General features: G+C 37.6%; 1 protein-coding gene across 5 annotated transcripts; it reads left to right on the top strand.

Annotated features, from left to right (window-relative positions):
* Positions 1 to 13,885: 13,885 nt before the first annotated feature.
* GLB1 (galactosidase beta 1) lies at positions 13,886 to 116,076 on the top strand. Of its 5 annotated transcripts, XM_026678460.2 has the most exons (16): positions 13,973 to 14,135; positions 41,386 to 41,555; positions 70,785 to 70,935; positions 71,743 to 71,803; positions 72,557 to 72,651; positions 79,503 to 79,683; positions 86,866 to 86,924; positions 90,030 to 90,151; positions 90,236 to 90,276; positions 92,178 to 92,290; positions 93,104 to 93,178; positions 93,823 to 93,912; positions 97,871 to 97,978; positions 100,760 to 100,891; positions 107,136 to 107,360; positions 114,726 to 116,076. In XM_026678460.2, exons 1-16 carry the CDS (start codon positions 14,013 to 14,015, stop codon positions 114,981 to 114,983), a joined length of 2,004 nt encoding a protein of 667 aa, XP_026534245.1. In that variant the 5' UTR covers positions 13,973 to 14,012; the 3' UTR covers positions 114,984 to 116,076. The 5 variants fall into 5 exon arrangements, with proteins under 5 accessions (XP_087804416.1, XP_087804414.1, XP_087804413.1 ...); XM_087948288.1 differs by lacking the exon at positions 107,136 to 107,360 and having other exon boundaries at positions 13,904 to 14,135; XM_087948287.1 differs by lacking the exon at positions 97,871 to 97,978 and having other exon boundaries at positions 13,918 to 14,135.
* Positions 116,077 to 117,446: the final 1,370 nt, after the last annotated feature.

Genomic DNA, 117,446 nt, shown 5'->3' with positions numbered 1-117,446 from the left:
TGTGAAAAATGGTCATAAGTCACTTTTTTCAGTGCCATAACTTTGTTCATTAAATGAACTGTTGTAAGTCAAGGACTACCTGTATTTATTTTCTGTTTATATCATTCACTTAAACCAGTATTTCTCAGCATCAGCAAATTTAAGATTTCAACTCTTTAAGTTTGAAATACACTGAATTAAATTATTACCAAGTACTTCTGACGCTCTGAAGTAGAAGCTGATTCCTAAAGGCTTATATCTCCTCTAATGCTCTCCAGATCTATTGGACCACCATTGCCAGAATTCCCACTAGCCATGCTAAATAGGAAATCCTATTCATTCATCTAGTGGACATGCAATATTTGGAAAAATTCAGATGTATGTTAAGTAGAAAATCTTGCCTAGGATCTCCTTCTAGTGTCCCAAAGGTGCCTTTTCCAAAAGGCAAGTGGAATTTTTGGTGTTTTTTTATTTGAAAATGTTATGTTTCTCCTTAAGAAGCTTCTTCAGTTCTAATTGGTGGGGAATGGAAGGTGTGGAAACTTCTTGATTAAGCTGAAAGGAGTTAGCAGTTTCAAGAATGTTTAACATTCATTTGCATTGTGATTCAGGTGACTCTTGAGGATACAGATAAACTTCCAAGTGGCCTCAGTGAATCTGTGAAAGCTAATGACTGACCTTCAGAGTGCTCATGAGCAGATGATTACAAAGAATATAAAACATTCCAATCCCCACCAATTAGAACTGCAGGAGTTTCTTGAATGAGAAGTGAAAACATTTTCAAGAAAAAAAAAAAAACCAAGAAAGTCCAGTAGCCATGGTAGTCCACTCTCGGGACTACCATGATCTTAATCATCAGGCTGATTAAGAATTTCCATAGACATCTGTTTCCATTGTCCTATTTTTGTTAAGAAAGTGTAGTTGATAACCTTATATGCAGGGATGGGATTCTACCAGTTCGCACCTATTTGCTAGAACTGGTTGTTAACATTCTAAGCAGTTCGGACCGGTTGTTAGAAGAAATTACTGGCCTAATCCTGTAAGGAAGGCAGGAAGGAAACATTCTGGTGTTGCTTACAGAAACTGCCTCTCTGTTAACCCTTATTATATTCTTGGCAGGACTAGACTTCCTGTCAGGAACTTCTCTGGAGTTTTTTTTCCCTCCTTTGCTGGTACTTTCCTTGTGACCATTTAAAGTTACAATGGCACTGAAAAAAGTGACTTATGACCATTTTTCACACTTACGACTGTTGCAGCATCCCCACAGTCATGAGAGGCCATGCGAGGAGATGCGTGCCTCGATGTGAGTGATGTTGAGTTGGCCACACCCAACCAGTCACATGACCACCAAGCCATGCCCACCAACTGAGCCACGCACACAGAACCGGTTGTTAAAAAATTTGAATCCCACCCCTGCTTATATGTACAAAGTGATTCCTGATAAACTTTTTCACTGTAGGAATGTGTTAATGGATTGGCAGTTTCTATTAGCACATTATGTGGTAGTTTAACTAAGCTATCTTATTGTTCTCTGAGCAATAATTTTTACAATAAGTTATAATTAGTAAAATTATTGATAGAATTGTTAGAGAAAGTGACAATTGTATGAACCTCAACACTTTAAAACTCAAATTACAAAGCGTACTACTGGAATATCAGTTTTCTATAAACAGATATTAAAGATTTTATTATAATTATTCATTGATATTGAAGCAGTACAGGTTGTCTACAATTTACAACAATTCATTTAATGAGCCATTCAAAGTTATAACCTCCTTGAAAAAAGGACTTGCTTTTTACGCACTTACATTTTACCCAATTACAAATGTTACAGCATTCCTATGGTCATGTGATCAAAATTCAGATGCTTGGCAACTGACTCAAAATTTATGATCGTTGTAGTGTCCTGGGGCCAAGTGATCACATTTTGCAAACTTCTGACAAGCAAACTCAACAGGGAAACCAGATTCAGTTAAGAACTGTGGCAAGAAATGTCATAAAATGAGGCAAATTCACTTAACTGTCACACTTAGCAAAAGAAAGTTTGGGCTCCATTGTGGTTGTAACTTGAGAATTACCTGTATTAGTGCGATGACTCCCTCAGACACTTCCCCAGATACCTCTCCAGATGTCAGCTTGGAGGAAGATGAACCAGTTCCGGGCTGATGATAAATTGATCGGTGAAGGAAATAAGCTACAAGTCATATTGTAATGTCTCCCATGGATGCTTCCCCAGTTACCTCTCTAGATGTCAATTTGGAGGAAGATGAACCAGTCCCAGGCACATGGGGGGAGTAGTTGGTCAATGGATCCAAGCAGCTGTCTGAGTGATTTGGCTGAAGTATAGCTATAGCAGGACAGCTGAGGCTTCAGATGGGGAAAGCATGCAGCTGCAGCCAGTCAGTGATGAAGAACTGTCTTCTGCACCTGATCCAACACATAGGGCAAAGAAAAGGCAGGGGCAATGAAAGTTAACTAGATTACTCATGAGGGGGCGTCTTCCCTCGCTTGATGGGCTGCACAGGAAGCTGGATATTTAGCACAGCAGACAGTGGGGGATGATGCTGTGAATAATGTATTTGTTTTTTTCCTGTGCTTGCCTTGGATTGTGTTTTTTCAGCTGTTTGCCTTTGCATGTGTACTGGCCTCTATCTTGGAACTTGCCTTTGCCTAGTGGACTGGGACTCACCTTTCTCTGTGTTGGTTTCATTTGAGTAGCCTGTGGTTTGAGCTGGTGGTGGCTCAGGGAATTGCTATGGAATACCAATTCTGGCCAGAAGCCTTAGTAAAAACTCCTTACACCCATAGTGTGTATGCATGCATGAGTGGGACGGCATTCTGATTATCCAGAGTTTTTCTTTTAAAAAGACAAACCTCACAAAATCTAAAACAGTTTTCATTCAATAGATAGAGAGGCAAAGCCATAATCTTTAATTGGAAGGCCAGACATGTTGCCAAAAGTCATTACACTTAATCACAAAAAGAAACAGAAAAAGACTAAGAATAACAAACGGGGAAGCCCTGGAAAACTGCTAGAGGCTATCACTAGAAATAGCAAAACATAGATTCCAGATAATACAGAAAGCAAACATTTACTCACAATAACCTATACAAACTTCCTTCCCTCCTTTTGACAATATTAACCCTAGGACAGGAAAAAAGCAGAATGCCAAGCAAGATTACACCAAAAGACAGGAAAACCTGACAATCACCGTAACTAAAGAAACACATATAATCCTTAAACTGCACAAAAACTTCAAAGGAATAATATGTATAAAAATAAGAACCGGTACATGTACAATTGGTCTGCAACTCAGGAACTCTTGAGCTGTGTCTCCACTTTTCTTGCCTTCCTGAATTAAAGATCCCTGCTTTCAGCAGGGATCACTTCTGTGTAATTCTTTCTCCAAACGTTGATGACAGCTCCCAGTCAGGAAGCAAACTGGGGAATTCCTTCCAACAATATAAAAACAATGGCTTTCAGAATTGAAAGAATATGCAGAAACTATGAAAAATGTTTATTACACACAGTCCTCGACTGTGCCTTAGGGGCACAATTGAGCCAGAATTTTAATTATTGAGATAAATTTCATCCCATTTTAAGACCTTTCTTGCCACAGCTGTTAAGTGAATCATTGCACTGTTAGTAACACAGTTGTTCTGTGACTTTGCTTATCAGGTCACAAAAGATGATCACATGATCCTGGGACATTGCAACTGTCATAAATGTGAACCAGTAGTCAAGAATCTGAATTTTTTAAAAATAAATATTTTATTGAACAAAACAATTAAAAACATTGAACATAGTGAAGTTGGTTTGACATAACTTTTGGTCAGTATCGCATATATATATATTTTCCTTATATACAATTATTCAAATATATATACATATATACATTTGTTTGCTCATGTATTATATTCCCAACATCATTAGTCCTCTTTTCATCTCATCCAATCATTTACCCTCTCAGCAACTCCTTTCCCAACTTAAGACCTTCCTCTCTGCTCCCACCAGTGATAGAATCTATCCCAAATTGCATAATATGCCAACTCATCTTTGTTTTTCATTTCTAATGTTAGCTTGTGCATTTCAGCACATATCAATATTTTGTTTATTACTTCGTCTTTACTTGGTATGTCTGTCTCTTTCCAGTTCTGGCAAATACTATCTTTGCCACAATAATAATATGTATAATCAAATATGTATAGTGTGGTGTAGGGTAAATGGAACCTGGTGATGTTTAACTGTGAAGAGGAACCAGTGTTAGACAGAGGGTAGTGAGGGACATATTTTGAGGTGACACAGTATGAAGGAACCAGAAAGGAGGAGTTAAGAAAAATAAAGCAGTTTGTGTGCAGAGAACTCACATGTTAGGAGTATTATTACAAAATACGACATGGTGTCAGAAGTTCTGTAACACGGTAACTGAACAACGAGGTCTACCCAAAAGAGGAAAATGATCAGCAGTGGGGATGAGCAGAATGAAGAAGGAGTTAGCAGAATGGCTAGCACACCCAGCGCTACTTTTAACATCCAACCACCGGAGCCCTTTGATTTTTCCAAACCAAATGAGTGGACAAAATGGATACAGCGATTCGAGAGATTTAGGCAAGCAAGCAATCTCGCAATATGTTCCGAAGAAAATCAGGTGAACACTTTGATTTACTGACAAAGCAGATGATGTTCTGCATGGCCTGAAACTCAGTGAAGCTGATCAGTGTCAGTATACTAAAGTAAGAGATGGCTTTCAGTCATTCTTTGTAGTAAAAAACATTGTGTATGAGAATGCAAGATTTAATATGCACAAACAAGAAGCAAATGAGACAGTTGATGCATTTGTCACAGCCCTGTATGCATTAGCAGAACACTGTAACTATGGAGCACTACATGACGAGCTCATCAGAGACAGGATTGTAGTAGGCTTGGTCGATACACGGCTATCAGAACGCATGAAAATAGAAAAAGACCTAGACCTGGATAAAGCTATTAATATGGCAAGACAATCAGAGGAGATTAAAAAACAGCAAACCACATTGAGAAGTGATGCTAGTGTTGTAAACCTAAAGGATGTGAACTCTTTGGACAGACTGTTTAAAGGCAGGCATCAGAAAGAAAAGCAAAAATTCAGCAGAGCAAAGAATGATGGAGCAAAGCCTCAAAGCAGGCAGAACAAAAACACTAAAGACCCTCAGTGTCACAAATGCGGTGGCATGCTTCACCCTAGACAGGAATGTCCTGCTAAGGATGCTAAATGCCATACATGTGGGGAAAAGGGTCACTATCAACGTGTATGTTTTGCAAGCAAGGCTGTGCATGGCATTGAGGAAGAGGAGAGAAGGAAGGAAAACATACTTAGTTGTGATAGACTATTTCTCCAGATATGTCGAGATTGCACTGCTATCGAACACTAAGTCAACTGATGTCATTGTCCATCTGAAGTCAATCTTTGCCTGGCATGGGATTCCAGAGGAGTTGATGTCAGACAATGGACCACAATTTTCTGGCCAAGATTTCTCTCATTTTGCATCCACATATGGGTTCAAACACGTTACCAGCAGTCCAAAGTTTCCACAAAGTAACGGAGAAACTGAACGTGCAGTTCAGACAGTGAAAAGTCTCTTGAAAAAGGCGAGTGACCCTTATCTGGCATGTATGGGTCACTGATACAAAAGAATCTGGGACTGTGCTACAGAATCACACGAGTCCAAGGTCATATCTGGTGGATGTACCTAAAGGTGTGGTGAGATGCAATTGTCAGCACTTGATACCCTTACACACACATGCAAGTGAAGGAGGAGCGGTGGAGCAGCAGGAGTTGCCAGAGACAAACAGTGAACAAGTTTCTACATCACCTGGGAAAATACTTAAAAACTTTCCTAGTGTGACAGCTACCCCAAGGACAAGGTCTGGAAGAGCTGTAGTTACACCAGAGAGATTGAATCTGTGAACTGAGAAAGTGAAAAAGAGTTAATGTTGATGTGTAGTTCAGTAAGAAATCTGAGATGCAGAATAGTTTAAATACAGTTAGGTGTATTGGATTAGTGAATAGTTATATGATAACATTTTCTTCCCTACAGGATTTAGATAGGAACAGACCTTCAACAAAAGAAGCAGAATAATCCTCTAAGGTCTGGTGAGACAAAGGTAGTCTACCCTTTGTTCTCTAGAAAAGGGAGATGTGGTGTAGGGTAAATGGAGCCTGTTGGTGTTTAACTGTGAAGAGGAACCAATGTTAGACAGAGAGTAGTGAGGGACATATTTTGAGATGATCCAGTATGAAGAAAAATAAAGCAGTGTGTGTGCAGAGAACTCACGTGTTAAGAGTATTATTACAAAATACGACATATAGCTCATTTTTATTGTATTTTTTTGACATAATTCCTAATAGAAAGCATTCTGGTACATGATCTAATTTAAAATCTAACATTTCCTCCATTCACTTCCCCATCCTGAGCCAAAATTCTTGCAGTTTTTTGCTGCTCCAACACGCATGGTAACACGATCCCTGTTCCATTGAGCATTTCCAACAATTTGGGGGCTGGCTTTTATAAATCTTAGCTAATCTGGTTGGTGGAAGATGTCATCGCTAAAATATTTTGAGCAAATTTTCCTTATATGCAGTGGCCATGGTAATTTTTTTATTTCTTTCCCATATTGTTTGCCATTGATCCAAATTAATACTGTACCTGAAATTTCTGGCCCATACCACAATAGTCTCCTTTACCTGTTCTTCCTCTAATTTATTGGCTAAAAGAAATTTGTAAATTTATCCTCTGGTCTGAACAGAGTTTAATCTAAAACTCTTTCTTGCATATTAATTCCCCATTCTTTTTATCCTTTTTATACTTGCTTGTAACTGTAAATATTCCCACCACTCTAAATCCATCCCATGCTGCTTCAGGTCCTGTCTAGTTTTTAACTCACCGTCTCTGTTTAAGACATCTTTGTAAGTGATAACTTTCCCTTGTTTCAATAGGTTTGGATATGTTACTGCCTCCAATATTGATATCCAATTTGGCATTTTTATATATATATCTGTTTTCTAGTTTTATTCCAGATCTTAAATAGTGCTTGCGTAATTCTATGTTGTTGAATATAAGCCTGGCCTGTCAGGCCATAGGAATGCATGCCATCCTTGTTGCAGGTCATGACCTTCTAACTGCAGGATTCTTCTATTTTCTAGTAATATCCAATCTCTAACCCTGCTTGATGATAGATTTCCCAATCTGGAAAGCCAAAACCTCCCATTTCTGTCGCTTCTTGTAATAATTTAAGTTGAATCCTCCATTTTTCCCCCTTGCAAACAGAGGTTGTCTTGTTTAGTTCTTTAAAGAAGTTTAGTTCTATAAAGAAGCTTTATAGGTATATTTTGGAATAAAAATAACAATTTTGGGATCACATTCATTTTAACTATCAAAATCCTTCCTGATAATGATAGTCTTAGGTTACTCCATCTTGCCAGATCTACTTTAATTTATTGGTATAATTTATCATAATTATCTTCTTTAAGTGTGGTGCATCTTGACAAAATAATTCCTAAATATTTAACTTTTTTTTACTATCTGTATTTCCATTTTTTTGGCCAGATTCTCTTTTTGCTTCTCTGTCATGTTTTTAGTTAGTATTTTTGTTTTATCCTTATTAATTTTTAGCCTTACAACTTTGCCATATTCTTCTAATATCTCAAGTTTTGGTCCTGATTTTTTTGGATCCTCCCAAATGAATACCAAAACATCCGTAAATGCTTGTAATTTAAATGTCTCTTTTTAAATCTCTAGACCTTTTATCTGTGTTTCCTTTCTAACAATTCTGGTCAGTACTTCCAGGATAAGTATAAAAAGTAATGGCGATAATGGGCAGTCCTGTCTAGTTCCTTTTTGGATCTGAAAATTCTTTGTTACTTCTTCATTTACAATTATTTTAGCCTTCTGTTTTGAATAAATCATACTGTTAGGTATAACATTGATACCAAATATGGTTTGGGTGAATAAATATATAAAACTTAGATATCATGGTTTAAGTGCTTATCACTTTAAGCACAATGCAGCAGGCAATTAGCCGATTAAGGGTGCGGTTAGAAGTTACAATATAAGGAAGCATTAGAAGCTGGAAAGCTTACTCTGTCTGTTACTGTAACTGTGAGCTGGCTGTAACTGTCTGTAATTGTGTGCTGCTGCGACTAACTGTGATTACTGACTGTGAGTGCCTGTGACTGAACTGTTATTGTTTGCTACTGTTTGCTGAATATCCAGCGTTTGTTTCTCTGGAGAGTGAAACCGGAGGAGGAGAAGATATCTTTATCGGCTGATAAAGATATTGCAAGGACTCTTAACTTGGACTATACTAGTGAGTCATACTGGATGGAAATACTGTGAATGAATTAATGGACTGAATGACAATGCTTAAACTCTAACTGGATTAAAAACTATTTAAACTACAAACAGTGTTTGTGTTCAGTGTGTGTATACTCTGGGGCCCTTCCGCTCTTCTTTGGCTGCCTGGCTTGACTACTGCTGCAATACTCTTCTAGGGGTTAATCCTCAATCCCTAACACATACTAATAATATTAAAGAATTTCTCGCCAAAATCCATATGTTTAATTTGTTGTAAAAGGAATGACCATTTAATGTTGTGGAAAGCCTTTTGTGCGTCGAGGAAGAGTAATGCCATTTGTTGACCGCTATAAATCTCATAATACTCTAAAACGTCCAATATAGTATCTCATATTCTGTTTTATTTGCCGATTGGGTAGAAAGCCATTTTGTTCTTTATGGATAAATTTGTTTAAGAATTTTTTAAAGTCTATCTCCTACTATTGTTCCTCAAACATTCTGATCTGAGGAAATGACAATAGAACAGATCGAATTCGAACCAGAATTCTTTCTATTAGGGATCTTTAATAATATACAATATTAGTATACAATAGTACATATTTTGACAGCAGCCAGATTGGCTTTTGCACAATGTTGGAAACAACCTCATGTTCCATCAGAGGAAATGATTATTCAAAAAATATCAAGTTGTGCAGAATTGGACAAATTAACTTTGGCATTAAAAGATAAAGAAACATCAATGTATTACAACAGCAGGAACTGCTGGTACGAATGGATAGACCAAAGATAGATTACACAATAAAGGGCAAAAGAAGATATGTTATAATTGTAGTAGTGATTATAACTTTCAAGGATGACATTGTTTTCTGATTTTTTCTTTCTACTCTTTTTTTCTTTGTTTCCTTTTCCTTTCTCACAACTCATGTTGTTTGTCTATTTTAATTGTAAAATTAATAAAGTTTATTTTTAAAAAATTCTGGTCGCTTCATTGAGCATCGTTTTTGTCTCCTCCGGAATTCTTGACAGTTCTGCCTTTTTTAGCAATTCCATTATGTTTCGTTCTAGGTATTTGTCACTCTCTTTATATATAGTCTCGTAGAACTCCTGGGCTATGTTTCTTTTTTCCTCTTCCTGATAACATATTTTCCCAAACTCATTCTGTAGTTTGCTAATCTGTCTCTTTTCTTTTTGTTTTCTCAATTTGTGTGCTGGCCACCTCCCCGGTTTATTTGCATTTTAGAAAAAGCTCTGCTTTGTTTGTTTTAACTGTTGTGCCAATTCTTCTTTTTCTAGCAATTACAATTTGTGTTTAACTTGGTTCATTTGTTTGAGATTTTTCAATTGCAGATTTTTCTGTATCATTATTTCTAGTCGTTTATACCCCTCCTCTAGTTTTTTCTGTTGATATTTTTTCTCTTTATTTTTCTTCGCCATATATGCTATCACCACCCGTCTCATATATGCTTTAGCCGTATCCCAGAGATTCTGTACTGATGTCTCTTCTATTTTCACCAAGAAAGCGGCCCAATTCCTTTTCCATTCTTGATCTAAATTCCTTCTCTTTTAAAATTATGCATTGCATTGTCCATCTTGCTATTTTCTTGTGTCCTCTCCAGCTATATTTAATGGGGTTGTGATCGGCCCAAAGACTCAGTTTGATATCGACTTGTTTAGCGTCTGTATTGATTCCTCTTGACATCCACACCATGTCGATTCTTGAGTATGATTCATGTCTATTTGAATAATGAGTAAATTGTCCTACCTCCCGGTTCCTTTCTCTCCATATGTCTTGTAGGTCTAGATCCTTAACCATTTCAAAAAATGTTCTGGGTAATGTTCTTCTATTTCCTTTCTTAATTTCATTACTTTTATAGTCTAGTTCTTTATTTACTATGGGACTGAAATCCCCAATTACACATATTTCTTCATATTCTATGTCACAAATTATGTAGATTTTTAAAAAATTGTTCCTGACTACCATTTGGGGCATAAATCACAGCTATAATTATTTTCTTATCATTCATTTCCACCTCTATATTTAGAATTCTTCCTTTGTTATCTTTGAAAATTTGTTTGGCTGAAAATCTATCTTTAACATATATTACTACTCTTTTTTTTTTTTTTTGGTGTGGACTAGAGAAGAAAACAATTTACCTAACTTCGGTTGTTCTAACAAATGTTTTTGGCTTTCTTTAATATGAACTTCTTGCAAAACTACTATGTCCAAATTTTGTTTTTTCAATTTATTATATATTTTCTGTCTTTTTACCAGTGAATTTAACCCATTAATGTTGGTTGACCAGACTGCACATTCTATTTCCATATTTTCACTTATTCCTGGATCTTGTGCTTCTAATTAGTCTAAGTTTTTTTGGTTCTTCATAACTTCTTTCATAATTATCCCATCTTTCCTCTCCTTCTTTCTCTTTCCCACTAATTCTGAGTACTTCTTTTTCCATGGTCAATGTTCTTACCTCTCTTTCATCCCTTGTATCTCTTTCTCCTTCTGAGTCTCCTTTATCTTCATTACCAAAATGTTGTCTGTAAAAATCCTCTGCCTTGTCTATCATGTCCAATCTGTGTCTCCTGTCCTGCCATGTGACCATAATCCCCTCCGGTGTCAGCCACCTAAAGTTCACATTATGCTTATTCAGTCTCGAGGTCAGAAATTGATAGTGCTTTCTGAGGTCTCTCATTCTGTTAGGTACCTGTTTTAGGACTGGTATCTGTTTTCCACAGTACTGTAGCAGCTCATCCTGCATTCTATGGAGAATTTCATCATGGATCGATTTTTTAACGAATTTAATATGTATTTCCTTAGGTAGATTGTGCCTTCTTCCATAGTTGGTTTGTACCTGATAAATTTCATCCATTTCTGATATCATTTCTTCCATTTCCATACCCAATGCTTTTGCTATCAATTCTGCCATAGTATTGGGAAGATCTTCTCCTTTTTCCTCTTTAATATTTTGGAAGCAGATACCGGGCCGCTTTTTCTGCTTCTAGGAAATGACAGAAGTTTCTAATTCCTTGTTAGCTTGCATTAGTCTTTCATTAATTTCATCTACTTTTGTTTCTTCCTGGTTTATTCTTTCTTCCATTTGCTCCAATTTCTGTTCATTTTTGTTTACTCGTTGTAAACAATACTCTTTTTCAGTTCTTCATGATTCTTTATCGTTAGTTCCTGCATACTTTGTAACATCACTTGTAAATCTTTATTAGGAGTCACTCACTCTTTTTGTACCATATCTTCAATGGATTTCTGGGTCAAAGGGCTGTACGCCATCATCGAAGCCTGTGATATCATTTTTTTCCCAAGTCCAATCTTCGTCAAATTCGTGTTGTTTGTCATGTTCCACAATTTTTTCAAAAAGTCACCTTTCAACCAAAATTCCCACCTTCTTTTCACCACTCTCTTTCCTTCCACTATTTTTCCTTGTATTATTATTATTATCTTTTCTTTCCTGTATCCAGTGAGTTAAATCATACCAAATAAATCTTGAGTCCTAAGTTCACAACAATTGCAATAATTAATTTAAGGTTATATAGTACTTATCCTAAGTCTTAATCACAATTGATAACAATTATTGATCTTACTAAGTAGCAATAAATAAACATTAATTGATTACAAAATATGAACTTAATTACAATACCAGTAAGATAGCAAATAGTACTTCTTATAGAAATGGAAATATATTATAAATATATGGGATTGGTCCAGTAGTATCAAATTTCTGCCCATCAAATTTAATTATTTAATTATTTCACTACTAGATTAGGTAAATTTATATAACACTAATTCATTAATAGTATAAGTTAAGTAATAATATATAATGAACAATGAACCATTCTTTAAGAAAAAGCCCCCCACCTTTTTTCAATTATTCCATAACTTTTAATTTTTCTAGATGAAATTCATCAGAACAAAAAGAAATATTTTCCTTAGGCAAATTCCTCCCCCCCCCCAATTATTCCACAATCATGTTTAACTTTTTTTTGTTCAAGTTCATCAAAACAAAAAATTACTTTCCAACACCACGGTCACTGATCTTCTTGTTCCTCTGTAACCAGTAGGTGTCTCACTCCTTAATGCTGTCCAAAAGTGCTCCTCACTTATAACAACTCCATTTTAGTTTGGTACTTTGTCCTCTTCTCAAAAAGTTATTAAATGGCAACAGCAAGTTCAAATTTCTTCTTATAAGCTATAAAACAAACTCTCCTCTCTTCACCACAGCTCTCAAATTAACAAATCACACTTAGCACTGTCCAGATTTACCGTTATCTTCACTTCGGCTTACTGTCCGGCATTTCCTGCTGGTCTTTCTGCCACCATTGATCTCTCGCTGCTTCTCCTCTGATCTGTCTGGACTTTCTCTTTTGCCAGAACTCACTCCACAAATCATAAAAAAGTCTCTCCCTTTCACTTCCTCATTTGTAGATGATGCCTCAGGAATAATTTGGTCAAAAGCCACTCCACCGTTGTTCTGCTGGCTCATTGCTAGCCTCGTCCAGGCTGTTCAGTTGGCCATTGCTGACTATCTACCTCCTGGTCCACTCAATCAGTTCTTGTCAGGTTTCTGACCATGTTCCACCACAAGCCGCCATTTGAAAGTGTTCCACAGGATGCCCACTCTTCTGGCTATCTTTCCAGGATCTCCTTGACTCCAATGAGTCCCGTGAACACGGAAAAAGTGGATTAACAAAGTGGAAATCTCTGCACTTCCACGCTCTTTGACAGCTGGCTGCACCTCTCCAAGAATCTGAATTTTGATCACATAACTTATGACCATTTTGCAGAAAATCATTGCAGCCTCTCCATGTGAAAAATAAGGCACTTTTTTCAGTGTTATTGTAACTTTGAAGAGTCACTAAATGAATGGTTGTAAGTTGAAGACTATCTGTAATTGAAGCATGTTAATGTTTTGACATTATTACAATGTTGATCACACATACTTGATTCTTTTATTAAAACATTTCATTTTTATGCTAAAAATAAAGTACCAGTATAATCAAAACAAAATCAAGAATAAATTAAAAAGTGGTATAGATCCCCAAGAGTTATTAAAAAGTCTTAAAGCTTGTGTTTTCTGGCTTATAGCAATAGCACATCTACCCTTCCTGGCTTGATTTCAAAGTTTTGTTTCCTTTAAATCCCTCCCAAAAATGCAGAGAGCACATACTGCACTGGGAATACAGAACACCCTATAAAGATAATACTAACTGGGAGAATTCATAGCTCTTTTTTAAAAAATGAGGGGCAATGGAATCAACACATCTGGTATAGATGGAATTTAAAGCAGAGATCAGCAAGAGAAGCAGTATATTAAAAAAAAAAAAAAAAAGCTAAGAGGAACCATTTTGGAAAAAGACCTAATTTCTTCTCTTCGCTTCCTTTGGCTTTTCAAGGTGTTTTTATCAGATGTCAATTCAATATTGCAACCCTGGGAAGTCTGCCCAAGAATATTATATCCCACTCAAGCGTAGCAGGAGTCGGAAGAAGACAAGCGAGCAGAAACAGAAACGCGAACTCCCACATTCTGAACGAAAAAAAGTTGAGAATAGCTGAAACTCGGCGGGCAACAAATGAACAACGATTATTCACACCACTCCTCTCAATGAAATCTAGCTTTGCTTGCACTTTACCGCTGCAAACCGACACGCGCGACCGCTCGGGCGGAAGTGATCAGCTGACTCGAGTCATGCGGTCGGTGGGTCTGCCTGCGTCAGATGCTGATGTATTTTCTTCTATTTCTTTGCCCTGCTGCTTTAACATGCTTGCTTTGGTTTTGCTTCATTTCCTAGCAGCAGGATTTGGATCACCGGTAAGCATAGCCCTTTCTCGTAATCTCTCACAGGAAGATAGCTTGTATGAGGGAAGACTTTTATTGGGCGCGAGTGCAGAAGGGAGCCCCCCCCCCCGCCAAGGAGCAGAAGGCAGAGCTGAGTTGATTGTTTTTCGAACTTGCAATTTACAGATGAGTGGGTTTTTATTCCAGAATTCAAGTTACCCATTTTAAAGTTGTCAGAGTTGGGAATCACTGCCATAGATTGATAATGGAGAGCTCAGTTTGCTTCCCGAACATATTTGAAGCCACATCTTGTAGTGCCAATAGTCTTACAAATATTCAAATATGACCAGGAAGAAATCTGAGGTCCCACCACTAATCTACAGCAGTGTTTCTCAGATAATTTTAAGATGTTGGATTTTTGGCCGGGAAATTCTGGGAGTTGAAGTCCACACATCTTAAAGTTGCCAAATTTGAAAAACGCCTATGGAACTGCATGTAGTGCCCAGCCTTTGCAAATAAGCTATTTTGCAAATAATAAGCCTTTGCAAATAAACTAGGAAGTGGGGAAAACAAGTTTAGTTGGCAGACATATTGCTGTATTCTTGAGGCCTGCAGAAACTTAGAAGCATTTAACTGAATTTGGCCAACATCAGATAGGAGACAAACTATTTTATTTATTTATTTGATTTGTCAATCGCTTACAAGATAATAGGTATAAGTATAAACATGAGTAAGAATACAGGAAATAGGTATGAATAAATGTGGACAATAGGACAGGGATGGTAGGCACGATGGTGCACTTATGCACACCCCTTACAGACTAGGAGACCCAAGGACTTAGTCTAAAAGAGGAAGTGAAAAATGTCCACATAAGGCAGTTTTCCTGTCATTGCTTATTGCTGCAACTCTGTAGTCCAGACGGAATAGCTACCTTATCTAGAAAAGCACCCAAACTGCAGAAGCAGATGCTTTTCTCTGTTTGAAAATGTTTGGTTAATTGAGGTTGCAAACACGTGTGGTTAAACAGAATGGGATTATTAAATTAATGATTTATGATCCTTTGTACTACTGTAACAAATTTACTACTAAATCAATACCCGTGCTTCACTACAAAAGTATGTGGTCGTGCTTAGTTTTTGGGGAGGAAAATAAGGGGAAAAATATTCTGCCTCTGTTTACCAGCATCCATCTATTCGTCTGGCTAGTGTCCTGTCAGTGTGTGAGAGAGTTGAGGGCTGTTTGAAAAGTGAAACAGTATTTGTTGTGTGAGCAAGAAGGAGACAGCAAGGAGCCTGGGCATGGCTTAGCTCTAATGTTCTATACTAAAGCTGCTTGGTGCTGTGAAACTAAAAATGAAAATGAAACTCTGCTTGTGTTTTGCATTTGGAGCAGATTTCTTTTCAGGTGGGGAGAGGGAGTAGAACTCCTTAGCATCAGAGCGTGTTAATAATAATATATGAAATACTAATGCTCTGGTGGTCATTTCAAAAAATCTTTTCTTAATGAGCACCTAGAAGCCAAGAGGAACATATGTGCCAACTTTCAAGTTTGTAGGTTTTACGGTTCTGGAGATTTTGTGATGATGCGTGAGTGGTATTTTGCTTTTATATAGAGAGATTAAAACTTGTGTTTGTAACTTCAAGTGCATTATACTGCAACAGTTTTAAAGTGTCTAATAAATCCACTGATTTAAAGAATATATAAAAAATCCTATAACCATTACTCCTCTGGAATTGAAATTTACACAATGTTCAAACCAGTTTTAGTTGCAAAATTATTGCCAGTTACTTGCCAAAGTTTTCCCTGCAGTTACCTGGTCGTGATTTCTGACAGTTCTGCCAACATCCCCCAATAAAGACAATGGGGAAGCTGCCAGAAAGTTGAAAATCGTTTCCACTCCCAGTTTTCCCCCCCACGTATGTTGATTGCAATATCTTCAGGAAAATTTAATGTTCATTCTGGTCACAAAACTGCATTATCTCTCAAACTAGGGTTGTCTGGTATAATTTATTCCCCTTCAAAATAAAAAAATGTCTATCTGAAAAATCTGCTAGGTAGTGGAAAGCTTTCTCCTTTTTTTAAGCCTAGTGAGAAAAATTGATATAATGTAATTTGGAATATAATTCCTGGGACTCTTAAAAGGAAGTCTTTACACAGGCGAATCTTGCATGAGAAAATCATACTGTGCGGACAGGTCATCAGCAAGCTATTATATAATTATTTTCTTAGAAGATAATAGTTGCTACATTGCTACATTTGTGAGTGGAGAGATAATGATTGCATTATCTATGTATCTATTGTCTATTATCATTATCTATTATCAATGTAGCAACTACAATAGTTGCTACATTGCTACATTTGTGAGTGGAGAGATAATGATTGCATTATCTATGTATCTATTGTCTATTATCATTATCTATTATCAATGTAGCAACTACAATAGTTGCTACATTGCTACATTTGTGAGTGGAGAGATAATGATTGCATAGCATAGGTAGCACAATGATCAGATGTATAATAATGTATAATTATGTTCATGTTTTTAAATAATTGGAAATAGAAGATAGATAGATAGATTAGATAGATGATAGATAGATAGATAGATAGATAGATAGATAGATAGATAGATAGATAGATAGATATCGAAGAAGAAGAATAGAACAGAGCTGAAAGGGACCTTGGAGGTCTTCTAGTTCAGTTCCCTGCTCAAGCAGGAGAACTTATACTATTTCAGATAAGTGACAGCCAATATATATATATATTAGCCTAGTATAGGCTATATCAACATATAGGTTCAAACACATATTACCAATAAAATTCCAAACAAACAATTTAAAATGAGAATAAGGTAAAATACAATAGTTTTAGGACAAAATACAATAATTTAATACATAAATATGTAAAATAGAATAAAATGACATAAAATTATATTTCTGTATCACCTCTGCAATCTACTCCAATCAGACCCACATAAGCTGATCTCATTCGGACCATTTTAGTCAGAAATTATGCTGTATTAAATGTGGTTTTCAGATTCTGACCACACATAAAGTATGTTTTTTTAATATGGGCCTCCCACTGGGCCATACATTCAATATGTGTATGCTGTCCAGCCAGTATATGGGAATTGGGATAGTTAGGAATTGGGAGCTATCCCCTTAAGGGAATGCATCATGGTAAAGTGTAGTTAAGGTATCCTGGGAAATGTAGTTCATATCATGTGGCCACATCTGTAATCCTGATTGGTCACTAGGTTGACCCTTGGTGGGTTGGGGGAGGTTTCTTCACTCTTGCTCGGACCCTAGCTTCATACTAGCACTTCTCCTTTGGCTCTACTACCATGGGATGAAATAGGGGAAAGATTACTATCATTTTACACTATGATTTCAACTATGCAAAGAATTGGACATTAGATGCATCTTGACATAACTGTGAGTTACCTTGAGGATACCTAATATAATCCAATAAAAGAAACTTTGTATGGAAGAATTTGTAGAGTTATCTGTCTTTATATTCAACAATTGAATCAAAGGACAGAATAGTAAAATGATAAGTAGATTTGAATTCCTGCAATCCCTCAGTAAGAAAATGATGGAAATTTAAATCTAGACTCCCAAGTCAAAGCACAAGGTTAATCTGAGTCTCCAAAGCAGAGATATAACTAGTCAGATTGCCCGAATTTTCTCTGTCTCTCTCTGTCTCTGTCTCTGTGTCTGTCTCTGTCTCTCTCTCTGTCTCTCTCTGCAATGGAAGTTTTACAAGCTTTTTGGATGGTTGGGAGGGGCTAAGAATCCCCCATTTCGCAAGAGGCAAACAAGTGGTCAAGTACTGAATTTAGCAGAAGTTCCTACGTTCAGCTACCTGCCTGCAGCGCACCCTAGTGGAAAAAAGGGAATTGCATGGAAAACCACTAAATTTTCCAAAATTCACCTTTTGCTAATTTGAACCATGACAACTTCTTCTGCTATGACTGATGTACCAGAGGACTTGAACCCTCCACCCTCCCTCAACACTACTTGAGCTCACAGGTACAACAAGATAACCGTGGCCGGCCTACATAGCAACGTGAAGCTCCACCATCATCTATGGAATGGCCGGACAACCTCAGTAAGCACTGGGAACAAGACTACGACCCATCGTTGAGATACAACCAGGACCTACTCTACGAGAATCCAAGGGGAGACACTTCTGCGTCAATGCCCCTCACCCACAACCCATACTCCACCTCAGCAGATGATTCCGAATACTGGAGAGAGTTGGCAATAAGGAGAGGAAAGCTAGATTTAGCCGCCAATGGTGTATACAAATTCTCTGACAAACCAGGCAGAGGATATCTGGAAGAGAATTTTCATGTGGAACATTCAGGCAGCACGCCTGAAGCCCGATGAAGTACTCATACACATGATAGCATGGCTGGGGCCATGGTCTGCCAGAAAAGCGAAGGAACTTTATGCATCCTGTTAGGAATGTAAGTCACCTAACAGCTATTTGGGTTGGACAATGTATAAACCAGGATAGACATTTTAATACTGTCTCTTTAAGAGAATCCTAAAAGTGTAATTTGGTGTGGTTTCTCAAACAGCCATAAGATGGAGCCAGAAACCTGCGTTGTTTAGTCTTAGTCTTAGTCTCAGAAGAGAATGTGAGTCAGTCTCTTTTTCCTTCTGTTGGAGAACATTGCCGTTCCTTCTATTGACTGTTTTTCATGGATTTGATGTAAGTCTGATACTGAACTGTTTTTGACACTGGACTTTGTTATTGGATTATCCCTGGACTGAAAACTGACTAATTTAACCATGAATGACTTTGGACTGCTTATTTTGAACTTTGCTTAAAAGTTTCTGGAAGTAAAAACCTACATTTACTGTACAGTGTATCTGTGTGCTGTGTGTGTATTATTCAAACATTCCTTTCAATACGTCTCCCTGTTTGTGCTCATTCTCCTAACGGGGAATTACCTCAACACATTCCACTTAGACGACCCAGACGCTGCCCTTCGGTTGACATGGAAAAGACTTGATGAAGAGTACAGCACTCCTATAGAGGTAGAATCATTGCTCTTGGATCACCTCAACAACTTTCCTAAAATTCCTATCACTAAGCCTCATCTGGTCAGAGACCTCTCTAATATACTTATACAGCTGAGAGCGGCACAACGGGATCCCGAGTTACCGGGACTCACCTGTCTTGACCACTTCGAAATGCAAAGCAAAATCATTCAAAAACTACCGCAGATGCTAATTGAACAGTGGATCCAGTTGTCTGAGGCCTTCATGGCCAAGGGTCACCACAAAGGTACACCCTTTACCCTTCTCAAAAAAATCGTGGCCCACCAGGCAACATTGTGCTACAACCCCCAGACCCACAGACTCAGAGCTGTTAGTCCTCCAACTGAAAAAAGATCCACCAGCAACTATGTGCCGTCCACAGGCCCTATGCCTTCTGCAAAGGGAAAACCCTTCATGGTTGTCCATAAGACTGAGGTTGACTCCTCAACCATAAAGAGTTCAGCCGCTAACTTATCGGACACAACCCAAGTTACATCTCCAACTACAAAGAGAGTTGAGTTTTGTCCTTTGCACAACTCTCGACAATCACTGAACAGGTGCCAAGCGTTTGCACGGAAACCTCTGCATCAAAGGAAGGATTTGTTATGGGAGTTCAGATTCTGCTACAAATGTTGCAAATCTTCTAAGCACGTGCCCAAAGACTGCACAGCGAAAGTGCAATGTCATCTATGCAACAGCAACGAGCACCCAGCCGCTCTGCATCCACACTCCGAGCCACCACAGCAGACAACACATAATCCTCCTCCGTCCAAGGAGCCTTAACATGCTACACAAGCACACCCGGAGCCAGTGGTGAGTGTCAATTGCACGGCAGTGTACGATAACACACCAGCCCCTCGCTCGTGTCATCAGATCTACTTAGCCAACGTCTACCCCAAGTGACGCCCAGAAGAAGTAGTGAAGATTTATGTATTACTGGATCCTCAGAGCGATCACTCGCTGGCCAGGTCTGCATTCTTCAACCTCTTTGATGTTCAGAAGGAAGAGGTGCACTTCACGATATCAACGTGCACCGCACCATGAAGCACGGCGGGGAGGAGAGTTACTGGACTCTGCATAGAGTCATTAGATGGGAGTTCTCAATTCCCACTGCCACCTGTGTTAGAATGGGATGGGATATCAGACGACCGCAGCAAGATTGCAACACCAGAGGTAGCAAGCAGCATACCTCACCTGCAGCACATGGCCTATCACATTCCCACTTTAGATCCTGAAGCCAAGATTTTGCTTTTGTTAGGAGTAGATGCCCCTCGACGCTTTAGCTTGCACTGAAGTAGTCAGAGAGGCACCCCTTTTGCCTTCAAGGAATAGTCTGTGTTGATCGGATGCAGGTCCCAACCCAGGCAAATTCCTTCACACCATCCATTCCAACAGCCTTCCGACGCCCTTTGGCACCATCAGAAACAAGAATACCGGTCCACCCTAAAAGACCACCAGCTACCAATAGACTTTCACTAAGAAGCCCTAAAAGGCTGCCAGCGACCAACAACTTTCACTAAGATGCTCTACACAGGCAGATGTCTTCGCAACATCCATTTCAACCACTTGTCAACACCCCTTAGAACCGTTGGAAGCAAGAGTACCTGTCCAACCTAAACAGCCGCCAGAAGCAACCAGCAGACTTTCACCAAGAAGCTCTACACCAGACCGGTCACCAACCTAGTGTTGCTGCGGAGAAAGGCTGAACTTGAAGATTGAACCTCAAGCTTTGCATGCTTTGCCTTGTTTGATGCTTTCTTAATGTTTACTGATTATCTTAGTTATACAGTTACTTGCTCTTTAGTTAATAGTGGAATTTATAATTCCAGGCGGGGAGTGTGCTCAGCCAGTATATGAGAATTTGGATAATTAGTTAGGAATTGGGAGCTGTCCCCTTAAGGGAATGCATCATGGTAAATGTAGTTAAGGTATCCTGGGAAATGTAGTTCATGTCATGTGGCCACATCTGTAATCCTGATTGGTCACTGGGTTGACCCTTGGTGGGTTGGGGGAGGTTTCTTCATTCTTGCTCGGACCCTAGCTTCATGCTAGCACTTCTCCTTTGGCTCTACTACCATGGGATGAAATAGGGGAAAGATTACTATCATTTTACACTACAATTTCAATTATGCAAAGAATTGGACATTAGATGAATCTCAACATAACTGTGAGTTACCTTGAGGATACCTAATATAATCCAATAAAATAAACTTTATATGGAAGAATTTGTAGAGTAATCTATCTGTCTTTATGTCCAACAATTGAATCAAAGGACAGAATAATGTGGATCAAGGTACTTATCTCTCACCCCCTTATACAAACAGCAATTGAATAAGATATGAATAAGATCTTCAATATATAATAGCGAAGATTAATGACTGTCTAATCTCTTCTTAAAATCTCCAGTGATGGAGCACCCACGATTTCTGAAGCTAAGCTGTTCAACTGGTTAATTGTCCTCACTGTTAGGAAGTTTCTCCTTAATTCCAGGTTGCCTCTCTCTTTGATTAGTTTCTAACCATTGTTTCTTGTCCTGCCCTCTAGTGCTTTGTAGAATAATTTGACCCTCTTATTTGTGGCAGGCCCTCAAATACTGGAATACTCGTATCTCCTTGATCCTGGTATAGTTGAGCTCTGAGCGAAGCTTGCGGACACGGGCATGTTGCAGTATGGATAGGTTGGGCCATGAACAAAGTTTCCTGTGGTTTGTGCAGCTTCCAGTGAGTGTGTCTATTGTGGAAATAAATTTGTGTTTGCTGGATTCACTCTTACAAACTGCACAAGCATGGGGGCACTGAGCTGTCACTGTTCTTGAACTCACGGCCATCACAGGAAACATCTATGATTTCATCAGGAGAGATGGTTGATGCCTGGAAGTTGCTGATGAAGTCTTGAACCTTTGCATTTGTCATTTGATTCGTTGGTGTCCTTGTGTCCAAATTGTTGGGCTCCAGTTGCTTTCTGACCTGTTTGGAGCCCGACACATCAATGGGGCACAAGGGGTTGCCAACAGCAGGCTGCAGCTGTCCAGGAGACCGGGGCTAAGCATCAATTACCTGGTGAACCAGGCTTGTCGATCTGGCATGGAATCCATCAGAGCTGCTGTGAAATGGAAGGGTGCGTGTGCACACACACACACACACACACATACACACAGATCCAGGCTGGACTAATGAAGGTGGCTGCGAGGAGTGCAGGGGTTGGAATGCGCGGGGAAGCACGGAGGTAACAGGATAGCATAGGAGAGAGATAGCATGGAATAGGAAGTAAGATGGGCTATAGGAATGGTGGTGTGGTAAGAGAGGCAGGATGGTGGGTGGATATTAGGAGGGTGTGGCTTTAACCATTCCGGGCGGATGCTGGATAACCTAATGATGGATTACTGAAGAGGTATTTAAAGCGCTGAGAGAATCTAGCTCTCAGCGCTGGCTTTTCACAGATTGTCCGTTCTTGCTGCTATTAATTCTGAGTTCTCAAAATAAAGCAGAAACATGACTGCATCAAAGTGTTAGTACTGTTTGCTTTGTGAATAACTGCTCAGGAGTTCAGAGGCAGCTGAGAGAAAGCTAATGGTGATTGATCTATGTATGTATTGAGGGAAGTGGTGAAGGATGGCAGAAGGAAAGGATCCAAGCTGGAAGAAGAAGTTGAAGCAGATGCAGCTGTGGAGGTATTGGAAGATGGCTGGGAGCGACGCAGCAGGTGGTCCGTCCAAAGGCTTCAAGAGCTCGCAAAGAAGTACGACTTAGTGAACCGTTTATCCAAACTGGCCCTGGATCAGGACCAGGACAGTTGAAAGATTGGTGGGTGCGCAGGTGGCCTGAATGGGAGGAAAGTGGCTGGGCGGTGCTTGGTAGTGAAATTCTTGATATGCTCCAACTGCAATTTGGGGAAGTGAACCTCCTTTATCTTCAACAAAGTGGACAGAATGCAGACAAAGTGTAGCACCCTCAGTAATCACTAGAGGTCCGTTAACTAGCTCTAGCCCGAAGGTGGAAGTCAGTAGAGGGTTGGACCGATATGATTTGCAGTCTAGATGGGCCCATGCTATGATGGGTTCTTTGACACCACCGTCTAGGGCTGAGGGGAACCCTGGTAGGCGAGACTTTGGCAGAATCTTGGAACAGGGCCTCGTGGGGCCACAACCAGGGAAGTGGGGTCCTTCTCCCCTTTCATGCCTCCTTTGATGGGGACCCTGATAGGGTAGCAGTATTCCTAGCCCAGATCATATAGCAGTATTCCTAGCCCTAGACTATATAGACTTGTATGGAAGGTATTACCCCTCCCAATGGGCTAAGGTGGTAGCTGTTACGGAGGTGTTAGATGGAGTGGCTGGAGAGTGGGCTGCGGATTTATACTGAGAACAGTCCCCCGAATTACACTAGTTGACATTAGTCTCTTCTTGTCGGCCTTACGGTCCCAGTTTGAAGATAACTCGAAGGGACAACAGGCTGAAGAGGACTTGTTGGCTTTAAGGCAACAGGTCTGGCCGGCAAGGGACTATGTCAGTGAGTTTTGTCAGGTGGCTGTCTGGTTTCATGCCTGGCTGGAAAAACTGTTGATACATCTGTTTAAAGGAGGCCTGGACCATGAATTGAGCCAAGCCTGTTTGTACAGGGGTCTACCACAGAGACTGCAAGACTGGTACCAGACAGCTATTGATCTGGATTCTGGTCTAAGGCGGTTACGAGCTTGAGGAGATGGTGGGTCAGGGATTAGGCGGGAATCTACCAGCCAGACAATCCCTCTGAGTATCTCTAGCGCCCATCTAGTGGCCCACAAGATCGCGTCTCATTTAGGTGCTTTCAATGCAATAAACAGGGACATAGAGAGGTGGACTGTCCTATTCTGCCATTGGGACCGGGACCACGTCTAGCAAAAACCACCACTCCAAGACCTATTCGAGGTCTTGGCCGAACGAGCAGAGGTGCCTGGCAGGCAGTAGAAAGATCAAGTGGTGCAAGTCAATTACACACTAACACCACTATGGACAAACGAATAGAGGAAGATCCCACATTACCCAGATGTTCTGGGCTGCCAAAGGGTGACATTCGGGAAGAAGGATCCGAGGACGATCCGATGGTAAGTATGGCCATCTGCCCATTTATCATACCAGTCTTATTATACAATAGGTGGACAAATCAGGTGGAGGAACTTGGGGCGTTCATTGATTCAGGATGCCTTTAGAAGCCATATTCCACTCTGCCACATAGCCTGAGAAAGTGGAAGGGGGTGATTTCAATTAAGTAGCTCTAAGTAGACAAAATTCTTTTGTTCAAGGTAATTTAGTATGGCGCAGGATGAAATAATGATCTTTCTTTTGGATGGATCATGATTGGGCCATGTGATGTGATGACGAACAAGGGGGGATGAATTTGTAATTTGGAGAATTGTGGAAAGCTCGAAAACGTAGATTCAGGATTCCACAGATGTGCCAGGTGCTCTTCTAATAAAGGTACTTTTGAGATATGTTTGTCTTGGAGTTACTGATTGGAATGGAGGTTTGTTGGAATGCTGATATTATCCCGAATCTCTAACAAACTCCAGCACCCCAAAAGAGGCCCAGCACTGATTCCAAAGATGGAGCAGTGCGAAGACTCAGCAAAGATGAAAGAAGATACAGAAGGGGCTGGACACCAGAGGACTAACTGAAGCCCCCAGCTCCTCTTCTGAAGAGGTGATGCAGGCATTAGAAGTTGCAGAGGAGAGACGGAGGTTAGGAGCCTGGCCCAAGGAGACTGACTCATGGAGAAGCTGCCAGATGGAGCTGAATCCAGGAATGAGACCAGAGGAGAAGCTGCCTGAACGCCTCTCTTTCTCAAGCGCTCTATGGGCAGCTCATGAAACAGAGTGGAGAAGCGGAGGGGACATTGGGATTGCAACTTGTGGCCTCCATCCTGAAGTCAGTCATTGGCAGGAATCCCAGAACAACTCCAACAAGTTAAGATAGAAAGTTATGTCTCACAGCCACAATCTCTCCAGATGAGCTGGATCCTAATGCAACCCACCTTTACTTTCCCTAGTCCGAGAAGTGGAGGGGGAATCACTGTGGCATCGGTTGGAGGGGGTCTATGAAGCAGCCCAGCCGGGCTGGCTCGAGTTTCAAGGGAGAGATGGCAGATGCAGCCAACATTGGGTACGTTACAAACCCCAAGCTCTCCCCCTCCACAACCAGACAGGAGATTATCCCCTGCACATTACCCCCCCCCCTCCAGGGTGGGGATTTTATCCTGGTCAAGGGTGGGTCCAATGCCGGTGGATGCCAGCATCTGTTGCATCACCTGGTCCGGGAGCACCCCGGCCCTAAAGAGAATCAGTGATTCCTTCTCAGCAAAGGGATCTGCACAGACAGCAGGCAGCAGCCAACCTCCCTCTTCCCATCATGGGGAAGAATGCAACAAACGGCCTCTTCAAGGCAGGTGCCAAATCAACCACCCTTGGAGCAACCCTGCAAAGGCCCTTCTTCCAGAGAGCCCCAACACAGCCGGCCCACGGAGTACCCCTGCAAGGTTCATATGTTCCTTGTCAGGCTGCATTCATTCCAGCTCAACCCACAGTTGCCATGATGATCCCACCCACCCCCCTCAGACCAGACGGCTTTTAAAGCAACATTTGATGGACAACATGAACATTTTGCTTATTTCCTCACTCGGATCTGGTCCCACATAGATCACTTTGGAGCCCAATATGCAACAGATCATGACCTGGTCACTGCAATCACAGATGGATGAATGAGGGGGATGCTTCCGATTGGGTGGCTCAACTGAACTATGAACAAGCCCCAGAACTACAGGATGTCAATGCCTTCATTAAACTCCTTAGGTTTAGGTTCAAGAATCCTGACAGAGTTGGAGAAAATGAGGACAAGTTAATGGTAATGAAACAAGGCAAGCAACCCTTACAAGACTTTGTATAGGACTTTAGAAGGGTCTCAAGCCACCTCATAGACTGGCCTGAAAGAATTATGTTGCACTATTTCAAGAACACTATTGACCCAGAAGTAAAAAAAGGCCTGTAACATTAGAGAATACCCGAGACTCTGCAGAATTGCTATGCAATGACCCTAGGCTAGACAGGGAAATCAACCCACAAAAAAAACAACCCACCTATCTGAAGGCCCTCCTAGGAGAGCTGTGGCCAGACGGCCTCTAACCAGACTGGCTGAAGCTGCTCCTACCTGACCCACAAAAATGGTAAAGTGCTATTGTTGTGGCCAGGATGGCCATAGAGCAGCCGACTGTCTGTTTCCTGCACCTGTTCCACAAGCTCCACAACCAAGGTCTAGTACAGCCACCAGGGGTCGAAGAAATCCAAGGAAGCCTCCAGACACTAGCTGGTTTGCTAGACACACTGTAGAAGGTCCCCTCCACACAGAAGGGAGCAATGAACTTCCGGCCCGAGAAATTCTCCCCAGAGAAGCTGATGAAGAAGACGACCCAATGGTAAGTGCTGCCATCACACCTTTTATCGTCAAAGTGAAGTTGGTGGTGCCTGACATGGGGGAGGCGGGGGAGATAGAAGCCATAATAGATCAAACTAGAGATGGGCAGACACCGTGAACTCATATTTTGTAGTGGCTCCAAAGATGTTAGAATCTGTCATATTGGGACTTGCTTGGCTGGATAAATGGGCCCCTACCATCAAGTGGGAGGATGGATACCAAGAAATCATAATAGGGGTTGGCCCACTGCCCTCTTTCCTCCCACGAATAAACTGCCACCCAACCTGAAGTAACAGTCACTGCTTCAGACTCTCCTCCAGGTGTGCCCCAAGTCCCCAAACAATACAGGGACTTGGCTGAGGTGTTCAGTGAACAAGAATGCAATGTTTTACCTCCCCATCGAGCCACTGATTGTGCCATAGAATTAGAATCTGGGACAAAACTGCCCAAACCAAAGGTGTATTCCATGACACCAGCTGAAATGACTGAGTTGAGAAAATACATCGATAACAATTTGGACAGAGGTTTCATTGAACCTGCCAAATCTAGGTTGGCTGCCACAGTGCTGTTCAAAGAAAAAAAAAGATGGCAGCTTAAGATTAAGTGTGGATTTTAGGAGCATGAATGCAGTATGCATAAAAACATGTACCCTCTCCCCCTCATGAAGGACTTATTAAATCACCTGTCTAAAGGCAAGGTCTTAACCAAACTAGATCTGAGAGAAGCTTACTACAGAGTCGGCATAAAGGAGGGAGACGAATGGAAAACTGCTTTCAACTGCCCACTGGATAATTTCCAATTCCAAGTCATGCCTTTTGGACTCCAAGGGACCCCCACAGTATTTATGCAACTCATCAATGAAGTCTTACATCCACACCTATACAAAGGGGTCCTTGTCTACCTGAATGACATTCTTATATTCAGCGAAACCATCGAAGGACATGTCAAATTGGTCAAGTGCTGAAAAATCTTTTAGCTGTCAAGTTTATATGTAAAGCTGTCAAAATGCGAATTCCACAGAGTCACTGGATTATCTAGGCTACTGAGTGTCCAACCAGGGAATTGAGATGGACCCTGAAAAAGTAAGAATGGTGCTAGACTGGCAACCTTTAGCATGAAATATATCCCAGGAGGGAAAAACATACTGGTGGATGCCCTGTCGAGAAAACTCCAATTTGACAGTTGTCAAGAGGAAGAAGTGCAAACTATGATATCAGAAGCCCAACCTGCAGGCCAAGTAACCACCCAAGGCCAAGCGAATCACAGCCCCAGACACCTAGAAAATAAACTGATGACTGAGTTGAAAGCAGCCCTTTTGACCAACCGCTGGTTTATTGAACATCAAACTGATTTGACAATGAACGAAGGATTGGCTTGGAAAGGGACAAAAAATTATGTACCCAATACGCTAATGGTACTGAAGCGTAGCCATGACTCGCGGTTGGGGGTACACTTTAGGTTCTTAAAAAACCTGCATTTAGTCAGGAGACAGTTCTGGTGGCCAAAAATGAAACCTGATGTCAAGGACTATGTGAAAAGCTTGCTCAATTTGTCCCATGATGAAACACAGAAAAACCCCTGGCCTCCTTCAACAAGTTGAACCAACGAAGCCGTGGGAAAAAACCATTATGGACTTTATCGTAGAGTTACCTGAGAGTGGAGGAAATACTGTGATTTGGACTGTTATTGACTTATTCTTTAAGCAAGCCCACTTCACAGCCTGTAACAGATACCTTAGGCTAAAAAACTTGCGAAACTGTTCGTGAAGCATATCTATAGGCTCCATGGAGTACCTTGTAGAGTAATCTCAGACGGAGGTGTACAATTTACTGCTAAGTTGTGGAGGGAGTTTTTGAAGTCCATTGAGTCATCCCAAGGGCTTTCCTCAGTGTTCCATCCTGCATGCAGGAGGGCAGCAGAGAGGGTGAATGCCATGGTGGAACAACATATTAGATGCTATGTAAATTATCAACAGCACTGGCTTTTCACGGATTGTCCATTCTTGCTGCTGTTAATTCTGAGTTCTCAAAATAAAGCAGAAACATGACTGCACCAAAGTGTGAGTACTGTTTGCTTTGCTCAGGAGTTCAGAGGCAGCTGAGACAAATAAGATAGCATTGGGATGCTTCTGTTCACGTTCAATCACATCTTTAACAATGATGGGAATGTTACAGGGTTAGCGGTTTCTTGCGGCTGGGGTAGGGATAGGAATTCAGGATGTTGGTGCTTTGCTTTTCTGAGTAATTTCTTTTCCTTCAAGGGATGCTAGTCACGCTTCTGTGGTGTTGACCCGTTTGAGTAGGACAGCAAATTTGTCCAGTCTGGCCAGTTTGCAGGGCTTCGGCGGCAGGCAGGAATCCGCGATTGTGCACGGTTTCTGCCTGGGCTTGCTGCTGGAGCGCCCTGAGCCAGCTGGCTTCGGGGCTAAGCCACCCCGTAGAGGTGGTGAAGAGGGGGGAGATCGCCAGCAGGGTCGAGGGGAGCTGCATCTCTCCTCCTCAGCTGGCCAAACTCCCTTTCCTGAAGGCGGTAGGAGCGGTGGTCAGAAATGGCCACCTCAAAGAAGCACTCAACCAGAAAAGAAAGTGCAAGAGGAAGATAAGAAGTGACAGTTTTGGCTGACCGGGATAAAAAGCAACAACTAAGGTACCCTGGAATTTAAATTTTATAAAAGATAACAACGCTCCCAAAGAAGACTCAGAAGCAGCAAAAGAAAGTGAAAAGGGAAAGTTTTTTTTCCTTCACTCTCCTTCCTCACATTGACAACGAAGAGAGCTGAATAAGAAATTGGAAAAATCCACTTTGGCACTAATAGGTAATTAAGCTGAAAATATAATTAAATGCCAAAGGGACAATAAAGATTTCTGGACACTAAAAAATCCTTTTTTTCTATAAGGAGGAAGGGAGAGGAAAAGAATAAGGGCAGGATTTGGAAGGAGGAGACTGCCTGGACTTCAAAAGAATCTAAAGTCAAATTTCAATAAGACTTCTAAAAGATACATTTTAACTGGAACTTTGGAACTAAATAGTAACCCCAGGAAGAGAAAGTGAAGAAAGAAGAAAGTGTAAAAAGAAACAGCTTGTGTGTATTTGGATTGCTTGGTGACTGGGATTTTTGGATATTATATTTGAATGATTAAAAACAATTGGGTGGCTGTTTAAAAAAATTCTACAATGGCATCACTTATGGATGAACTGAAAATGGAATTTAAAAAATATAAAGAAGAGACACAAGAAGGGAAGGGCTTCTTTGGCTCCATTTTTCAATTCTTAGAAATGGCGATCTGCATCTACGAGATGGGGGAAAGAGAATGGAGAATTTAAAACTTAAAAAAACAGCCAAAAAAGGGGGAAATAATTTGAAAAGTGGATATAAAGTTGGAAAGCAACAGAAAAGGGGAATACAGAAGAGAGAAATGGAGGTGGAGAGACGGGGGTAAAAAGGGGAGAGAGAAGAAGAAAGGGAAGAAGGAAAGGAAGAGAAGTTACAAAGGTTTGGAGCAAGATGTAAAGAAACAGGACATTCAGAGATAATGGGTGAAAATTTAACTGAAAAAGGGATTCTGTGAAGGTACATAAGATTGTATTGTTATATTTGTAATAGAAATAATGTTAGAAAATTGGAAACAACGTATGATTAAAAAGTGGGATAAAATAGTCAGTGTAATTTAGTGAAACTTTTGTGAACAAAATAAATGAAATAAAATAAATGAGAGAATTGAATTAGGAAGGAACGGGAACATTTTAATTACTCAATGTTTTATAAAATATAAGTGAAGTGGGGGGGAATTAACTATGGAAAGTTTATAAGTGTTCCCATAGAAGTATGATACTTATCTGAAAAGTAATGTGTAAAATGTTAAGATTTAAATGAATATTAATATTAATGATAGAATTGAATTGGTATGGATTGTTGTTTTAATTATATTATACATTTATAATTTTTTCTTTTTTTAAAATACAGTGTGTAGTTTTAGAATGTACCAAGCAGAATCCGAACGGAAGTTATGTATTATATTAAGTGTTATAATTGTAGGGGAAAGATATAAAGGCGTCATACTCCAATCAGTGATTACAGGAGAAATTTTGTTCAATGAGAAAAGATAGTAGACAGTTGAAACAGGACAGACAAAGAATATAAGTACAATGATTTGAATTGAGATGAAATAAATAAAATAAAATTAAGAAAGTTAAAAGAGGGGAGAAGCTATATAGAAAATGTAGAATAGTAATAAGATATGGAATGGAATATAAAAATGAGCATGAACTTGAATTTGTGTCTGTACGAAGAGATGTAACCTGGGATTATGCTGCTTTCAAAAAAGATGTTTTATGTTTTATGTTTTGTTTGTTTGTTTGTTTCTAAAAATCAATAAAATTTTCAAAAAAAAAAAACATGATCTGGGAGGCTTTAACTGAACTGCTTGAAGGAACTGGGCAATGCCTTTGGTTAGCCCCAAGCACTTGTGGTGAGCATACATGTTGCATAGAGATCACTTCATGGTACTCTCATCCTCCTTAAGTGCTTCTGTACAGATGAAGCACACGCAGGGGTCGTGTGGCTCATCAGTACGATCTCCTTCTTTTGGGGTGGGGGTTCGGCAGTAGAGTATTTTCCTGGCATAGTAGGGCTGCTGTGGGAGTTTCCTGCAGGTTAACTTCATAGGTTTACTTTGTTCACTCCCTGCTGTCCCCAGCTTAGCTACTTTTTTGCAACTGTTGGTTAGCCATGTTGCTATTTTTAAAAAAATATTTTTACTATTTCCCCCCCCTATTTTTGTATGTATGTATGTATGTATGTATGTATGTATGTATGTATGTTGTTATGGGGGCTCCCCAGCTTACCAGGCTTTCCTTATTAAGTGCTTCCAGTGTGGAAATTGTAATCTGTCTATTAGCTTTGCAAATAGACCTCCTGGTTCAGCATCCCTATGTATTTGCCTCCAGTGGGGATTGCTGGCCGGCTATTTCCCGCTGGGTTTGGAAGCTCCGTTTGGGCCTCCGCAATCCTCACTTAGCATGTTGCGAGCCGAAATGGACCTTCTGAGGGGTGGACCCACTCCTCTGATGCTCTATTCAGGCATCCAGAGGCTTTGCCCAGCATGTTGCCAGCCAAAATGGAACTTCTCCATTTCGGCTGGCAACAAGCAGGATGAATGTTGCAAAGCCTCTGCGGTAGTTTGTAAGGGTGAACAAGCCCCATGGTGCTGCAAGATTCATTGTTTTGGGACTTGTTCATAAACACTAGATGGTGCTTATCATATAACTGAACATTTTGCTAAGGGAACATTCATAACCTGGGGATTTCCTATATTAGTTTTTTTGGCTGTTGCTGCTGCCCACTGCTGGTTCATATTCAAGTAATCATCCACCAGGATTCCAACATTCCTTTCACAGTTACTGTTTTTGAGCCAGGTCTCGCCCAATCTGTACTTATACCTTTGATTTTTTTCCTGCCTAAATGTAAAACTTTGCTTTTCTCCATGCTAGAATTCATTTTATTGAATAGGGCCCATTGTTCCAAATGTGTCAAGATCTTTTTGGATCCTGAGCTTATCTTCAGGGGTGTTGGCTATTCCTGCCAGTTTAGTGTCATCTGCAAATTTCTATTCCCTCATCTAAGCCATTTATGAAGATATTGAAGAGTACTGGGCCTAAGATGGAGTCTTGTGGTGCCCCACTGCTTATTTCTCTCCATGTAGATGTAATACCTTTAGGGTCTACTTGTTGAATATGGTTTGTCAGCCAGCTACAGATCCATCTGGTGGTATTTTGACTATTCCACATTTTTCTAGTTTACCAAGAAGTAGGTTGTGGTCTACTCTGTCAAATGCCTTACTGAAATCTAAGTATACTATGTCCACAGCATTTTGCTGGTCTACTAATTTAGTCACTTTATCAAAGAATAAAGTAAGATTGGTTTGCCATGATCTGTTTTTAACAAACACATGCTGGCTACTAATTACAACTTCATTTGCTTCTAATTGTTCGCAGATCTTTTTTTAAAAAAGTTTTTATTGGTTTTTAAGACAAACATAGACAAACAAAACATAAAAACATCAAGCCATCTTCCATGTATATACATACAGTGTGTCGGTTGGTTTACAAATTGTTTTGTGCTTCCATTTCGTAGTCTTCAATTACAATTACATTGTGTATATTCTCATATTTTCAATCAAATATTAAATACATTAATATCATTGTTAATCAGTCATTTGACTATACTTTTATTCATTCATGTTTTACGAAATAATCCATATTTTACTTAATTTGTTAATTTAATTTGTTTTATGACAGTTCATATTGTCATCTCAAATCTATCCTACAATCATTTTATAGATATAATAAGAAAAGAATACATCTTTATATATTTATTATTTTCTAAGAATCTACATATTTCATTACCATGTTTTATTTTCTAACCATTGATAGAATAGATCCCAAATTTTATAAAATTGTTTATCATCTTGTTCTCTGATTTCAAATGTCAATCTACTCATTTCAGCACATTCCAATATTTTCTTAATGATTTCCTCCTGTAATGGTATTTTCTCATTTTTCCAGTTTTTGGCAAATACAATCCTAGCCGCTGTTAATACATTTACAATCAGGTATTTCAATTATTTACTATATATTTCAGGTAAAATTCCCAATAAAAATTGTTAGGGATAACATTGTTTACCCTAACTGTTTTGGGTAAAAATAATAAATATGGTATCATGGTTTGTTAGTTAAAGTGTGTGTAACTTTAACAGCAAGAATGTAATTAAGGGTGTGGTTGTATAAGCACTATATAAGAAGCGAGGCAATTGCAGCTCGCTCTCTCTGGCTTACTGATCCCTAATTACTTGATGGATTGATGACTGCGTTCTTGCTGGAACGGGGAGAGAAGAAGGAGTCTTTATTTTTCTCAACGGAGAGAAAATAAAGATTGGACTGATTTATTGTAAGTGAACTGACATTGGCTATTCAACACGGACTTTGCAAATAGAGTATCCCCGACAAGACTTGACTGAAATTGATATATGACTAATGGACCGTTTATATGACTATGCTATAATTCTTAAATGGAATAAACTATATTTTTGATAGCACAAGCGTATCTGTATTTTTACTGCGTGTTAACTAGAAAACTTATCTCACACATTTACCTGTCTTCCTATCTGACTTCGCTGCACATTCTGTTTAGTTTGTTTTCCTTAACACCCGTTGGGGAATCCAGGCTTAACAAAAATATCTTTGGTTTCAAGTCTATACGCTTTTTTGTCATTTTTTCCAACCACGTGTGGATTTTAGTCCAATATTTTTTAGCATCCGCACAAGTCCACCACATATGGTAATATGAGCCAGGTGTCTGACATTTCCAACATTTTTCAGATTTGTTCTTGAACATTCTTGCTATTCTTGTTGTGGGAAAATGCCACCTGTAAAACATCTTATACAAATTTTCTTTATATGCTGTTGACATTCTCATTTTACAATTTTGAGACCACAATTTTTGCCATTCCAAAATCCCATATCCAAAATTCTTCCCCCAAGCAATCATTGTTTCTTTAACTTCTTGTTCTTCTAGTTTAATTTCTAGTAAATATCCATACAATTTTTTAATCACCTTTTCATCAGTACCTGTCAAAATCTTATCTAAATCAGTCAGTTTATTATAAAAACCTTCTGTTTTAGAATCTTTATCATACCTTGAATGTATTTGCGCATATGAAAACCAATTCATCTTTATACCTTGTTCCTCTAATTTTTGCATAGATTTATGTTCACCCTTTTCATTCAATATTTCACCATATCTAACTGTTTGTTCCTTTTTGTATATTATAGGATAAGAAAATGCTTCAATAGTCGATAGCCAGACTGAAATTTTCAAATAACATTGTCTTTTAGTCTTCTCCCAGTTTAACCACAGAGACTCCCATATATAATGTCTTCTAAAATACCCCTGTGTTTTAGTTCCTTTATACCATAGAAAAGAATGCCACCCCAACAACAGATGTCCTTCTAATGTCAGCAGTCTAGTATTCTTAATGTTATCCATTCCTTAACCCACATCAAATTTGTAGCTTGGTAATACAACTCCCAATTAGGCAAACCAAATCCTCCTCTTATTCTGGCATCTTGCAAAAGCTTTAACTTTATTCTCGCTTTTTTACCTTGCCATATACAACACAATTTTATTTAAATCTTCAAAATAATCTTTTCCAAGCCTAACTGGAATTGTTTGGAACAAATATAAAATTTTGGGTAATATATTCATCTTGATTGTTGATATTCTCCCTATTAATGACAGTCGTGAATTTTCCCATTATTTATTAATTTTACAATTAAAAACAGATCTACAATACATACACAAAAAAACAAGGCTTTGACAAGGCCGAGAAAGGGAAGAAAAAGAGAGATGTAAAAAGGAAGAAAAAGGGGGGAAATAAGAGAGAGAAATGGAAAAGAAACATTTAAAAAAGACAATATCCTTTTTGACAGTCTGTAAGATCTATTCTTCTTAAATTGTATCGTATGCGCACATCTTATTGGTATCTATACTTGAATTACCCTCAACTAAGTTTCTCTTATAAACGGTCTATCTCTGAATTAACCAGTTATACCAGGGGTTCCAGTTATTGTAATATATTGAGGACTCTTTGTTTTTTAAGGCTAGAGTTAATTTGTCCATTTCTGCGCACTCTAATATTTTCTGGATAACCATCTGTTCTGTGGGTGTGTAAGGTAATTTCCAGCACTGAGCAAACACTAGCCTGGCCGTAGTTAAAATGTGAATTGTTACATATTTCATCTTTTTGGATAATTGTTTGTCGAAAATCCCTAGTAGGAAGAACTCTGGTTTGTATTCAATTTGTTCTTTGGTTATCTCCTCCAACCATTTTCTAATTTTTTGCCAAAATTTCTGGGTTTCCTTACATGACCACCACATGTAGAAAAAGGTTCCTTCTATGCTTTTACATTTCCAGCATTTTGGACTCGTGTTGGGGTGCATTTTCGCCAACCTCGAATGGGGCAGGTGCCATCTGTAAAACATTTTGTATGCATTTTCTTTATAAGCTGCTGATTTTGTGATCTTGATATTTCTGTTCCAAATCCTTTCCCATTCTGATAGTGTAATACTTCGTCTAACATTCCTGCTCCAGGCTATCATATTTCCTTTGACTATCTCTTGTTCTAGTTCTACTTCCAGTAAGTATTTGTAGAATTTAGATATATTCTTTTTATTTGGTCCTAATAAAATTTTGTCTAAGTACTTTGTTATAAATTCCAAAGTCTTTGTTGTCTTGTTTATATCTACTGTGGATTTGAATATATAACCACTGATCAATTTTAAATCCTCGTTCTTGTAATTCTTGTCGTGTTTTCAGTTTTCCTTGTGGGTCTAATAAATCTTTGTATTTGATCATTTTTGTTATATCCAGGTTATTTGGATGTACCATTGCCTCCATTGTTGATAGCCAAATCGGTATTTTTAGATAATGTTTTTTGCGTACTTTTTTCCAGTTAGTTAATAGTGAGTCCCTAATAAGATGTCTATGAAAGTAAGACTGCTTGGGTTTCCCCACTTCCCATAAAAAGGCGTGCTACCCTCTCTGGAGATTGTGCCCTTCTAATAATAGAGTTCTTTTATTAAGTGGGTTCACCCAATCTTTTAACCATAGTAAGGTGGCTGCCAAATAATATAATTCCCAATTTGGAAGAGCTAGTCCCCCTCTACTCTTCGAAGTCTTGTAATGCCTTTACATTAATCCTGGCTTTTTTCCCCTGCCAAATAAATTTGAGTGTTATCTTATTTAGTTCTTCAAATAATTTTTTATGTAACTTGATTGGAATTGTCTGAAATAGGTATAGAAATTTTGGTAGTATGTTCATTTTAATCGAAGCAATCCTGCCCAATAAAGAAAGCTGCAACTTGCTCCAGGTTTCTAAATCTTTCTTTGTTTGTTGGAGTAATTTATCATAATTGTTCTCTTTAAGTGATTTACCTTGTGGTGTTAACCATATTCCTAGATATTTGACTCTTTTTGTTACCTGTATCCCCATCATTACTTCTAATTCTTTCTTCTGATTTTCTGTTAAGTTTTTGGTCATTAATTTTGTCTTTTTTCTGTTAATTTTTAGTCCTGCAACTGCGCCAAATCGTTCTAATTCTTTTATTAGGTTGTATCCTTTATAGGTTCCTCCAAAAAGAAAACCATGTCGTCAGCAAACGCTTGTAATTTATATTCTTCTGATTTGATCCTCACTCCTTTAATTTCAGAATTTTGCCTAATGCGTATTAATAGTGATTCTAGGGCAAATATGAAGAGAAGAGGTGAGAGGGGGCAGCCCTGTCTAACACCTTTTTCTATATTTATTGGACCTGTTTGTTCCCCATTAATTAATATATTAGCCTGTTGTGTGTTGTAAATTGTTGTTATAATATTTTCAAATTTAGTGCCAAGACTCATATTGTAAATTTTTTGAATTAGAAAATGCCAATTTAGATTATCAAATGCTTTTTCTGCATCTAAGAACATAAGTGCGAATTGTTTCTCTGGATGGGCTTCATAAAATTCTAAGACATCAATAACTGTTCTTAGGTTGTTCTTTATTTGTCGGGATGGAAGGAATCCATTTTGGTCTTTGTGAATGTGTGGGTTTAAAACTTGTTTTAATCTATTAGCTATAATGGAGGTATATAATTTGTAATCAGCGTTTAGAAGTGAGATCGGTCTGTAATTATTAATATATCTGTGGTCTGCATCCTCCTTCGGGATTAGCGAGATCAACGCTCCCCTCCACGAGTCTGGCATCCTAGCTGCTAGAAGTACCTCATTAAACACTTCCAACATCAGTGGTCCAACTAATTCCATTATTGCTTTGTATAATTCTGCCGGAATCCCATCTGGTCCTGGAGATTTGTTATTACTTTGATTCTCTATTGCTGACTTCAATTCAGACCATATAATATCTTTATTTAGTAATTCTAACCATTCCTCTCCAATTACTTTATCATTCGTTTCCTCTAAATAGTTTCTTATTTTATCTTCGTTAACTACTTCCTTTTTATATAATCTTTGAAAGTAATTGTGAGTGATATCTTTTTTCTTCTCTATCTCGTGTTGTAAGTTGCCCTTCTCATCCATTAGTTGATGTATCAATCTCTTTTCTTTCCCTTTTTTAAGTTTGTGAGATAACCACCTTCCTGGTTTATTTGCATACTCAAAATAAGTTTGTTTGGTCATTTTCAAGTTTGCTTCCATTTTTTCTTGTTCGAATAGGTTCAATTTGTGTTTAGTTGTTATTAACTGATTTTGTATTCTTTGGTTTTTAGGAGTTTTTTGTAATTGGATTTCTAATTCCTTAATTTGTTGTTGTAATTTGTTTTATTGGGCATGTATTCTTTTATTTCTTATAGCATTATAAGAGATTGTTATTCCTCTTATGATTGCCTTCATTGTATCCCAAATATTTTGTTTCGAGATTGCTTCATTGTTATTTTCTTTTAGGAAAAAAATTAATTCCTCTTTCAGCTTACTAATGTACTCTTCTTCACTTATTAAATGAGTGTTTAGTGTCCATCTTTTTTTTTATTTTTCTCCTACCTCTCCAAATTAATTGAATTGGGTTGTGGTCGGCCCATTCGTTTGGTAAAATTTTGATTTCTTTTATTTCATTTGCCAATTCCCATTCATCCGGGCCATGTCCATTCTTGTTCATATTTTATGCAGATTGGAATAATATGTAAACTGTTTCTCTTCTGGGTTTAGTTTTCTCCATAAATCTGCTAAGTTTAGTTCTTTCATCATATCCTTACAGGGCTTAGAGAATTCTCTTTTCCCTTTCTTGTTCTTATTCGCATTACTATGGTCTTTTTGATGGTCAGCAATAGAGTTAAAGTCGCCTATCATGCAAATGTTCCTTTTTTCAAAACCTATTATTTTTTGGTGGAGATCTTTAAAAATTTTTCCTTGTTCTTCATTTGGAGCATAGATTGCTACCAATAAAAATGTAATAGAATTAATCAAGATTTGTACAACCAGAGTTCTTCCTTCCAGGTCTGACCAAATTAGATCTGCTTTTACATCATCTTTCTCATATATTGCAATTCCTTTCTTTTTATGTTTGTCTGCTGGTGCCATGAATAGCTTTCCAAGTTTCGGGCAAATTAAATATCTTTCATCATTTTTCCTAATATGTGTTTCTTGTAGACATATTATATCGGTGTTTTGTCTAGTTAGTTTGGTTAATATCCTTTTTCTTTTAGATGTTAGGTTTAAACCATTTATATTAATAGAAAGGAGTTTCTTTCCTTCCTCCATTTACCTAGGTCTGTTTAGTTTTTTGTCTTGTGATAATTCGGTTTTCTTCTTGCGGTTGTTGTGGGATTAGTTCTTCTCTCTCTGGTTGTGGTTTGTCGTTCCCTTGGTTTTGAAGAGGTCCTTCTTTTTTGTTTCTGTAGCGATTACGGTCTTCCTGCAGATTCCTTTTGGTTTCCTCCTTAGTGTATTGGTCATCCGTGCCTGTTAACTGTTCATGGAAGTCTTGTGCCTGTTCTATAGAGTCTATTTTAATTTTTCTCTCTTTCCATGTTATTAGCATCCCTTCCGGGATTAACCATTTAAATGGAATTCCTTTTTTATTTAAATAATTAGCTAGAAATTTATAATCTTGTCTTATGACCCTCACTTTTCTTGGGATTTGTTTAAGGATCATTTTCTGTGGCATTTTCTGTAGCTCTTTTTCAAATCCTTTATACTCATCCTCTAATGCCTTAGAGGCTAGTCTTTTCATGGTATTTCTTTTCCTTGTATAGTCTATTATCAAGCCTCTGGCATATGCCTTCATTGTATCCCATACGTTCTGGATTGATGTATCTTCTTTTTTGTTTTCTCTAAAGAAGAAAGCCAGTTCTTTCTCCATCCACTGTGTGAAGTCTTTTTTCTTTAATATAGTATTATTTAACGTCCATCTAGATCTTTTTCTTTGTCCTTTCCATTTAATTGTCATTGGATTGTGATCTGCCCAAGTACTTGTTTCAATATTTATTTCTTGAATATTAGCTAACAATTCTGTTGACATCCATATCATATCTATTCTGGACCAGATAAATGTCTATTTGAATAAAAGGTGCATTGTTTAGTCTTAGCATTTCTTTCTCATCATGTATCTTTAAAATTTATTTCATCTATCATTTAAAAAAAAGATTTAGGGAGAGTCTTTCTGTTTTGCTTTGTTGTTTTCTGTAGTCCAGATTATTATCTACAATTCCATTAAAATCTCCCATCATAACTATATTAGCATAGTCCAGTTCAATTATTTTCATATGTAATTTTTTTATAAAATTCTTCTTGATTGTCATTCAGGGCATAGATTGCAATCAGGAGTGTTTTCATATTATTGTCCATTATTTCCACCATTAGTATTCTTCCATCGTCATTGGTATAGATCAATTTCACTGGGATAATATCTTTAATGTATAAAACCATTCTTCTTTTCTTGCATTGTGTCAAAGAAGTAAATATTTTTCTTAGTTTGGGCTGTATGAGCAATTGCTCATGTTGCTTTTTGATATGTACTTCTTATAGGCAGATTATATCAAATTTTAGTTTCTCTAATTTATGGAAAGTTTTCCTTCTTTTAACAGCTGAGTTAAGTCCATTTATATTAATTGTAATCAGTTTTTTCTCTTCCATGGTTATATTTTGTAGTTAGGTTTAGCAGCTCTTGTAGATCTTGATTCACGTTGTTCTTTGACTTCCGCCTTTCCACCTACTGCACCTTCTTCTTTTTCGGTTGCCATTTGGCAGTCCTCTTGGAACTCAATAAGTGACATTTCTTTTTCTACCTCCTCCTCTTTCCCTCCAAAATATTCTGTGTAAAATAATTCAGCTTTCTCAATTGAATCAATTCTATGTCTCTGTTCTTGCCATGTGAACATGGGGAAGAAAGGAAGGAAAGTAAAATTAAGAGGGGGAAGGAAGGAAGGTGAAATCAGAGGAGAGGGAAGGATGGAATAAAGACATGAAAGGGGGGTTCATGTTACTAGGTGGGAGTGCGTGATGCTGGGTTGGCCACACCCACCCAGGTTGTGTGGTTCCTGGTGTTTTTTTCCTGTGGAAAATGGGTCCAAATGGCTCTTTGAGTGTTTACAGTTGCTGACCCCTGTGTTAATTTGCCATTTATATAACCTACTTTTGTATTGGGCTGAGGTGGCGCAGTGATTAGAGTGCAGTACTGCAGGCTACTTCTGCTGACTGCTGATTGCCATCAGTTCAGTAGTTCAGGTCCCACCGACTCAAAGTTGATTCAGCCTTCCATCCTTCCGAGGTCGGTAAAAGGAGGACCCAGATTGTTGGGGGCAATATGCCTACTCTGTAAACCGCTTAGAGAGGGCTGTAAAAGCACCATGAAGTGTAATATGACTGTAAATGCTATTGCTATTGTCAAATATTAACATATATTTTTGATAATTTACTATAAATTGTTCTTTTAAGCAAAAGAAAACCCAAGGATCACAATCCAATTTTTGTACAAGCATTGAATTTATATTAGTAATGACAGGTTACATTTTACATTAAATTGCCAAATTTAAATACAGTCAAACTGGGGTCTGCTGTGATAGAATTAATGAACACAAGTCATCCTGGAGCTGAATGGATTATATTGAATATTAAGGTTAAGGTTAAAAGTGACACAATTTATATTTGACAAGGGCAATTTTTACACACACAATTTTTAAATTATATATTGCCTTCCATTGTTGGCAAATTAAAGTTTTTATCTAAATAATTTTCTTTCATAGGCTACATCCCAGAGAAGCTTTGAAATTGATTATGCTCGCAACTGTTTCCTTAAGGATGGGAAACCATTCCGCTACATCTCAGGCAGCATCCATTATGCCCGGATTCCCCGTTTCTACTGGAAAGACCGTCTCTTGAAGATGAAAATGGCAGGCCTTGATGCTATTCAAACGTAGGTAACACTGAAACTCTCAGACCCCTGAAGACATCTGAGATTTATAGTTGCAGTCATTGAAAATGTAGCCTCATAAGATGCTGATCAGAAATATCAAATGTTTGCAGTTCAGGTAACAATTATTTTCTTCAATAAAGAATACTCAAAGGATAATAATAAACTTTATTACGGTCACAGACCAGCAATAGACAAAATTATTACTGTTTACAATAGTGTTAAAAGATATCAATAATAATAATAATAATAATAATAATAATAATAATAATAATAATAATAATAATAATAATAATAATAATAATAATAATAATTAATATACATGGTATCAAACAATATAGCTCTTATACTTGGTTATATGTGTAAATATAGATTCTCTAAAAATTGTTAGAGATATCTACAAGACATTGGTGCAGTAAACATTTTTAATTCTGTAATTGGTCGTTGTAGCTACACAGAATGTTGTCACTGCACATGTGATAACCGGGTTTGAATCCCGGAGGAGATAGTCTACATAAAAATTGTATGTCTTCCCTGGTAATCTTTCTAATAAGGGGAGAATATGCAATAACCTAAAAATTCTGTATAACTCATAGTGCAATAAAACGTGTGATATCTTTGACTTCACCTTTTCAACATATACATACTCATTCTGCTATTGGGGTCTTGTTATACCTGCCTTGGAGGAATGCTGAGGGGAGGATGTTAAATCTAACTCTCAAGAATGCTATTCTATGTTTTGGGAAGATCAGGTCCTCTAAATATTTTTTATTTGCACCATCAATATCCTCCCTTCTTCATCTGTAAAAATTAGTTTAGCTTTTATTGTATTCTTAATATATAAGACTACTCTTTTATTTTGTTGTGACAATGAAGCACATAAGTTCCCAGTTCTAGGATAATCCAGAATTTGAACATATTGTTTTTTAATATGTACTTCTTGTAGACAGATTATATCTGGTTTTAATTTTTCTAATTTATGAAAAGTCTTTTTTCTTTAGATGGCCGAATTCAATTCATTTATATTTATTGATATTAGCTTCTTTTCTTCATCCATTGTTTACACGTTATATATAGGGTTTATTGCTCTCATTGTTCTTTCTTCTCTTTTCTCTTTATCCCTTTCTTCAGCTATCTCCTCTTGAAATTTGATTATTTCCTCCTCTCTTATTCTTTCCTTTTCCTCTAAAATATCCATCATAGAATAGCTCTGCTTTGTCTATTGAGTCCAATCTGTGTCTTTGTTCTTGCCAGGTAAACATCAAGCCTGCTGGAATCAACCATCTATAATTCACTCCTTTCTTAATTAGAATTTTTGTCAGGAATTGATACTCTCTTCTCAAGTCCCTCACTCTTCTCAGCACTTACTTTAAGACTGTGATCATCTTCCCTTTCTATTTCAATGGGTCATCTCTTGCTTTATGTAATATTTCTGTTTTAATTGCTTTCTTGGTAAATCTCACATGTACTTCTCTTGGTAGCTTATTTCTCATAGCTATCTAGTATACACTCGGAATACTTCATCAATTCCATCCATCATTCTTTCTTTTGGTATCTCAATAGCTTCTGCCAGCATTATTGTCATTATTTCTGCAAGGTTTTCTCCTTTTTCTTCCTCAACATTTTGAAATCTTAGATAAAAACCAGCTCTGTCCATCTCTAGAGCAATCATTCCCTTTCCCTTGTCTTGTTCCACTACTGTTAATCTGTTATGTATTTTTCCAACTTTTTTCTCTGTCCGATCTTCCCTTTCTTCCATCTTTTGCATTCTTTCTTCATTCTTCATCATCATCTGTTGTATATTTTCAATTTTCTCTTCAACACAGTTCCCCCCTCCTTTTTTTTTTTGCTTGCATCATTATTTTTAGCTCCTGAATTGAAAACTTTTTTCTTTTCCTTTTCCTTTTCCTGTTGTAACAGCTTGTATTGATCACTGACCAGCTGGGCTTAGGGAGGAGGAGGTAGGGATCAAAGATGCTGTTGCTACTGTCTTCCTCATTTCAAAATAGTTATAATCCCAAGCAAAAGTATCTGCCAGTTAATCCAAGTTCTGCTTTCTTCAGTCTGCAGTCAAAAACAATTTTCTCACCAGTTCAGTCCTTTGATCTCTCCAACTTTTCTGTAACCTCTAGGTGGCACTATTACTTTGCTTTCACTTCTTTGTTATGTTGTATCCCAAAAAGCTTCCCCAAAAAAGTTTCATTTTTAAAATTTATAAGTTAATAGATATCAAGCAAAAAGGGAAAAATATTTAAAAATTTAAAGTTAAAATTAAAATTAAAAATTTATGTTTTCCAAATTGTTAGTCTAGTTAAAAAATTGATCTTTTGTTAAAAATGTAATAAAATATTCATAATTAGATTTGACAGAAGCATGCTCTGTTGCTGCTAACTTCTCTCTTCTGTCTTCTATTTCTCAAAATTCTTTTCCCCTTAAGGTGCTCTTTCATTCTTAATGAAGTAAAATTTAAAAAAAAATCTCACCCAGTTCCGACACACGTTCCTTCTGTCTTCTCTTCTGCTCTGGAGCTGTCCCAACCTTCCAGAAATCTTGATGGCCGCTTTCCTCTGCAGCTGCTTTGAGAAGTTTCCCTTGGATCAACCAGGGACTTTGCAGTGTCAACAGGATGTGCTCCCTTCTCTCTGGGACGGTTTAGGTCCAAATGGACTGTCCAGCTGCAGGGGTATCGATGGCTTTTCAGGAGCTCCTGAATCACCCATCATCCCACTGCGACATCAGCTCCGCCCTCCCCATATCTTGTCCTCTAAATATCTTAATGGTTCCCACACCTGCTAGTTAATTCTGTCCTACTATGGAGAGCAACCTATTTATTTCTGAATGGAACTCCATGTCTTTTATTCTATTAATGACTGCTTGCTTAGCTTGGTCAAAGCTTAGGGATATTAAAATTGCCAGGGACAGCCCATAAGAGCCCGGTTTATGGTTTATTGCCTGTTTCCAGGAGGAGGGGAAGTTATCTGTCAATACTAAAGGAGTCGGTCCCTCTGGGAAGAAATATATTTTTAGTCAATAAATAATGATGAGCTTCAAGGGTCTTACCTGAATCTGTCTCAATCTTTAACTGGGCATTTGGTGTACCTTTGGGTGCAGCTAAAATGGCTTGCAGGAATTTTGTTTGCATGATTTCTAGTGAGTCTTTACGTGCCCCATAAAAAATTTGCACCAATGTTTTGGCCTCGAAGAGTTTTGAGGAAGCAGGGATTAATCATCCTCCCCCTGTGAAGAAGAAATATTTATGGCATGTGAAAATCTGAGGGCTGATTGCAATGTAAAATCCAGATGAACCTTCCATGGACCTTGTGAGAGGAAAACCACCCCAAGGTATTTAAATATCCTAACTTGTTCTAAATTGTGGAGTATTGAATTGGTCTTTTAGAGAAAACTAAAATTTTCGATTTGTCAAAATTAAGGACCAACTTATTCTGTCTTCAGTATCGTATTGTTGCTGTGATTGCTCTCTTCAGTCCAATGGGCATTTGTGACATAATAGCATCATCGGCATATACTGTAAGAGGATCAGGATTTTATGTTGTGCCAAGTTAGGAGAGTGTAAGTCAGGGTTCTGCAAAAGATCAATCAAGGGATTGATGTAAAAGTTACAGAGGGAGGAGGATAAAATGCAACCCTGTCATACTCCTTTTTGTACCTTTACTAGGCTGGATAAAGTCCCTCGAGAGTTACACTTCACTTTCAAGGTGGAATTAGCATACAATTTTTATATGAGGCAGAGGAGGTATTTATCAATAGTAGTGAGTTTTAATTTCTCCCAGATGGTATTTCTAAATATTGAGCCGAAGGCCTGTTTAAAATCAAGGAAGGCCACACAAAAAAAATGATTTTTTTAAATATGTGTATTTTTGAACCAGATGGTGTAATACCAAGATATGATCCATTGTTGATCTTCCTTCTCTAAATCCAACTTGTTCATCTTTGATTATTCCCCCCTGAAATTAGCCAATCCTGAAGTTTATAATTTAGGTGTTTGGCATGCAATTTTCTAACAACACTCAGAAGAATAATGGGCCTATAATTGCCTGGGTCATTTCTGTTATCCTTTTTGTGGACTGGTATAATAATTTCTAATCCCCAATCTATTGGCATACGGTCCATTTTATCTATATTTGTAAAAAGAGATGCTGATAGAGGTGCCCACCAACTGGTGTTCTTTTTAATTATTTCTGGCAGAACATTGTCAGCCCCTGGTGCCTTATTAACCTTAAGGGATTTGATCAGCTGGGAGACCTCTTCCGGTTGATGGGGCCAGTAAGAATTTGGTCCAAACTGATTTGGCTCTCATTGGATTCATAGTTGGGGTCTGTAGCTCTCTAAAATGTTCTTCCCAGGCATAAATTATTACCTGATTAGATGGATGTAAGGGGGATTTTCCCAATCCTCTAGTGCAGGGGTGTCAAATTCCAGGCCCGCAAGTCAGTGGGGTGCTTAAATCTGAGCCGTGGGATTAGCATGGAACTATCAAAAGACCGTTCGTGGTGCCTCTGGTGGCTTAAATGGGCTGCATACAGCCCCCCGTGCCTTGCTTTTTATGCTAGTTCTTTATTATTTCCAACTTGTGCTTTGTTAAATTCATTTTTGTTTTGTATATCCTTTTTTGCAGGTTCTTTTGAAGTTTCTTCTCCAACTTTTTATATTCTTCTAATATGTTTTGTGCCTGTCTTTTCTTTCTGTTTCTCTTTCCCATGTTATTGTTAGTGCTCTTATATAAGCTTTTGCTGTATCCTATACGTTTTGTAACGAAGTTTCCTCTTTTCTATTTTTCTCAAAGAAGAATTTCAATTCTTTTTCCGTATGTTTAATATACTCCTTTTCTCTTAATATTAAATTGTTCATTGTCCATCTTGACATCTTCTTTTGTCTCTTCCATGTTACTTTAATTGGATTGTGATCTGCCCAAGTGCTTGTTTCAATACTTATTTCTTGTATGTTAGTAATTAACTCCATTGTTGCCCACATCATATCTATTCTGGACTAAGACAGATGCCTGTTCAAGTAAAATGTGTATTGTTTATTTTTTGGATATATTTCTCTCCATGCATCTTGAAATGCTAATTCATCTGCCATTTTGAAGAAAGATTTTGGTAATGTTTTTCTGTTCTTTTTGTTTATCTTTTGTGTTTTATAGTCCATTTCTGCATCTGCTATTGCATTAAAATCTCCTGTAATACAAATATTTTCATATTCCAGTTCCATTATTTTCTTATGTAATTTATCATAGAACTCTTCTTGGCTTTCATTTGGTACATAAATTGCCACCCATATTGTTTGTTTACAGTTCATCAATATTTCCACCATTAACACTCTCCCGTCATTGTCATGATAGATTGGTTTCGCTTTTATAGTGACTTTTATATATAATGCTATTCCTCTTTTGCTTTATTATGCCAGGGAGGTATATAATTTCCCATTCTTAGGATAGTCTAATATTTTCTCATGTTGTCTTTTAATATGCACTTCTTGTAAACAAATTATATCCAATTATAGTTTCTCTAATTTATTGAAAATCCTTTTCCTTTTTATTGCCGAATTTAGTCCATTTATGTTAATTGTCATTAATTTTATTTCTTCTTCCATATCTTTATTTATAATATGATTTTGTTGCTTGTCACTCTTGTCTCCCTTGGTTCCTTCGGTTTTTCTTCTTCTCTGATTGTTCTCTGTTCCTGTTTTCTCTCCTCTTTGTCGTCTTTCACTCCCTCCTGCAGCTTCTTTTCTCTGTTTTATTTCTTCAGTTTCCCTCCTTTTTTCTCCTCTTGTTCTCTAAAATGATGGTCATAGAATTGCTCTGCTTTCTCAGTTGTATCTAATCTGTGTCTCTGTTCATGCCATGTCACCATTATTCCCTCCAGTATCAGCTATCTAATCTCTTTTAATTAAGCATTTTGTCAGAAATTGATATTCCCTCAGAGGAGATATTCTGTGTCTGAATCAGAGGTCCCCAACCCCCAGTCTGTGGATCAGCACCAGACTATGGCATGCCAGCAGCTGGGCTGCACAAGTAAATGAAGCCCCATCCATGGGATGCAGGCAGCACACAAAACCTCACCCCCTCTGGTCCTTGGAAAAACCTTTCTCCATGGAACTGGTCCCTAGTGCTCGAAAGGTTGGAGTCACTAGTCTATATTTATTTTATTTTATTTTATTCAGGAGCATGCTTTTGGTAACCCAAAGTCAGTTGAATAAGATAGGTATTTTAGAAACTGAAAAAAGGGCATATATTGTAGGTAAGAGGGGCCAATGATGTGAATTTCTAATATCATGCTATAATTAGCACAAAAATATAGTTACATTATTTGCATGAAGATCTCCTGATTGATTAGTTTTTTTGATATGGGATTTGTATAGAGGCTTATGAATAGTAGATTGTTTTACAAAAAGAGTTAGGAATATATAGTGCTTTAAGATAAATTGAACGTTCCTACAAGATAATTGAGATTCTTCAGCAAAAGAAAAATAAATGCAGCAGTGTAAATTTAGTGTGTAACAAATTATCTGGATAGATTTTACTTCTGCTACTTATAGGTGAAATTGAAATAATTATGAAGGTTATTTGTGCTCAGCTTTTATTTTGGTACACAATTTCATGAAACATTGTCTTTGACTGGTGCCTTTCCCACTTTGAGAATTAAAACGTGCTTTGCAATCTCTCAGGATGCTGGTTTTTACATCTACTAGGTTTTCTTGGGGACATCATATTTTTATTTATGCAGGATTTATCTCAGCATAATAATATTTACATGTATCCATCTAACACTGCATATCTATTTATTAAATTTATATGCAACCCATATCGCGTTGAGAGTGACTCTGAGTGATTTGTTTCAGTCTCATGTGAAAATAACTGATAGTTTATTATTGTAAGGCAGTCTTGGTGTTCTGTGGGAAATTGTGATTGAAAATAAGTAAACATTTTTAAATTTTTGTGTTAGCTCTCACAAGGATGGGAATTTTTACATGTCACAGTTCATCTGTTGGCCTACTGGCATGCTGTTGTTGTGAATGCAACAACAGCAGCAAGGGCAACACAGCAAAGCAGATCATGAGAGGAACGTGGAAAGCAATGGGAGAGCGTCGGTATAACTGGAGGTTGCCGGTGTTGGTGGAACATTTCAGCAAAGAAGATCAGTGAACCAGTGACTGAGAACAGCAACAGAGCAGCATGGGAGACCAACAAGAGAAGGGGGAGGGGGGAATGCCATGAACTGAGAAAAGCAGGGAGAACTGAATACCCATTAGTGGCAGGAGAAAAGCAAGTAAGAAGAGAGGATAAAAAGACAACACAGGACACAAGGCTAAAAAATGAAAGGCAAGTAGACAATAGCAAACAAGGAATATACAAAGGCAGAAAAGAAAGAGATAAATTAAGCCCACCAGAAGGCAGGGAGGGAAAGGATCAGAAGAAGGAAGAGGGAGCAAAGGGACAATCCTGTAACATTCCAGTACAGGCTAAGAATGAACTTAAGCCCACTCAACACTGAAAATTTTAAAATTGCACAAACTAAATGATCTACTAGAACTTCAAATTTATAAACTAGACAATTTTGAACTATAGGACTTTAAATCCTTAAACTAGACATTCTTTAACTGCTAGAACCTTAAACTTTTAGCTACACTCCCCCAAAAAAAATTGGAACTTAAATTATCTGTTAGAATATATATATATTTCAAATTGGACATTTTCCCTTCAAAAATCTATGGTAAAACCTTCTATACTTCCACTTTCAATTTTTAAAAATCCACTCATGGAAGAAGAAACTGATACTATTGTGATCTGCAGAACATGTTCCATGTATGCACTTATGCCCATAGAATACCCAAACTATATATGTACCAAATGTAAACTAATCAAGTTACTAGAAGAAAAAGTAAAGGATCTAGAGGAAACTCTAACCACTTTGAAACTCAACCCATAAAATGAGAAACCCCAAACCTTACAAAAAGAATATGCCCAAATTGAACATAATAATGATCAAACAACTTCTAAAAGAATTGACCCCTTAGAGCAGGGGTAGTCAACCTTTTTATACCTACCGCCCACTTTTGTATCTCTGTTAGTAGTAACATTTTCTCTAACCGCCCACTGGTTCCACAGTAATGGTGATTTATAAAGTAGGGGACAAAACATGTCACCCATAGAAAAAAACATAAATCTAGTACAAAACCCCTATCCAAACCAACCCACTCTAATGCAGCCCCACTGCTGCTAAGCAATAGATATCATGGAGTTTTACTAGAAGAAAACATGCAGACACATATAAAAGAAGCACCATCAAATGTCCCCAAAAAGGTAACACCATCAAATGCTTCTGTGACAGATAGAAAAACACCCCAAACCTCCCTAGGAAAAAAAAGGTGAGTGCTGGTGATTGGAGATTCAATTCTCAAGGAAATAGAACCTGCCATCTGTAGACCAGACAGTCTATCCAGAGAAGTATGTTGTCTCCCTGGAGCTAAAATAAAAAATGTGGCTGAGAACCTAATCAAAATATAATAAAACCCACAGACTGCTATCTCTTTCTACTACTACATGTAGGGATGAATGACACAAAAAAGGACTTGAAAAAAAATTGAATGATTATGAGCAGCGAGGCAAGAAAGTCAGGGACTTAGGTATACAAGTAGTTTTTTCATCTGTACTGCCAACAAAAGGATAACATCCAGTAGGAGAACAAAGAATTATAGAAATGAGGAGAAGAAAAAAATTATACAAGATTATTGAAAGAAGGCGGAGCCTCCTCGCCGACGGGCGGTAGATCGCAACTCTCTGCGGCTATCGTTCGTGCTCTTTCGTCGGAGAGCCCCAATCATCCTGATTAGGGGCTGAAACTGCCTTGGAGGGGCAGCGGAGTAAGAGGAAGCAACAAGCCTGTTTGTGGGGAGCCGCATCTCCCCCGGGATTGTTGTTTTTTCCTCCCGAAGACGACTGCAGCGATGGTCTAAAATGGCCATCCCGAAAGAGGATGACTCAGCTTGACTAAGATTTGTGCAGGAGGGAAGAAAGAGGTGGATAACATCTGAACCGGGACAACTGGGCAACATAACCAAATAAAAGTACCCGGGATTAAGGTAACATAGAACTTTTAAGAAAAGAAACGTGAGCGGCGAAATTACAAAGAGACAGAGAAAAAAAGGAAAATATTTTTGTCAGCTAAATGGGGCTTGAACCGGGAAAGGAAGAAGCTGGAATTAAAGATTTTATGAAATTGGACTAAAATAATTTGGGAATAATCAAGTATAAAATTAAAGCTGGACTTAAGATTGTCAAAGAATAATAATAATAAAGTTTACAAATTGGAGACTGGATTGTGTTGGAATATTGAGGTTCGAAAAACCTTAAATAAAAATACAGGGGGGAAAAAGTGAAGACTTCGTATAATGGAGAGTGTCACCTTTTGATAAAAATTTAGTTCAAATAAAAAGGAAAACATTTTGTTTTTGAATGAACTGATATGGATATAACATTACAGAAATATTGAAACAAAGTAAGAATTTTGGAAAGTGAAAGCAGAACCAGAATAAAGGAAAAAGCAAGGAAGGAAAGATTGTTTGTGGGACTGATTGATGTTTTTGGTTTAGACCCTGGACTGGAATAGCTGAGAACTTTAAAAAATTGAAAGAAGAAAGAAGGAAAGTAAAAGTGGTTTCTTTTTGTGGACTTTAAGGATCATAAAATATAAGAATGATGATATCTCTCTGGGATTTAAAAATGGAACTTAAAAATATGAGAGAATTACCACAGGAAAGAGGTGAATCACTTTGCTCTGTGCTAGAAAAAATGGAAATGGCGATTGAAGAACAAGAAGAAAGATTCTCAGAGGAGCAGGAATTGACTCAAGGAGAAGACATTTTGAATGGACAATTAACACAAAGAACGTTACAAAGAAGTGGGGAAAGAAGGAAGGTTAAAAAGTTGAATTTCAGGAAAGCAATTAAAAGGGGGAATAATTGTGAAGTTAGGAGACGAGGAAGATTCAGCAGAAAAGGGGAAGGGAAGATATTAAGGAGATAAATTGGAATGAGAAAAGTTATGGGGAAAAGAGAGGAGGAGAAGCAGTAAGAAACACGCATGTGAAGGGGAGAAACACAGAACTGGTAAAATGTGGAAAGGAAATTGTTTCTTTACAATTAAAAGAAGGAATACTTGTGAAGTCAGGAAATGCAGAAAGAATGAGAAAAGACATGGGCAAGAGAGGGGAGGAGAAGCAGTGGGAAACACGCGTGTGAAAGAGAGAAACACAGAACTAGTAAAATGTTGAAAAGAAATTGCCTTTTCAGAGATAATGGTTGATGAATTAAGGGGGATTCTGCAGGGTGACAAGGGGTAATAAGAATATTTCTGCAATTAAAAATATTTAGAAAATAGGGTAATATAGATACTGATAACTCTTATTAAAGGGGGAAATATGCTGTGGAATCCAATTGAGAAGATGTAATGACTAATGGTTTATTGGGAATTAAGATGAGGGAATAAAGGTATATTCTAATCATTAAGGTGGAACACTTAAAATAGTAAAAGGGGAAACTTATACTTGTTCTTTTTCTTTTGTGTGGGTGTGTTAAGATCTGTATTAATTTAGAATTTATAAAAAAAAAGTGTAATGGAAAGGGAATGTGACAGACTAAAGAACCAGCTAAATTAATAAGCTTAATAAGTTTAATATAGATTATTAAAAGCAAGGAGAGACATTGAACTTCATTATTACCATTATTAGGCAAATATATATTGTTTATTTTTATTTTTAAAATAAATATTAAGGATTATACTTGAAATAATTGAAATGAAATTTAAAAATGTTTAGATTGGGATTAATGAAAGAATTTAGAATTAAACCTTATTATTATTTATTAGGCAAATATATATTGTTTATCTTTACGTTTAAAAATAAATATTAAAGGATTATATTTGAAATAATTGAAATGAAACAAAATTGATTGAAATTAATGAAAGAGGCTAGAATTAATGTGTTTGTTTCTCTCCTTACTGAAAATTTGGAATGGAAAAGGTAATAATAGAATTAAGTATGCATATATCAATGTATAATTTCTGTCATATTTGTATGTAAAGATGATGACCCGGAAATATGTTGTCCACTAAAAAGAGATTTTTGTTTTTAATGTGAAAACTGAATAAAGTCTGTTTTAAAAAAAAAAATTATACAAGATTATTATGGAAAACTGTACTATCAAGAGAATATTCAAGAAGAAAAAATTAAGCAATATCTACAGAAAGCAAAATTACTCCAGATACCCAAAGACATTGAAACAATGTTAGAAGGGAACATAATGATGATGGAATTAACCGAAGCTTTAAAAAAAAAAACAATGCTGGAAAAGCACCAGGTCCAGATGGATTGCCAGCAGAATTTTACAAGACTTTTCAGGAAATACTGAATCTTCAGCTATTAGAAGTCATCAAGTCAAAGAAGAGAATACCCAAAACATGGTCAGAATCATATATTGTACTTGTACTGAAGGAAGACACAGACCCGCAGCAAGTTTAAAACTACAGACCTATATCCCTATTAAATTCAGTCTATAAAATTTTTGCTTCAATCTTGGCAGAAAGACTGAAAAGGCACTTAAATAATTTTATCCATGCTGATCAAAATGGATTTCTGCCAAAGAGACAAATCAAAGACAATGTGAGAATTATTTTGGATACTCTGGAATATTATGAAGCACACCCTGAGAAGCAAATGGCCTTGATGTTTTTAGATGCACAAAAAGCCTTTGATAATGTGAGTTGGCAATTTATATTGTTGCAACTGGTACAAATGGGCTTTGGTAAAAAAAATTATTCAAGCCATTGAAACGATATATCATAAACAACTGCAAAGGTTATGATAAATGGAGAATTAACAGTCTATAGATATAAGAAAAGGGAATAGGCAAGGTTGCCCACTGTTGCCTCTGCTGTTTGTGTTAACACTGGAAGTGTTGAATAGGAATATTAGAGAAGAAAAAGAAATAAAAGGAATGAAAATTAAACAGGAAGAGTATAAATTGCAAGCCTTTGCAGATGACCTGGTATATATATTAGAGGATCCATTGGAAACAACACCTAAATTAATAGAAAAGATAGAAGAGTAAGGAAAAGTAGCAGGTTTGAAAATAAATAAAGATAAAACAAAGATATTAGCAAAGAACTTGTTAGCAAGACAAAAGAAAGAGTTGGAGGAAGCCTTAGAAATACAGGTCACAAATAAGGTCAAGTATTTAGGGGTATATATTACACCAAGATGTAGTACATTGAAGGAGGATAACTATTTTAAACTCAAACAGCAGATTGCGACAGACTTGACAAAATGGGAAAATTTCAACTACCATTGATTGGGAGAATATCTACAATTAAGATGAATGTATTGCCTAGAATTTTATTTCTATTCCAGACAATTCCAATTCGATTAGGGAAAGAGTTTTTTGAAGACTTAAATAAAACTGTGCTGAAATACATCTGGCAGGGTAAGAAAGGGAGAATAAAACTCAGACTGTTACAAGATGCAAGAATAAGAGGAGGCTTTGCCTTGCCCAACTGGGAATTATATTATCAGGTGACAAATTTGATGTGGGTAAAGGAATGGATAACATTAAGGAACAGTAGATTATTGACCTTAGAAGGACATGACTTGCTGTTGGGATGGCATACCTTCCTCTGGTATAAGGGAACTAAAACACAGGGGTATTTTAAAAGACATTATATTCGAGAGGCATTGTTTTTAAATTGGAAGAAGATAAAAAGATAATATTACTTAAAAATCCCATTATGGATATCTACTATTGAAGCTTTTTCTTATCCAATAATATATAAAAAGGAACAAACAGATATGATGAGATATTGAATGAAAAGGGTGAACTGAAATCTATGCAAGAGTTGGAAGAACAAGGTATAAAAATGAATGGGTTTTCATATTTTCAAATACAGTCTAGATTTGATTAAGATCTTAAAACAGAAGGTGTCTATGATAAGTTGACTGATTTGGATAAAATTTTGATGGGTACTGATGAAAAGGTAATTAAAAAACTATGGACACTTATTAGAATTTAAATTAGAGGAAAAACAAGTTAAAGAAACAATGATTGCTTGGGGAAATTTTTTTGGATATGGGGTTGATTTAGAGAAATGGCAAAAATTGTGGTCTCAAAATTATAAAATGACAATGTCAATTGCTTATAAAGAAAATTTGTATAAGATGTTTTACAGGTGGCATCTACCCCCGATGAGAATTGCGAGAATGTTTAAGAACAAATTGGATAAATGTTGGAAATGTCATCAGATACCTGGTTCATATTACCATATGTGGTGGACATGTCTCGACGCAAAAAGATATTGGACTAAAATCCACACATGGTTGGAAAAAATGATAAAACAACACATAGACTTTACACCAGAGATATTTTTACTGGGAATTATACTGGAAATATACAATAAAGAATTGAAATATTTGATTGTAAATGTTTTAACAGCGGCTAGAATTGTATTTGCTAAGAATTGGAAAAATGAAAAAATACCTATGCCAGGAGGAAGTTATTAAGAAAATTATGCACTGTGCTGAAGTGAGTAAATTGACCTTTGAAATTAGAGAACAAGAAGATAAACAATTTTATATGATATGGGATTTGTTTTATCAATGGTTGGATAAAAAGACATGGTAATGTAATAGACTAGAAAAGTTTGTAATAGAAGTTTAATAGATTGATATAAAATATAATATAGATATATATAAACATTGGATGAAAATACAATATAAATTTCATAATAAAATATAGAATATCTCATGTAAAATGATGGAATAAATAGTTCAGTCATGAATGATTAATAATGGATAAATATATAAATATGTCAGTTTGACAATGTGAGAATTTATATAAACTGTGAGTAATGACTATGAAAAGATAGCACAAAAGATTTGTAATCAACTGACACATTGTATGTATATAACTGGAAGATGTCTTTATGTTTTTATGTTTTGTTTGTATATGTTTGTCCTAAAAAATAAAAACTTTTATATATATATATTAAAAAAAATGGCAGATACACAGATCTGACATCATGTAAGGACCACTATATTGCTACAGAAATACATGAAACCAAGAAGAAAACCTTCTAGAATGTATATAAGTCAATATAAAAGAAAAAAAGAATGACATGGCCATAGGTGACCATAGGCCACCCAATCAAACAGAAAAAATATGTGTCCTTTTGTCAACCAACTAACAAATATATGTAGGAAACACACACTACAATAGTAATGGGGGACTTCAATTACCCTGATATCAATTGGAAAACTAATTCTGCACCAAGTGAGAAATCAAATAGGTTCCTAATCAACCTAGCTGATAACTTTGTTGTCCAAAAAGTAGAGGAGGGAACTAGAGGGACAGCCATACTGGACTTAATATTTACAAACAGAGAAGACATTATAGAGGGAGTTGAAACTGCAGGAACGTTGGGTGAGAGTGACCATGTCATACTAGAATTCAATATAACACAAACACAAGCAATTAGAACATAATGACACCAGAATGTTAGATTTTAAAAGAGCTGATTTCAATGAACTCAGAGAGAACTCGGGAAAGATTCCTTGGATGAAAATCCTAAAGGGGAAAACGACTCAAGAATCTTGGGAAACTCTGAAAAGTACTATCATAGAAGCCCAGACCAGCACAATACCACTGAGAAAGAAAAACAAGAAATCCAAGAAGAAACAGCATGGCTGCACAAAGATCTCTCTGACAAATTGAAAGACAAAAAGGACAAGTACAAAAAATGGAAAGAGGGACCACACAACTAAGGCAGAATATCAGCAGATAGCCAGAATCTGCAAAAATGAAGCCAGGAAAGCAAAGGCTCAGAATGAACAAAAACTTGCAACAAAAGTCAAAGATAATAAAAAAAAGTTTCTTCCAACATATAAATAACAAGAAAAAAAATCAAGGAAACAATTGGTTCACTAAAGAGAAGATGGCCAGGAAATAACAGGCAACACAGAGAAAGCAGAGCTGCTTAACTCATTCTTTGCATCGATCTTCACGCAAAAAAACCTGTAGCCCAACCTACCAAAAACATAACTAAAAGACAGACTAGAAATAAAAGTTAAAATAAGCAAAAAATATATATTAAGAGAACACCTGTTTGATTTCCATGAACACAAATCATTGGGATCTGATGGATTACACACCCAGGGTTCTAAAGGAGCAGGGGTCATCTTAGAACCACTGCACCACATCTTTCAAAAACCCTGGAGCACCGGGGAACTACCAGAGGACTGGAAAAGAGCTGATGTGGTTCCCATCTTCAAAAAAGGGAAATAAAATAGACCCAGGAAACTACAGATTAATCAGCCTAACATCAATATCCTGGAAGATACTGGAAAAGATAGTTAAAAAAAACCCCAGATCTTCCAATATCCAGATCTTCCAAGTAAAGTAATAGCTAGCAGTCAGCATGGGTTTGTTAAAAAGAGATCATGCCAAACCAATCTTATTTCATCTTCAACATAGTGACTAAATTAGTAGACCAGTGAAATACCGTGGACATAATATACTTAGATTTCAGCAAGGCATTTGACAAAATAGACATCAAACTTATTCTTGGTAAGCTACAAAATCGTGAGATAGATAGCATCACCACTAGATGGATTTGTAACAAACCATACTCAACAAGTAGTCCTTAATGGGTCTATGTCTATATGGAGGGAAGTAAGCAGTGAGGTGCCACAAGGTTCCATCTTAGGCCCAGTACTCTTCAATATCTTCATAAATGACTTAGACAAGGGAATAGAAAGGGAACTTACCAAATTTGCAGATACAGATACAGATACAGATAATCAGAGTTGGAAGGGACCTTGTAGGTCATCTAGTCCAACCCCCCGGCCAAGCGGGAGACCCTACACCATTTCTGACAAATGGCAGTCCAATCTTCTCTGTAAGAATTAAGTCCAGTATGGCTGTCCCTCTAGTTTCACCCTCTACCTTTTGGACAACAAAGTTGTCAGGTTGGTAAGGAACTCATTTTATTTCTCACTTGGTGCAGAATTAGTTTTCCAATTGATATCAGGATAATTGAAGTCTCCCATTACTATTGTTGTGTGTTTCCTGCATATGTTTGTTAGTTGGCTGGCAAAAAGAACACCTATTTTTTCTGCTTGATTGGGTGGCCTATAATACACGCCTTTGGCCATGATGATACTAAGCTGGCAGGAATAGCTAACACTCTAGAATGAATCTTGACAGACTTGAACACTGGGCCCCTATCTAACAGAACAGAATAGAATAGAATTCTTTATTGGCGAAGTGTGATTGGACACACAAGGAATTTGTCTTGGTGCATATGCTCTCAGTGTACATAAAAGAAAAGATACATTCATCAAGAATCATTAAGGTACTACCCTTTATAATAGTCATAGGGTACAATAAGCAATCAAATCATACTAGGAAACAAATGAAATTGAAATTCAATGTAGAGAAAAGTAAAGTCCTACACTTAGGCAAAAAAACAACAACACCAAAAAGACATATATAGGTTGGGTGAAACCTGGCTTAATAGCAGTTAATTATGAGAGAGATCTTGGAGTCTTAGTGAACAACCAGCTAAATATGAGCCAGCAATGTGCAGCGGCAGCCAAAAAAGCCAATGCAATCCTAAGTTACATTAATAGAGGGATACAATCAAGATCAAGTGAGGTACTAATACCACTCTATAGAGCCTTAGTAAGACCTCACCTAGAGTACTGCATCCAGTTTTGGTCACCACATTGTATAAAAGATATTGAGACTCTAGAAAGAGTGCAGAGAAGTGCAACTATTATGATTAGGGAACTGGAGACAAACATATGAAGAACAGTTACAGGAACTGGGCTTGGCTAGTCTAGTGAAGAGAAGGACCAAGGGAGACATGAAAGCAGTGTTCCAATATTTGAGGGGCTACCACAGAGAGGAAAGGGTCAAGCTATTTTCTAAAGCACTTGTAGGCCAGAAAGGAATAATGGATAGAAGCTGAACAAGGAGAGACTTAACCTGGAAATAAGGAGAGATTTTCTGACAGAACTATCAACCAATGGAACAGCTTGCCTTTAGAAATAGTGGAAGCTTCATCACTTGAGACGTTCAAGAAGAGATTGGACTGCCATTTGTCAGAAATCCTGTAGGGCAGTGGCCCCCAACCTTTTTTGTGCCACGGCCCGGTACCGGCATCACAAAATGATCCGCGGCCCGGTACCGGCATCAGCACGCAGGGCAAGGCGAGTCGAGCGACCGGCCAGCCAGCTGTCCCCCACTTCTCCCCGCCACCTTCACCTCCTCCTTTGTACCTTTGTCGATGGGCTTCAGGACGGCTTCGGAACGGTCGCTCGGCTCGCCTTGCCTTGGGTGCTGAAAGAATCCTCGCGCCTTAGTTTTGTTCGAAGCCGATGAAACTAAGGCACGAGGATTCCTTCAGGACCCAAACGCCGCTTTCCAACCGGAAAAGCTCACCGGAAGCACTTTCTCATCAAAACAAGATGGCGGCGCCCAGCAAACCGGCGGCCCGGTAGAAAATGTTCCACGGCCCGGTACCGGTCCGGGGCCCGGTGGTTGGGGACCCCTGCTGTAGGGTCTCCTGCTTGGGCGGGGGGTTGGACTAGATGACCCTACAAGGTCTCTTCCAACTCAGTTAATCTGTTAAAAAATGCTGTAAAATACAGATTGTATTATACAGATAGTCCTTATTTAGCAACTGCCTCATTTAGTGATAATTGAGTTACGAAGGTGAAAAAAAGTAACTTTACAATCAGTCCTTGTATTTATAATTGTCACAGGTGTCTAAAGAAAAAGAAAGCTGAAGAAAGCACAATCGGGTTCTCATTACCAAGATGGCGCCGACGACGGCTGCCTCAGTGAAATGCTCTCTAATGGTTTCTTTATTCCTTATTATTATCTGCAATTCACTACGGATTTCATACTCACAAGATCGTCTGCTAAGAATTAGGCAATGTTTCCTTAAGGAGCAGCTTTCTGATTCCCCACCCCCACCTGTCTTTGCAAATGTGGAGGAGATTCTAACCAATTCCCCGGTGCTATGGATTACAACAAAGAAAGCAAAGAAGTGATCGCGCTGGAAGAGGAGACGAGGTAAATGAGCAGGAATTTTAAACAGACTAAGGAATAAGGGGAAAAAACTCCTCTCCCTTCAATCTTTCTGATGAATTTATGCTCACTGGCTAACAAGATGGATGAAATTCATCTCTTAAATAGATGGAATTCTGATTTTCATAATTCAGCTGTTCTTTGTTTTACTGAAACTTGGCTTAATCCACAAATTCATGGGGACAACACCATATACATCCCAGGATTTCAGACATTTAGATCAGACAGAATTGAAGAGACATCAGGTAAAACAAAGGGTGGAGGATTATGTTTATATATCAACAACAGCTGGTCTCAGGATATAACTATAATATACTGTATAAGTTTTATGATGAAAACTTAGAGTCTTTACACATCAACTGCAAGTCATTTTACTCTCCTAATAGCTGTGTATATTCCTCCACAAGCCTGTGTAAACAAGGCATTACGAACTCTTGCTGATCAAATTATGGAGGCTGAAGCCAAACACCCAGGTTTCCCATCAATTCTCATCAATTTAGGAGGTTTCAATCAAGCAAATTTAAGGAAAGAGCTCCCAAAATATTTCCAGCATGTAAATTGTCCCACCAGAGGCAAAAACACTTTAGACCACTGCTACACAATAATAAAAGAAGCTTATAGGTCTTTACCATGAGCAGCTGTGGGACACTCTGACCACTGCATGATTCACCTTGTACCTGCCTACAGACAAAGACTTAAAACCATTAAACCAACAATTAAATCAGTGAAGAGTTGGTTGGATGAGGCAAAGTTGAAACTCCAGGCCTGCCTTGATTGCACTGATTGGAATGTTTTTGAAGATGCCTCTGCAGACCTAGATGAGCTCATGGATACTGTAACATAATATGTTAGCTTCTTCTTTGTAGACTTCAGTTCAGCATTCAATACCATCATTCCAGACACTCTTCTAAGTAAATTAAACCAACTAGCTTGTAAGTGGATCATAAGTTTCCTAACAGACAAGAAGCAGCAGGTGAAGCTAGGCAGAATCACATCCGATACCTGTACAATCAACACAGGGGCCCCCCAAGGTTGTGTGCTATCTCCTCTTCTCCCTGTATACCAATGACTGCATCTCAAATGATCCATCTGTTAAAATACTGAAGTTTGCTGATGACATGACAGTGATTGGTCTCATTCGAGACAATGATGAATCTGCATACAGACAGGAGGTTATACAACTTGCCTCATGGTGTAACCGGAACAATCTGGAACTGAACACACTCAAAACCGTAGAAATGGTGGTAGACTTTAGAAGAAACCCTCTCATACTACCACCTCTTACAATACTAGACAACACAGTATCAACAGTAGAGACCTTCAAATTTCTAGGTTCTATCATATCACAAAACCTAAAATGGACACCTAGCATCAAAAACATCATCAAAAAAGCACGATAAAGAATGTTCGTTCTGCACCAACTCAGAAAGCTCAAACTGCCGAAGAAGCTGCTTATACAGTTTTATAGAGGAATTATTGAGTCTGTCATCTGCACCTCTATAACTGTCTGGTTTGATTCTGCAACCCAAAAGGACAGACACAGTCTTCAGAGGATAATTAGGACTGCAGAAAAAAACAATTACTACCCACCTGCCTTCAACTGAGCTGTATATTGCAGGAGTCAAAAAGTGGCCTGTGAAAACATCCCGGACATAAACTGTTTCAACTCCTTCCCTCAAAACGATGCTATAGAGCACTGCACACCAGAACAACTAGACACAAGAACATTTTTTTCCTGAAAACCATCACTCTGCTGAACAAATAATTCCCTCAACACTGTTCAACTATTTACAAAGTGTACACTACGATTACTGTTAATCTTCTCTCCACTCCTTCTCACCTATCCCCTCCCACTTGACTGTTTCCTAGTATGATTTGATTGTTGATTGTACCCTATGACTATCATTAAGTGTTGTACGTTATGATTCTTGATTCTTGATTCTTAATTAATGTACCTTTTCTTTATGTATATTGAGAGTATTTAAACCAAGACAAATTCCTTGTGTGTCCAATCACACTTGGCCAATAAAGTATTCTATTCTATTTAGCAACTGCTTCACTTAATGACTGAATCACTGGCCTAATTGTGGTTGCTAAGTAAGGATTATCTATATTGAGACTCTTTAATATTTATTATGACTTCTATGTGAGAATTCCTTGAGACCTGAATATTGTTTCAAAGGTTCCTCCATGGTAAAAAGATTGAAAAAGTCTACTGTAATGAACTGTGCCACTCATCCTATTTCTAAAAGCCACTAGAGGGGGATAAATTCATATAATCTATCATGATAGCACGAATAAAAATTAAAGAAACAACCAGTTGCTACACTGTGTATGCAAAACAAATTTGACTCAGAACATCTCAGGAGAGAGAATATAAAAGTGTACAAAAGCTGTGTCTGTACTACAGAACTTTCCAGGTAATTAATGACACTTAGGTTGATTTCTAGCTTTATAAGATTTTCATGGGATCCATGGGATCACAAATGTAAGCTTATGTCCACAAAATTGAAATGAAATATGTCTTGAAATGTTAGAAAATAGAAATGTTATGAATATATTTTTGCTATCTAAGATGTCTTATCTACCATACCAGGTATGACTACACTCTTGAAAAATCATCTTGCTAACAATAGACAGACAGACAGACGGGTGGGTAGAGTTCTGAACCCCTTAATATATTTTTTCTAACATTCCATGGAGTTAGAAAGTATTTAAAAAGGTACAGTAATACCAGACTTTCAGAGATATTTATTAAATCCAATTTATTTTTGGTCAAATCATGTCATATCCTAGGCAATTCCACCAGCTTTTTTTCAATGAATTAACACAGAGGGATGCTGGGGTTTTGTTTCCTTGGTCATATTGGTCTGTTACAGGGTAAAATTCTATGAATTATCAGTTTTTCTGAGTCTCTTAAGCTGGTTATTGTGTCAAGGCATCCACTATTCCTATCTCTCTGGTACAATCTGTACAAGAGTGGAACACAGAAGTTGTAAATTTCAATCTCTGAAGCTTTTAAATTAGACTGGGCAATCACTTCTCATGGATTGCTTTTCCTCATCCTTCTCCTCCATCATCATCATCATCATCATCATCATCATCATCATCATCATCATCATCATCATCATCATCCATATCTTTATTTTTTAAATGTATATGTTGCCCAACTGACATTACTGAGGATTGGACCAAATGTTTCTCGCAATTCTGTAATTATGTGATTTCTATTTCATATTTGCCTCAATAGCGTCCTCTACTAAATGTTAAGGAGTATGCTTTGTGTACAGTTCTTTACATCATTTGAAGTCCTCCAAAGTTGGCATGCTGAGATTTTTTTTCTCCTGCTGACATACAACTGATTTTGCCACCAAAGCTGGCTCTTTGGCAGCATGTTCAGGGATGGGATTCTACCGATTCTCACCTATTCGCTAGAACCTGTTGTTAACTTTCTAAGCAGTTTGGAGAATCAGTTGTTGGAAGAAATCTCTTTTTGTTTTTTTCCACTTTACAGGGCTAATCCTGTGAGGAAGGCAGGAAACATTCTGGTGTTGTTTCTAGCCTAATCTTTATTGCTCTGCTTACAGAAACTGCCTCTCTGTTAACCCTTATTACATTCATGGCAGTATGCCTAAACTTTCTGTCACCCGAGCTTCTCCTGAGTTTTTTTTTCTTTGCTGGTACTGTGCTGGAGCTTGACTTTCTTAAAGGGGAAGGGTTGTCTTAAAATTTTTACACTGCTGTTGGGAGGAAATACTCACCTCTTGGAGTTCTTCCAGCCAGGATGCAACAATCAGCACTTTGAAGAAATAATTGAACAATGAAGCAGAATTGCTGGAAAGAAGCTTTTAATGACAAGGAACCAAGATGAGTGACATTCAGCAAGGCTTCTTGGCTAGCTAGAAAGATTGACATTCAAACGTGGGTTTACATATCCTTTCTGAGTGTTGGTCTAAAACTGGTTTTTGGTGAAGTTTGATTCTGTGCTTGATGACGTTTAATCCTGTGTTAATTGATGGGATAATTTTCCCTGTTCAGCTTTGTTTGGAAGGAAAAGGGTTAATCTCTGTTCCTGAAAAGAAACTGGGTTGAGAAATCTGGCTAGTTCCTGTGTCTGTTTGGTCTGGTAATTGGCTTAACAAGCAACAGCTACTGTTGTGATTTAATTACTTGTATTGTGCTTCTCCTGGGCGTGCTCTTTCTGGAGAACTTAAATGACCTCTCTGCTAAAGGGTTTCACTTTATGAGAAAGAGTTGGCTGCTGATAGTTGTCATTGCATTATAACTATTTTAATTCCTTAAGGTGCTCTGGTACTCTGCCTGATTTGTAACTCCGGCTTGCAAGTATTTTTAATCTAATGATTGGTATTTAGAGCAGCTTTTTGCAAGCAAAGAAGCTTTTTGTATTTTTGTACAGGTAATCCTTGACTTACAACAGTTCATTTAGTGACCATTCAAAATTACATTGGTACTGAAAAAAGTGATTTATGACCGTTTTTCACACTTACAATCATTGCAGCATCCCCACTGTCATGAGAGGCCAGGAGAAGCGCCCCTTGACATGAGTGACATCGAGTTGGCCATATCCACCCACTCACATGACCATACAGCCACACCTACGTAGCTGGTCATTAGGGCAGAGAACCAGTTGTTAAATTATTTGAATCCCACCACTGATTATGCTCCCAGATTTGAACAGGAGCAACCAAAGACAATCCTCAGACAATCATGGACATATCTGAAAAGAAAAATCTTGATCATTGCAATTTTCGATAGCAACAGCCAGAGGGTTGGGGGTCCACTTTTTCCTTTAAATATTTATTTGTTTTAAGCAAATCTCTATTTTAAGCACACCTCAATTTTAATTTGTCATTTTGACATTTCCTTTTTTAGTTTGATTTTTACTTTTAAATGTTAATTGATAGTTTGAATGCTGATTTATTTGAAAACCTTATACTGGATTTCAAACTGATTTTTTGTGTTTTCTTTTATTGCTTTATTATGCCCACTTTTGCTTTCTCTGTATGAAGTTGGCAGAGATTACCTGAATAGTAAAAGTGATCTGATGTGATTTATATTTATAATTACAATTTATATTTGTATTGGATTTTCAATACATGGATTTTGCATATTATTAATTTTTTAAAAGCTCTGGTCTATTTTTTTTTCCTTGATGGAACTTTACCTTCCCCTCCACACTTATTTTTATTGGGGAAAGATTATCTCAACATTCTCGGAGGCTATTTTGTTTTGATCAGTGGTAGGATTCAAACTTTTTACTACTGGTTCTGTGGGCCTGGCTTATTTGGTGGGTGTGTCTTGGTCATGTGACTGGGTGGGTGTGGCTTGGTGGTCATATGACTGGGTGGGCATGCTTGGTGGTCATGTGACTGGATGGGCGTGCTTGGTGGTCATGTGACCAGGTGGTCATGGCTTGGTGGTCATGTGACTGGGTGGGTGTGGCCAACTTGACATCACTCACGTCAAGGGGTGCCTTGCCTGGCCTCATAGAGGTACAATTTGCCTTTCTATTTATTTACTATTACTGAACATCCAAAATACACTATTTCATCCTATGTATATATCAGAGGTGGTATTCAGTAGATTCTGACCAGTTCTGGAGAACCGGTAGCAGAAATTTTGAGTAGTTCGGAGAACCGGCAAATACCATCTCTGACTGAAGATTTTACAGTATTCTTCCCCTGCCACGCCCACCAAGCCATGCCCACAGAACCGGTAGTAAAAATAATTGAATCCCATCACTGATATATATGCCATATGTGTACATACATATTACATAGTATAGTGTGTGTAAAGGCACACAAAAAGATACATTATCTACTATATATACTGTATGTGTTTCAAACCTGGCTTTTATCCTCTTGAGGAAGGGGGACTTATCCTCTTAAGTCTTGCAGCCTTACTCCTGAGTCGCCTGTGCTGCTGTAATTGTTCTTTCTTCTGAGTAAGCCTTCTTGCATGTGCACTTGGCACAGGCTCCTTGGGAACCCCATCATCTCTACTGCCAGCCCCCACAATCTCTGAAGGCAGCAGTCCACTCCCTAATGGTCCTGGCCCCTCATTAGAGTCATCGCTCTCCTCAGCCATCTGTACCTGCTGCTGGCTAACCACAACACTATCCCTCACCACAAGGCCCTTCCCCGGGTCTGACGGTCTGGATGTGGCTGAGATGGGAATTGCATGTGAAACGTGTCCACCAAATCCGGAGCATGGACGAAAGTCTCATCCTCCCAAGTGAACGCCTCTGGTCCGTACCCTCTCTATTCAATCAGGTACTGAAATTGCCCTTTCAACCACCGAGAGTCTCGAATACTGGTGACCTCGTACTCTGATGGACTATCTCCATCATGTGGTGCTGGCGAGAAAGGGTCAGGTTGGTGGAGCAGACAGGCTGGCCATTCGGGAACCAGAAGGGAGTGATGGAACACCGGATGGACCCGTAGTGAGCGAGGCAACTTCAGATGGTAGGTGACTGGGTTAATCACTACTTCTACAGGAAATGGGCCAAGGTACCGATGGTCAAGTTTTCTCACTGGCCTGTCTAATGGAAGATGCCGAGTAGAAAACCACACCTGATCCCCCACAGCCAATGACGGTGTCGCTCTCCGAGAGCGGTCCGCAACTTGCTTATAGTCTTCCTTAGCCTTTTCCAAATACCATCACACCAATTGGTGAACGGCCTGTAACTCCAACAAGAAATCCTTCGCCTCTGGAACCGGCAAGTCGAGTGGCATCAAGGGGAAGAACCGAGGATGGTAACCCACATTGACGAACGGGGCGGTTTATGTGGAGGTATGCAGAGAGTTATTGAACGCAAACTGCAACCGCTAAGTAGTCCGCCCAATTATCCTGTTGCTGATTGACAAAGCAGCGCAGTTACTGCTCCAGGATTCCTATCACTTTCTCCGTCCCACCGTTGTTTTCCGGATGGTGAGAAGATGACAAACAGATTTTAACTTCCAAAGCCGTCATCAGCCCTTTCCAAAATTGGGCGGTAAACTGCATCCCTTGGTCCAACACCACCCGATCTGGGAAGCCATGTAGCCAGAAGATGTGCTGGATAAACATGCGAGCTGTAGTGCGAGCTGTGCGTAAGCCCTGACATGGCATGAAGTGCGCCATTTTGATCAGCATGTCAACCACCACGTAGACTGTGGTGAATCCCGATGAGGGGGGCGTATCTGTCAAGAAGTCCATCAACAGGGCACCCCAAGGTCTCTCCGGTGTAGGCAAAGGCTGGAGTAATCCCGGGGGAGCCCCTGCCGCTGACTTGGCCTGCTGGTATCGCACGCAAGACATCACATAGGACTGCATGGCATATTGTAATCGGGGCCACCAGAAAGTCAGAGACACAAGGTGCAATATCTTGAACAGGCCAAAGTGCCCCACTGCAGGGTTGTCGTGGCACTGCGACAAGATAAGTCCCTGGAGTGGTCCTGCTGGGACATAGAGTTTGTTGCGGTAGCGCAAGAGTTCCTCCTCAAATGACCACGGTGATTTGGGTCGCACTTGCCTCTGCTGATCTGCCCAAGCATTGTGTCGCTGTGCCTCCCGTATCTGCGCTCGTAAATCCACTGGCTCCTGCACAGCTGAGAATGACTCTATGGGCAGCACCGTCTGGAGCGGGTGTTAATCTTCTGGACACAGGTACTCGGGCTTCCGGGAGAGTGCGTCTGCCCGTTGGTTGTGACCACTTGGGAACGTAGGTGACACGAAAATTAAAGTGGCCAAAAAAAGGATCTGGCACTGATTTAATTTCCAGGCAGTTTTTAAATGTTCCAAATTCTTATGGTCTGTCTAGACTTCTACTTGATAGTGCGCCCCCTCCAAGTGGTGCTTCCAGGCCTCAAATGCCATCTTAATGGCCAGTAACTCCTTCTCCCAGATGGTATAGTTATGCTCAGCAGGATTGAGCTTCCTGGAAAAATAAACGCAAGGGAAAAGGGTACCACCAGAGGCGTGAGGAGCACTGCACCAACCGCCACATCTGACGCATCCGCTTCCACCATGAACGGACGGTGTGGATTGGCGTGCTTCAAGATTGGCTCTGTCATAAAGGCCTGCCTCAAAGCCTGGAATGCCTGCTGCTCAGTAACACCCCACTGGAACGGAACCTTTTTCTGGAGGAGCCGAGTGAGAGGCGCAGTCAGGGAAGTGAAGCTGGGGATGAAGGTCTGATAATAGTTGGCAAACCTGAGGAGTCTCTGGACATCCTTCACTCGCCGGGGAGATTGCCAACTAAGCAACGACTCAACCTTACTCAGCTCCATGGAAATGCCTTCCGGAGAGATGCAGTGTCCCAGGAACTCGATTTTGGACTGGAAGAACTGGCTCTTCTCCAACTTGGCATACAAGCAGTTCTCCCGTTTTTTTTTTCTTTTATGCATATTTATTTTCTTTTTTTTTAAACAAATTTTATTAATTTTAAAGACAAACAAACCATCATTAACTATTAATACATGAACCTCTTTCCATTATAAATTTTACAAGTCAAATAAAACATTATTTTATACAATATAATTCTATTTTAGACCATTTCCATATGAGCATACAAATATCTCTTATCCAATTTCTCTTTATTACTCTTTACTCTTATCCAATTTCACTATTATTATTTTTCTCTATATTTATCCAATTTATAATTATCATCTATTTCTCTCTGACTTGGTTACCATTATTCTCATTCTATATTCCTGCAAGGTTTTATTAATTCTCCCACATACATAAACACACAAAACACAAAAATATAAAAGATCTTTTAGGAAAGTAACTTGGCCCCAGAAACCTCTCTCTACATGGACTTCAATTATATTCATGCTCATCTTACATGCCATTACCTATTTTATTTACCATTCTATATCTTCTAAATTAGCTTCTCCACACATTTCACTCTTCTTAATTCTATCTTATTTAATTCATTTTAATTTAAGTCATTATATTTGTATCTTTTGTCCATTCTTTATTATCCATTTGTCTCATTCCCTATAGTAAAAAGAAAAAAAGAGTTTCTCCTGAAATCACTAATCAGAGTATGATGCCTTTCTATCATCCCCCTAAATTAACATTTAAAATAACACCTAATACCCAATCTGATTCTGCTTGGTACATTCTATCTACTAATTTTTAAAAAGAAAAATAATAAATCCAAAATGATTAAATACATTATTAAACATTTCAATATTTTAATCTCTTATTAACTCTTAAACCATTCTAATTTTCTATTTCTAATACAAATGCTACAGTATCATCTTATGTACCTTGCAGAATCTTTTTTTAAAACAAATTATACATTACCCTTTGTCCCTAAAAAAATTCCTCTTTTCCCATCTAGTTTCAAAGCTTTGTGGCTTTTCTCCACCTTTTCCCTTTCTTTCTTCTCCCACCAGGCCTTTCTACCCCCCTTCTCCTAGCCTCTGCCTTGTTAGCTTCCCTTCTCTGTTGTGTTCCTTTTTTTCTTTTGTATTCTAGCATTATATTGATTTTGCATCTTATTTTTCTCTTTCTTGGGTGTTTTTTTAAATCTTAAGTCCTTCATTTTCCTTCCTCTCTTTCTCCTCTCTTTCTTAATTAAATTTTGAGATTCATCAAAGATGGCTTCTTCTTCTTCTTCTTCTTCTTCTTCTTCTTCTTCTTCTTTTTCTTTTTCTTTTTCTTTTTCTTTTTCTTTTTCTTCTGCTGCTGCCTCCATCTGTTGTTGTGTTTGTTGATAAATAGCAAGCGCCATTTCTAAAAAGAGAAAAGCTTTCTTTACAGCGTCCTTGCCCTCTCTTTTTGTTTGTTCCTATTCTTTTCTCAGTTCCTCAATGGAAAAAGCCATTATAAATGGAAAAAGCCATTATAAATCTTTTCTTTTCTTTTTTTCCTCTTTCTTCTTACAACAACCAAGATGTTTCAAAAGTTAGAACAGTCCCAAAATCCCAAAGTCACCACTCAGTCCAAGCCATCACTTTCTCTTCCTGGGGTAATATCAATCAATATATATATATATTGTCCACTTATCACAAAAAGCAAGTTTTAACTTTCTATAAAAAGACAAGTTTCTCAATATCCATTTGTTGATTCCATAGGGAAGGAGAGTAAACTTTCCTTTCAGCACCTCAAAATTGCCGCTTATAGTTCTCTTCTGGAAAGTATCATTCAGAAAGCCATAATTTTCAGGATGTTAAATATGTCTTAAAGTCCTGGGTCAGCCAAGAAAAACTTTCACTTAAAAAAACTTTCTGCCTTCCTCCTGCACATTCTTACCCAGCTGCCGGCTTCTTTGTGGCGGCCATTACGGACCGCCGCTGCACGTCTTGAGAAAGGGGGTTTTGCCGGCCGGGAGGGGGTCTGCAACACCCCAAACCCCTCCGGATCCCCCTGTCTTCAGCCGCCCCTGCAGGGCAGCCTTAGCCTCCAAACCCGTCTGGATCGGAGGCACCAAAACGGCTAGCGCCGCAGGGATCGCGCAGTATCGCGAGTCCCTGCCGCTAGCGAAGCCGACCGCATATTTATTTTCTTTTTTGTCTTCTCCAGTTTTGCTTTATTTTTGTATTTGTTTTTCATTTCTTGGAGTTTGTATTTTAACATTCTGAATAAAAATAAATTATTTAAAACATAATCATCTTTACATTATATGTAGTTAATAAGAGCAATATTCAGTATGTATGAAAGACTGTGTGGTGGGATGGTTAAGTTACCCAAACCTTAAGTAGGAAGAAACATGGGTGACTTTAGGCCAATCAGTCTCAGGTCAAATCAGCATTAGTTCTGTGATGAACCAATTGAAGAACAAACCCCTTGTGTCATGCATTGATACCATAGCTTTGCTTATGTGAACTAAGCAACACAATGCAAAACACATGGGCCTGTAACAGTTTTATATGTAAAAGAAATTCTCCAAAAAAGCCTGATATATTTTCAGAATAGTCATTCTTTCTGTGTTTGTTTGCACAAAAAAGAATATAGGTAGTAATTGAAATAATTTTAAATGCAATTCTATTGCTGTTAAACTAGTGAGCTTTTTGTAAATTGCAATTAAAATCATGATAGTAACATATGGGGTATTTACAGGTATGTTCCATGGAACTTTCATGAACCTGAGCCAGGAGTTTACAACTTCAGAGATGACAGAGATCTGGAGTATTTCCTGAAACTTGCTGATGAGATTGGCTTGTTGGTCATATTGAGAGCAGGGCCTTACATATGTGCAGAATGGGACATGGTAAATATTTTCCTGCTTATTCATGTTGACTTGCCCTTACATGGTGAAGACTGAAAAAATAATTTCTAAATCACAAAAAAATCATGTGGAATGTAAAAAAAATTCAAAATCAGTATTAGGGAAAAATCCTAATTACACCAAATCATTGGTCATAAAATATGTGATTTTCAGTTTTGTCTAATTGAAATATTGAACCTTAAAAAGAAATTTGGAATACAATTTTATGTGTTTATGAATTAGACTTATGTAGGTGTGTTCTTCATAGTCAGACTCACTTAGATGTATGTATGTAATACAGTATGTATGCATTTAACAGATTTATGTGCAGCACAACTCATACACAATAATTGTGATTATTGAGTGGCTGGATAGAGATATATAGTTATTTATTTAAAAATCATAAGCAATAATAATATCGACATTTTCTTTTCTAAGGAAGACATTGCAATAATTATTTACTTGAGGCAAATTAAGACATGAACTAAAACTATTTTGTACCCTTTGGTTCTAGTTGAGATGGGAAGTATATTTTAGATCTGCATATTTTTTAAAATTTTGACAAGAACCACATAATGTTAATCCAGGCCAACTTTTTTGCTCAGTTGTAATTTTCATATTATTTTGTATATTTGGAATGAGGGACGGACCTAAAAAACTCAATATATGCTTATTCAATTCTTCCAAAATTAAGAGAAACATTTAATAACATATTCTGCTCAATATGAGAGGTACTTATGAGGACAGTGCTTATATTTATATTTATATATATATTTATATATATATATATATATTATTCTGACTTTATAGGGTGGTCTGCCTGCCTGGTTATTAGAAAAAGAATCAATTGTTCTTAGATCTTCTGATTCAGGTAAGAACATAAAAAATGTATTATGATATCTGTAGTTATATGTGATGAAAATAAAATTAGGTCCTGGAAATTTGTGTTTGTGATCCCACAAGTTCCCACAAGTTTGTGATCCTACCATTCAGATCAATATAATACAGGTAGTCCTCAACTTACAACTGCAAACTAGAATTGGAGTTTCCATCACCGAGCAATGACGTTATGAAGTGAGTTGTGTCTCATTTTACAAACTTTTTTGCTATTATTAAGCAAAGAATATAGTTGTTAAGTGAATCTAGCTTTCCCCATTGCTGCTTGTTGCTGGTTGTAAGTGTGAGGGCTGATCAAAGGTCACTTTTTTCAGTGCTGCCACAATGGTACTTCCAAGAATTTTGGTTTACTTGCATTCTGAACCTTCTCTGGAATACTCTTTCCCCTGAGATTTGATTTAATGAATTTTAAATAAATGTTTTAATGAATATGGTCTTTTAAATTATGAATGGATTACTTATAATATTTTATAATCAAATGAAACAAACAAAATGTTAAAAATTATGATATTTATGTAGTTACTTACCAAGCACATCTAAATTATATCAAAGTAACCACAATATGTTTACAATTCCCAAGGCATGTCACAACTTTTGAGCACCCCCAATGTTTGGAAATTGAAAGTTGAAAAATTTGACATGCCTAAAAATTGCTTTGAGAGATAAATAGACAACAAAATTGAAACATACAAATACTATATTCTAACTGTCTGTTATATTTTTTCAGACTATTTAGCAGCTGTAAGAAGATGGATGGGGGTCTTATTACCAAAGATGAAGCCTCACCTTTATCAGAACGGGGGGCCCATTATTACGGTGCAGGTAGAATTTTGTTGAATAGGGATAAGTTCTACAACTTTCAAACTTAATCTTTTATTTTTTTTTAAAGAAAGATACTGAATAAGATTAGTGTATTTATTTGGAAATGTAATTCCTAAAACAGTCTTTTAGAGTTTTGGATTTCAATCCTATAAAAAGTTGGACAGACCCATCTGATAAGCATCAAGTTAGTAAATATTGCACTAAAATTTTTATCATTTTAATTGATAAAATGATGGCAATTGATGTCATACTTTTGATCACATACTCATTTATATAATTAAGATACAATCTTAATGCTGAAGGGCTATTTAGAAATCTTTTAGACTTATGAAATGGTTTTTGTTTAAGCAGCTAGTGCTACAAAATACCAGATCCATTAGTGTTGTATCTGCAAATTCATACCAATTCATTTCATTTTTTATTTTCTAGATTTTATTCAGATATTAATTCAGGGTGCTAAATTATTAGGTCTCATTCCAGTGAAATAGTGGGTCTAATTTCTACAATCTCTTTCACTGCTATTTTTTATTCTCAATATTAAAGCTTATAAATGAGGTTGGCATCTGAAAATTCATATTGTCTGACAGATGAACTTTGATAATGTCTGCAGCTATGATGTAGAAATTCTGAGGAAGATGTCTTCAGATCTGCTTCTGACTAACAAAACCTGAGTAACAAAACCTGAATATAGTATTGACCTCATAACAAGAGAGCATTTCATGAGTATTCAAACTTAGCAGCTTTTGCAATAAGATCAGATCTGTGATACATCCTCACATATTTCAGCTGACCTTGAATATACTTACAAAGCAATAAGTACCATTAAGGATTAATTAGACATACTTTTGAATAGATATGCTCATCAGAATTCAAAAGAAAGGAGAAATAGAAACTTGAACGTGTTATGTAAAAATGAAAATTATGAAGAATGTGTTATGTTCATACTTTGAAAATGGCTATTTTTTCACTATTTCATTGGTCACTTACCTATCCAATTTGATTCATGAATAATTTCATTGTTATAAAACTTTCATTGTCAAACTCAAGGCCCATGGGCCACATCTGATCCACGTGGTGCTTAGATCTGGCTCATGGGGCTGTCCTGGAAACAGGGAACGACTGGCCTGCGGTGCCTTTATTAGTGAAAACAGAGCTCAGGAGGACCACACATGGCTCTCCCAGGCTTTGTTTTTGGCCATGATGGCCTCCTGCACCCTCTGCCAATGAAAACGGAGTTTGGAGGGGCCACATGCAGCCCCTCATAGCTCCATTTTCACTGGCAGATGGTGGCAGGAGGCTGTCACACCGAAAACGGGGCTCAGGAGCCTGTTTTCACTGGCAGAGCACTTGGGCCACCACAGATGCCTCCAACACAAGTGATGTCAAGCTGGCCATGCCCACTCTGATCAGGCCCATCCTGGCCCTTCCAAGGTTAAACACAATCCTGATGCAGACCTCAATGAAATCAAGTTGGACACCCCTGTTATAAAATAACAACATAAGCTTTAATAATAAGGTTAGGTTGTAATGTTAATTAGATGTCCTTAGCTTTGAATCTAATCTTCTAAAATATGGCCAGTTTATTCCTTTAGAAAAAGCAGCAATGACTAAAAATTACTCTGAAATCTGTTAGAAATAAGAATAATGCACATAATTCTATTTAAACGAAAACATTTATGTTTTATCTTCAACTTAGCATATGTCACCTCTCTTAAGAAAATAAAATTGAAATACTAAAGTGGACAAGAGATGATGGTTAGAAAAGAAATGCTGTTTAATACAAGATTGATTTTATTGAGAGCTAGAATCAAGATTAAGGAGGATTATTATACATATTTTTATATAATATACTAAAAGTAATGGCTAGATGTAAATATTAGATGTAGAAAGATGGTATTACTATGTAATAATATTGTGATTGTTATTAGAATGGCATACAAAAACACTGAACAACTAAACAATGAAGGTACACACTCTAATACAAATATGTCTAATACCATAATTATATAAGTATGATTAATGTAACAAATATTTTGAATTTGAATTTGAATTCTTTATTGTCATTGTATGTATATACACAGTACACATACAATGAAATTCATATAACACTCAGAGACCAGACCCAACACACACACACATGACAATCCCCCAACCCCCCATGCCCAAAATTCCCTGCCTCCTAAAAACACAAGCATCCACACAACAGACCAAGTAATATTGTCCAACACTCACTGATGGTGGTCCTTAAGTTCATTGTTAAGTGCAGTTATACCTCTGGGATAAAAACTCTTCAGGAAATGTGTGGTCCACATTTTAATTGTTCTGTATCTTCTGCCAGAGGGCAACAGTTCACAAAGATGTAAGTTGAATGGGAAGAGTCTCTCAGAACGTTGTGCAACTTCCTCAAACAGCGAGATGCAAAGATGTTGTCCAGGGTTGGTAGCTGGAGCCCGATGATATTCTGGGCAGTTTTAATGATTCTCTGTAGAGCTTTTTTGTCAGCTACAGAGCTGCTCCCATACCATACAAGAATGCCGTGTGTCAGGACATTCTCAATGGTGCTGCAGTAGTAGGACAGAAGTAGATGCTGAGATTTATCTTCCTGAACATTCTCAGGAAGTATAGCCTCTTCTGGGCCTTCTTCACAAGCATGTTAGCATTCATAGTCCATGAGAGGTCCCCCGAGATATAAGTGCCCAGAAATTTAAAACTACCAACCCTCTCCACCTCTTTGCCATTTATGTACAGGTGAAACTCGAAAAATTAGAATATCGTGCAAAAGTTCATTTATTTCAGTAATGCAACTTAAAAGGTGGAACTAATATATGAGATAGACTCATTACATGCAAAGCAAGATAGTTCAAGCCGTGATTTGTCATAATTGTAATGATTATGGCTTACAGCTCATGAAAAACCCAAATCCACAATCTCAGAAAATTAGAATATTACATGCAATCAATAAAACAAGGATTGTACATAGAACAATATCGGACCTCTGAAAAGTATAAGCATGCATATGTACTCAGTACTTGGTTTGGGCCCTTTTGCAGCAATTACTGCCTCAATGCAGCATGGCATGGAAGCTATCAGCCTGTGGCGCTGCTGAGGTGTTATGGAAGACCAGGATGCTTCAATAGCGCCTTCAGCTCTTCTGCATTGTTCGGTCTCATGTCTCTCATCTTTCTCTTGGCAATGCCATAGATTCTCTTTGGGGTTTAGGTCAGGCGAGTTTGCTGGCCAATCAAGCACAGTAATCCCACGGTCATTAAACCAGGTTTTGGTGCTTTTGGCAGTGTGGGCAGGTGCCAAGTCCTGCTGGAAAATGAAGTCAGCATCCCCATAAAGCTCATCTGCAGAAGGAAGCATGAAGTGCTCCAAAATCTCCTGCTAGACGGCTGCGTTGACCCTGGACTTAATGAAGCACAGTGGACCAACACCAGCAGATGACATGGCTCCCCAAATCAACACAGACTGTGGAAACTTCACACTGGACTTCAAGCATCTTGCAGTATGTGCCTCTCCATTCTTCCTCCAGACTCTGAGTCCTTGGTTTCCAAATGAGATGCAAAAGTTGATCTCATCAGAAAAGAGGACTTTGGACCACTGAGCAACAGACCAGTTCTGTTTTTCAATAGCCCAGGTAAGACGCTTCTGACGTTTGTTGTTCAGGAGCGGCTTGACAAGAGGAATACCACATTGGAAGCCCATGTCCAGGATCCGTCTGTGTGTGGTGGCTCTTGATGCACTGACTCCAGCCTCAGTCCACTCCTTGTGAAAGTCCCCAACACTTTTGAATGGCCTTTTCCTGACAATCCTCTCCAGACTGCAGTCATCCCTGCTGCTTGTGCACTTTTTTCTTCCACACTTTTCCTTTCCACATAACTTTCTATTAATGTGCTTTGATACAGCACTTTGGGAACATCCAACTTCTTTTGCAATTACCTTTTGAGGCTTTCCCTCCTTATGGAGGGTGTCAGTGATGGTTTTCTGCACAACTGTCAGGTCAGCAGTCTTTCCCATGATTGTGATTCCTACTGAACCAGACTGAGAGACCATTTAAAGGCTCAGGAACCCTTTGCGGGTGTTATGGCTTAATTAACTGATTAGAGTGGGACACTTTGAGCCTAAAATATTGAACCTTTTCACAATATTCTAATTTTCTGAGATTGTGGATTTGGGGTTTTCATGAGCTATAAGCCATAATCATCTTAATTATGACAAATCATGGCTTGAACTATCTTGCTTTGCATGTTATGAGTCTACCTCATATATTAGTTTCACCTTTTAAGTTGCATTACTGAAATAAATGAACTTTTGCACGATATTCTAATTTTTCGAGTTTCACCTGTACATAAATGTACATCTCTCTTCCTCCTGAAGTCAATTATGAGTTCTTTAATTTTTTGGATGTTAAGTATAAAATTATTTTCTTTACACCACAGTGTCAGCCCTTGTACTTCCTTTCTATAAGCAGACTCATTGTTCTTATTAATGAGCCCCACCACTGTCGTGTCATCTGCAAATTTAATAATTGCATTGGTGTTATACAATGGGGTGCAGTCATGTCATGTCTGTACAAAGAATAAAGAAAGGGGCTTAGCACACAACCCTGGGGGGCTCCTGTAGAAGAATGGTGAGACCCCATCCTTATTACTGTGGCCTATCTGTCAGGAACTCTTTTATCCACAAATAAATCTTCTGATTTATACCCAAATTGGACATTTTAAGAAACAATCTTTTGGGTATAATGGTGTTAAAGGCAGAACTATAATCCACAAATAACAGCCTTGTGTAAGTTCTCTGTTGTTCTAAATCATTCAATACAGTATGGACAACAATAAAATATTATTAATATTACTATTATTATTTGTATTTAAATGAATGATACCCAGATACCTCACTGCTCATATAATGATTTTGATGTATATCCAATAAAATAAAATAAAATAAATAAATAAAATAAAATCCCACAGTAGGCTAAAAACTAAATAAATAAATGTAATCTGACATTTATTTTCCATTTGATGTTTTTCAGTTATACTTAATAGAGAACTGGGGGTTGGTGGGTGGATTTTGAATTTCAAGTTATATTAAGGTTTGACCTTGAATGTTTGAGTTGATCTAATCTCATTCCCTAACTCAGGACTTTTTCCCCATTTTTTCCGATAAATAAGAAAAAAAACACATGTCCGTGCAGGTGTATAATTAAAACAGCCACATTTTGAATGTTACAGGAATGCATACTGGAAAATTTATTTGTTTAGGTTAAGTAAATATTGATTTATCATTGAACTTAGTTTGCCATGACAATTATTTTTCTATCTATAATACTCTTTTAGAAAGTCCAGAATTGGGATAAAACAATATGTCCGGCCTAACTTTAATGTTCATTTTGTTCACATCAGACTGCACTACTTTTCTCTCAAGGGATAACCCAACTGGTCACAGGATTATCTTAATATCATTAAACTTCACAGTTGTTTAGTATTTCTATGATTCTGCATTACTATCTACCATATTTTTCGGAGTATAAAGCACTCCGAAGTATAAGATGCACCTAGCTTTTGGGGAGGAAAAAAAAGGGGGGGAGAAATCTGCCTCTTCCTCCCAGCAATTTGCCTCCTTGTAGCAAACAGCAAAGCTTCAGCTTCAGCACAGCCTGATTAGCACAAGCAGCTGATTGTCAGTAGGATTGACCTCCCAGTGACGAGCAGTTTCAGGCTGCAGGGATTGCCATCACCTATTGCTGCCTCTGTGCACCCCATTTTCAGCCTCCGCGTTCCATTTTCAGCCTCCACACACTCTATTTTCTGCCCGTTCCAGGCGGCAGGCATCAAATGGGACACACAGAGGCTGAAAAGGGGCACGCGGAGGATGAAAATGGCATGCGGAGGCCAAAAATGGGCCACTTGGAAGCAGCAATAGGTGATGGCAATCCCTGCAGCCTGAAACAGTTGATCATCAGGAGGCCGATCCTATCGACAATCAGCTGCTTGAGCTAATCAGGTTGTGCTGAAGCTGAAACAGGCTCTTTGTTGTTTGCTACAAGGAGGCAAATTGCTGGGAGGCAGAGGCCCAAGGGTGGGGGCTAGTGGGTGGGCGGGACTTTGGCAACATTCGCTGTATAAGACGCACAGACATTTCCCTCCACTTTTGGGGGTGGAAAAAGTGTGTCTTATACTCCGAAAAATGTGGTAATAGGCAGTAATAATCCAAGTCACTATAACTAAATTGCAGATAGTAGTATATAGAGACTGATGGAAAGGCCTCTTTACTATTCTTATAAATTAGCAAATATGATTGTCTGTGGTTTTGGTATAATTATAAATTAGTACTATCTGCTACTTTTGTCCTATAATTAATGTTACTTTTTTTGACCAGAGTACAGGTAGTCCTTGACTTACGATATATGTTGCTAAGTGAGATTTGTTAAGTGAATTTTGCCCCATTTTATGACTTTATTGCCACATTTGTTAAGTGAATCACTGCCGTTATTAAGTCAGTAACACAGTTGTTAAGTGAATCTGGCTTCCACATTGACTTTACTGCTCAGAAGTGTGCAAAAGGGGACCACATGATCCTGAGACACTGCAACCATAATAAATATGAACCAGATGTCAAGGATCAAAATGTAAATCAGATGATGGAGATGGTCATAAGTATGAAAAATGGTCTTAGGTCATTTTTAGTGCTGTTGTAAGTTTGAATGGTCACTAAGTGAACTGTTGTGAGGACTACCTATAATTTTTTTTCTTTCATTTGAAGTTTCATATTATTTTGTGGTCTCCATCTTTTCTTACTGAACTTACTGAACTTGTCTTACTGTCTATATGTGGGTGTTTTTTAATTAGGTTGAAAATGAATATGGAAGTTATTTCGCATGTGATTTTCATTATCTCCGTTACCTGAAGAATCTTTTTCGCCAGTACCTTGGGAATGAAGTAGTCCTGTTTACAACAGATGGTGCAACAAAGATGTTTTTGCGCTGTGGAACTCTTCAAGGCCTTTATTCAACTGTGGATTTTGGACCACGTGAGTGGCAATTGAAGTTACATTTTATATTGAGAATAGAAGACTTTTAGATAATTTATTAGTAAACATAGGAAGCTGCCTTAAATTGATTAAGGTTTTTGTTCAGCTTATCTCTACGTTGACTGGTTATTTCCCAGCTAAAAATCTGGAAGTTAAATTTGGAGCCACAGAGTGTCTACATTGTGTTGTTTAGCTTTTATTAGTATAAAGTCTTTAGACTCCTTTTACTAACCTGGAATATAATATAGAATAGAATAGAGACTAGTATAGAACCTATATAGAATAAACTAACTCCTTACAAAACCTAGTTTTTCATTTCATGACATCAGATGGTAAATTCATGTCAAGGTTTTATAATTACCAGAAGCATACTGATCCCAAGGAATTAGGCAAGTCCCCAGATCTGTAAGTAAAGCTCTCTATGTATTATATCCATACCCTTTCCTATTAAGGCTTTCTATGAGGTGATACATGTTTGGAACCAGGCAATGATAACCGCACTCTTGAGGGAAGGATCATTAAAGAAATGGTTGTCTGTTTACCCCTTAAAAACGTTATTCGGATCTAGTGATACAATTTTTGTTCCATCTTCCTTTTTCAGGAAAGGTTGTTGAGAAGGAGGTCACTTTGCAGTTTCAGAGTGTACTGCAAGAAACAGGTTGTCAGGACCCTTTTCATCCAGTTTCAGACCAGGTTAAAATCTGGAACTGGTTCTGGAGGAAGTAGGAGAACCATTGCAACATCTTTACTGCAGTCAATGTTAGTAGGAAGGGAGAGTTCTAGCCAGAGAGTTTGATGAGGCCGTTTGAAATGGTTGCAAATTGAATAACTGTGATTAGTCTTAAATTATAGATTGTGTTCCTTTTTGCTTTGCTTTGTTTCTAGTTTTAATTAAATGTGATCCACTCAGACTTTCTATTTGCAAGGTGACAACTATATAAATTATTTAAATAAATAGGCTACTAGATATTTATCAACTTATTTAATGGAAAGAACTCATTGGACAATATTTCTTAATGTTTTAGTATACCATCAACATTGAATGTCCGGTTGCAATAGAATGCAGTTCTTGCTGTTTCTTTTCCCAAGGGCAGAGCTGGCATTGCGGTGGTACGACGTGTGATCTTGAAGCTCCAAGATCACCGCTGATATCTCTGCTGCTGGACGGTCCTATTGGACCTAAACCGTCCCGTAGAGACGGTGATAGAGAAGGGCACATCCTGTCAATCCCAGGGACACCGCAAAGTCCCTGGTAGATCCAGGAGAAGCCCTTTTTTCTGGGCGGTGGAGAGGCAGCTATTCAAGCTGCTGAAGCTGGGACAGCTCTGGAACAGAAGAAAAGCTGGAAAAAAAGTGTGTCAGTTTGGTGAGATAAATTTCTACTTACTATTTTTTGGAGAAAACACCCTAACAGACTTAAAGTGTAATTAAAAGTGAAGATAAAAGAGGTTAAGCGGTGAGATTAAGCTTAAATTAAACTGAAGATTTTTTTTCCTTTTTATTGGAACCTGGAATTTGGTAAAAGCTTCTCAACTTTAAACTGGACTGATCTTTTTCTCTAATTTTTCATTTTTTAAATAACCTCTTTGAAAGTCTCTTTTGATTAGGATTTTTTTTTTTTTAGTTTTTTCATTTGAGGTCTACTTTTTTCTTTTTCTCTTACGACTACTTTTTTTTATCTATTCCTGGCTTTGGATATATGAGGGGAAGTGAAAGTGAAGGGAAATAAGTAACACTGCCATCTAGAGGCTTGGATACATTGTTTTTTTTTTTTTGCTTGTTTATACATTGGAGTTACATTCAAGGACTCTGAGCTTTTTACAAGATAGTGGGATGAGCATGGCAGATTGTTTATACAGGTGCTCCTCTGCGAAACTATTGATAGTTGGAGTTTGGAGTTGAAATTGAAAGAAAGATTGAAATGACCTTGAAAAGAGAACTGGAAATTCTGTTTTGATTCATTAAAGAGCCTTGGACATTTAGTGGCATTGGTTTGCTTTCTGACAGAAGTGTTAGTTATCCTCTTTGTTTTTTACTTCCCCTCCAGCTGGATTTTTATGTTTAGACTTTAGCCTTTTGGCTCAGGAATTAGAGTATATTTTTCCTCACTCCTCTTCTTTTGTTTTACTTTTTTTTATTAAGGGAAATACATAGATTTCTATTTTTTAAATTTCTTTTTAATTTTTTTATTTATTTTCCACCCTTTCTTCTCTTTGTATTTTTTTCTTTTCTTTTTATATAATTTGAATGAATTGGATTAAGGTATACAAGTGCCTGAAGATTTTTTCCCCTTCCCTTTTTTCTTTTTTTTTCTTTTTAATTTTTATTGGCATGGCAGTTGTCTGCTCGTTTCTTCTTTTTTTTTCTCTTTTTTATCAAGCACTACAAGATGAATAGAAAGATAGCAGCCTCAGCCTCCTCAATACCAATTTCTTCCTCTTCACCATCTGGAGCAGGGGTCGCCAACCTTTTGGACCTCAGGGACCACCAAACTCATAATTCTAGATCCCAGGGACCACTAACCAATTCTGTGGGTGTGGCCTAATTTGTGGGTGTGGCTTGGTGGTCATGTCTTGTATGTAAATATAAATATTTATATAAATATTGAATTTTTTATTTAAAAAGCCAGTTGCGAGTCCATCTAGTGGTGGTGCTATCTATTCCACTTTTTTCTTGCTTACTAAGAAATAGGTTGTGGTCTACTTTATCGAATGCCTTGCTGAAATCTAAATATATTATGTCCACAATATTTTGCTGGTCTACTAATTTAGTCACTGTGTTGAAGAATGAAATAAGATTGGTGTGGCATGATCTGTTTTTAACAAACCCAAATTTTATGTGACAGACTGAACTAGCCAATTGCTTACAAGCAAACTCATAAAATTTGCTAGCAAGTAAACTCACAAAATTAACTCACAGCACACCATGCATGTAAACATTGATTTTTTTTATTAAAAAAGAGCAACTTTTACCCAAAATCAGGCAAAGCAGGCAGATTGAGTTGCTCACAGAATCATTCAGTGATCTATCTATCTGCCACCGGCTAGCTCAGTCTCTCAAATTTACTTGCCGTGAGTCTGCACTGAATTTGCTTGCAAGCAAACCTTCAGTCCTAAGGGAGGTTCGGCTGAGCCGAAGATCTAAAGACTAGCTAGAAAGCAAGAAATCCAACCATTTCCTGCTTCCTAGCTAATCTAAATCTCCTGGCACAGCAGAACAGATGATGGTCGGAAAAAAGGAAAAATAGCAATTTAGCAGGCAAGTTTACTGAGTAAGGAGTGAGTGGGTGGGGAGGGTTCCCGCGGGCCATGTGGGCAGACATATAGACATACCGTTTTTTGTTTTTTTTTCCTAAGTGTAGGACTTAACTTTTCTCTACATTGAATTTCAATTTCATTTGTTTCCTAGTATGATTTGATTGCTTATTGTACCCTATGACTATTATAAAGGGTAGTACCTTAATGATTCTTGATGAATGTATCTTTTCTTTTATGTACACTGAGAGCATATGCACCAAGACAAATTCCTTGTGTGTCCAATCACACTTCACCAATAAAGAATTCTATTCTATTCTGTTCTGTTAGGTAGGGGCCCAGTGTTCAAGTCTGTCAAGATTCATTCTAGAGTGTTAGCTATTCCTGCCAGCTTAGTATCATCATGGCCAAAGGCGTGTATTATAGGCCACCCAATCAAGCAGAAAAAATAGGTGTCCTTTTTGCCAGCCAACTAACAAACATATGCAGGAAACACACAACAATAGTAATGGGAGACTTCAATTATCCTGATATCAATTGGAAAACTAATTCTGCACCAAGTGAGAAATCAAATGTGTTACTTACCAACCTAGCTGACAACTTTGTTGTCCAAAAGGTAGAGGGTGAAACTAGAGGGACAGCCATACTGGACTTAATTCTTACAAACAGAGAAGAAGTGATAGGGGGAGTTGAAACTGCAGGAACCTTGGGTGAGAGTGACCTTGTCATACTAGAATTCAACATAACACAAACACAAGCAACAGAACATAATGACCCCAGAGTCTTGGATTTTAAAAGAGCTGATTTCAATAAACTCAGAGAGAACTTGGGAAAGATTCCATGGATGAAAATCCTAAAGGGGAAAACAACTCAAGAATCTTGGGAAACTCTAAAAAATATGATCATAGAAGCCCAGACCAGCACAATACCACTGAGAAAGAAAAACAAGAAATCCAAGAAGAACCCAGCATGGCTACACAAAGATCTCTTTGGCAAATTGAAAGAAAAAAAGGACAAGTACAAAAAATGGAAAGAAGGACATACAACTAAGGCAGAATATCAGCAGATAGCCAGAATCTGCAAAGATGAAGTCAGGATAGCAAAGGCTCAGAACGAACAAAGACTTGCAACAAAAGTCAAAGATAATAAAAAAAGTTTCTTCCAATATATAAATAACAAGAAAAAAATCAAGGAAACAGTTGGTCCACGAAAGAGAGAAGATGGCAAGGAAGTAACAGGCAACAGAGAGAAAGCAGAACTGCTTAACTCATTCTTTGCATCCGTCTTCACACAAAAAGAAACTATAGCTCAACCCACCTAACATCAATACCTGGGAAGATACTGGAAAAGATAATAAAAAAACAAATCTGCCAACATCTAGAAACAAGTAAAGTAATAACTAGCAGTCAGCACGGGTTTGTTAAAAACAGATCATGCCAAACCAATCTTATTTCATTCTTCAACACAGTGACTAAATTAGTAGACCAGCAAAATATTGTGGACATAATATATTTAGATTTCAGCAAGGCATTCGATAAAGTAGACCACAACCTATTTCTTAGTAAGCAAGAAAAAAGTGGAATAGATAGCACCACCACTAGATGGACTCGCAACTGGCTGGTAAACCATACTCAACGAGTAGTCCTTAATGGGTCTAAGTCTACATGGAGGGAAATAAGCAGTGAGGTGCCACAAGGTTCCGTCTTAGGCCCAGTACTCTTCAATATCTTCATTAACGACTTAGATGAAGGAATAGAAGAGGAACTTACCAAATTTGCAGATGATACTAAGCTGGCAGGAATAGCTAACACCCAAGAGGATAGGCTCAAGATCCAAATGGATCTTGACAGACTAGAACACTGGGCCATATCTAACAAAATGAAATTCAATGTAGAGAAAAGTAAAGGCCTACACCTAGGCAAGAAAAAACAAAAGTACACATATAGACTGGGTAAAACCAGGCTTAATAGCAGTAACTGTGAGAGGGATCTTGGAGTCTTAGTGGACAACCAGCTAAATATGAGCCAGCAATGTGCAGCAGCAGCCAAAAAAGCTAATGCAATCCTAAATTGTATTAACAGAGGGATACAATCAAGATCAAGGGAAGTACTAATACCACTCTATAAAGCCTTAGTAAGACCACACCTAGAGTACTGCATTCAGTTTTGTTCACCACATTATAAAAAAGATGTTGAAACTCTAGAAAAAGTACAGAGAAGAGCAACCAGGATGATTAGGGGACTGGAAGCTAAAACATACAACGAACATACAAGGAACTGGGCTTGGCTCGTCTAATAAAGAGAAGAACCAGGGGAGACATGATAGCAGTCTTCCAATATTAGGGGCTGCCACAGGAAGGAAGGGGTCAAGCTATTTTCTAAAGCGCCTGTAGGCCAGACAAGGAATAATGGATGGAAACTGAACAATGAGAGATTTAACCTGGAAATAAGAAGAAACTTTCTGACAGTGAGAACAATCAACCAATGGAACAACTTGCCCTTGGAAGTTGTGGGAGTGCCATCACTTGAGACTTTCAAGAAGAGATTGGACTGCCATTTGTCAGAAATGGTGTAGGGTCTCCCGCTTGGGTGGGGGATTGGACTAGATGGCCTACAAGGTCCCTTCCAACTCTGATTATCTGATATCTTTTATCTGATTTACATTTGAATGCTTGACAACTGATTCATATTTATGATGGTTGCAGTGTCTGGGGGTGATGTTGTCTTGTGACAAGCAAAGTCTGTAGGGAAGCCAAACTCACTTAACAACCATGTTACTAATTTAATAACTGCGGTGATTCACTTAACAAATGTAGAAAGAAAAGCCTTTAAATGGGAAAAACTCACTTAACAAATTTCTCACTTAGCAACATAAATTCTGGGCTCAATTGTGATAATAAGTCAAAGACTACCTGTAATCCAAAAAGCCTTTTTACTGTTAGCATTAGTAACTATTTTTTTAAAAGTAGTGCGTGCACGCATACACACACACACACACACACACACACGTGTGTATTTCTAAAATGAAAAATCTGAAGTGGGTAAAGCAATTGAATATGAAGACTTTATTAAAAAGCTTAATTAAATGTAGAATAATGTTACAAACCTCAGTTTTAACACAAATGATATTTTAGTCTATTTTTACTATTACTTGAACTAGTTTCTATTGAATTAAATGGCATACAGGATTCATGCCTTAATACAAAGTATCACACAACTTTTCTGCATTTTATTTTAAATTTCCATTCAACTAAAACTTCTGATTATTAAGATACAGCAAAAACCAAAAAGTAATACTTTAAAAATCTTTTACTTTTCCTGTCCTGCTCATATCCACAAACCATTTTTAACTTATTAACCCTTGCCTGTGAAAGGAAATGGCAACACAAATATATATTGGGGAATGTATTTTGCTGGTGCAGCATGCAAAGTTAAGTGAACATGGCTTTTCATTTTTTTCTTTCTCACTTAATAATATCTTGATAGGGTCGTTTTTTTTTCAGAAGGTTCCATAGTACTGGGACAGTTAGAACAAGACTAGAAACTGGGAGACCATGGATTCTAGCTTGCCTTACGCACAAATCTAGCAGGATAAGCTTGACCCAGTTACTCTTTTTCAGCCCTAAGACACAGGCAATGGCAAATCATTTCCAAAATCTTGGTAAGAAAACGTGTTCAGGCAGCTGCTGGGAGTCAAAGCTGAATCAAAGGCTCATATACCTGTACTATTACTTAACTGATCATTTTTTATTCTCTGCAATGCTTTGTAATGCTTCTGACTTCATAAATAACATACATGTATGTAATAAATTAAAGTATCATTGTACCTTTTGTTAAGGGTAATTTCTCTGTGTACCATAAAAATAGTTTTTAAATAGAGGCCTACAATTAATAAATCAGTTTTGACTCTTTGTTTTATTGATTTGCAGATACCAATGTCACTGCAGCATTTTTAACTCAGAGAGGAACTGAGCCTCAAGGACCCTTGGTATTATGTTTTCTTCATACATTCACACTTTACTATTGATAAAAGTACAAATTGTCAGATAGTAATAATGAAATGATATTGAACAGCTCAATTTGACTTGATAATTTATATTGATTTTTTTTACATAGATGGAATGTCCTTTAATTTAAGAGTATTATTATAAGGTATATCAAACAGCAGGCAAAGTGTAGAAGTATAAATGGGTAGGAAAATAAATGGCCAGTGAAAGGACTGACTGTAGCATATTTAAAAAATCTTAAAATTGTTGCCACTTACAAAAATATATGCATCTTGATGTAGTCTGCATTTAGGAACTATAATTGGGATAAGCAACTTGGTCAATAAGCTGAAAGGGTGGGGGGGGAGAGAGAAGACCCTATAAATGTTGTAATTGTGGGCATTAGTCCCAAAGTTACTTTTTCATACCATTCCAATTGCTAATGGTTGCTGTCTGAGGCAGTCACTAAATGAGAACTATCTGTTGTAACCAACTTTCTGTAAAAGTTCTTGGATTCCTTTGTTTTTGGATAAAGCAGGGAGGTTCAAACACTTAGAAGAAAGTTGATTATTAAATGTTAAACTAAAGCATAACCTAGTATTATACAAAAGGAACAATTAATATGAATATCTGCTAGAACAGATTGCAGGTTTCAGTGCACTTGACCACTGTTGTCTTCAGACCTAATCAGAAGTTTGACAAATTTTTCTTTTAAAATCTTTATCCATCTTTAACATAATTAGAAAATACTATGCAATTTTTTTATTTTACATTCCATAGTATTTCCCTTTTATGTTAAAGATGGAGCCTGAGAAACAGTTAGGATTTGCTGGGTTTTGTGAGTTTGTTTTAATGTTTTGAAGGGTTTGTTGACATAGTTCATGTGAACTATATTGTGAAAACTAGAGAGAAAGAAGGAAAGTAAATGTGAATAGGAAAATTTAAAGTTATTACTAAAAAGAAGCTACCAATGAATAACTCATTAAAAAAAGAGGGAGAAGAACCGTTCAGTGTGTTTTAGATCAGGTCAATCTTGATTGTGGAGTAGAAAAAGTGAAATGGCTACTATATACTGGGAAATATTGGTAATTTCAAGGAACCGCTATAAGTAGACCTTGGCCTATGACCATTTAATCAGTTATGACAGTGTTGAATGAATTTTGATTACAACTGGTCCTCAATTTTCCAAATTTCATGATCTCGGTGCTTGGCTAGCTCATGCACCATTGCACACCCTCCCTGATCTGTGCCGTACTTCTTGTGTATTTTCTCCTGACTATAAAACTAACTATAGACACCACTCTTTACAGGAAGGTTAAATTTAGATGGCTAGCTCAGGCACCTATTATTTTCACAAAGTTTCATATGGGTTTTGGGGAATTTCCTAACAATCTAGGAGGAAGGCAATTCTATTGAATAGTTTGTTGAACTCTGGAAAAGAGAGATGGCCAGGATGTCAGACAGGATTAGAGTCCTGAGTAGAGTCTGCTGCTGATTCCAGATGGCACTTTGATTCTCTAAAGAGTTCTGAAAAATAAAAGGAGTGAAGAGAATCCTGGGACAATCCTGATGGAAAAGTATAAGCAGACATGGGCGTAAACTCAACTTTCAGTTTTCTCTATGGTGATAAGAATATTGGAAATATCTCCCTTTTCATTTCCATTGCAAATCCCCATTCTTATTTTTTAAAAATGTAATAAAGTTTCATTTTAAGAACAGGGTACATCTTTCTTTTTAAAAGCAATATAGGCTTTATTTCTCACTCTGTGTCATACAATACTTTCTTCTGTGATGGAAATGTCAGGTTCCTTCCAATCCTTTTGTCTTCTAAGTTAAGTAACATCATGTATTTTATTAAAAGCTGTTTAATTTTCACATTATTTCAATAAGTATCCCACCATCAAGGCATATTGTCCTATTTAAAAAATTATGATGGAGTATTGGATGCATATTTTTCATTTTCATCTTCTGATTTCATTGTCTATGGAAAGACTGCTATTTAACTATTTCTCCCTCTCTTTTCTTTTCTTATTCATTTAATTTTTCTCAACCTTGTTTTATTAGAACATTTAGTATTTTGCATACTGTTTTGTGTTTTTGACATTTCTATTTAGCCTCAGTTTTTGCCTCCTTGACTTACAAAGTCATATTTATATGGTCCTTAAAGTACAGGAAATCCTTGACTTAGAATCACAATTGAGCCCCAAATTTCCTTTGCTAAATGAAGCAGTTGTTAAATAAGTTTGCCTCATTTTACAACTTTTCTTGCCACAGTTCTTAATCGAATTGTTGCATTTGTTAAATTAGTAACACAATTGTTAAGCAAATCTGACTTCCCTATTGATTTGCTTGCCACAAGATATACCTTGCCACAAGGTATACCTTGCCACAAGGTATACCTTGCCACAAGGTATACCTTGCCACAAGGTATTGCAAAAGGTGATTACATGACTTGGACACTGCAACTGTCATAAATAAGACTCAGTTGCCAAGCATCTGAATTTTGATCATGTGACCGTGGAGATGGTGCAACAATAAGTGTAAAGAATCATCATCCAGCTCCATAGAAAAAGTTGTAAAAACTATAAGAAGTCTTCACATTTCCTTTAGAGCTAAAATTGAATCTTATCATCTTGCAAAAACCTTTATAAGTCTTATGGTATTGTGGCATAACTCTTGATTGTGGAAGCCTCCCTACTACAGCATTTAAAGCTTTATGAGATTTTAAATAATTGAAATTTTGAAATTCCTTTATTTCTTCAGTGTTATAATGGAACGTTATGGACTGTTCTATTGCCATAGTTGTGTCAATGGGCTTTTAAAATGTGGATTAAATAAATGCTGCTAGATGAGGTTTCCTAGTATTGGTTATAAACATATCACCCATATCCTCCTGCAGCCTTGAATGACCATGTGCTAGTATAAAATAAAGGATGAGGTGATGTTAAAATTTCTGAACTGCATTTGACTTTGGCATGGATTCATCCTCATTCATGTAGTTAATGTGTAGCAAATAGATCTCTTGAGCAGCATTTTTGTTGTAGATTGTTAAGCATTGTTTTTTTTTAAATTTCTAATATACTTTAAAAAATCTTTCCCTTTTTCAGGTCAATTCTGAATTCTATACTGGTTGGTTAGATCATTGGGGCCACCCCCATAATGTTATACCGTCACCAGCCATAGCTAAAACTCTTAGTGAAATCTTGGCACATGGAGCTAACATTAACCTGTAAGTTCATTGATATCTGTTTAAAAGAAAAAAAGTAAGTTTCTTGTGCAGCATTCTCAATTGCTTTTCTGCTTCTTTTTTCAGATATATGTTCATAGGAGGCACTAATTTTGGGTACTGGAATGGTAAGAAGTATGCTTGTAACTGCTTATTCTATAATTAAAAGATTTTCTTTTTCTAATCCTAAAAACAAGAACACATATATGTCCTCTTAAACAGATGAGTAGAAGAAATTTGGATGGAGGAAAATAGAAAAGTCATAGAAGGGAGTTCTTTTTGTTGAGGTTTCAATTTCCGGAATATAGCACAAGTATCCTCAGATTATGAGAGCAATTGAATCCAGAATTTCTATCACTAAGCAACATAGTAATAAAGTGCTATGTTATGTAACTCAATCGCTTAGCAATGGCAATCCTAGCGGCCATCATAACCCCAGGACTGCATAAGTGTGCTATGGGCAGACTCTGTGAAGCATGGATGGAGATGCTTTGGACAGGTGCTACACAGCACAGTGAACAAAAATTTGCAGGAAGGGGGAGTGAATTCTGACTGTCTGCTGGCTTTCCCACTGCAATTGCTTATGGAGGCTAGCAAGGAACATTGGAAATTGTGATCCCATGACTGTGGCTTGCTCACAGTCACATAACTACAAAGATGGTCAGAATTCCAAAGACCTATTATAGGCCTACTAATTCAACAGCATTATAATTTTGAATAGTTGCTAAACAAGTGGTCTTAATCCAAGGACTATCTGTATTATCTAACTGCCAGGCACTTAGGCTAAAATTATAACAGGGACTGAATCTCTTGTTTATATGAAACCAAAGAGTTAAATAGAATGAGGCAGTTTTATTTGGAACCATTGTACTCCCCCACCCATACTCTTTCCCCCCACTTGCTCTGTTTTCTGCTATTTTAAATGGTTTTTCCTTGACCAAGAAGATAGAGTCAAGAATGATCAAAGTATGGTTTTCTTTGGTACATTTTCTGATTCATAGTTCTGCATCATACAGTTTCTCTAACAATTGCTGAAAATAATTCAATTAATAATCACACATTATTGCCACTTTCTGCATTATTTTGACCCATGTATAAGCAATTCATTTACAGAATTCCTATACCTGTTTTATATCCACTATATATGACTTTTATTGTATTTATCAATCTTTAACTCCATTTTTCACACAGAATATCCATATTTCAAAACTGGTAATTTTTATCATGCACTTTGTCTTAGTCAACAAATGTATAAATATGAGAAATTTTCCTATTGAAGAGCAAAAATATAATCTGCATGTATCTACAACCTGGTGTAAACTCCACCATCTTCTCAAAATTTGCTCATAGTCATTTCTTTCAACCATAATTTTGCCAAAATCTGCCCAAACACTCTTGCAATCTAGTTCTTATAATTCTGATACCGCTCCTTCTGTACATGAGAAAGATAATGATGTTACTATCAATTATGGCTTTGGTCAGTCAAGGTTTTTAGTACAATACCTGTTAGTAAAGAAATAAGTGCAAATAAGGTTACTAGTTATATTTGTGATTTAAGCCATTATATGAATGATAAGGATCATCACTTTGGATGCTTTTGGGTCAGTATTTTACAAATCCAACTAAAGTTTAATTGTACTCTAAACATGTTTATCAGAGGTGGTATTCAGCAGGTACTGACCAGTTCTGGAGAACCGGTAATGGACATTTTGAGTAGTTTGGAGAACCGGCAAACACTACCTCTGACTGGAGATTTTACAGCATCCTTCCCCTGCCATGCCCACCAAGCCACACGCACAGAACCGGTAGCAAAAAAATTTGAATCCCACCACTGATGTTCATGCTGTTATACCAAGCTAGTATCTCAAATATAGCAATTGCTTGCAAGTCAATATACTACAGCAGGTATCTTACCAGCTATAAAGTACATGCAATGTACTGACACACTGAGGACATTATAAAGTCTCCTAAACCTATAATTCAGTGAAGGCAATCAAATATCCTAATTACAATCTGCTTCTTCTCACAGGAGCCAATATACCATACATGGCACAACCTACTAGTTATGATTATGATGCCCCATTGAGTGAAGCAGGGGATCTTACAGAGAAGTATTTTGCTGTCAGAGAAGTCATTGGCATGGTGAGTTTCTTTTTGAAACATCACTTCTTACCCTGGATTTGTTTTGACTTCTAATTTAGTCAAGACCCTAAAGTACCTACTGTTGCGAGATGAATCTGGGCTCCATAGTAGTCTGATTCAGTCAAGCAAGATTTCTCAGATTTGATGACAAAATTCAGGTGAATGTTTTCAGAAAAATCTGGAGGCTCAATAGATTGCAGCAAATGGGTACAGAAAAAAATCTAAATGTTTTCTGCTATCTGGTGGTTTTCTGGATTTTTCCATCCTAAATGTGGGAGTGTTAATGTAACCCTTTGCAGGCTGGATATAAAGTATCTCAATTGCAGCAGAAAATAAGTATTTGGTTATAGTAAATAAAAAGAGAGCAAAGGATTATCTACAGAAGCAAGAAGAATGTCTCACATTTTTTTCTGAGGAATAGCCATTTTTGTGAGATATGTGTAAGAAACATTTCCAAAGTTGTTCTTCAAATTTTTAAATTAGTCTAGATTCTAGATTTAAAATTGTCGTAGCAGAAATGAAAAAAAATGGAATTCATGGAAGCCTCCTCATTGTATATAATTGTTACCAATGTAGTGAAGATGTGGTGAGATTACAATTGCCATAAGTCCTAACAATTTTGGCTAGGAAGTGATGGTGCTGGTGGATTTAATCCCAACAAATCTCAAGGGTTCCAGACTTAGTAATGATACCACAGCAACCCAAGATCATATAAGCTTATTTACACAAGAATGAGAAAATTGATTTTTCAAATGCTGAAGAATGTATGTATGTATGTATGTATGTATGCATGTTTTTTCATTCCTATTTCAGTACAAGGATTTGCCAAAGGGGCCTATACCTCCAACAACTCCTAAGTTTGCATATGGAGAAGTTAAAATGATGAAGGTAAATAAATGTATATTACATAGCCATTTGCAATGTGATGAGTTGGGAAATTTTGATTTAGTGATTAGGAAGATCTATTTTTAAATAAAAGGCCAAAAAAAATTGTGTGCTTTGTAGTGGTGTGGTTTGGAGATTGAAGGTGGAAAATTTGAACTTTGTCATGAAGCTGGAAAAAAATGGAGCTCTTCCTTTACAGTGTGTAGTTGAAAAATGTGCAAGAACCCTGACAAAAGTTTAATTAGAATTAACACATCAGGAAATTTAGTTTCAGGAAAGAATCATATCTTCAGGATAAGGTGGTTCATTTACATTATGTCAATAAAATTAATTATAAAATATAAGCTCTGGAGGAATAATAATTTTTTTCACTGAGTTTTCACATTATCCCTACATGGAACTGACATGCATTTTGAATTACTACACCCTTCAAGATGCTTGTATGAGAATTCAGTTAAGAATATGAAAACAGCTTCTACAGGCAGAAGGACTAAATGGTTCCTATACATATACTGTTGTATATCTTAAATAGATTTCTTTAGAGCAAATTCTGATAAATATTTTTGTAAGCATTGTTTAGAATGATCGTGTTGTTGTTCTGCATTTATTTCAATGCAAATTATTGCTCCATTTTTGCTCCATTATAGGTTGGAACAGTGACTGAACTTCTGAATGATTTTTCCCCATCTGGACCAATTAAAAGCATGTATCCTTTGACGTTTGTTCAATTAAAGCAGGTAAAAGTTGATCCCTACACAGACTTTTTGACCCACAATTTGGGCAGTTTATTAAATTATGTATGCCATGTAAAATTATTTACTCATTTTTAATTTATCTTTTCAATTACTGGGGGAGTTAGGCTATTCTATTCTCTGTTGTACCTTTTAGAAGAAGTGTATAAACATAGGAAGTTTGTACCATTTGCATATTCTGCACTATTAATGGAGAACTTGAGTTTCTGTTTTGATACTGAATTCTTAAGAAGTGAAATGTATCAGAAAGGGAGTGGTGACTAGTGTAGGTGATATAAAATAAATGTGAGAGCTATAAATAGAAATGGTGGTTGAATAAAAGGACTCTAGATTAGTCAGGGATTTTGATTTGAACTCAGTAAATGGGTTATGAAGATGGAGAAATAAATCTAATTACAGAAATAATGTTTTGTAGAAAAAATTTGAAACAGACTTTCTCTGGAGTAGTGTCAGAAGCTGGAAGATAATGATAAAAAAAGAATTAGAGATTTGTATTAAAGTATTGAACAACTTTTATAGAATAAAAAAATGGGAGATTTGTCTGAACAGAGATATGAAGCTTATTCCCTGTTTCTATTGCTGCCCCCTATTTATTATATAAAATTTTGTATTAAAACATTCACACTATATAAACACAAATACACAAAAACTTGAAATGGACGATAATGTGTACAATTTTACACATAATAAATAATTATATATGCCCAGTGGCATTACAAAATTTTAAAGTACACTTTTATTCAACATCGGCTGTACTCATACATGATTTAAGCATTTATTTGTGCTTATCTGTAATACTTTCACTAAAATTAGTAAAAGATAGTTTGACTATCATTTTTTCAATATTCCTTTAATAGAGTGATAAATTTTACAGGCATATAAAAATAATGCTGAAGATCCTCAATCTGAGAATGACTACAATGTCAGAATCTCTAAGGATTTTGCCAAAATCATTGAGTTTAGCAGTGATAATTATGAGATTGTGGCTAAGAAAAACCACCAGGATTCAAAGTTGATCCAAGGAAAAAGGCTTTATTGTAGCATTTCTGCAGAAACGGGTTCCTGCCCTGGCAGGTGGGAGGAACGAAGGCAAAGCTTAAAGGCTCTACTCTTATACCCAAAACTACCCCTACTACTCCCCCCCGTATACAAATGGCTTGATTTACAATCTATCTTTCAGGATACAAGTTACATTTATTATCTTTCATGGTACCTAGCTCGTAACAGACACTTCTTTATCCGGTATCTAGCATTTCAAAAGCATTCCAAAATGTGTGATAGTTCCCAGCACTTCAAAAACATTCCAAGATCAGTTCTAATCAGTGCTTGGTACTGCCTTTTCTCATTTCAAAAGGAAACATCCCTTTTTCATCATGAGCTTTGAGTCATAAAATGAATACACTTCCCACATAATTCAGTGCCAGAAAAATAAACACAGATGGCTGATTTAACATCTTTATAAACATAAATAGATTTTACAAACCAGTTGTAGATTTCTCCAACATGGAGCAAAGTCAAACAGAAACATGTTGCAAGTTCAGAGCAGAGCTCCAGTCTTCAGCAAGCAAGTTAATTTCATCTTCAATAGATCAGCAGGCAAGCAAGAAGAGAGAAGCAGTTTCATCACAATAGGCAGGCTCAGAGCTCAACATAGCTGCAAAGCTCAACATAGAGCTACTTTTAGTTTCAGTTTCCAGCCTAGGCTACTTCTAGTTTCAGTTTCCAAACTATCCTCATTGGCTGATTTAGTTGCTATGCCTATTCATTGGCTGACCTTGTTTCCAAGCTCTATTCCAGTTCATGAATATACTGACAAAAATGCATACATCTTCAATTACTACTGAAAACATTGTTTACTAATTAAACAATTAAAAGCTGTAAATAGTTGCCAAATATTTTGATTAAATGTTGCCAAGTTATATTGATTAAATGTTTAGCTTAGTTTTGGTCTAATTTCAACTTCTATAAGTATCAGAATTTAGTTATCACCATGTAGTTCTTATTCCTCCTAGTGTCCAAATTATAAATAAGTCTCACCACTTCTTGGATTCTAAGGTAATGGTTGGCATAGAAAGAGAATACTTGTCCAACATTCATTTAAAGAAGATCTCCAGCTGTTTTGTTGGAATAGCAAATCCAAATATTACCCAATAGCAAATCCAAATATTACCCATTATTTCTAAAAGTTTACCAAACCAGATTTTAATAAAAGGTAAAGTCCAGTTCAACTTGTAGAAGCTGAGCAGGAGTTCTAATAATGTTTTCCATTGTTCTGGATAGAAAAAATTTCATAATCCTTCCCCATGGGTCTTAGTTACTATTATTTTAATATTTGTTGTGAAAGCCTTCTAAAATAGCAATAGCACTTAGACTTATATACTGCTTTACAGTGCTTTACAGCCCTCTCTAAGCAGTTTACAGAATCAGCATATTGCTCCCAACAATCTGGGTCCCCATTTTACTGACCTTGGAAGGATGAAAGGCTGAGTTAACCTTGAGCCTGGTGAGATTAGAACTGCCAGATTGCAGGCAACCAGCAGAAGTATCCTGCAGTATTGCATTCTAACTACTGTGTCTACAACTCTTCTGCTTCATTAAATATTCTAAATGTTTAATTACCTCACTGTTTTTATGATGGCTTTTCTATTGCAAAATAAAACGTTTTAGGTGTTTCTCCCATACCATAAAATTGGGATTGGCAAGATTAATTTGTAGTTACCATTAAATACAATAATCTCCTTTTAAAACATTAATTTAAATATAGTTTTTATTAGTGAGATAAGAAGTGATAATTTCTAGATAGAGGAAAAATTCTGGAGTTTACAAAAAAGGCAGTACAGAAATTGTACGAAAATTAAACAAGTAGACAGCAAATTTACTCAATATACATTCCTATGTTTCACATAAGGAAAGATCTTTATCTTAACATGTAGCACAAAGAAAATCTTGTTTCGGAGCTTCTGATCAAAGGTTAAACTCTGAAAAATCTAGAAAAGCAAGCAGTAAATACTTATTATAGATATGTTTATCTGCAAAGAATAAGTAACAAGTTGGTTTAGGGACATGCTTATTTATAGGAATTATATCAGAGTCTGAGGACTATTGAAAACACTAGCTAGTCAATTTCTATGGACATTCTCAGTCATCCAGAAAAATCAGAAAGTCCAGTTGCCTCTTGAAAAAGCACCTTTGGAATAGCCAGTAGACCATTAGTAGACCATTTCATTCTATGTCTCCTTCAACAATGTTCCCTAGCACTATGCTTACTGAGTGGTAACAGATTTAATTCTACTTTTATTTAAACATGCTGATTGTTGACCCTATTTTTTTACCACAATACCAAACTTAAGAATGGTTGATTTGACTCTCTTTTATGTTATCTTTCTTATACGTTATGACATCCTCTATCAAAATTAACAAATATTTTCCAGATGATAGACCTAATTATTTCCATGTTCACTAGTTCAATTCAGAGGATATGCTGATAAGAACTATACATCTATGTCTTTCCACACTCTTAATCTCAAACAAACTAATTATAAATGTTTTTATATTGCATAATGATTTTCCAAACTCTCCTCAACAGTTCTTGTCCAACTACAGTAACATATTTGTTTGTAATACTTACAAGAGAATTGCCAATGTTGATACAGAGCACCCAAAGTCCCATTTCCCCCCACCATTCCTTGCTAAATACCTGAAGATAATAGTGACTCTTAAATACCAAATATTTGATGTTAGTTTTAAACCTTTAAACCTGCATATTATAATTTGTTGTTAAAAAAATGTAAAAAAACAAGTTTACTTTGAGCCCCATTTTTGTTTTCCAATTGCAGTTGTGAGATATCTATATAAATTGATATAAATGTAGCTACATTATAAAAATGCAATGCTTGCTTAAAATAATTTTCAATATTTGTTTGTCTTTATTTTGTTGTTCAAGTATTTTGGATACGCATTATACAGAACAAAGTTACCAAGAAACTATAGTAAGGAAATTCTTTCTTCATTTGATGGCATTCGTGATCGGGCCTACATTTCTGTGGATGGGGTAAAGCACCATATCACAACTGCTTTCTTGTGATTACAGCTATGATTACATCTATCTATCTATCTATCTATCTATCTATCTATTATTTTCTGAGGGATTATCCTGTCTCCTGTATACCAGGGGTCCCCAACCACCGGGCCGCGGACCGGTACCGGTCCGTGGAGCACTCTTTACCGGGCCGCAAAGAAAAAAAAATAAAAAAAAATGGCGGCTTTCTTCGCCTTCGGTGAATGCTGCTGGGATCGGGGATCAAGGACACAAATGAAAGAAGGGGAGGGAGGAAGCAACCGAAGCCTGTCCTGCTCTCTGGCTCAGCTCTCAGTCGCTTTCGCTCCTCCACCAGCCCAGGAAGAAACTGCTTCAAAGAAGCCGGGGTGGCTTTTCCTGTCGCCGCAGCTTCCCGGCGCCCGCTTCACCCCACCCCGCCCGCCCGCCGCTCGCGGTTCAATCCACAGTGCTCCGTTCTGCCTGCCTGCCTGTCTGGTTGTTTAGGAGCAGCTTCGGCTGAGAATAATAACTATTCGCCTCTTTTATCAGCCAAGCTGCTCCGAAACGAAGAAGGCAGGCAGGCAGGCAGGCAGAACGGAGCACTGTGGATTGAACCGCGAGCGGCGGGCGGCGGGGGTGGTGAAACGGGCGCTCGGGAAGCTGTGGCGACAGGAAAAAGCCACCCCCGGCTTCTTGGGCTGCTGAGGAGCGAGAGAGCGACTGAGAGAGGAACGAGGCAGACACCTGAGGGAGGGAGGGAGGGAGACACCTGAGGGATGGGGCTGAGGGAGGCAGGGCCGAGGCGCTCCCTGAACTTGGTGGTTTGCTGGCAGGCGTTTTATTACCCGACTAGGTAACAACATCAGATGTTACCTAGTCAGGTAATGAAACGTCTGCAAGCAAACTACCAAACTCGGATTCTCCCCCGGTCCTTGAAAAAATGTTTCTGCTTGAAACCGGTCCCTGGTACAAAAAGGTTGGGGACCACTGCTGTATACAATGTAATAATAATTATACAAAAAGAATGCCAAATAACTACTGCCTTCTAAGTAAGATCAATTCTGTGATGCTTGGTGAAGGCTAATTATTTCCTGATATGGTTACTGATGGATAAATTTGCTTATATTGTTATACTTATTTATACATATTTTAATTTTATAATGGCTTGGTAACAATGTTAATACTGTTCGTAACTTCATTTTGCTCTATTAGGCAAATCCCAAGATTCCTTGTAAAAATGTATTAAAAATAGTTTGTTAGAAATATGCCAATACTGTGGTTTAGTATAAATTCAGATGAATGAGTCTTGGGGTTCTATTGTCAAAATAATTTCTGGTTACTTTTCATGGCTATGGATCCTATATAACTGCAAAATACTAATTTTAGCTTATCAAGGTATTCCTTTTCTGCAGATTTAGGGCAACTATGAAAAATAATGCCTGATATCACATAGTCATGACAATATACTGTACTCATAAAATAAGTGATACTAAACTTAAATTGTTTACTTATAAATATCATAGCCAATTATGTTCTGAATGATCTGTTCTGATGGTTTACTAAAAATCAGAAAGAATGCATTGAAATGCATATTTTCTGAGATGATGCTGAGCCAAAGCCACGTGTGCTCTCATGTCAGTGTTTTAATTAAAGATACATGAAGAAGATTCTCTCTTGTCCTTTAACATTGTGTTGGCAATGAGAGGAGCAAGGAAGTGATAGATTTATTTAGACAGTATTAGATTTCAAATATGGTTATGTAACTTTGGCTAGCAATAGGTTTGCAAATTGATTTGAATGGTGATTATAACTATTATTATCAAAGCAGATTGTAAATCATAGTAAACACTATGATTTCTCTGAGATAAAAAAACTATCAATGGAAGGAGAAAGATAAGAGGATGTGAACTTGGCAAGTTCACAACCAGGATTTTTCAATCCTGGCTTGAGATCATAATGTTTGGAATTCTCCCCCCACTTCAAATTTCTTCTTTTAATTCCTGGCTCCTCTAACTACTATTGCTGAAAATTGGTGGTACCATTTCTCATCAATTTGAAGCAGAATCTAAAAGTATAGTCAAATATTACAGTAGAGTTAATACATTTTTTAAGAGCTAGGAACCTCCCAAACTCTCTTTTCATGTATAGCTCTATGCATTTTGCATCAATGTGCCATCTGTGGTTCTTTTATTTCAAAAAAATGTTAAATGTGAGCCTAACAACCTAAAGATTTCCATCCTTTTTTAAATCAAGAAATGGTAGAATGTACTAAATCCAATAAAGAGGTCTTGCTATATAACAAGAGTGATTTATGACATCAGAGAAACGAGGATGGATGTTTGTCTTTTAAAAAGAACAAAACAAGTAGACGGGGTTGTTTTAATATTTTTTTATACAGCTACCCATGCTTATTTGTTTTTTTGTCAGTTATTTAAACTTTCTGACCACAGAGGGTGGGGAAAGTACTCATTTTATTTTTTAAAAAGTACTCATTTTATTTTAAAAAAAACACCTGAAAGATTTTGAATTATAAAAATGACTCTTATAATTTTGATTCAAGTCATATTATATGCTGACTCTGTAAATTGCTTAGAGAGGGCTGTAAAGCATTTTGAAGTGGTATATAAGTCTAGGTGCTATTGCTATTATGAATTAACACAGTTGGGGATATGCACATTCTAAAACCTCCCATCAAAATGCAGATACTTCTGAAAATGACACAAGTGGATAATGACATAGCTTTTGTACTGTGTCTTGTTTTTGGTTTAACTTTAAATTTTATTGTTCATTTAGATTCCTCAGGGGATTCTTGAAAGAAGGAAATTCTTGAAATTGAACATAACTGGAAATGCAGGTGCCAATCTGGATTTGCTGATAGAAAACATGGGTCGAGTCAATTACGGACGATTCAACAATGATTTTAAGGTATAGTTTCAATTGCCTTAACTATCCAGTCAACTATAAATTTGTCGGGTTATTTGAACTCAAAGCAACACTTGTTCTGATGACCCAGGGCATGGCACAGAGGCATCACAGTCAGCTGATAGTTCAAACTGCCCCTTTATTGCTACAAATGTTTCCCAAACGCTCCCACGTTTCTGGCAAGTTCCAGAGTAAAATGATCTCTCTCTCCCTCCCTCCCTCCCTCTCTCTCTCTCTTTTTCTCTCTCCCTCCCTCCCTCCCTCTCTCTCTCTCTCTCTCTCTCTCACACACACACACACACACACACACACACACACACACACACACCTCCAGCAGCCTCTGGCTGCAAAACAAGAAATCCAGCAGGACAAGGGAAGAAGTCAATTAGTCCAGGAAGCAAAGGAACAAGGCAATTAATCCAGGAAGCAAGAAATAAAGCAAAATGTCCAGGAACCATCCAACATCAGCAATGGAACACAACCCTCGATGAATTCAGCATTTGTTCCCAACAAATGTCTCTCCCCACAGCGTCTCCTTAAGTTTCAGGTGTGTCTCATGGAGAGGGGCAGAGCGCTCTCCTCCTGAGTAGTCAGGTCAGCCTGTGCTGTTCCTATCTTCTCTCCACTCTCTGTGCTCAAGGATTAGGAGTGGGTGGTCCTTGCTCATCACCTGAGTTCTGTCTCTCATGTTCACTGCTTAGCCTCTCTTGGTCATCCTGCCCCCATTCCTCCCTGTCTACAAGCCATCCCAATCCCGAAAGACCCTGGCCTGCCTTGGCATGCTCCTCCCCATTTTCCTCTGAAGCCAACAAAGCCTTGATCTCAGTTGGCTCCATTTCCAGCTCATTTTCCTTTGCAGATTCAGGTTCCGATGGGACACTTTTAATGCTATTGAGTTAATATTATAGAGGTATAGTATTTAGAGGTATAGTTTGAGAAGAAAATAAAAAGTTTTGAGATACTATTATATCCCTTTAATTAAGAAGAACACTATACTTGATAGTAGTCCAAAATTCACTGCTGTCTTTGGTGGACATGTGAAGGTGATTAGAAATCTGACCAAGTCTTTTATGCCACTGGCATTGATCTAATGCAGGTAAGATGCAATACAGTGTTTTATGAAGAGATGTTATCTCAACAGGCACCTTCCTTTGGAAATGTGAACAGTTATTCAGATCATATAGTTCTTGTGGTCTTGCTAGAGGAGTATAGATACTCCCTATCATTCTTTGTATTTACATTATCTAAAGTACATTGGAAAGTATCAGCAGGTGTGTTCTTTTTGTTCTAATTGTAATCTGAAGTCTTGCGGTCTGTGCCAACCCAGTTTTGATGCTGATTAGTTATGAAGTAATTTTCTCCTTTCCAATTCCTTAGTGTCTTTCCACATCAGGGAACAATATCCCAGTAAGTTTGTCATAAAAATTGAATATCATTTATTTTACAATCACGTAAGTTTATTTTCTCCATGTCAACCCTTTTATGGATTGCCTTTGAATGGATTGATTATTCAGAATGCCAACTATTGAAGACCATTACAACATATTTTTACTAGAAGTCAAAAGAGTCATCAAACTATATGTACCAATAACAACTCCCAAAACAAAACAAAAAACAGATTACCCATAACAATAAGGAAACTCCAATCCAAAAAGAGATCACTCTGGCAGAAAAACAAATCTGGTCATGTTGCCAACTTCAAAAGCCGATACAAAAATTTATGCCACCAGATAAAGACTGAATGCACCAATTATCACATTAAACAAATCTACGCACCAATTCCACCCGTACTTTTTACAATTTTGTAAACAACAAACTAGAAGACTCAAGGTCCATCCCACCCCTGATAGGACCTAATGGTAAAGACTGCAATGACGACACAATTAAAGCCAACATCTTTAACACATTCTTTGGCTCAGTATTTGTAAACAGCAATGGATCATGCCCAGTATTTCCTAGCCGAACCACAGAAAACTACAATGATCTAATACATATCGATTTTACAGAAGACAATGATGAAAAAGCACTATGCAATCTAAAACCATCTCTATCTATTGGACTGGACGGAATATGTGCCTACTTCTTAAAAAAGCTAACCACTGCCATAGCCGAACCTCTTAAGCATAATCTTTGAAAAATCTTCCAGCTCCTTGCCTAACCTATGGTCACAAGCCACAGTCATCCCCATCTTCAAAAAGGAAGACCCCAGCCTAGTTGAAAATTAGAGACCAATCTCCTTATGCTGCGTCACCTGTAAAGTCATGGAATCAATTATTAACCAATCCATTATCCTCCACTTAGAGACAAACAACCTACTCTCTAATAAACAATTTGGTTTCAGAAAAAAACTATCCTGTAATCTGCAACTCTTACACTGCAAAAACCTATGGACTACACAACTCGATCAGGGCAAAACAATAGATGCAATCTACATAGACTTCTGTAAAAGCCTTTGATTCAGTGGTACATGACAAACTACTCCTAAAACTAAAATCTTATGGTATCTCTGGACACCTGCATAACTGGATAGAAGCATTCCTGTCAAACAGACAACAAATGGTCAAAATTGGGAGCATCCTATCAAATTCTGTACCTGTCCGTAGTGGTGTCCCGCAAGGGAGTGTTCTAGGACCAACTCTCTTCATACTCTACATAAATGACTTCTGTGATCATATTAAGAGCAACTGTGTTTTCTTCTTCCTAATTGTTTTCGTGAACTCCACACTTTCACGCAAAGTTACACCCATGGTTCTTAATTTTCATTAATCACAGGAGGTTTACACCTGCCTCTAAGCATTGTACACAGTATACCAACTCAGATACACTTTCTTCTATTAACATAATAACTTCCCCGGGGGGGAAGAGGGAGATTAGAAGGAATTTCTTTTTCAGGATCCTTAACAAACATTCCGTTTCGGAGCCCCATATTCCACCCAAGACTTTTACTCCCTCCTTTAACTGTTTCCTTTAACAAAAACACTGTACTTCCAAGAGGAAGATGTAGTCATGCACACATCACCGTCAATTAATCAAGGAGGGGTAGATCACCCAGTGAGACTTAACTAAGTACCCCTTATGTTCTAGTACTCACCTGGGCACCAGTGCCTGGTCTGTTTCAGCTCCTTTTCAGGGTCTCCAGTAGTCCATTTGAAGAGCAAATCCACAATCCACCCATGGAGAAGGAGCTCTCTCATACCAGCCACTGAAAACAGCGTGGGCACCCCCCTGGTCTGCAGATAGCTCACCTCAGCCAGTGGTAAATTGGATGTCCTTGAGCCCCACATTGGGCGCCAATTGTGATAAAAATCTACCATTTGGGTATTAAGAGATCTGAATACTGGGGAATACTGAAGCTTTTGCAAAAGGGAATTCTGCCCTTGGCAGAAGACCTGGTTCCCAGGAAGGCTGGGGTTTATATATTCAAATATACAGTCTCTGCCCCTTTCCTGGCTTCTGAACTACACACACACACACACACACACACACACACACACACACTTTATACAAAACAATAGAGAATTCTTACGTAATATTCCAGTAAATTATCTTAGGTTAACACAGAGGTTAAAAATGGTGTTACCATTGCTTTATAATTTCACAGGTATAATTTTACATATCACACACTCTCCCTCTCTCTTTCTTACGCTCTCCCTCTCCCTCCCTCCCTTTCTCTCTTCCCCTCCCTCTCTCTCACCTCTCTCTCCTCTCTCTCTCTTCTTCCTCTCTTTCTCTCCTGTCTCTTTCTCTGTGTCTCCTCTCTCTTTCTCTTCTCTCCTCTCTGTTTTTCTCTCCTCTCTCTGTCTCTCCTCTCTCTTTTTTTAATCAAGTTTTTTATTTATTCTACTATAATCATCAGTACGTAAACAGTGTGGCACCTAATTATCATACATTTTGATGCAAACAGAAATAACAACATTAATCACACCCCTTACATTCATCACACTTAATAATTCTAATATTGATGCACATATTTATAATAATTTATGACCCTTCATTGTTTAATTTCAATACAAACATGACTACAGTTACATATCCATCTTTCTTGTTGAAATTCATATCACATTATTACTTATTCTATTTTCTTTTAAATATTCCCAAATATTATATTCATTGAACCTATTTTATCAAATTGCAGTTCATAACTTAACTTATTTCATTTTTAAAAAAATATTCTCATATCTTCCTTTTACAATATTGTCTAGGATTCTTATTTCTTTTCTATATTCATTATACATATTACTTTTATCTGTCACATTTGCAATTTTATCACATACTGTTCATTTATTATTTAATAATTCCATCCTTATTCTATTAGTTAAAAAGGTGTCCCCTTTGGTTGTCAATTCGAGCTTACCACCTATTTGCCTTGGGCTTTCCCTCCATTTATTCCCTTTAATTCATTATAATTACCTCATTCTTCATTAATAACAATATTACCCTGTCTACTATATGTCGTATGTATGTATGTATGTATGTATTTTTCAGATCAGATTCTGCATGGTATTCTTTCTCTCAATCACCTAGTAAATCATTTATATATTGCAAAAATATTAATCTATTCAATTAATTATAAAAATCTTTCCTTCAATTCCTTATATCACAACACATTACCTTGCAGAATCTTCTTTCCTATTATTCTTTTATCCATTGTCTCTCATCCTCTTAACTCTGTAATTTCTTTACATTCTTGTTTGTTTCCTGTTTCTCTTTTTTCTGGTCCTTTCTCTTAATTCTCCTTTTTCCCATTATTATTTCCCTCCATTTCTCATTCCAATCATTTATTTTATCCCCCTCCCTCTTTCGATTTTTCTTCTGTAATTCCTCTTCTGCTTTTTCCCTTTAACTTTCTGAACCAATCCCCCTTTCATTATTATATCAAATCACAAATTTTTAACTTTAATTCTTCTTTCCCCCTGTTTAAATGGTCGTTGTTCCACTTGATCTTCAAGACTGATTTCCTCTTTATTTGACTCTTTCCCCTTCTGTTTCTCTTTGCTCTTCAAACTGAGTTGCCATTTCTAGTTTTTGTAATATATTGTTGCACATTTCCAGATTTATTTTCATCATTTCTTTCATACCTTGTAGATCCAATCTCATTTCTACAAATAGTTCAACCATTTTTTAGGCTGCGCCTTTCACCCCCTTTCTTTGATAATTATTCAATCCAAACATCCAATAAATTATTTCAACCAGCGTCTTTTATATTTAATTTCAGCAATCAATGTCCATTAGTCTTTGTTTCCAGGTTCCTTCTATTGGTTTTTCCCAAAGTCACCAGATAGTTCCAAAGCAATTTCTTCAGATATCTTCCCCTTTGTAATATTCTAATATTTCACTTTTCAGGGTTTTTCAGGGTTTTGTTTCATTTTAATGGAGTTCCTCTTATTTTCTTTTACGTTCCAAGTCAATTTTAAAAAGACTAGACACTCTCCGGTGAGCTCTCCTTGGGGCTCTTTGCTACTCCTTTTCTTTCTTCTTGGCAACTTTTTGGAAATCCGGGCTGGCTGAAGAGTGAGTCCGAGCAGCAGCAGAGGCTTCCCTGAAGACAACCCTTCTACTCCTTCTCCTCACACGACCTCAAGTTAGCGGCCTGACTAGGCCAAATTGCAACAAACGTGTGCAGGGTGGGCAGGTTGACCAGCTGACAGGCAAGTGTCTTTGGTGAGGACATTCCGGCTTTCTCTGAGCCCAACTTTTTCTGGTGGGCGTGCGAGCTTTGGTGGGGCCAACCCTCTTTTCTCGCTTCCCTGAACTTCTTTAATCAAGTGACCGAGGCATGCCCAGCACCATCAAGCATTGGAAGAAGCTCCCGTAAGACCTAGCAAGAGATGAGATCCATCCGCTTCTCCATTCCCCACCATCGCCCTTACCTTCTCAGGCCAGGCGAGGAGTGACTGGGTGGGGAGGGGAGACGGGTTGGATCAGCCAATTCAGAAGTTTATCTGTTCAGCAGGGAGCCGCAACAGAGAGATCAAAGAGCCACATGTGGCTCCAGAGCCGCAGGTTGCCGACCCCCAATCTAATCAGAGCAGAAATTCAGTTGAAAAATATCAATATAATACATGGTTTTCCAGAGCTCCCAAATACCTACTATTCTCATGGGATGATTTGCATTAAATTATTTGAGTCTATGTAGTCACTAGACTGAGGGCTTCCAAAATAAAGCTATAAGAGGAGAGAGAGGGAAGGTGGAATAGAGAGAGAGAATTATAAAGCAGTAAAACTCTTATTTATAATTTTTTTCCAGGGTCTGATTGTGAATTTAACTCTTGCTCAAGATATCCTCTTTGATTGGGAGATATATCCCCTGGACATTGACAGAGCAGTACAAGGAGGTTTCAATCATAGGATATCTGGAAAAAATGTATCAACATATGAAGGGCCAAGTGTTTATACTGGCAATTTTTCCATTCCTAGTGGAATTCCAGATTTGCCTCAGGACACCTATCTCAAATTTCCAGGTTGGACAAAGGTACTATTTCTTTTTTCATAGAAAGTTCATGTATTACTTCAAAATTCATAACAGACTTAAAATACTTATCATCAATCTCATTTATAGGTAAAGTGTAAAGCATCTTAATTGCAGTATGTTGACAGTATTGGGATTGTTAATTTCCAGTGCTAGGATTGAATAGCTGCTTATAATATAAATATTTAGTAGGTCAGCCACAAGGATTGATAAAGTTGGCAATGTACAACAAAGCAATTCAGGCTGTTATTGACATTACAATTATATGCTGTCTGATAATCTATCTCTTGCAATTGATGGACTTGTAGATGCTACTGGCTGAATTGTGTTAATATCAGTTAATGGATTCGTGGTATTTTTAGTACTTGCCTCACATGTGCAGATTAATATTGAAATTCATAATCTGCCTTCCACACATATGTTCCAGTGTCCAAGACTTATGTATCCATTTGATACATTAATATTTAATAGCTCTCATAACATAATGGTTTTTACAAATTTTCACTTGAGAATATCAATGATTGGAATGCACAAATTGTGAAAATTAAAAAAGTTATTTGGTCCATTATTTCTAATATTTTCTAAGATTGATATCAGCACACTTTCTACTTTAACATTTCACACTGTATTACATGGGCATTTTCCTTCCAACATCTTTGATTCAGATTTTATCAACAACATAATTATGGCATTAAGCATTGTTAAATAACATCCTTCTAGGCAATTAAGAATGTTAAACAATTCTGTGACATGAATATAGGCAATGTTATTCTATCCCATGATGGTTTTTCAGGATTCCATTCTGGTATCAATTCTGATAAACTTGCATATGACATTGGTGGTATCCTTGGGAAGCATTTCTTATGATATCTGAACTATTTTTCTGTATTATTTTAATCAACAGAAAACCCCAGTGGAAAAGTTAATCTCTTTTCAATTGAATCTGTGTTGTTCTATCCCTTGTTCTTCATGTGTTCTAGTTTTATTCTTTTAGCACACATGAGATTTTTAGTGTATAATAAAAAGTGACAACATAACATAACATAACATAACATAATATAACATAACATAACATAACATAACATAACATAACATAACATAACATAACACACAACCCTTTGTCAGATTATCTTTTGGCCATGTGCATCATATTTTTTCTGGAGAACATCTGTCATCATAAGAGTTACAACTGACTTGATGGCACCTTATTTCCTATTAACTAATTTGAGAGATTATCATGCAACTTCATAGAACTATACAGAAAACACTGTTCAGTACTCCTCTCTCTAGTAAGAGCTGACACTGGATTATTTTTAATAGATTATTTTTAATAGAGAGAATATTTGTAGCTCATGGTTGAACTGTGGAGTCCTTGGCTGTTTGCTTGCAGATCAGAGTAGACATTACCTGACTAGATAAGTGTCAGGTTACCTGACTAGATAGTGAGTATTACCTGACTAGATAGTGAGTATAGGGTTTGCTCCCCATTCATATACAGTAGCTAGCCTTGTTGGTGGAAATGTATTTTCTTCTAAGTATTTCCTTGATTAAGCTTCTTTTTCTGCTTGATTGTTTGAGTGGTGATAATTATCGATGTTGGTTGCTTGCTTGAGGGGATGTGTTTTGATCCTTTTTCCTTCCTTTTTAATGTTTCTTTTGAATAATGCTTCTTTTTTTCTTTTTAAATATATATATTTTTTAAAAATATACATCCATATTGTGTGTGAACAGAGGTGGTTCTGAGTATTGTTCACATTAATCCAACTCATAGTAACAATGTTAGTAATCTCTATCACATTTATCAAATTTAGGTAATCCTCATTATGTTGTTTAAACATACATAAAAAACAAAAAAATGCCTAACATATATAAACTTCTAATCTTTCAAATTTAAGTAATCCTTATTATATTGTTTAAACATACATGCAAGGAAAAAAGCCTAATATCACATTTATAAAATTTAAGTAATTTTCATTATATTGTTTAAACATACATAGAAAAAAGAAGCCTAATATCTGTAAACTTCTAATCTTTCTATTATTTTTATTTATTCTATAAAAGTTTATATTCTACTGTGTTTCTCCAACAATACGGCCTCCCCCAATAGGAAGTCCCAGCATGTTTTATCAGCATAAAATCAAATTAAGCCCCTCCCCCCAAATTAAGGCCTATATTAAACATGTGAAATGGAGGGGAATGGCGGGGGGCTTGCTGTTAGGAAGTATTTTTGTTGCATACCCGGATATGGTGCTGCCTGCGTTGACTTTGGCATTGGTGGGGCCCTTCGTATCAGGAGACCTTCCGCCACCGTTGCTTTCCCTTCTTCCCATGCTGCCATGGCGTTTAGAGCAACGCCGTGGTGTTTGGCGCAGCCACGCGCAGCCAGCCAGGGCTCCTCCCTGCAACTGGAGCCCGGTGGAGACACTTGGCTTCAGGCGCTCCTGTTGCCGCCTTCCCTTCGCCTTCAAAGGCAAAGCCAATTCTTTTAAAAACGACGCCCTACTACCGGTATGACAAAGCCTCCCCTGCCCAAGAGGGCAGCCCAACCCCACATGGGGAGGTGAATCCCTGCCTGGCACCGGGCAGAGCACGAAGAGCTTCTCCTGGGGTGCCCAGTGCAGCTGACAGGCGGGCCCTCCTGCCCAGCAGCGGAGCTCTTGCCAAGGCAATGAGTGCCTCCCTGCCGGGCACTCCGCAGTGATCCGTGGACAGGGAGGGAGGCGACGGCGACAGCCTGCGCCACCTCCTCCTCTGAGCTGAGCACCACCGAAACAGCACCTCTGCCTGATGCCTGTGCAGCTGCAGAGTTTGGAGCTGCCAGTGCATTTGGAGCTGTGTGGGATGGAGATGGGCTGGGCGAGGGGTGGAAAGGACAGGCGGCTTCGGGCTCTCTCCGCCGGCCCTGCCGGCCAGGGAAGCAGCACTGCCATCGCCTCGCCTCCCTGTCCGTGGATGGGTGGGCGCTATCACTGCCTTGGGTGGCCTCTCCTGGTGGCCCCTTCAGGTTCGGGCCGGAGGGACTTGGGAAGGAAGCCAAGCTCGGGTTGGTCCAGCTCTTTTGCTTGGCAGGCGGGCGCGCACCCGCAGCTCACTTTCCTGGCTCTGCCCAGCCCACACAGCTCTGGCATGGCCCTGGTGGGATGAGAGGAGGGTCCAGCGGGAGGCGCTCACTGCCTTGGCAAGAGCTCCGCTGCCGGGCAGGAGGGCCCGCCTGTCAGCTGCACTGGGCACCCCAGGCGAAGCTCTTCACACTCTGCCCGGCGCCAGGCAGGGATGGCAGCTGGGCGCTTCTCCCGGGGTGGCCCGATCCTGAGCTGCGGCCCCAGGAGATTCGCCTCCCCGTGTGGGGTTGGGCTTCCCTCTCGAACAGGGGAGGCTTTGTCATACTGGTAGTAGAGCGTCATTTTTAAAAGAATTGGCTTTGCCTTTGAAGGCGAAGGAAGGCGGTGACAGGAGCACCTGAAACCGAGTGTCTCTGCCGGGCTCCGGTTGCAGGGAGGAGCCCTGGCTGGCCGCACGTGGCTGCACCAAACGCCATGGCATTGCTCTAAACGCCGCGGCAGTACAGGAGAAGGGAAAGCAACGGTGGCGGAAGGTCTCCTGATACGAAGTGCCCCACCAACGCCGAGGTCAACATCCAAGCCGTCACTGCCCGCCCACCTGAGGATGCAAGGGGAGGGAATTAAGTCACCCCCAAAAAGACGGCCTAGCCATTTTTTGGGGGGCCAAAAAAAAGAAGGGCCCGGCCTTATTTTGTGAGAAACACGGTAATGTTTCCCCTATCTAATTTTATTTCTGCCTCTTTCAGCTTACAATCAAGCTACTTTAATATTTAAAGGGCAATTCTTTCTATTCATCATCTTATCCTCTGTTGAGCTTCAATTCTTATCCATTTTTTAATTTGCCTCCCCAACTCCTCATCTTTATCTCTATCTTCATCTATATCTTTCTAGTTCATTCTAACAATTTCTCCCAGTACAATCTTATACTGCCAGTTCTCCCAGATGTCTGCCCATTTCCCAATCTCCTTATCAAAGGTATCTTCCTGTCCTTGTCGATTTGTCTGTTTTATTTTTTTCGGTCTTTCTTCCTTTATTAGCTGATTTGTCAGTCCTATTTTTTGCACCAGTCCTTGATTTATTTGTTCATGTGGCCAATTTATCTGTTCTTTCTGCTCCTTTTGCTTGCCATTTGTCTGGTCTTTCTCTTTGTCGAGCTTTTGCTTCATATGCTGATTGTTCTGATCCATATTGTTTCCTTGTTTGTATTCAATTTGCTGGCTTGAGTAGTCCATTTCATCCAATCTTTCTGTTGCTTCCACCAATTCATGGGCAGTTTGATCTTTATTCATTGTTCTTTGCAAAATGTTTTCCATTTTCTCACCTATACCATCAATTGAATCATTAATATTTTGGAACAATAAAGTCATCTCATTAAAAAAATCCTCTTATTTCCACAGCTGTTCCTTCAACTCCAATCATAATAGTGATACAAATGGAATAAACAATAAAATCTCACTCTAGTTCAGAAAGAGTCTAAAACTATAGGAGTATAGTTTATTCTCCAATCATTAGTAAATGGCACACTCCTCTCAAGTTTCCATGCTACCTTTTTCCCAGCAAGTATTAATTTCAATCAAAAATAATTTCTTTCAAAACAAAGTCAATTATTTAGATAAGCCAGTTCCAGCATTTGCTCAATACTCTAATAGTCCAAATATTTTCCAAGTTATTTAAGTCTGCTCTTTGTTTTTAGTCTTTTGTTCTGGTTTCCCAAAGTCTCTTTTATACAATGTCTTTCTTATTTCCACCTCTGGTAAGTATAAGGTGATAAACAGTTAAAAGTCACAGCTACCAAATATCAAATATTTATTTCCTCCTCTGTGAATTTCGAGGAGTCTAGGAGTCACTTTTCCTTTTGTCAGTAGATGGTGGTCTCGACTTACTATATGGCATAGATCTCTTTATCCAAAGTATTTTTTTGCTGCTTAAACATGTATATTTTTAGAATCTCTTCTCTAGGATTTTTTTGTTTTCCTTGGGGTAATTTTTAAGGAAAAAAAGAATCATCTCACCCAGCAACAATCTCTGTTCACTGTTCTCTTTGCTCCCGTACTTTCTTATGTGTTCTGATTGTCCCTGGCTTCATGGCAGCCATATTGACTGCTGCTGCTCTTCGTCTTTTGATGAGGGGGATTTTCCAAGTCAGGGAGGAGAAATGCCCCCTCCTCAACCTGCAGGGTGCCCCCCTTTGCTTCACCACCCCTACAGGGTGGCTATGGCTGCTTTCAGAGCCCTCCAGTGGGGAGAGCTCAGAGCGGGGCCAAGGGGCTGCGGAGCTCATGGTCCTCATTTCCGATGCTACTGGAAATACAGCCGGAAGTCCTGAATAATGCTTCTTGATCTAGGATGCTTACAGTTTTCAAAGAAAAAAGGAAACGGACTTCCTGTACAACATAGTCCATGGATATCCTTGCAAATTTAGCAGAAAATGTCTGGTCTGTCAAATATTTACAGCACATCTAACACAGGCTATAAAAAGGATAATACTGCCAAACATCAAAAACATCTCAGAACAACCACAGATTATCACAACCACATGGCATCAACATAGCATGCAAACTAGCTAAATCCCTCCAACACATCTTAAACAAAAGACCCAGTAGTCCAAAAAGAAAATACAGGGGTCATCTACAACTTAAAGTCTTACATAGGTCAGATAGGCAGAAGACTAATTAAATGAATCCATAACCACAAGTAGCAGTCAAAAGACACAATGAAAGTTCCTTAATCTCACAATATATGGACAGAATCGACCATAATTTCAATTGAGAAAATGTGAGCATCCTAGACAAAGCTAAATCCAAAAATAGATAGGAAATCAATTCAGACAAATCAGCTATTGGTATCAATCTGGTACCCAACTGGATACCTGTAGGATCCATAAGCAAGGCTTGTATAAGACTCTTTTTACATTTTTCTTTACTTCACAACAACTGGAAATTTCACCTTTGATGTAGAAATGGGATATAGTCATCCCGGATTAATTTATCTTTTCTTTGTTCTCTCTTTAAGGTCAGCTAAAGTGCCATGTTTTGGGGCAATGAAGGTTAGGTTGTATACGTAGATCTTTATTGAAGTGCAATCTTAGAATTTTTGTCATCAATTTGTTTTTGAAATATGAGAGTCAGATTCACAATGAATATAGTAATGGAAACAAGTAAGCCTTTTTTGCAGAGGTCATTTTAAATTCGGGATTTTCTTCTTTTGGGGACAATTGCTATTTACAGTTTCTACTTTTGATTTTTTTATGTATTAAATAGTAGAGAATGCTACATATTTTAGCTTAATGCTGCAAAGGTCTTTTTCTCAGTCTCCTGTCTCGTTCCCCCCACATATACGCATGCACACACACACACATACAAAACAGATTAGCAAGGGCAATTTTGCCAAAGATAATTTTGATAAGAATGTTCTAAGGTTGAAACTTATTTAACACTTTGTGGAATGTGATTTATCATATCTCTAGAACTGTCTTAAAAAGTTTTTTACTTTTTAAAGACATAGAAAAATGCATAAACAGAATGAATTGACAAAAATTAAAAATATGATTTGTAGAAGCAGTTTGCACCATAACTTGGTTGAATTCGTTTTTTAAACTGTTCCACTTTTTCCTAATCAGCATAATATCCTTCAGTGATTCCAAGAATGCATGTTAGCATAGAGGTTAAGCAGATTACCAGATGGATTTCATTTCTGTGTAGGATGTGAATTGAACTCCAATTAATCAGTGCCTTTATGGGCACTTTCCATCACTCCAAGTCCCAACTTCCTCTTGCTTCAGTGAGTGGATCAGTGTTTCTCGTTGACAACTTGGGGGTGTGTGGACATCCTGGTTGTGGAATTGTGGAATCTGAAATTTACACATCTTAAAGTTGCTAAGGTTGAGAAGCTTTATCCATAGATTGCTCATTTGGCTTCCTGAGCATATTTGAAGCTGTATCCAGTAGTGCCCCACAAAATCACAGATTTTCAGTTTAAGTCACAAATTGACTTCTATGGACATAAGTGGTTAGTAAAGTAGGTATGCATAAGTGTACTAACGTGCCTATCGTCTCTTTCTTTGTATTTTTATTTTTTATTATTGTTCTTGTTTTTGTTTGACAAATTCTAATTAAATAAATAAATACATTTTAAAAAATCCTACATATATTCCTCTGGCTGCTTGTTTAATAAATGCTCCAAACCCAAATTCTTATGTCACTATTGGGGTGGGGAATTTTGACTTCTTAATTAGAATTTTGTTGGATTTGATTTCATATAAATGTTGCAATAAGGATAGCTAAAATTGTATTTTTTTCCTTTGCAGGGACAAGTCTGGATTAATGGCTTTAATTTAGGACGCTACTGGCCATCCCTTGGCCCTCAATTAACATTGTTTGTGCCTAAAGATATCCTTGTTTCATCTTCTCCAAATAATATTACCATTCTGGAGCTGGAGAAATCTTGTGGCATCCAGAATTGTTTAGTGGAATTTGTGGATAAGCCCATCCTCAATAAAACTCTTGATTATGAAGGCAATTTTGAGAAACTGTTCTCTAATGATTTGTGGCTGAATCCTATATAATTCTGCTTGATTTACTGATTGTTGAGCCCATCAAAATACTCAGATTCAAATGCTTGGTTCTAAGAGATTCTTAACTTCATGAAAACGAACATATCTTCTGCGTTTCTAAAGTAGTCATTTTATATTGATGAAGTCTCAATTCTATTTAATTGATTTTTCCATATATTAAATCAAAATGTTAATTAAAAGTGTCTGGGTGCTATTTTAACACCCAAATTTAATTGGATATTCTTAGATGTACCACACTGTGTTTTCCTTGGACGATTATAGCTTTTCATATTTGGTTCTGGAATATGTTAATATTTTTGTAAAATATTTTTATATATTTGTCTCTGGTAAAATTGATGAAATTTTTAATACTGCATCCATCATGGTTCCCCTTCATCATAAATGTCAGAAAATAAATGCAAAATTGCCAAAATTATAATGCACAACCAAATTCGTATAAAGTCCTCAATCACAAAAATTGTTGGCTATTTTAAATTATTTTATTATACTATTAAAGTATACTTGTTTGATTGTATCACAGAAGGTGAAATTATCTAGCCATTCTGGTGAATCCTCTCAATAGTTTACATGCTCAGAATGATCTACATTGCAGATTTTTGAATTGTCAGAAGCAGAACTGGTTCATGATGTTCCAGACATGGCTACAGCCCTTAAATTAGCCATGGCAAAATTATTTTTATATATGGGTCAGTTAGTCACCAGGAATCAAACTTGCCTTGAGAAAAGTCTATTGCATATGCATAAGCCTCTGGTTTCTATTGGCGCCCTTAACTTTGTTAAGGAAGCTGTTCTACCCTTATATGAACGTTAATTATTTGTGGACAAAATGTGGGGAAAATTTAATTTAACCCAAAAGCTGATTTTACATACCCTGCCTCTATTATTTTATTGTTCCACTGTTCTTTGATTCCCATACTGTTTTTCACAGTAACCTCAAAGGATTTTGTTTTAATCTGATAGTCAAAAGTGAACAGGATTTGTAGCTTTCCATTAAATGCTTACTACTCCCTCTGTGTCATTTCTCACAGAGAATTATTGTTTCCTCTTGTCCATTAAAATAAATAAAACAGTTACCTGCAAAAAATTTTCTTCTATTAGTCTTTCTGTGTACTTTAGAATCAATTTTGTTCCTTTCTTTTCTATAGACTTCCTTCAACTTACTATACTTTTATTTCTGGGTACACCATTTGGGAACTTTATTTCTTTCATAAACACTCTATTGCGATCTCACAAAATCAGTGCAGGCTTATAGTTCCTGGAAGCTATCATGATGTTTAGTCTTAACAAGCAAGTTATTCCTTCATGGAAACAAAAATACATGCTTCCCTCAACAAAAGTACATGCTTTCTCCAGTGTTTGCCATAACAAATATAGAAGATGAAGTGAGTCTTCAAACATGATCTACATTAAGGTGTGTGCTCATCTGATGCACCAGGAGTCTTGTGTAAAATGAGTGAAATTGCTCTGCATACAGATTTGAATCTGGGCAGCAATTGGTGCTTTACATTTCACAGCCAAAATATATTGGGGATAAAGCTGCAACTAAAATATAAAGCAAGACCAGTGGTGAAAAGCATTTAACTAGAAGTAGGAGGTACTGAGTTCTAGTCCTTTTGAGCAGGTTCTCTTAGCTCTGGGAAAGAAGCAAATAGCAAACTGATTCTGAACATATTGCTAAAGAAACTAGGGACTTGTAGTTGCCAGAGTCAAAGACAGAAAAAAAGTATGAAATATATGGCATGCAAATATGTGCTTATATACAGTGTTCAAAGCTTGGGGAACAAAGGGGGTGAACTAGAAGCAATAGTACACAAAGACAGACATGACATAGTTGCCATTATAGAAACCGGGTGGAGTGAAACCCATGACTGGAATGTACTGGTGGATGGATATAAATTGTTCAAAAGAAACAGATCAGCATAAAGAGGAGGTGGAGTTGCGCTATATGTAGAGATCACTACATATCTACAGAAATGCACATGATCAAAGAAAACCACTCGAGAATGTATATAAAAGGGGGGGAAAGTGACATCGCCATATGTGTATATTACAGGCCACCCAACCAATCAGAAGAAACAGATGAACTCTTTGCCAATATTTGTTTCTTTTATTTTTCTTATATGTATCCATATATTCATAACTATGTTTTTACTTATACCTATCATCTTGTAAGCAATTGACAAACCAAATAAATAAATAAATAAAAATATCCATATGATGTTCATCCATCATGTTCGAAGAGGACCTTGACATCTAACTGGTTGTGGACTCTCCACAGTGTGTTCGCAGGTGGCTAATAAGGCCCATACAGGCATGGAATGTTGGGCAGATATGTGCGCACCATTGTTGCAGCATTTGTAGTTCTGGCTTTGCGGAGTGCTTGCTTTTTTTGTGCTGTAGTAGTTCTTTTGTCTTCAAATGCTGGCAGCCTTGATGGATCAATGTGCGCCATGC

Source organism: Notechis scutatus, chromosome Z (assembly GCF_049901735.1).
Source record: "Notechis scutatus isolate UNSWTSFEM ecotype Mainland chromosome Z, rNotScu1.2, whole genome shotgun sequence".
NCBI lineage: Eukaryota > Metazoa > Chordata > Lepidosauria > Squamata > Elapidae > Notechis > Notechis scutatus.
Note: the sequence above shows the minus strand (reverse complement) of the source record. Positions and strands in the feature narration are given on the sequence as shown.

Excerpts from the sequence above, each read along its gene's own strand:
- GLB1 (XM_026678460.2), top strand. The coding sequence starts at position 14,013 with ATGCGGTCGGTGGGTCTGCCTGCGTCAGATGCTGATGTATTTTCTTCT. Across the intron at positions 93,179-93,822 it reads GAGAAGTTAAAATGATGAAG|GTTGGAACAGTGACTGAACT; the intron begins GTAAATAAATGT and ends GCTCCATTATAG. Across the intron at positions 93,913-97,870 it reads CGTTTGTTCAATTAAAGCAG|TATTTTGGATACGCATTATA; the intron begins GTAAAAGTTGAT and ends TTGTTGTTCAAG.